The following is a 144,179-nucleotide window of genomic DNA, read 5'->3' as shown; positions in this document are numbered from 1 at the left end:
TCATGCATGCTCCAATATGGATGAGCATAAAAGGCATTGTGTGACGTGAAAAAAGTCAGACAGAAAAGGCCACATATTCTATGATTTCATTTATATGAGATATTCAGGATAGGCAAGTTGGTAGAGACAGAAAGCAGATTACTGGTTGTCAAGGGCTGGGGGAGGAGGGGAATAAGGAGTGACTACTAATGTGCACAAGGCTTATTTTGGGCAATAAAACTATTCTAGAATCAGATAGTGGTAGTGGTTGCACAACTTTGTAAATCTGCTGAAAAACCACCAACTTATATGCTTTAAAAAGGTGAATTTATGACATGTGAATTATATCTCAAAAAACAAAAGGTGAATTAAAGACATTCTCAGTTCTAGAAAAATGAAGAAAATTCATTGCCAGCAGACCTACTCTAAGAGAATTGCTGAAGTTCATCAGATATAAAAAACAAATGTTACCAGAAAGAAACTTCAAAGAGCATAAATTAAGGAAGAGCAAAAGAAATTAAAAGTATCTGAAGAAATAGAGTAGAGTAGTCTCCTTTGAGGTCCCTAAAACATGTTTTGTGGCTGAAAATAAAACTTACAATATTTGATAATGGAGTTTTCAAAGTATGTAGATGTAATGTGTGAGAAACATAAGAAAATTACAATGTAAGGGGGAGGAAGGGACCTATATGGTGGGAAGATTTATACATTCCACAGGAAGTGATAAAATACTGATTCTACGTAGACTGTGAAAAATTAAACATGTATATTGTAATCCCTAGAGCTACCACGTTAAAAAAAAATGCAATGAGATCTAGTCAAAAGCGTAACAGGTAAAATAAAATAAAAATTGTTTAATAACCCAAAAGAAGGCAGAAAAGGGAAAACACAGGGATGATAAATAGAGGGAACGAAGAATAAAATGATAGACCTCAATTCAAACATCAATTGTTACATTAAAGGTAAATGACCTAAAGACAGTCTCTTCAGCAAGTGGCATTGGGAAAACTGGACAGCTGCATATAAATCAATGAAGTTAGAACCCTCCCTCACACCATACACAAAAATAAACTCAAAACAGCTTAAAGATTTAAGAAAGACAAGACACTATAAGCCTCTTAGAAGAAAATACAGGCAAAACATTATCTGACATAAATCAGCAATGTCCTCCTAGGGCAGTCTACCCAGGCAATAGAAATAAAAGCAAAAATAAACAAATGGGACCTAACTAAACTTATCAGTTTTTGGATGGCAAAGGAAACCATAAGCAAAACAAAACGACAACCTATGGAATGCAAGAAAATATTTGCAAAAAATGAGACTGACAAGGGCTTAATTTCAAGAATATATAAACAGCTCATACAACTTTATAATAATAATAATAAAAACCCAGTCCAAAAATGGGCAGAACACTTAAACAAGAAATTCTCCAATGAAGACATACAAATGGCCAATAGGCACATGAAAAAATGCTCTATATTGCTAATTATCAGAGAAATGCAAATCAATACTACAATAAGGTATCACTTCACACCAGTTAGAATGGCCATCATTCAGAAAGCCACAAATGATAAATGCTGGAGAGGCTGTGGAGAAAAAGGAACCCTCCTACACTGCTGGTGGGAATGAAGTTTGGTGCAGCCAATATGGAAAACAGTATGGAGATTCCTCAGAAGACTGAAAATAGACTTACCATATGATCTAGAAATCCCCCTGCTGGGCATATATTCAGAGGGAACCTTAATTCAAAAAGATACATGCACCCCAACACTATTTACAATAGCCAAGAAGTAGAAACAACCTAAATGTCCATCAACAGATGACTGGATAAAGAAGCTGTGGTATATTTATACAATAGAATACTACTTAGCCATAAAAAATAATAATATAATGCCATTTGCAGCAACATGAATGGACCTGGAGAATGTCATTCTCAGTGAAGTAAGCCAGAAACAGAAGGAAAAATACCATATCACTCATATGTGGATCTAAATTTAAAATTAAAAAAACCAAACTTATTTGCAAAACAGAAACAGACTCTCAGACATAGAGAACAAACTTTTGGTTACTGGTGGGGAGGGGCTGGGGGGATAAATAGGAAGTTAGAGATTTGCAGATACTAACTGATACATATAGGCTAGATAAACAACAAGTTCATGCTGTATAGCACAGGGAATTATATTCAATATCTTGTAGTAACTATGGTGAAAAAGAATATGAAAACAAATGTATGTATGTTCATATATGACTGAAGTATTGTGCTGTACACCAGAAATTGACACAGCATTGTAAACTGACTATAATAAAAATATATACACACACACACAGACACACAAAAAAGGTAAATGATATAAACACATCAATAAAAGACAGAGACAGTTAGAATGCACTTTTTAAAATAGATAATCCAGTTATATGCTATCTATAAGGATCTTCCTTCAAATGTAATGATATTGGTAAGTTAAAAGTAAAATAGTGGGAAAAGACATACACTTATCAAAAGAAAGCTAGAGTATATTAATTAATATCTTCTTGGTCAATTTACCAAGAAGACATAACAATCCAAATGTGTATGAACCTAACAACAGGGCTGAACTGAAAAAACTTTTTGACTGATTGAACTTCTTCAAAATTAGAAGAAAAAAAAAAAAAGCTTTAACTCTGAAAGGGACACTATTAAGAGAATGGGGGAAAAGGCTACATACTGGGGGAAATATTTGCAAGTTACATATACCCAGGATACCAGGATATAAACCCAGAAAAAATGAAGACATCTCAAAATTCAACAAAATAAGAAAATAACACAATTTAAAAATTGGTGAAAACGTGAACAGACATTACGCCAAAAAGAATTTAGGGAAGGCAGATACACATGTGAGAAGATGTTCAACATCTTTAGCCACTAGGGAAATGCAAGTCAAAACCATGATGAGATACCACTACAAACCTATTACAGTAGTTTAACTACTAAAACAACATAAAAATGACAATACTAAGTGTTGTAAAGATACAGAGCTATCAGTACCTTTAAATATTGCTTGTGAAAATGCAAAATGGTACAGCTACTTTGGAAAATATCTGTCAATTTCTTATAAGGTTAAATATACATTTATTATATGACTCATCAATTGTACTGCTAGGTGTTTAGAAAAATGGAAATTTATGTTCATACAAAAATCTGAGTAAGAATGTTTGTAGAAGCTCTATTCATAATTGTTAACTGGAAACAACCCAAATATTCTTCAATGGATGAATTTTTATATAAATGAGCCAAAGATGACTTCTGTATTGTGTTCCCTAGGTTGTTTATCTCTTTATAGTAGGTTGATACCAATTAGCTCAAAAGCCCACCTGCACCTAACTCAAATTACTCATCCGATTATTTTAAAAATAAACAAGCAAATTCTTAGCCACTTAGAACCTGCTTTACATATCCTGCAAAACTGCACCTAACAGATGTTAACTATTGATCTGACAGTGCCCTTCATAAGGCCTCAAGCTACTACTGCCTTTTGGGGTTCTCTGACCCAGAGACTCCCTGCTGTGCTGTTGAGCAACAACCACTAGACACGTAAGCCCCCTCTCGAGCCCCTTCTGCCCTGGGAGTTCTCATGCCTCCTCCCTTTCTGGATGGTGGCCCCCGCACCATAAGCCTCTGGACAGTCTCACAGCACGAGATTCTTTTAAAGCACCAACCAATAAAGTGTGCTGTGTGTTACTGCCCCTTGTGGTCAGATCTTTCTCCTAGCTCAGCCCTACATACCCAGAACCCTCTACATGAATGGATACGAAAACTGTGGTGCATTCATATAACAGAATACTCCTTAGCAATAAAAGTAACAAATTATTGATGCATGCAACAACTTGAATGCAGAGTGAAAGAAGCCAGTATCAGAAGGTTACATACTATAGATACCATGTACAGGACAGTCTCCAAAAGACAAAACTGTAGTGATGGAGACAGACCAGATGTTGCCAAGGGTTAAGGACAGGGGACAGTGTAACTACAAAGGAACAGCACAAGGAAGGTTTTTGAACTATTTTGAATCCTGACCCTGGTGGTGGTTACACAAATCTGCAGTGGTGTTAACATTCATAGATCTGTACAACAACAACAAAAAGGCTGTCAAATCCAGTGAAGGCAAGGAAATACAATGGAGACAAGACAGTCCCTTCAATAAGTGGTGCTGGGAAACCTGGACAGCTACCTGTAAGAGAACGAAATTAGAACATTCTCTAACACCCTATACAAAAATAAACTCAAAATAGATTAAAGACCTAAACATAAGATCAGAAACCATAAAACTAGAAGAAAACATAGGCAGAACACTCTTTGACACAAATTATAGCAATATTTTTGGGGTCTGTCTCCTAAAGCAAAGGAAATAAAAGCAAAAATAAACAAATGGGACCTAATTAAACTTAAAGGCTTTGCCCAGCAAAGGAAACCATCTACAAAACAAAAAGACAACCTACTGAATGGGAGAAAATATTTGCAATGATATGATCAATAAAGGGTTAATATCCAAAAATAGTATAAACAGCTCATACAACTCAACCTCAAAAAAAAAAAAAAAAAAAAACCTGATTTTAAAATGGGCAGAAGACCTGAATAGACATTTTCCCAAAGACATACAGATGACCAATAGGCATTTGAAGATGCTCAACATTTTTAAGCATCAGAGAAATGCAAATTAAAAACACAATAACATATCACCTCACACCTGTCCAAGTGTCAATCAAGTGAAAAGACTTTTCCTCTGCTCCAGAGAGATGCTATCTCTTTTTTATAAGGCTAATTGCTGTTCAAACATCCTGGCAATGCCTCTATTTGCAAAAATGTGCAAATATGGAAGAGAACAATGGAGAACTGTATGAGAAACAGAAATTCTAAAACATTTTAAACCGAATACAAGTGAAAATCAGGCATATGAAATTTTGTGGCATGCAGCTAAAGCAGTTCTTTGAGGAGAATGTATAGATTTTGATGCTTATATTAGCAAAGAAGATGGACTTTGGAACAGTTGTCTAAGCTTCCACTTTAAAAGGCTAGGAAAAGAAAAGCAAATTAATTCCAAAGGAAGTGGAAATTCTTGTATTTTACATGATGTGAGACACCTGTGATAAGTGAATAAAAGGAGAGAAATAATGACAATAAAGCAAAAATTAATATAATAGAAACACGCAATAAAGAAAATGAAAATAGTCAAAAGTGTAATTTTTTAAAGATTAATGAAATTAATGAACCCCAAGCCAGAAAAAAATTATAGAACAAAATTACCAATATGGTAATTGAAAAAAGAGAGTATTGTTACAGACTCCCCAAATATTAAAAATATATGGTGATGTCACAAGCAACTTTAGGCCAATAAACTTGACAACTTAAATGAAATGGGGAAATTCATTGAAAAACATAACTTTTCAAAATTAAAAAAAAGAAAATCTAAACAACCTTATGTTTATTAAAGTTGAATTTACTGTCAAAAGAAAAAACTCCTATGAGAAGAAAACTGGGACTAAAACACAAATTCCTCAATCTGATTTAAAAAAAAAATGTCTATGAGGGGGGTGGGGTATAGCTCAATGGTAGAGCATGCTTAGTATGCACGAGGTTCTGGGTTCAATCCCCAGTACCTCCACCAACAACCAAAAAAAGTCTATGAAAAACCTACAATGAAGTCTTTCATAACAGTGAAGAATTAAATGCTGTTCCTTTAAGAATAGAAACAAGACAAAGATAGCCATTCTCACAACTCTCACCATCTTATTTAATGTTGTTCTCAGAGTTCTATCCAGTTCAATAAGGCAAAGAAAAGAAATGAAAGGCATGATTGAAAAAGAGTGAGTAAAATTGTCTTTATTCATAAACAGTATGATTATTTCTTTAGGGAAATCTAAGTAATCTACAAAAAATATTTAGCAGGATCACAAGATACAAGGTATCTTTATTATATAAAAATAATTGGTATTTCTATGTGCTGGAAACAAACAACTGAAAAATAAGTTTTTAAAAATCCATTTATAATAATATCAGAAAATGTAAATATATTGGTGTAAATTTGACAAAAGACATGCAAAGGCACTGAAAACTAAGAACATTGAGGAAAGAAGTTAATGAAATTTTAAATAAATGGAGAGATATGAAATAGTCATTAATTAGAAGATTCAATGTTGTTAATATGTCAGTTCTCTATAAATTGATCTACACTGTTGATACAATACTAATCAGAATATCCATAGGAACTTTTATAAAAATTAACAAGTTAATCCTAAAATTTATCTAAAAATACAAAGAATCTAGAATAACCAAAATAATCTTGAATGAGAGGAACAAATTTGAAGGACTCTCACCAATTGCTTTCAAAACTTATCATAAAACACACAGCAAAAAAAGACAATGTGATATTGGCATAAGGATAAACAAATAGATCAATAGGAAAGAACAGAAAATCTGGAAAGAGATCTACTTATATTTGATTTGCTTGGTTTTCAATAAAGTACCAAGGCAATTCAATAGGGAAAGGAAAGTCTTCTATAAATAGTGCTGGAAAACTGGATAAGCATATAGAAAAAGATAAACTTTGATCTCTACCTCAAAACAAATTTTTTTTCCAAAAAGCGTGATATAAACAAGATTTTTATTAGCGAAGTAAAAAAAAAGGAGTGAAAGATAGTACACTCCCAAGAACTGGGGGCAGGCCAGTCCAAGAGAGGAAAAATGGCCTCAAAACAAAAATTTTTATACACAAAAGTTAATTCATGATGTGTCATAGCCTAAGCATAAAAGAAATTGGAAACTTTCTGAGGAAACATACGAAAAACATTTCTGAGGAAACATAGGATAATATCTTCAAGACAAAGATTTATTAGAAAGAACATAAAAAGTATGCACTTTAGGGGGAGGGTCAAGTGGTAGAGAGCATGCTTAGCATGCATGAGGTCCTGGGTTCAATCCCCAGTTTCTCCTCTATTAGTAAATAAATAAACAAGCAAACAAAAAACCCAGTCACTACCCCCCCAGAAAAAACCAAAACTGGTAGAAAGCATATACTTTAATAAAAAATACTGATTTAATTGGACTTCATCTAAATTAAATTCTGTTCTTAAAAAGACACCAGTGCTCGCTTCAGCAGCACATATACTAAAATTGAAACAATACAGAGAAGATCAGCACGGTCCCCATGCAAGGATGACACGCAAATTTGCGAAGTACTCCATATTAAAAAAAAAAAAAAGACATCACTAAGAAAATGGAAAGGCAAGCCATCAACTGAGAGAAAATATTCACAATACATATATGAAAGGATTCGTATCCAGTTTAAAGGACTCCCAATAATCAACAGCAAAAAGAAAAATGATCCAATTTTTAAATGAGCAGAGACTTGAACAGATACTTCACAAAAGAAGATTTGTGAATGGCAAATAGATGCTTGAAAAAGGGCCTAGCATCCTTAATCAACAAGGACATTCAAATCAAAATAATGAGATACCACACACTCCACAACACAGCATGGGAACGACTGAATTAAGTGTTGGCTAGAACGGAGTCACTGAAACTTTTTACATTCCCACATTGCTGATGGGAAATGAAATGAAAAGTTACGTTCATAATAAGACATGTACAAGAGCTTTATTTAAAATAAAAACTGGAAACCCAAATATTCATCTTTAAGAGAATCAATTAATAAACTGTAGGATATTCACACGATGGAATGCTACTTCAGTATTTTACTTTGGTATACTTCAGTAAATTTAAAATCAACTATTGATACACGCGATAATCTGGGTAAGTCTCCAAAATATTATGTTGAGTGAGAGAAGCCAGACACAAGGGAACACATATTATATGATTCCACTATGTGAAAGTCAAAAGCAGACACAAAGAACCTATGGTAACAGAAATCAAGACAATGGTTTCCAGTGAGAGAGCAGATGGATGAAAGGGGACACACGGAACTTTGGGGGATGATGTAAATGTTCCATAGCTGGGTAAGTGTTAGTTCCCTGGCTACACTCATTTGTCAAAACCCATCCAGTTGTATATCAAAGATCTGTCAATTTCATTGTATTAAAAATTCACCTCAATTCTAGAAATAAAATAAACTGAAGAAATGAGAAAAACACATCCCAGTCTTGCAACCTAACCTGCTGATCTTAACTGCTGTCACCTAAGACCCACCATAAGAGATTCGTCTTTCAGTGTCTTTTTTTCCTGGGAAGAAAATGCAAAATCTCTTGAAAGAGATGATGCTTGACACTATTATATAACATTTATTCCTTAGTATGGATTCTGTCTGAGGCCAAGGCTCTCGTTACTGAAAAATCGGCCTCTGCACCGCAAAAAGCAAATTCAAACTCAGAGGCAGAGTTTTGGGAGCAAACAAAAGAGCAATTTTATTGCTTTGTCAGGAAAAGAGTCACTGCAGGCTAATGCCCTAAAGACTGAGCCCATCTTGGGCTTGGGGCTTGGTGATTATACAGGCAAATGCGATGGAGCAGATCAGTGATAATGAACAATAGTCTTTTATCCTGTGTCAGGGGATCTTTTGGTGGCCCATCAAGTAGGTCATTGCTGGTGGCCTTGGTGTTATCTGGTCTGCCTTCAGGATTATTGTTCCATGACCTTCTTTTCGGAAAATAGCTCCTGGGTTTAGGTACAATATATTTAGGGTAGGTGTAAGTCATAGGGTTGGGGTTGCCAAGCACACTGTCATTCAGGCAAATTAAACAATAGCAGTAGCAAGGAGACAAACAGGTTAGTCCATTAGAAGTAACTCAAAGAAAGCAAGTTAATTAATCACAATAAATTCTTAAGTTCACTGTCTGCACAAGCCCTATATTTTCCTCTCTCTCTGCCCCCAGTGAGAAGGGGTGGATTTTAGGTAAGTCAAATCCAAGAAAATTCACTGGGCCATAGTATTAAGAAATGAAGTTTTCCATGTGATGATGGAAAGAGATTGAAGTTCTAAGTCCTTGTTTAATTATCTATTACTGCGTAACAAAGCAGTCCAAAACTTCATGGCTTAAAACAGCTACAATTTATTATTTCTTAGGACTCTGCAATCTAAGGTGAGCTCAGCTGGGTGGTTTTCTGTTCCATGTGGTGCTGAGCTGGAATGTCCAGTGTGAATTCTTCATTCACATGTTCAATGCTTAAACTGGGAGGGCTGGAACTGGAGACTGGCCTGGTGTCTCTTTCCATGTGTCGACTCAGTGTAACTAGTCTGTCTTCCTCCAAGCAGGATAGTCCCAGAGCTTCTTACATGACAGCTAGAGACATCCAAGAGAGACAAAGAAAAGCTATCTGTGCTCTGAAAGTGTAGGCCCAGAACTGACACATAGTCTGCTGGGCAGAGCAAGTCACAAGGCCAGTTCAGATCCCAGGAGGGGGAACAGACTCTACTTGAAGGGAGGAGCACCGTGTTTGTCCAGGGAGGGAGGGAGCTGATGGCCATTGTCCTTGGAGATGACCTGCCCAGCCCTCACTGTAAGGGAGTGGAAAGGGCACTCTCTGGTCCTAGAGGCTGATGCACAGGATGCTGGAGCTGCCTCACCTTGGACGAATTGGGAGGACAGGACCAGATTAAACCTTAGGGAGAAAAGCTCTCTCTGCCTTGCCTGCTTCTCACCTTGCCTTCCTCTGGAAACATAACATCTCTACCTTGAGTAGTTAATGAGCCTGGACCCAGAAAGAGGAGGGAAGACAGACAAAGCCTACACTTGCTAGAAGAAGCTCTCCTGGTAGCCCTGCCTAGGTCACAAGGGGATTGGGGCCACTTTGGGATTGGGGCTGTGAATGAAAAATACTGCAAGCCACATCAGTAAACAAAGAATGCTGTGGCCATCAAGACATCAGCCGCTACTGCCACCCGCAACAGTGAGTGGGGTACTCAGGACGCAGGCAAGCAGGCAGCCTGGCCTCTGCAGCCACCCCAGCAGTGCTACCTGAGGGTTGTGAAAGAACCGGAGACTGGCCCCAGATAGCTAAGGTGCGTGTCAAAGGAATGATTTCCATGAGCCCAGACCTTTGCACGTTCCCATACTTAGAAAGGCGCTAAATTCCTTAACTCAAGATACGTGGTTTTCTTTAACAGTCAACTTGTTGATGTAACAGTAAACTTATGACGACTTCCTGGTCTTTGTTGTAAGAACTCCTACATATCCTGGCTCCTTCCTTACCTCTTCCGAGCAGTCCTTCAGAGCAATCTGAGAGGTTGTCATCCCAGGCTCAAAGGGTTCACGTCCTCAGAAATGTCTGCTGAATAAAACATAACTGTCAACTTTTAGGTTGTGCATTTTATTTCAGTCAACAGGGCAAAAACCCCACCTACAGAGCTCACATTTGGCATGTCCTCTGAGCTCTCAGGGAGCCAGGGAGCAGGGTCTGTGACAGGAGTCTGGTGTTTAGAGAAACTAAGTCTCAGCCAAGTGCTACTGCGACCTCCTCATGGCTGCACTTTCATGAATGGCTGTTTCTGTTGATTAACCTCTGTTCTGGAGGTGGGTGGGTGGGATGCCAGAGCACAGCAACGCTAGGTGGAGGACAGCCATGGGGAGCACTCCTCCTTCTGACGCAGAGTGGATGCTGAGCAACAGACCACCTCAAACACTGTGTTCGGGGCAGTTTCCCTAGCTGCTGCCTCTAGTGAGCCGGGGATGCTGCTAAACATCCACAGTGCACAAGACAGCCCCACGGCAGGGAAGCATCTGGTCCTAAGAGCCAGCAGAGATGAGGATGAGAAGCCCTGCCCTGCATGACCTTTACCTTCCCCTTTTGCCCTGACATGGCTGTGAGGGGCAGCCTTAAAAAAGGGCGAAAGGGCTCCAAATTAAATGTACATTTGTGCATTTACTCAAATGAGCAAAAAGGCTCATCTAACAGCTTGGTTACTGCTTCATCTCCAGAGATGGTCTCTTCCATCTCCATTTTACCATCCCTTCCATCTGGAAACTTTGTCTCTGCTATGTTCTGACAAGCAGCAAACGATTACAACAGCATTTAATCTTTGTTCACCTCCATCTCCCCTGCCCACCTCGCACCGTCTCCCTCCCCTGTTAAAAGATCTGGTTCTCTGTGAAAACCACAAGCGAGGCCAGGGTTGCATGAGTGAGTGATTTTCACCTCTCTAAGCAAGTTATGCTGTTTGACTTTTAACAGGAGCCTTATCGACTGGTAAGGCCACACTGTCCTTCCAGCCCCATTTTGAGCTGCAAGGATCTTTGGCAGGTGATTTCCTCTTTCTTTTCTTGTTCTGCTGTTAGCACAGTATAATGATCATAGCATTTCCATCCTTTCAGGCCTCTTATGGGGGATGACACCCGTGAAAGGGACTTGAGCTTCTGCCGATGACGTCTTTGTCATTTTGTTGAGCCCCACGACAGCAGCCGCCCTGCTGCTCATTAACACACTGCTGGTAATGAGGTTTTGCTGACACTTCTGGGGAGCTTGATTTGTCAGAGGGCAGCAAACCGTGGCCTGGAGGTTGTGAGCCGAGCCCTGGGCCTTTCCCTGATGTGACAATACTGGCATTTTCACGGCTGAGGGGATATATTGCTCTCTCTCCAAGCCTGCACTGAATTCTCATCACTCGTCTGCCTTATTCCAAATCATGCCCAGCACTGGTTAAATCAAGTAGGCAACATTCATTTTTCAGGATACGATAGAGATACTAATAAGATCAAGTGTATCTAAACTAGTAAGGTAGTAAAATGACCAAGATATATGGAATGCCACAAAAGATTGCATCACAACCTGCATAAGTGAGCTTGCTTACAAACATTCCCTAGCATTAATATTGAGGTTGGCACACAGAACATCCGGAGGAATATAGTAAAGCTTCTTGATAGTGATTATCCTAGGACCAGAAAGGAGGTGGGGGAAGTCATAGGGAAGTGAAGTGTTCCTTTCTATGGCTTATAACAAGCTTGTCTGTTGTGGACGTTTGTCCAGCATCCATCCACCTTCTGCTAAGCGCTTCCAGCTCTCTCCCCTCCCCTTCTCTCTCCCCCGCTGCTGCCATCCTCCCCACCTTCCTTCTGTCCTCTCATTTGAAAGTGCCAAAAACCCTTCTAATACTTTCCTTAGTTTCACACACAAATGGTATTATACACTCATCTGAAAAGTTGTTGCTTTGCTGTACACCAGAAATTGACACAATATTGTAAACTGACTATACTTCAATAAAATATATATATATATATAAGAAAAAATCCAATGCAAATATGGTATAATATAAAAAAATTTTAAAGCTTTAAAAAAATAAAAATCGTTGCTATGTAACATAACAACAAAAATACAAATAATGAATATTTGGGGAAGCAAAAACAAGGTGAAAACAATAGAATAGCTCAGCTGGAAGAGACCTTGCTTCTAGCACAAGCCCCTGATGTGGAAGATACCACAGGCTTCACTGAAACATCTTCCTTTGTGTGGTTCTGGAGGCACAGAGCAAAGCGGCAAATCAGCAACTATCCATCAGTCTAACACAGGAGGGCTCAGCCTACCTAGAAGAGTCCCTTAGGAAGCTGGCTTTTACTCTACTCTAGAGAGCTCTGGCCTGGGCTCCAGCCTGTGCCCCACAGGTTTCAGCCACAAGACCTTGCACAATCCTTAGACCACATCTGCATAGTAAATGCGAGGTGACTACCCACACCATTCTGACTGCTGCTGCCAAAGGCAGGACCCAGAAAAACCACATCCTATCTTCTCCCATTCCCAGTGCTTCACTGTGAACTGCAAAACTGCATCTTTCCCAGGAGAGTACAGGCATTGGTCATCCAGGAAAAGAAAAGAGGAAACTATTGGTTTTTCCAGAAATTGTCTGTTCCCCTGCAGTCAGTAAGCATTTTCTGTTCCAGCAGCACTTGCACCAGCAGCCACAGCCTCCTCTCCACCATGCATCCTTCTCTCAGTTTCCAGGGCGCCCCAGACTCTCCCTTCTGCCTGTCTGTTGCTCTCTCCCAGCCTTCTCCTTGGCTCCTCCCCTCCCCAGCCCACCCCTAAACCTCGATGTGGTCAGAGACTTGTCAAGTCCTCCTCTCTAACTGCACACACCCTCCTCCAGTGGCTTCCAAGTCATGTCCTCCCAAGACTGCTCTTCTGTACTTGACTTACTGTATCCAATAAGTGGTGTCCCTAAGCAGCTTGGTGTGGTGGGAGGAGCCCCAGGCTGGGAGCCAGAAGACCTAGAAGAGAGCCCAGTTCCCCTGATATCTGGCTGTGTGATGCTGGGAAAGGCTCACTCCCCTCTCTGAGTATCCAAGTTATTATCTGTAAAATCACACTACTTCACAGGACTGTGTGAGGACTACTGTATCAATGTATGGGTGGATTGTTTGTAAATCAAAAAGGCTGGGACCTGTGAGGGCTGATTTTGCCTGGTACCCAATGAGGGGGGTCAGTGGCCCTTTGATGAGAGAGGTCAGTCAGGAACCTCTCCTGGGCAGTGGGCAGTCTGTGAACCAAATGTTAAAAGTGACAGTCACCACTGATGGGCTATCCATCCCCCTCCTCCAAATGACTCCAAAAACATTTCTAAATAAATGACTTGGGGAGAGAAAATATTTATGCAAAGAAAGTATCTTTAAAGCCCTTTCAATCCTCCAAAAATATTTCTGGTGAAAAAAATTCCTTCTGGGAGCATTTCAGGTGAGTTGGAACTTGATTTAGAATGTCTTTACAGGTACTTCAGAGAACCCTGTGAGCTGGAGAATGGTGATGTGAAAAAGAATCTTACAGAAACCCCCATGATATAAAATGGATAAGCATGGGAATTAAAGGGATGCCAGTTCCCAGGTCCCCTCCTGCCAATTTCCTTTCAGTCCTGGGGATTTCTAGGGAATTCTCTGTTTAGGTAAACACAGTTTACAAACCATTGCTGTAGCCCACTTTCTCCTTTGATGGATAAGGAAATCGAGACAAGAGAAAAAAAGAGTGTCTAGAACAAAATCACACAGTGGGCTCATGATAGAGCAATCTGCATCCTGGAGCTGATGAGCCACACAGTCCTCCTGCCTGTGGGTGACGATAGGACCTCTAGCACCTCTAGCTGCCTGTTGACTTCTGTCTGGCAGGAGAGATGCCCATCTGTGACCCCAAAAATTGTTCAGCCCTCATGTGACAGTATTTGTCTCAATGGCCTAGAACACTCAGGAGGCCCCTGATATGGCAGGTAGAACCCAAGTTCTTTGGTCACAAGCAACAGAAAGAGACCCTAGAGATTTGCATGAAGGATATGGGCTAGTTCAAAACACAAGAACCCCCAAGAACCCAAAGGGACCACTGCCTTGTCAGGGTGCCAGGGCTGTAATGAATGACCTCCAATTGCTTCTTCTCTCCTTCAGTCATTCCTCTCAAATCCAAAGTTCTCAGGTTATGAGTTCATCACTACATGGCCAGAAAACCCCGACTGACAGTCAATCAAAGAGGAAACCAGACGCTGGTAACAAAAGCCAGGGGAGCTGAAGCCAGACGGCCAAACAATCTAGAAACAAGACCACAGGTGTCTTCTTCCTGTTCCTGTTCCTGTTCCTGTCCCTCACAGCAGCTTGTGTGCAGTAGGAGCACACATCTGATAAGCTGAAACCTGGGTCTAGGGGTAAGTGGCTTGCCTGATGACAGGCAGGGCTGACATAATAGCCCGGGTCTAAGGACCCCTGTGCAGGTGATGCTGCATCACTTAGATGGCACTGCAGAGGGGCTTTGTCAGTCAAGTCTGTGCTGGCACCAGCCGCCTAAGCTCCCTGAGCCTGCCCTGCCTCCCGCTCCTCTCCAGAGCTAGCCCTGCAGCATCTTGCTGTTCCCTGTGGCTAAGACCCCTCAATAATTCCTCCATTAACAACAGCGAGTTGTGATTAGCAGTTCAAGGCACTGAACACTTCCACGAGTCCACTCTGGGACCAGTCACTCTATCCTCATGGCAAGAACATGGTGGGACACTAGGACTGCAGCCACACTCAGGCTCCCAAGGAAGCAGGAGAAGTGGGTCTTCAAAGATGCACCCCTGCAGTCTTAGACTGAGTGTGGGAGCTTGCTAGGGCAGAAAGGGAAGAGAAACCTTATGAGCAGAGGAAAGAGCTTGTGAAAGTCCGGGAGATGTTAAGGGGGATGGCGTGCTTAGGGCAGGCTCTCTGGGTGGCTGGACCTCAGCATGGCTGTGTCCATGGTGAGAACGAGGGTGGAGAGATGGCAGTGGGTTTGGCCATGAAGGACTTGAAGGGCATACTAAGGACCTCAGTGGCATCTCATTGTTTATTCGCATTTACAGGGCTTTAGGCAGGAGGGTGACATGATTGGATTTGATGTGATAAAGATTATTCCTGGTGTGAGGTGTGCAGGGGAGACACTGAGCTTATAGTCCAGACTGCCTCAGCTCTACCTGGTGCTGCTGGAATAACCCATCAATAAGACCCACACATTTCATTTCTTGTATTGATGAAGCACTTTGTAGTTTTCAAACACATCACGTTCATTACGGAATTTGAGGTGAGTGGGGAGGATATTGCCACCTGCAGTTTATACTTCCTGTCGCTATGTGTATCGTGAATATATGACTCCACTTTGAGGCCGCCTAATGGTGTCCTTTGATAAACAGAGTTCTTATTTTTAATATGGGCCAATGTATCAAATTTGTCTTTGTGGTTAAAATTGTTTGCACCCCGTTTAAATGTTTTTGCTCACTCCAGGGTCATAAAGAGGTGACTTTCTTTTTGTGAGTAGGAAGTCCAGGAAAGGCCTTCTGAGTGTCCTGTGAGCTGAGCCCTCAGGATGCTGAAAGGTGGGCCAGGCATCCAGGCACCCACCACAGGCAATGCTGACCTTCTGTTTGCCCTGACTTCTCCTCCAGTTGGATCCCTGTCTTTGGAACTGCAGATCCCTCTGTCCCTCAGGTTAGACTGGAGTGGAGCGGGCAGAGAGCCAAGGACAGCAGTGCTGCAGCCACTGCATCTGCCCCCTGCATCAACAGATCATGCATCTGGCAGGGAACAACAACAACATCAAATGCAGGTGACAAGTTGCCTTAAGTTTGTCAGAGGCAAAGGCAGTGAGGTCACGCTTTCAGAACAACTTTTGGCCTCCTGGGCCATTTGGAAGCAAGGGCATACCTTTGAAGCACTGGAGACAAAGGACAGCCCTCCCACCCCACCCCCACCCAATTTCCTAGTGAGTTTGATTTAAGAGGCTTTTGTGTGAAGTGGAAATCAATAAAAACAGAAGTGGCAGCGTCTCCTTAGCAGAGAGGCTGAGTGCCTTTCATCCAGAACCCCACTTCTGGGGTGTTTGGCTCTAGGCCCTCACTTAGGAGAGAGGGCCATGTTGTCAAAGCTGCACTTTTAATTTTTCAACATTAGACTCATCTGGGTTTATTCGTCAGGAGTGGACAAGCGAGCAAGTGTGAAGTGATGTGCTGTGTCCAGGAGCAACAAGTGTCCTCAGGACCGCTCACTGATGTCTTAGGGTTGGTTCTAAGTCAATGGGCTCAAGACTCGTCACACTCTGGTCACTGTCCACCTTGGCTGACAGGACCTGGTGGGTACTGGGTGGCTCTAGGGCCAAGACTGGCAGTGTTGCTTTCTTGCATTCCGGCTCCATCGCTCACATACTCTGGGACCTCGGGCAAGTGACTACATTCTGTGCCTCAGTTTCGTCATCTGTCAAAATGACGACAGGAAACTGGTGTACTGAATGGATCAATGAGTTAACATAGATGAAACATCTGGAAAGGCATTGGCAAGGGGTCAGCAAATGTTATTCAGTTAGTCTTTGGTTTGTATTGTTTCTTTTCTGAGGGGGGAGTAATTAGGTTTCTTGGAAAGAGCAGTCCCCTTCCCCGCAGGGCTGCCAAACTGGGAGGGTGTGAGCCAAGTGCTGAAAGCAGCCGTCCTTGATGGCACATGGGGAAGCCAGTCTATATGCATGAAGTCAGCACCGGGAAAGCAGAGGCAAGGGTCAAATAGGGAGGCAGAAAAAGCCAGAAGACCCAGGAAAAGCACTTGGCTCCAGCCCATGTGAGGTCCCCCAGTTCTGCGAGGTAATCTCTCTCTTATGCTTAAACTAGTTCAAATTGGGGTTCTAGACAGCTAACTAGGGGGTCTGCCCTAGTCCCTTCCGCTGGGAGAAACCTTATTTCATTAGACTTAAATATATGAATCACTTTCTCTTCCTTACCCCCACCTCTGTCCAGGGTCCAGGGCTGCCCTTAAGACAGTGGGTCGCAATCCTTAAAATTAAAATCACCTTCTAAAAAGGCCTGCTAGGCACCCCGGAGCTTCTCCCTGGAGCCCCTGCTGACGATGTGGAGGCTTCCAGGGCTTCTGCAAAGTGCAGGCAGAAACAAAGCTGGAAGATTTGTTGGTGGTGACAACGTCATTGACAGTGGGTAAGCGAGGGGGCTGAGGGCCTATGGGACCCGCCAGCTTGAGAGCCAGATCCCGCAAGCCAGGCAGGATGGATCAACACCAGCCGGGGACTGGCCGCTACCAGGTGCTTCACAACGAAGAGCATAACTCAGAATCATCTGCTCTAGAGCAGCCATCAGCTTCAAGCCCAGCAGCACGGACTGTGCAGGATGCTCCTTCAGCATTAGAGCTTGACACTGACTCTGCTCCTCCACTTTGGAGCAGTATCCCTTGTGCGGTCCACAGACATCAGATCCCTGCTCCAAGGCCCCGCAGGTCCCTGGCTGCTGCCCTTTGAAGGGAACGAAGAACATTCCTTTTCTGATACAGACCTGCCTTAGCTGAGATAATGATCATCTAGATAATGCCCGGAAGCCTGACCACCAGGATCCGTCACAGCTCCTACCAAAAATCACAGCCCCTTACCAAAACCCCTAGCCCTCCCCTTTCAAGACCACCTCCTTTTCCTGTCCCCTCAGCATCAGCCAGAGACCTGTGCACGAGCTGATGACGCACCCTGAGAATCGCTGTGAGCCCGATGTCCTGTAGACAAGAGGAGTTAAAAGTTACCCTCCCTAAATAACAATCTCAGCAACCAATCCCCAGAGCTCACACAGGCACCTCCTGTCTGTGTGGCCTGCTGTGTCTATGGCATCCTACCTAATAAACTCTTTTTCTAAATTCAACCTTTATCTTTGGTAAATTCTTTTGCCGCCTTTGCAGCAGCCCGCTGAATCCCACAGCATGACTGTGGAAGTAGCTTGAACGGCAGATACAGAAGTTTACAGTGAGTTTTCTCCCGTACCACCTTCTTCCAGTGTCGCTACCTCCCTACCTACGTATGATGAAGCCGGGAAGGCCAGCTTCCCAGCTGCAGCCGCAGAAACACCTCAAAGAATCCAGAGCAAGAGTGTTCACCAAAAATGACTTCAGACCAGCTTGGAGTAGTTATGCCTTTGCATTTGAGTGCCAACATTAAAAACATGGGTATTATATCATCTTTTAAACTTAAAAATCATGCAATACAGCTATGTAGAACACATACAATTGAATGCTTGTTTCTTATGAGACACTAACTACTAAAAGATGCATCTAAAACTATTCAGGGTCACTTTTGCATTTCTGAAAAAAATAAAATTTATTATGATTTATTAAAAAAATTTTTAAAGACCTGCTAAGAAATACCAATGCCCACGACCCACCCCAGACCAATTACGTCAGAATCACTGTGGGTAGGACCCAGACACTGGTATTTTTTTAAGTCCCCCAGGAGACTTTACTGGGCAGCCAGAGTTGAGAGCTGCCCAGCCTGGGAGCAGACACTAGACAGAAGGTCGGCCTTATCCCCTTGGTCTTGGTGATGGATAAAAAGAATGTGAAGTCACCACAAATAGTAAAAGAAAGAAGACCGGCGGGGGAATATCATGTGTGAATGGACTTCTTAGAATAACCACAGCAGACAGGCTTGCGTAACACAGCAAGGCAATGCAACCAAATCCTGGCTTTGGCAGCAGACCCACAAAGGTCCAAGTTCTGCCATTTTCTAGAGAAGTGACCTTGAGCAAGTCACTTCTGATCTCTTTGTTTCCCCATCTATCATTTGTGGGTAACAAAGCCAACCTCTCATCGACCAGCATCAGACCAAAGCCATTCCTGTGGTTTGGTGCTGGCGAGAGGAGTCCGAATTCTAATGGGGCAAACTGATGAACCCACCATTTCAAACATGATAATGGCTTTTCCCATTTCTCACATCAGTGGTAATGACTCTAAAATGGCCATGATTTCCTTCATCTCCTCCATTACGGGCTGTCTCCAGGCGTCAGAAAAGCCCTGCCTCCCATCTGCTGTCAGCTCGTCCATCCTCCTGTCTTTTCTGAGGCTCTGAAGACTGCTCAGCACAGCCCCACCCCCGGCCAGAGACAGGCTCGTTGTCTGTCGCAGCACCCTTTGCACTTCAGAGATTCATTTACAGGCACTACTGGGAGGTTTCCCTTTAAACACCCACGCAACTCTCTGCTGCTTTCATAAGCTAAGCAATCACCACAATTTCAGCTTTATGCCACTTCTTGCTAAGAGCTTCCTTGAAAGTAAATGAAAGGAGACAGCTTCAGAGTTAGCTGAATACAGTTTGTGCTAAAGGAGATTATATAAACTGATGCTTAGTTCTGGATGTCTGGGGGAGAGATCTGTTTTGGTAGTTATGAGAGAAAAGAGAGAGAGATACTCAAGGATTTTGAACTTGAGAACAAAGTAGAGATAAATGAGCAACTTTGCTTTAGACAGATCCAAAGCCGACGCACTCAACACACATATATACACACACACGCACACACACACCAAATTACACTTAAGATCATAGCTGGAGATTCTTAAACAAAACAAGCCAGCCTAAAACAAGTTTTTCCTAAAGTGCCCTAGTTGTATCTACCCACTTCAAGACTTCAATAACTTAACAAAACACAAACTGGTATCCATGCTCAGATAAAAGTCCAATGTGCTCCTGGTCACCACTTTCCTGGACGGCTCCCTCCATGTGGTAACTGGCACCCAAGCTCCTTCTATCTTGTGGTTCCTCCCTGCTCTGCCCCTTCCAACCTAGTCCATGAGCTCAACAGAAGCAGAGAGACAGAAAGTGTGGAGGATGCAGGGTCTGAAAAGGCCCACAATCCACTGATCCCACATACCTGCAGAAGGCCAGGCAATGAGACTGTGCACCTGGGGGCATCTGGATTACCAGCAATATTTCCCTTTTTACTTTATATCTGACTTTCATTATCAGTTTCACAAACTTGTTGCACATCTGCCCTGGGCCAGGCGTATTTGGCCAGGGTATCAGGAGAAGGGTTTAAGCACGTGTGAAGGAGAAGCAGCATAATGGTTAGGGGTCTGGGCTCTGGAGTTAGAATCCATAAGTTCAAATTCTGCTCCATCCCGTCGTACCTGAGTAGCACCTTGGGTGATCAGTTTAAGCTCTGTGTGCCTCCTTTTTCTCATGTGTTAAATGGGGGTGATAGTACTCAAATCATAGACTGTGGTAAGACTCAAAAAAGACAGCATACTCCGCTTCACACTCCCCCCTCCTCCTCTTCCTCTTCTGGGGCTAACAGATCCCCACAGGTTATGAAGGTCTTTGCATGTTTATTTCATTTTTAAGGTGGAGGAAGGGAAGCTTCCTCCAAGATCCCTGTCTAGAGGAAGCCAGGCCAGGTCATCCAGAGGCCAGTATGCCAAGGCCACAATCAGGGGCCTGTGTGGACCCCAGATCCAAAGAGTTACCTGAGACCAAATCCCAAATTCACAGGCATAGGGACGCATCAGGGACACATTGGAAGTCCTGTCACTATGATCTCAAAAGCCAGGCCCTGCCCTCTTCCTCGGCTCCCCTGGGTGCCAGCCGAGCTGCCCTGCTCCTGCCTTTTTTACAGTTTCTCTCCCCAAGCCAGGAGCAAGCGCCTGAGGGTGTTCAGACACACCCTAGGCTAGTTCTGCCCAGATGGCACAGCCACAGGACAGACTTTCTCCTCAAGGAAGGACTGAGACAGCCTGGAAAGGAGGTCTTGTGCCACTTCTCTGTCTATCCCTTAATTGAAAAGTCCCTTAGGGCCCAACTCCAGCCACATTCTGATCCTTCAACTCAACCAAGCACGGCACTTAGTGCCAGGGACACAGGACACAGAAAGGAAGGAGGCAGGCCAGTCCCCGCCCTCATGGAACTCACAGTCTAACAATTACTTTCTATTCCCTTTAATCCTCTATCATCAAATTTCCCTCAAACATCCAATCACAGGATGATAAGCTATAAGGTCTTAAGTGGAAATTTATTCCTAACAGAGCGTGGAAATTCTAATCTTATCATCCAGTCAGGCAGGAGCACGGAGGCTGCCAAGAGACAAAGAGAAGGCTTGTGAAAGGTAAGTTAAGGAGAGGACTTTACATTTTTCTGATTGTCTAAGGGAAGAGGGGCAGGGGGTGGGGGGGCAGGTACCAGGACCCTTTTACATACAAATGAGAGAAAATCTAATCCAAGATGGAAGTTACCACTTTGTATAGCTGAGGAATAAGCCTCATAGAGTCCTGGCTATGTTTCAGGGCATGTGCTAGCTCTCATTCTCTCTGTCTGTCTGTCTCTCCCCCACGTCTACTTTCCTCCATGATCGCTTTGCTTTCAAGCTGATTCTCCTTGGTGGCAGCAGCAACTTCAAAGCATCCAACATTTGCTATTTAAGGACAATACTTTTGGTGGTTTCTTTTTTTCAGTTTTTAAAAAAAGATGTAAGATCAAAATAGGCCATTGTCACATCACATTTCAGGATTGAAAAACAAACATTTTCACTTTTTTGGAAAAAGTTTCCTTTTTTTTTAATCAATTCCCTTATCTTGAAAGGACTTGTACATTTTAAAAATGTCTGGTCCCCTAAAGCATGATATTTATTTAGTCAGGATGCCAATATCACCACCTTGCTGTAGCAGCTATAAGAGGCAACGTAATAGCACTAGGAAAAACAGCAAATTTTATTGACAAAACCATTAGTCATTGAAGAAAAGGGAGAAAGGATATCTTTCCCAGAATTCCAGGCAAAAGCCTCCCAGCATCTCACAGTTGTGACTGAGCCATGAGCCCATTCCTGAACCAATCGCAGCAGCCAGGGGTACGGGGTGTGATGATTGGCTCAGGTCTACATCCCCATCACCAGCTTCCTGGAACTTGAGGTCACATATTCCAAATGTGAGGAAAGACTGGTCCCCCAAGGACCCCTGGAGGTGTGTGAGCAGAGTCCACATGTCAGATGTGCAGTGTTCACACAAGGGGCACGATCTGGACCATTCAGATCTGTCATCCTCTGTATTCAGGGAAACTCTAAAAGCCTTGGCATGCATCCAAAACTTTCCAGGGATTGTTGTAAGGAATCAATTACACTTGCAGAGCACAAATTCCCAAAAAGGGGTACACGGGAGGTTGGCGGCATCTCTTCCTATTCATTTCCAGAGCCAGAACCTCATTTCATCTTCCGTCAGAAGAGAAGGGTATCAGGCCACCATCTCCCCTCCCACCGCCTTCTCTGTTTATCAGACACATAATAGAGCCATCACTAAAAAGTCCACAAAATCCAGTAACATCCAAGAAAATAATAACTAGATACCTAAGCACTGGACTGAGTCTAAATGAGTTATGTGGGTCTCATTCGCATCTCACAAAATGAAGTTGACTGTCGCAAAGAGAAGAAACAGTCTGAGGCGTTTTTGTTCTTCTAACAACAGCCAGACATGGTGAGCAAGTAATGAAATAATTCAATTCAAATTGCACCTGCTCTCAGAATTCCCTCTCCTCCTGTGCAAAACAGATTACACTGACTTGGTTTTTTCTAAATCCATGCATTGGCTGAAACGACATTATGAAATAATTATCAATGCTGGTGATCACTGGGAGCCTGACTTCCAGGCTTGGTGGATTGGGAAATTTCCTTCTAACATGAGAGACAGCTCCTTGCAAGGACCCCAAACTCATTGCAAGGAACCAAGTCAGTTGGTAAGAAAGCAGGGAAAGGGTAGGTCTCCATAACTTCCTTTTCACTGAGGGAAGATTCTGGGGAAAGCTGGTAAAACAGATTAGCTCCAACCAAAAGACCCCCAACTGCCAAACCTTAGTATGCAAGTTTCTTTGAAACTTAGAACAAGCAATCTCTCTCAACAATCCTTTAAGTTACAGCTCTGCAAAGCCCTTCAGCAATATATAAAGTGATTTCTCAATTTGTTTTGAAAACAGTCAGGTCCAGGCAAGATAAAGCAGAATGTTTTCACTCCAGACTCAATGCTGTATGGTAACCTCCACACAAATGCCAGATCAAGTCTAAAATGAATGGTTCCTTGACCTATTTCTTTTTATCACTATTTAAATGAGTATTTGACAGCACCCTGCTGGGTGAGGAAAGATACACATAATAGGTACTTGGCTTCCCCTTGTAGATACACGTTAGCCACATAGGTGCTCAACCACTTTGCTGGAAGTACCAACTGGACAACCTCTTTTGAGGGCTAGTTGGCAAGTATTAAAAATTTTTAATATGTTTACTCCTTGACCTGGTACTTACATTTCAAAAAAAACTATACCCCAAGTATTCTTGTACATATTTACCCAAAAAAAGTATGTACAAGGACATTTATTGTAGCATCAGCATCTACTGTATCAAAAGACTGTAAGCATCCTCAATACCCATTATTAGGGGAAATGTTAAATAAATCATGGTGCATCCATTCTTAGACTGTCACTCTCTCTGCTTATATTATCCATCTGCTCTTCCATGTTGTCTGCTTTTCCAAGTAAAGCCTTCAGTATATTAATCATAGATGTTGTTTTGTTTTTCATTCTTGGTCTGATAATTCTAACATTCCTTCCATATCCAATTCTGGTTCTAATGCTTGTTTAGTCTCAACAAACTGTGTTTTCTGCCTTTGTAATTTTTTGTTGAAAGGTAGACACAATGCACTGGGGAAAATGAACTGTGGCAAAAGGCCTCTAATAATGCTATGGCAGGGGGTGGGGAGGAGGGTAGGGAAACATTCTACAGTCCTATGATTAGGTCCCCATCTTTTGGTGACCCTGTGCCCCTGCACTGTGAGCTTCACCACTGTTTCTCAGTGTTTTCTGCCCCCTTACATGGGACAGGATGGTTTAAGGGAGTAGAGTTGGGTATCTCCCTTTCCCCAGGTAGATTAGACTATGATAAAATGGATTCTCCTGAGGGCAAGCCTTATGAAGAAGAAAAGAATCCTACGGTATGTTGTTTTTTTTTTTAACATTTTTTGTTGATTTATAATCATTTTACAATGTTGTGTCAAATTCCAGTGTTCAGCACAATTTTTCAGTCATTCATGGACATATACGCACTCATCGTCACATTTTTTCTCTCTGAGTTATCATAACATTTTGTGTATATTTCCCTGTGCTATACAGTGTAATCTTGTTTATCTATTCTACAATTTTGAAATCCCAGTCTATCTCTTTGCGGTATGTTTTTTAATGGTTCTTTTTACCCTCTTCCTGCCAAAAGCATGGGGGGATTTTTCTCTGATATTCATTCTGAGGATCTGGTCAAACTCCCTAAATGTTATAGTCACAAAAATGTTGGGTCCCCACATGACTGAGCCCCTAGTCTCCAGCAGTCCATCAAGTTACAGTTTAGGATTTCCTATCCTGGCCCTGTTTCCCATGGAGGATTCTGTCACAGGTTTCTGTCACAGGTTTCTGTTCCACTAGTTGTGATTCTCTGTATCTGCTTGTCCATCTCTCCAGTTTGGGGGCAGCAGTTTGCACTGTGACCTCAATTCTCTGATCAATGTAAAAAAGAGTTGTTGATTTTTCAGTTTTTGAGCTTTTATCTTGTTGTAAAACTCCTACGGGCCAGCCTGGAAACCAGAAGTGTGAAAAGCATCATTCTGAACTTACATATTTTACCCATTTCTCTTGTACCCAGTGGGATTCTTTTTTTCTTTTCAACAAATTCAAAGACCACCTAAAGATTCCAAGCTGACTTAGTTGAATTTGCCTCACCTACTTCTTATTTCCCCATTTCCCCTTCTTGGTTCCTTGAGTATAATCTATTTAATTTTGGCTCTGAAGACCAACTTTAGAATTGTAGACTTGATTCAGATACTGCGCAAACAGGTTTCACCAAGGAGTTAGAAGTTTAGCTAGCAGCCATTGAAATTCAATATATCTTACCTTTCTTAATTCCCATAAAACACTTTAATGTTCCATCGATTGCCAACTCAACTGTTTTAACTGGTACCTAGGTCCTACTTGGCAGGTAGCAAGTGTTGCAAGATATTATGCCATTAATTGCATGATAACATTATGTCCATGATGGTAATATAAATGAGGTAGTAAAAAGCAGTTGTGAATGATTAAATGTCAAGGACTAAGAAAATACATGGAAGTGATACTGAAGCATGGTGTAACTTTGAAAAGACACTCTTCCATTTTGGAGATAGATAGGCAGTGTACTTAATAAGCACCTGTATTCTTGTTAAGTTCCACTGCTGGAACTGAACCTATTTTTTCATAAATGTTCCTCTTACTTTCCTACAAAAATGTCCTTGTATGAGACTTTTCTTTTTGGGAACCATGAAGTAGGGAGAATCAGACTTGGATCCAAATAAACACAATACAGAGAAAATTATAAGATTCACAAGCAACAGTCAGATAAAGAGACAGGCTGTGAACTATATATAATAGTCAAGACATGGAAGCAATTTAAATGTCCATCAAGAGATGACTGGATTAAAAAACTGTGAGGTATATATATATATATATACGTATATATATATATATGTATATTAATCAGCCATTAAAAATGAATAAAATAATGCCATTTGCAGCAACATGGGTGAACCTGGAGATTGTCATTCTAAGTGAAGTAAGCCAGAAAGAGAAAGAAAAATGCCATATGATATCACTCATATGAAGAGAAAGAAAGAAAGACAGAAAGAAAGACAGAAAGAGAGAAAGAAAGAGAGAAAGAAAGAGAGAAAGAAAGAGAGAAAGAGAGAAAGAAAGAAAGAAAGAAAAAGAAAGAAAGAAAGGAAGAAAGAGAAAAAGAAAGACACCAAGGAACTCATCTACAAAAGAGACAGACTCGCAAACATAGTAAACAATCTTATGGTTACTGGAGAAAGGGAGTGGGAAGGGATAAATTTGGGAGTTTGAGATTTGCAAATGTTAACCACTATATATAAAAATAGGTTTTAAAAAATAGGTTTCTTCTGTATACCACAGGGAACTATATTCAATATCTTCTAATAACCTTTAATGAAAAAGAATATGAAAATGAAATGTCTATGCATGACTGAGACATGATGCTGTACACCAGAAATTGAGGCACTGTAACTGACTATACTTCAATTTAAGAAAAAAAAAAAAGAAAGAGAGAGAGAGAGACAGGCTGTTAGAATTTAGGGAGCAATGTAGTCACTTCCAAACGGAAGGGCAGAATTCGTGAAGAAGGTGGTGTTGAGGGAAAAGATTTTGAGGTTGGGTGGGAAGGGAGGTGCAAGCACTCACGGAATGGAGTACAGGTGAGGAGGGGGTGTCAAAAAAGGCAGTGAGGTGGGGAAACACAGGGCCTGTGCCAGAACCAGCTGTAGGCTCAGGCAGGGTCCAGCTCACTTAGCCCCGTCCCACAAAATAGAATGGTTTACTTGCTCTGCATGGCTAGCACAGATTCTCCTGTTATTCAGAGATATCAGCTGGAAGGAATGTCATTAGGAGACAGAAAGGCACAGGGTAACTTTAATCTCTCTGAAGAGCTGCCCTTCCCTCCCTGGAGCCAACAACTCATTTGTAGTCCTCATCTGCTCAGAACTGACTACAAGTGCTGGCTGTTTGGTAAAGGCCTGTCATGCATACCCTCCCAGCACTGGCCAGCTTCCATTTGTTTGTGAAGACTGAACTAACCCCTGTTGACCTCTTCTCCCATTTCACTGGGACATTTTCTTCAGTCTCTGCCATGCAAACCACTGCTTTCAGAGCCTGAGACAGGGCTGCCTCTTGAGATGAACAAAAGTAGGGGGTTCTCTCTAAACCACCACATTGTGATCACCTTCAGAAATTGTTAGAGAGAAGGTGTGAGGGCTTCACTGATGGCTCCACACTCCTGTAGTAGCTGGAGCATCAGCACTGATACTGACATGGATACTGGACATGGTGTTAGCTCTTTATCAAATGAGACTCTTACCAAATTGATTGACTGGACCCACGCCAAGGTCCTAGCCAAGGCTGAGACCCCCTGTCTCAGCCAGAGAGGTTCTTTTTCCAATCAGATTTGCACAGCCAGTAAGGAAACAAATGCTGAGACTGAACAGCGCAAGCTTTATTCAATGACCAAAGAATGGAGAAGTGGGAAACTAGCTTGCCAATCAGTTTCACAACCCAATTCAGGCAGAGACACCAACTTACAGGAAAGTTGAGGTAAAAGGGAGAGAACTGGAAAGAGTGGGAGGAATATTCACAAGTTATCTGAGGCAAGGGTGTGGTTTGTATGTGGAACCTGATGCGACTCTCCTTTTCCATCTTTGTATGGGCTTTTCTGCTTGTTGTCATGGCAATTGTCAACTGTCATGGAGCTGGTGGGTGTGTCATTTAACATGCTAATGTATTACAATATAGTGTATCATGAGGTTCAAGGTCTACTGGAAGTCAAATCCTCCACCATCTTGGGTCTACTTGGTTCTAACCAGTTCTTATTTTTTTCTCTTTGCAGCTTCCTCCCAAAACCTAGATGAGAGTAATGGTTTCTATTTGAGGGAGGGGCAGGGGTATAATCCTGGGGCAACAGTCTTAGTAACAAAACTAGACAGAGACTTCCCTGACCTTTGACCTTACATCTCTCCCACTTCCTGCAGCCCACTCTCCTCTTTCCTGTCACCTGAGCTATGCCTCCCTCTGTAGTGTCACTCACTTTATTTCTATCGATAGCCCAAAAAAGCAACACACTTGCAAATAAAGAACAGACCTAAAGGAACTAAGATTAAGTCCCTGCTCTGTCTCTTGCTATGTGACCTTGGGTGGAGCAACCAACTTTCCTGAGCCTCCATTTGTTCATCTGTAAAATGCAGAGACTATGAAGTTATTTCCTCAAAATCACCTCACAACAGGGTTTCTCAATCATGACACTATTGATATTCGGGGCCAGGTAATTTTTCGCTACGGGGGTCTGTCCTGTGTGCTGGTTGCTTAGCAGCATTGTTGGTTCCTACCCTCTGGATGCCAGTAGCAACCCACCACCAATTTGTAACAACCCAAAATGCCTCCAGGCACTGCCAAGTACCCCCCAGAGACAAATCACCCCTAAATGAGAACCACCATCTTAGAAACACCTTGTGTGTTGGATGGGCTAGAGGGGGAAATAATGTTTAGGTTTGGTAGAACAGACATTTGGGGATCAGAGAGGAATGATCTGGGAGTGGTGACTTCCTGCTCCAAAGGGCCAAGCAGAGGGTTCCTTTCTAATAAAAGCAGACCCAGGAAAAAGGATGCTGTGGGAGATAACAAGTGTTTTGAATCCAGACAAGATTTTCCTTAGCAGATAAGACAAAGGTTAGCTTATTTCTGGAATATCTAAAGGAAGACCTTCACTCTCATGACTACCTTCCTTCTTCCAAAGACTGTAGTCAAATCTCACAAAAGGAAGACATTCCTATTAACCAGACTTCAGCCCTGCTTCTTGCAAAATAACTGTAACACAAAACAGAAAAAGAAGATCTTGCCTCAAAATGATCTCCCCATTATGTATAAACTACTGAGGAATCAGTGTTTCTATGTGATACCATGTTATTGTGTTGAAGTATAACTTTTAAAAAGATAAAATCTTGACTCATGCAAATGTAAAATAAGCCACGTGTCAAAGATTTTGTTCAACTCAGTAATCAAGAGAATACCAGTAAGATCTTAAAACTATATCAAATGAGAATTTGAGGACAGTATATTTTAGGCAACTTAAAAAAACAGCACTAGGATATCAAGAGTTTTGCACCCAATTACAGTGTGCGGGGCTTTTTCCCCACATCCAAGCAATCCTCAAACACCAGTTGGATGTCTTAAAATTCAACTCAATTCTGACACCACCTACCTGGAGTATAGTGTGAGTCCATAGGTTAAGGGCTTGTTAGGGCTCAAGGCAGACCGCCCCAAAATATGCCAAAATAGCACGTTGATTAGCTTAAATTAAAGTTACATAAGATACAGCCAGTACAAGAAGGACACTCTGACCTTCCTCTGTCCTCCTGAAAGCGGGAAATAAATCTCCTATGTGAAAGGTGCCCTCCTGTACCAGGAGGTAGAGTAAAATGCTTGTCACCAGAGAGAGAATTCAGGGCTGAGAAGGCTGTGTAAACAAAGCTTGTTATTTTTTTACTAATTTATCACCCCTAGCCCAGTCTTCTTTGTCTTGGTTTGTTCTTCATAAATTTATTGTTTCTTTGTTTAAAAAATATAAAAACTACCTGCTTTGGTCATTTCTTTAGGTCCCATGTCTTTGAGATCTCCATGCATACAAAATTCTATTTGATTTTTCTCCTGTTAATAGGTCTTGTGCCAATTTAATCAGACCAGCCAGAAGGGTAAGGGGACATTTCCCCTCTCTGACAGGCTCAATCCCACAATACCCCCCCCACCCCCACCCCCACACTTCAGCCAATTACAAGTCCAGGTTCAGACAAGACCTGTTCTTCCAACTGACTGGCTATAGATTAGAGGTTCCAATGACCCCCTCCCTGGGTTTAATGAATTTGCTAGAATGGCTCACCGAACTCAGAGAAACATTTTACTTACTACATCACTGGTTTATTATAAAAGGATACAACTCAGGAATAGCCAGATGGAAGAGATGCTTAGAGCAAGATATAGGGAGCTTTCACGCACTCACTGAGTGCACGCCACTCTTCCTAAATCTGCATGTGGTCACCAACCCAGAAGCTCTCAGAACCCCATCCTTTTAGGTTTTTATGGAGGCTTCATCACAGAATCACACTTGATTAAATCATTAGCCATTAGTGATTGAGCTCAACCTCCAGCCCCTCTCCCTTCACTGAAAGTTGGTGGGGGGGTGGTTGGAGAGGACTTAAAGTTCCAACTCTCTAATCACATGATTGGCTGTACTGGGAACCAGCCCCCATCCTTAGGTGCTTTCCTTGTCACTCTACTAACATAACAAAGACATCTTTATGGGTCTGATCACTTAGGAAATTCCAAGGTTTGAGGAGCTCTGTTCTGGAAAAGGTCACTATAACCAAATATACATTTATTATGAGTCACAGCATCACAGATATGATTGGAGGTTAGAAACAAAACTAGTTACTGCCCTCAGGGCCCAAAACCATAACCTTTAAAATTATCCTTTCCACCAGTTAGGAATTATTTGCATGTCAGCCAAACCAAAATCTGTTAAATTCACCTCTGCCCTCTCAGAATTACAAAATAGCCCCTTCAGTAGAAAGTCAATCAAAGGTGCCAGCCCAGCACTGCACTGAGAGATCACTTAGTGACTTCTTTGAAATTTTTTCTTATTTTGAGCTCATTTTTCTAAGAGCTGAATGAATGAATGCTGCCCTCCTAGCCTGCAGCAATCAACTAACTCTGCTCCTTGCCAGCTACAAACTGGCACTTGCCATCTACCTTTACAAGGATTAAATCATGAGCCACTGCAGCCACTGACCTTCAATGCCAGAAAAGCGTTCAGGGTGGAGATCAGAAATGAGGCGCTCTGTGCTCTGGGAAAACTGGCTGAACAGGCCTTCAGATAGTTAGATATTTTCAGGAGAAGATTTTACAAGCCCAAATTCTTGCATCTCCTCATTTCTAGAAAAGCACTAACATCATTAACAGTGACCAGCAGCAGCCTCTGCCTAAGTGTGTGCTTGGCTGCACGTATCCGCTTCCCTAAAATCATGTATAGTACTGACCGTCCCCCCTGCCTCTTCGGAGCAGCTCCTCAGGGCTATCTGAGATGCTGTCTCCAGGGCTTTTGTCCTCATTTTGCCCTAAATAAAACTTAACTCACAACTCTCACATGGTGCTTTTTTTTTTTTTCAGTTCAGTCAACATCCTGCCTTCAAGGATAAAAGTCTAGGAGGACAGCAGACACACCAAAGTTAATCACAATCATCTTACAGGAGAAATAAATGTAAACTATCCCATCTGGAATTTACACACATTGCTGTTGGGAGCCTACACTGACACAACTCTTTTAGAGAACAAGGTGTAATACTGAATGATGGGCAGGGCCCAGATCCTCATCTTACAGTGTGGAGTCAGACACAAGTCTGTCAGAATTGATGCATCAAGAAATGAAGTTTTTTGTGGTAGCTCAAAGTGAAAAAGAACGTGAAAATGAATATATGTATATTCATGTATGACTGAAAAATTGTGCTCTACACCAGACGTTGACACAACATTGTAAACTGACTATAACTCAATAAAATTTTTTAAAAAAGAAAAAGAAGTGAAAAGTTTTAATTAAGTAAAGGTAATGAACTATAAGAACTGAACATGATAATGTAAATATCAAACATTTAAAGCAAGAGAAAAGTAGTTAAAATAAATAAAATAAAATAAAATAAAAGTAGTTTTTTTTTCACATTGGGGTATCAATAGATGTCTAAAATGAAACCATGATCATGAAATCGAGTATGTTATCTTATATTTTGGAGGTAACCAACAGTAATCAAAATAACAATGGCTAAATGAGGCTGTTTCCAGGGTCCCCTTTGGGAAGAGGGGAAGGCGCCCTGGGACACCATGATGGTAGGCCACATCGGAAGCAGGCTCACAGCTGACTGCAGGAGTGCAGGGAGCCGGGAAGGCTCCAGGGAGCAGGCTGCATTTGAGATAAGGCTCAGTGACCAAGGCGAGATTGCTAGTTTGCAACTGGACACTTGGGGAAAAGCATTCAAGGCAGAAGGAACAGCATGACAGCAGCTCAGAAGTAAGAAAGAGCAGGGTGCATTTATTGCAGCAGGATGTTCCAGGCTGGGAGACAAGGCCAGGCAGCCCTTGTGAGCTGCACAACGATGTTTAAATTTAACCTGTAGACGCTGGAGACATAATACAAAGGCAGTTTTGAATGGACATGAAGTCAAAAAATGAACTACCAGATGCCAAGTGTCATGGAGGAGACAGCATAAATATCTCAAGTATTTACTTCTATTTTTCAGGATTTACCATGCCCTATGCTAGATGGGGACCAAAAGCTGAATAAAATACAGTCCTTGCTTTTCAGAGACTCAGATTCTAGTTAAAAAAATAATAATTTTTAGTGATAGATTTAATAGCAGCTCTGGACAATGATATAAAACCTCCATGGGGCAGCTCACAATGAAGAGCAGAGACAGGTGGCAGGTGCCTAAGCCATTGGACCGGAGACTCAGGGTAGGAGAGACACAGGGCACCTGGATGCAGGGAGGGCTTCCTGGAAGCAGGAAGCACAGGGTCTCCCAGGCAAAAGCCATGGCAGGAGTGAGGCACAGGTACACAAGACAAGAATTCTACCCTCCCTCCCCATTTCTCCTTCATGCCTTTCAGATGTGGCTTTTATAAGCAGGCACGATGGGGCCACGTGCTGAGATTTAAACAATGCTTCTTCCTCCCCAGCCCCCAACTTCCTTGAATGTTCTCTCTGAATCATTTCTGCCCAAAGGGCAGTACCAAGAGTCAGTTCCTAGTTTCTGAGCTTCCAGGATACCTTATGTGTCTCTATGACAGAGGGAAAATCTTTGAGAGAAAGGGTTTCTTGAGACCCAAGAAGTAAGGTATCAGAATAACAATGGATTTGGAAGAATCATTGCCCTGCCAAAATCTTTTCCTTCCTGAGATCAAAACTCTGGGTGAAAAGGGGCAAACAGAGATCTCAGAGAAGTTTAGGAGACCTGAAAACATAACAGCATAACTTCTGGGGGAACAGGTGCCAGTAGGGGAAAGCAGGGTCCCCACCCTAGAGGCTTTTCTGTGAAGTTGGCTGGGTGGGCCAGAGGATGTCTAGGCAAGTATACCTTAAGGCCCCCCAGCTGAAGCCTGCTCCCCGCAACAGGCCCCAGGTGGAACACAGTAGGGTGGCAGGTCAGGCGACCTAGAGAGAGGATACAGAAGTGGTGGACCCAACAAACTGAGGCCACCACAGGAGATGCTGCCCAAGAGTACCAGAAGCCCCAGCCACACCTCAGAGGTGCAAAGTGCCACCCGGTCCCCCTGCACCTCACCTCCCAGGCCACCCCCAATCTGTACCAAGGTGATTCCCTCAGGAGAGGCATAGAATTCCAAAAGGAAGAGAGTTTAAACTTCAAGATTCCCTGAGTTTACCCTGAATGGGTACAATTAAATTTTAAGTGGAAACATGAGGATGGAAAACTAATTTTAATAACAGAGAAAAAAAATTTAACTTTTTTTTACACATCCAACTTCTAAGCCCATAAAGTCCTCACCTGTTAGACAGGAAGGCCTTTTAAATTGTGCCTTCACAACTCAGCCTTGAGCCCAGGGGCAGCAATCAGCTATTGGGATCTCCCGGGTGCTTTTAAAAAGATAGACCAGTGCCAGGGCCCACTCCAGACCAATTAAGTCAGAATGTCTGGGAACGTGGCTCAGGGAATCTGTACTTTTTTAAAAAGCCCCCAAGTTGATTGTAATGCACAACTAAAATTGAGACCCAATCTCCCACCCCAAGTCCAAAACCAGTACTCAGTGAAGTTCATAAACCAAGAAGGCCACTCTGGAAGCCAATGGCCTGGTGCCCACCATTTGCAGAATTTATGGCTCCATCCTCAAGGAATCTTTGGGGCACAGAATGGCTCTGGAGTTGCTGCTTTTCCACTTTTATTTCCTTCATTTCTCAGCTCCCTTCCCAGGTGTGCTGGTAATTACAGCAGAGCCCTCCCGGCTGGCATCTTCCTCCACACCGATGTCTCTCTTGTGGAACCTTTCAAATTCATGTACCTTCCGGACCCCCGAATTTATTGTCTATTGATTGCATGGGATTCATTACTTTCTATTGACTGTTCGTACGGCTGGTATTACATAGAAATGCTAATTCCTCAGTAATTTATACCATATGCCGATCAGCCAAGGCAAGAAAAAGCTCTTTTTCCTCCCTTTTATAGATTTTGTTCATTTCCTTTTGGGGAACATCATGATCCACATGAAATCCTGAAAATGAATGTGTCAAATTATTTTGATTTGCAGCCAGGCTGACAGCGCGGCCTTGGCTCCTTTCAGATGGTAACTGTAGAGAGGAAACAAGGCCTTTGGGAGCTGAGCCAAGCCATGGGGGTACTGCCACAAAGGGCAGGGTGTCAGGCAGGTTTATACAGCCCTACACAGCTCCTCAAGGTCTGGCCTGGTCTCCTGCTGATACCCGGGCCCTCTGGGCAGCCTTGCCTTCCAGCCCCACTAGCCCAGTTTTCTCTCTGCCAGAAATTAAAAGGCAGGTGAATCCAGAGAAGGGTCTTCTGCCCTAAAAAAAAAACTCCCTGCTTGTGCCCTCCTGCCTGGAATTCCATTCCACCGACTATAAGACTCAAGAATACCTTTCTTTTTAAATACGGAATTGTAGTTCAGATCACAGGATCTAAAAATAGTCTAAAAATCAGCCAGCCTGGGTTCAAATCCCAGCTCCTATGTGAGTTGGGACAAGTGACTTGCTCTTTCTGTTTCAGTGCCCTCAACTACAAATCAGGGATAATATACAAACAGAAAATGTCCTGCTTAGCACAGCTTGTTAAGGAGAGAGCCAGCCTGAACTCCATTCCTTAGCTTCAGCTGTGGAAGAATGAAGGAGTTCAGACGCACCACCCCAATCTATGCCACGTTGGTATATTGATTATTTTGAAATAAAGGCACTTGAGAAGCAGCAAACACAGGGAGAGGTTTCTGTGAACTCCCCTTGTCTGCCAAAGACACACCCTCTAAAAGGAATTCAGTTGTCTTCAATCTCCTTTCTCCGAATTTCATCAACCAGGGACGCTGACTCATCACAGCAGGGAGACTGGAAGTCACACTACACCCAGGCAGACTTGGTTACAGACCATTATATCTCCCGTCCATTCTTCTAAGGGTCCATTTATCTTTCTTAAAAATCATTTCCTCTCCCCTAAGTCACCTTTTTTTTTATTTCCCTCCTCTTCCCCTGTTAAGATAGTATATAAGCTCACTGATTTTTTAGGTACTTCCTTTTTTTCTCCTGATGCTTGGGGCACATAAGACTAATAATTAATTTTCTCCTGTTAATTCACTTATTGTCTATTTCATAGACCCAGTTATCAAACCTAAGAAGGTAGAAGGGAAGTCTTTGTTCCTCTACAAGGACCATGAATTTTGAGGGTCCAGTGGTGCCAGACCCCATACTGGGCCTACTTGAAGTTTCTTTCTTACACAATAAATATAGGGTTTTTAAAAATCTATTTTTATATGTAGTGGATAACATTTATAAATCTCAAACTCCCAAATTTATCCCTTCCCACCCTGTTTCCCAGGTAACCATAAGATTGTTTACTAAGTCTGCAAGTCTGTTCCTGTTTTGTATATGAGTTCATAGTGTGCTTTTTTTTTTTTTAGATTCCACATATGCATGGTATCATATGGTATTTTTCATTTCTTTCTGGCTTGCTTCACTGAGAATCATGATCTCTAGGTCCACCATGATGTTGAAGTGGCATTATTTTATTCTTTTTTATGGCTGAGTAGTATTCCACTGTATAAATACACCACAACTTCTTTTTTTTAACATCTATTGATTTATAATCATTTTACAATGTTGTGTCAAATTCCAGTGTAAAGCACAACTTTTCAGTTATACATGAACATCTATATATTCATTGTCACATTTTTTTCTCTGTGAGCTATCATAAGATCTTGTGTATATTTCCCTGTGCTATACAGTATAATCTTGTTTATCTATTCTAAAATTTTGAAATCCCATCTATCCCTTCCCACCCTCCCACCCTCCGCCCCCTTGGCAACCACAAGTTTGTATTCTATGTCTATGAGTCTATTTCTGTTTTGTATTTATGCTTTTTTTTTTTTTTAAGATTCCACATATGAGCGATCTCATATGGTATTTTTCTTTCTCTTTCTGGCTTACTTCACTTAGAATGACATTCTCCAGGAGCATCCATGTTGCTGCAAATGGCATTATGTTGTCAGTTTTTATGGCTGAGTAGTATTCCATTGTATAAATATACCACTTCTTTATCCAGTCATCTGTTGATGGACATTTAGGCTGTTTCCATGTCTTGGCTATTGTAAATAGTGCTGCTATGAACATTGGGGTGCAGGTGCCTTTTCAAATTAGAGTTCCCTCTGGAGATATTCCCAGAAGTGGGATTTCTGGATCATATGATAGGTCTATTTTTAGTTTTTTGAGGAATCTCCATACTGTTTTCTATAATGGCTACACCAAACTACATTCCTACCAACAGTGTACGAGGGTTCCCTTTTCTCCAAACCCTCTCCAGTGTTTATCATTTGTGGAGTTTTGAATGATGGCCATTCTGACTGGTGTGAGGTGATAACTCACTGTAGTTTTGATTTGCATTTCTCTGATAACTAGCAATATTGAACGTTTTTTCATGTGCCTGTTGGCCATTTGTATGTCTTTTAGAGAATTTCTTGTTTGGGTCTTCTGCCCATTTATGAATTGGGTTGTTTGTTTTTTTCTTATTAAGTTGTATGAGCTGTTTATATATTCTGGAAATTAATCTGTTGTCAGTCACATCATTTGCAAATATTTTCTCCCATCCCATAGGTTGTCTTTTAGTATTGCTTATGGTTTTCTATGCTGTGCAAAAGCTTATGAGTTTAATTAGATCCCATTTGTTTATTTTCACTCTTATATGTATTGCCTGTGTAGACTGCCCTAGGAGAACTGCTAAGATTTATGTCAGAGAATGTTTTTCCTATATTTTCTTCTAGGAGATTTATCATGTCTTGTATTATATTTAAGTCTTTAAGCCATTTTGAGTTTATTTTTGTGTATGAAGTGAGGGAGTGTTCTAACTTTATTGATTTACATGCTGTTATCCAGTTTTCCCAACACCACCAACAGTTTTCTCCATTGTATATTCTTGCCTCTTTTGTCAAATATTAATTGACCACAGGTCTATGGATTTATTTCTGGGCTCTCTGTTCTGTTCCATTGATCCATATGTCTGTTTTTATGACAATGCCGTGCTGTTTAGATTACTGTAGCCCTGTAGTATTGTAAGTCTGGGAGCGTTATTCCTCCAGCTTCATTCTTTTTCTTCAACGTTGCTTTGGCAATTCTGGATCTTTTGTGATTCCATATAAATTTTAGGATTGCTCATTCTAGTTCTGTAAAAAATGTGCTAGGTAATTTGAGAGGGATCACATTAAATCTGTAGATTGCCTTGAGGAGTATGGACATTTTAATGATATTGATTCTTCCAATCTAAGAGCATGGGATATCTTTCCATTTTTTAAAGTCTTCTTTAATTTCCTTAATCAATGTTTTATAGTTTTCCATGTAGAAGTCTTTCACCTCTTTGGTCTGACTTATTCTTATGTATTTTATGTTTTGTATGCAATTTTAAAAGGGATTGTTTCTTTACTTTCTTTTTTTTCCTGCAAATTCATTGTTCATGTAAAGAAATGCAAGTGATTGTTTTGTATGTTAATTTTGTATCCTGCTACCTTGCTAAATTCTTTTGTCAGCTCTAGCAGTTTTTTGTGGAGCTTTTAGGGTTTTCTACATATATAGTATCATGTCATTTGCATATAATGACAATTTTAACCTCGTCTCTTCCAATTTGCATCCCTTTTATTTCTTTTTCTTCTTTTTCTTGCCTGATTGCTGTGGCTTGGACTTCCAAGACTATGTTGAATAGAAGTGGTGAGAGTGGGCATCCTTGTCTTGTTCCAGATTTTAGTGGGAAGGCTTTCAGTTTTTCACAATTGAGTGCTATGCTGGCCACAGGTTTGTCATAAATAGCTTTTATTATGTTGAGATATGTTTCCTTTATAACCACTTTGGTAAAACTTTTTATCATAAATGGGTATTGAATTTTATCAAATGCTTTTTCTGCATCTATTGAGATGATCATGTGGTTTTTGTCCATTCTTTTATGGATGTGGTATATCACATTGATTGATTTGTTGTTGAGCTATCCTTGTGCCCCTGGGATGAATCCAACTTGATCATGGTGTATGATCTTTTTTATGTGCTGCTGGATTCTGTTTGCTAATATTTTGTTGAGGATTTTTGCATCTATGTTCATCAGTGATATTGGCCTATAATTTTCTTTTTTGGTAGTGTCTTTGCCAGGTTTTGGTATCAGGGTGATGGTGGCTTCATAGAATGAGTTTGGGAGTACTCTTTCTTTTCAATCTTTTGGAAGAGTTTGATGAGGATCAGTATGAGTTCTTCTTTGTATGTTTGGTAGAATTCCCCAGCGAAGCCATCCAGTCCTGGACTTTTGCTTGTAGGGAGGTTTTTTATTTCATTTCTAGTGATTGGTCTGTTCAAGTGGTCTGTTTCTTCTTGATTCAGTCTTAGTGGACTGTATGTTTCCAGAAAAGTGTCCGTTTTTTCTAGATTGCCCAATTTGTTTCCATATTGTTGTTCATAATATTATCTTATTTTTTTGTATTTCTGTGGTATTGGTTGTAATTTCTCCATTTTCCTTTCTTACTTTGCTTTTGTGTGTATGCGTATGTGTTCTCTCTCTTTTCTTCTTGTGAGCCTGGCCAGAGGTTTGTCAATTTTTTTCCCCTTTCAAAAAATCAGCTCTTGGTTTTATTGATATTTTTCTATTAATTTTTTAATCTCTATTTCATTTATTTCCTCCCTGATCTTTATTATTTCCTTCCTTCTGCAGACTTTTGGTTTTGTTTGCTCTTCTTTTTCTAATTATTTTAGGTGATAAGTTAGGTTGTTTATTTGAGTTTGTTCTTTTTTGAGGAAGTCCTGTATTGCTATGAACTTCCCTCTTAGGACTGCTTTTGCTGTATCCCATAGATTTTGTGTGGTTGTATTTTCATTGTCATTTGTCTCAAAGTATTTTTTTAATTTCTTCTTTGACTTCATCATTGACCCATTGGTTTTTCAGTAGCATGATGTTTAATCTCCATGCTGTCATTTTTTTTTTCTCATTTGTTTTTCTGTGGTTGATTTCTAATTTCATGGCATTGTGGTCAGAAAAGATGCTTGAAATAATTTCTGTCCTCTTAAATATGTTGAGGCTTCTTTTGTGCCCAAATACATGATCTGTCCTAGAGAATGGTTCATGCACACTTGAAAAAAATGTATATTCTATTTTGGGGGGATGTAATGTACTAAAAATATCAACCAAGTCCAACTGTTCTATTGTGTCATTTATATCTCTGTTGCCTTATTGATTTTCTGTGTGGAAGATCTGTTCAGTGATGTTAATGGGGTGTTAAAGTCTCCTACAATGATTGTGTTCCCATCAATTTCTCCCCTTTATATCTGTTAGTATTTGCTTTATGTACTTAGATGCTCCTATATTGGGTTCATATATGTTAACAGGTATAACATCCTCATCTCATATTGCTCCTTTGATCATTATATATTGTCCTTCTTTATCTTTCTTTATGGCCTTTGTTTTAAAGTTTATTTTGTCTGAAATCAGTATTGCTACTCCTGCTTTCTTGTCATTTCCATTTGCATGAAATATTTTCTTCCATCCTCTCACTTTCAATCTATGTGTCCTTCACTCCAAAGTGGGTATCTTGTATGCAGCATATTGTAGGTTCTTGGTTTATTATCCAGTCTGCCACTCTATGTCTTTTGATTGGAGAATTTAGTCCATTGACATTTACAGTAATTATTGATAGATATGTGTTTATTACCATTTTGAACTTAGTTTTCCTTTTGATTTGGCATTTCTTCTTTGTTCCTTTCTTTTTCTTTTTTGTGGTTTAATAATTTTCTTTTGTATTAGCTTGGTTTTTTTTGGGGGGTTTTGTGACTCTATTGTATGCTTTTGACTTGTGATTACCCTGTTTTTCAAGTATATTAACCCATTACTATATCTGTTTGCTTTAAACTGATAGTCGTATAAGCTCAAACATATACTAAAAAGAATGAAAAAAAAAGAAAAAGAAATCTGTATTTTCTTGCTCCCTTCTCCCACCATTAATGATTTTGGTGTCCTCTTTTACATCTTCATGTTTATTCTTTTGCAACTCATTGTAGTTACTGAATTTCCAATTATTGTTTTCTCATTTCTATACCATCCTGTTTCTTTTCTGTTTAGAGTATACCTTTCAATATTCCTTTTAGCATAGGTTTAGTATTGCTGAATTCTTTTAGTTTTTGCTTATCTGTGAAGTTCTTTGTCTCTCTTTCTGCCCTAAAAGCCTTGCTGGATAAAGTATCCTAGGTTGCAGCTTTTTCTTGTTCAGGACTTTGAATATATCTTGCCACTCCCTCTGGCCAGCAATGTTTCTGTAGAGACATCATCTGAAAGCCTTATGAGGGTTCCCTTGTAACTAACTCTTTGTTTTTCTCTTGCTGCCTTTAGAATCATGTCTTTATCTTTAACCTTGGCCATCTTGATTATAATATGTCTTGGTGTAGGTCTATTTGGGTTCTTCTTGTTGGGGACCCTCTGTGCTTCCTGTACTTGGATATCTGTTTCCTTCTTTAGGTGTGGAAAGTTTTCAGTCATGATTTCTTCAAATACCTTTTCAATCCCCTTTGCTCCTTCTTCTTCTGGGACCCCTGTTATATGTAGGTTGGCATGCTTTGTACTATCCCATAGGTCTATCATATTGCTTTCATTGGTTTTTACTTGCTTTTCTGTCTGCCGTTCTTATTGGTTGACTTCTGTTATCCTGTCTTCTAAGTCACTTTTTCATTCCTCTACAATGTCTAGTCTGCTTTTGACTGCCTTTAGCTCAGCTCTTATCTCTGCCATTGAGTTTTCTGTTTTTAATTGGCTCTTCTTTATAGTTTCAATTTCCTTTTTAAAATATTCTCTGTCTCTATTCATAGTCTCTTTGCATTCCTTCAGTGCTTTGATCCCTCCCTTTTTGAAGTCATGGTCTAGTAGACTACCATGGTCTATTTCACTGGTCATTCTTTCAGGGGATTTCTCTTGTTCTTTTAATTGGGAGTAGTTCCTCTGCATCTTCATTTTAGTTATATCTCTCTGGCACTGTGGATTATGGAGTATCAGTTATCTACTGTGGTTTTGAAGGGTTTTTTTTTTTAAGAGGATGTGGAAATAAAACTAAAAAAAAATGATTTAAAAAAATTTAAAAGAGTGTTCCTGTGTAGACTGGGCACCCCTAATAATTTTGTCACAGGTCTGTTCTTAGTATGGATGGTTGACATGTCTTTCTTCCATGTGTGTTGGCTGTTATCCCTTTGACTGGGACTGTGGTAGGTGTTATGGTGACCAGAGCCTGCTTTGTTTGTTCAGTGGGGCCTCCTTTTTGTTCTGTGGTTGTCACAGCCCTGACAAGGCCTGGTTCTGTTCCCTTTTTGTTTGAATGGAGGCTTCCAGATGTCAAAAGCTGCATTCACTATTGCCACCTCCAAGGCCATATTTTGGTTAGAACCTTTTGTGGCATTGCCTGAATAAATTGTGTTAAATGTATTCTTTGCTCAATGGCTGGTGGACACCAGGGCAGCCAGCTGTGCCAAGACAGCTGCTTAAATTAGAATGGTCTTAAATCAGCCCCAGATGCCTGCAGGTTTACAGCTCTACAGTCCTCCAACCATACCTCCCCTTCCTCCTCCACTAGCCTGATCTTTATCCTGCTTTTAAAACCAGCTCAGTGGAGTGGGGACTGTTTGGAATTCAGAGCCCAGGGACAGCATTGGGGGTGGGTGGTGTGTGTGCATGTGTGGTCACCACATGTCCAAAATGAGTGAGGCCCCAGCCTGGGAAGGTGACAGGAAAATTAGTGAAAAGGTCCATTCTCACCAAGTGGACCCACAATGTGTCAGAGCAGCACAGACCTCAGCTTTCCAATTTCTTCTCACCTCAGGGCCCTGAGTTCAAACACAAGCTTAAGAAGAACACAAATACATTAATTTGATGGAATGAAAAATAGTTGTGTTTGTTTTCAGGAAAAGCTACCAGCCAGCTTCTCAGGCTAGGATGAAAAACTGTCTTTCTGTTTCTGAGAAGAGTCCCTTGAGTGTCCCTTCTGCATTCAAGGGGAGGTGAGGCCCCTGAGGGGAGGGGTGACAGGACATTCGGTGGCACATCACCTCCAGGGAAAGGGGCCTGGGGAGGGGGAAGGCAAATCTGCAAAAGAGTCAAGGAGAGGAAAATCAGGAAGACTCGTCCTCCATTCAGAGCTCTGACAGGCTGAGGACACCTAGGGGTTTAAGATGGTCCTAACTGAAACTGTGAGTAAGAAAAGGCCCTCAGGGCCCCAGAAAGAAGCATCCCACAAGGTCAACTGAGTCCAGATTGGAGACAAGGCTGGGGCTCAGGGAAGAGTGGAGAGTGAGGATCAGTTCTGGGACGATGGGTCATCAGCTGGGAGGAGGACCAGTGACCCCTGCCTGCCCAGCCCTCAGAGTCCTGAGCCCTGGGCTCCCCACTGCATTAGACAGGTAACAAATCATAAGAGGGGGTGAAAGGGCTGTACCCATTCCTCTGGCTGGTGGTGTGTTGATTAAACAGGTGAGGGGAGGGGGCACTCCAGAAATAGCAGACTTGCCCAGGTTAGACTTAACGGTGGACTCCCTGGGTTTAAAGCTGTCAGCGGTTGCTCATGGGTGCTGTTTGATCCCTGGAAAATACAGATACTTTGTAGGAAAAGTGTCAGTCTCTCTGCTCCCTCACTCCAGCTTCCTGGGATCAAATCCAGAGAAACCAACCATACCCAAGTCCTTGCCTCAGCTCTGCCCTCAGGGAAACCACGAACACACCCATAATCAAGGGAATCACACTCGAAGACAGAATCTTTTCCATTTTTTCCTGCTGTGATGTCCCTGAGGAAGCAGTTGCATTTTCAGTCTAATCCCTGGATTGTCAGCTGTTGACAAGACCGCCCATTATTTCAGCCTGAGAGAGGTGGCAGGTTCTCTGTGGAGTGCTAACTGGTCAGCCCATTCTTTTTTGTATTTTGTATCAGCTGTTGCTTGGAAAATACTACATAACCAATCACCTCAAAAGTCAGTTGCTTAAACCAACAGTCTTTTGTTACTATAGTTGGGGCTGCCAGTCTGTGCTCAGGCTGAACAGCTGGCCATCTTCTGAATCCATTGATCTTACCCTGATTTCAGAGCAACTTTCCCATTAACTAGTTAATTCATTCAACAAGCATTTATCATGTTCCAGGCCCTGTGGCAGGTGATGGGGAGTGTCGTCAGGTACAGTTGCACAATTTGCACACTGTACAAGGACACCATATCTAAGGGGACACTGGTCACATCATAAATAGCACAGAATAGTATATTTATTATGATTGTTTTCTAGAAGATGGTAACAGTGTGCCTTGTCCTAACAAAATCAATGTGCTAAAACAATTTTCCAGTAGGTAGATCAAGCACCATGAGAAAGGTTCCACTTTGCACCATGTGGGCTCCTGGCAGCCCTAGGCTTGGGAGAGTACAGTGAAGAGCTAAAGGTATCATCCCTGCTCTCGTGGAACTTACAGACAGCCAGAAAGGTTGGTGCTGAACAAATTAAAAACTATGATTTTTTTTGAGGGGGTGTTTATTTGTAAAGACCTGATGGAAAAGAATATATTAGCAGTCCTTGTTCAGAAAAGCTTTCCCTGAAGTCCCTCCCTGGAAAGGAAAATGAGAAGGAAACACCCAGGCAAAAAGTTGGGGAGGGAACAGCAAGGGTGCAGGCAGGAGGGACCTCAGCAAGTCTAAGGAGGTTTGGAAGCAGCCAAGACGGTGGTGAGTGTGAAGGGGTATGACGAGAAGGGGGAGGAGAGGCAGACAGGAGCAGATCGTCAAGGGCTGGGGACCAAGGTAACTGAATTGGGTCTGATTCTAAGGGCCTGGAAAGCTGAAGGAGGGTGACAAGCAGGCCCATGGCACTGGTATCAGTGCACACTGATTTTAACCAGCTTGACTTGCTAGCTTGCAGAACTAGAGGAGGCTGGAGAAGGCAAAATAATGAATAGGAGGAAGGCACCCTGCCTTCCCTTGGGTGAGATAAGGCCCTGCCTCCGAGGTCCATGCCTTCCACCAGCTCTGCAGACAGAGCGAGCAGCACTGGACAAAGTGGCAGGGGTCACAGACAGGAAGTCTGATGGAAGATTGGAAGGAAGGCTTGGGTGGTTTTGGCTAAAGGCCAACATGGATGGGAGAAGAGACAGAGAAAGCTAACGAGGTGGTTGGAGACCTCGTCAACTGCAATTCCAGCTATCCAGAGCACCCCCAAAGGCTGCAGAGACATTGACTCATGACCAGAAACTCAATGAAAGCCACCCCAGGACAGAGCTCACACCCTCAGTATAGATCAACTTCCAGTTCTGGATTTTGGGGGCCTTGAGAACCGCTGAGCTGAGTGGTAGAAAACTTAAGATGCACTGCACACCCACAGAACACAGCAGCAGAGCAACACCCACCCAGCCTTGCTGAGTCATTACAGCCAATTCCGCTGCACGTCTCACCCCTTCCAAGTCAGAACCAATGGGAGAACTGAGGCTTGGGAGGTTGGATAGCTCCCTGGGATGTGCACCTCTTAGGCTCAGTAGAGCAAGTGAACACTTAGATAAGCACTGAATTGCCTCCTGACTCCCTCAAGTTCAGGCACCTTCCTACCTCAGGCTCCCATCTCGTACTCTTTCTGTTCTAGCCTAACTCCTTCTTACTGTCCCCTGTGATGGCTTTTTCATCTCATCGCATGCATGTAAAAATAGCCTCCCCCTCTTCTCATACAATTTGTCCCCCTCTCTTCAATTCAAAGGCCTCCACAAAGAAATCTTTCCTGATCATATAGGCTTGAGCTGTCAGTTTAACCCCACATATGATTCTGTGTACATGTGTATTCATCTGAAGTGACATGCCCCCTTTTCATGAGATGAAACTCAGAAAAGTCATAGAAATGCAAAACAAGTAAGGATCCACAGGAAACACCCATGAAATTGGAAAATGCAATATTCGTTTAGATAGAATGCTCCTAAGACATTAGGATCGTGGGTCTGCTATCCACTCTCCCACCATACAGATGTTAGAGACATCAATCCCAACAAAATAAATGTAGAGCACTATCATTGCAGCCGTTCATTCAGAGCATAGAATTTTCTTAAGACTTTGAGACCAAATAGCAGCTGACAAAATCAGTAGCTAATGTTGACCATTGTAGAGAACAGCAGTGTCAGACAAAGCAACCGTGATGTTAATAAAAACATATTCCTTATGAATATTCAAGGCCTTCTTTTAAGAATTGTGCACATGGCACCCGATTGAATAAAAAGGCAATCAGCATTTGCAACATACAAATATAGCAGATGATATTGACATTGAGGCCATGTGGCAGGAAAACAGCATGGCAAAAGGCTTCCTGGAAAGACAAGGAGGCTCAAAAAAGCACCTGGATTTGGGAATTGGTTGCGTTCTTGTCGGTGAGATTTCCCAGCTGAACAAGAGTGAAGACTCTGAAACTAGACTGCCTGGGTTTGAAGCCACAGACGAGCTGTGTGACCTTCACAAATCACTCAACGTCTCTGTGCCTCAGTCTTCTCACCTCTGAAAATGGGAATACTCATGCCTGCCTCAGGGTCTTTGTGAGGATCAAATAAGGTTATATACAAACTGCTTAAACAGTAATGGAACATAGGAAGCATTCGGTACATGCTTCATGTGCATTGTTTCATTTCATTCTTACAACAAGCCTATGAGGTTGATATTATTATTAGTCTCTCAGTTTCCTCATCTTCAGAATCGGAATAAGAAGAAATTTACAAGTAGTAGAGCTGGGATTTGAACCTGGGTCACATCATACCTGTCTCTGGAGCCAGCGGTTGCTGGGCCTTACAAAACTGATAGATTTTTGTCTTGCTCTTCTAAAGCCAACCCTTCCCCATCCTGTGTGTATGTGTGTGTGTGTGTACTATTCACTTCACTTCCTTCAACAAATGTTTACTTGAACACCTACTATTTGCCAGCACTGTTTCTAGGGGCTTGGGTTATACCAGTGAACAAAATAAACAAAGAATCCTGCCCTCATGGCATTTACACAATTGCAGGGGAGATAACAATACATATAATAAATTTGTAAGTTTATGTAATTAGTAAAGTAACAATAGAATGAATAAGTAAATTAGATGATAAGTGTAGGGTCGGGAAATTGGCAAAGATAAGTGTAGGGTCGGGACCTTAGCAAGCTGCCACCTCTCAAGATCAAAACAACCCCCGCAGTGTGTGCCAACACTGAACAGTTGTTTTAATGTGTCCATAACAAGGTGGGGAATGTCCACCTAACCAGCTGAGGACAGTGACAGCAGATGGTGTGTGGAGGAGGCAGCTTGGTGGTGTGGCAGGAGCCAGGAGGCCTGAGTTTGGGTCTTGCCTCTGCCAAAAACCTCCTTTCCATTCCCTTCCTGCATTTCTGAAGTCGTTGTCATTCTGACACTCCATGCAGCAGTCGTCGGGGCAGTACATTTTACTGTCCCACAGTAATAATGGTTTCTAGCTAAGTGGTGTCTGCGGGCTGATGTCGCGTTGCATGCTGTACAGTGCAGCGCACTGCTCTCACCATAGACCCTAACTCAGTGTAGAAGAAGCCATCCCAGTGTCTTATCTGAACCTGACACCAAGAAGCAAGCCTATTTTCAGAACTTTACATTCAGGGCCTTATTATTCAAACTGAACGGGGTAAACCCTGCAGGGTGAAGAGCCATCTCCCTGCCCCCTTGGAGCTATCTGGCCTCACAAGGGGGCACGGCCACACTGCAGCAGCGGGACTTTGCTGGGTTCCCTCAGCGCAGGGTGCAGGGGAACTACCCCCCAGTACTACACACACAAACCCCCACAGGCTCTACTGGGTGGGAGTTTAAGGATTTTTCAAGGCCAGTTTTACCACCAGGCATCATGCCACTGGTTTGCATTTCACACTGGGTCCGGGTATGCAAACACCCTCGTGTGCCCCCAGGGCCTGGCCCACTGGTGGAGCTGGAAGGCTCAGCTCTGACGCCTCCACTTACTAGACAGGCCATGTGGTGCACGCGAGGACACCACTCCCCACGCTGCGCCCTCACACGCACACAGGCACACGTGTGGCACGTGCATCTGGCACATACCTTCCTTGGAGGAGTCGGTTCTCAGCAAATCCCTACTACCTCCCATCATCAGTGAACTCGAGTCCTCACAACTAAGAGTTAAGAAATCCCAGCATGATGTGGAAGTGGTGGGAGTGGGAGAGGGAATGTGTGGGAATTGAGTATTATAGTGGCATGTAATTTAGAATGATCTTATGATTCATTAAGCCTTCAAAACTTAAAGAAATGTTTATTTTAAACTCCATCTAAAAATTAAGCAGTTAACACGCCCATCAGCCACTCTGCTCTGTAGGAAGGATGGCAGGATGGCACAGCTAATCAGCACACTCAGCTCTCACCTCTGGGGTGAATTAAATCTGTCTTCAGTCATAACAAACCCAAGCGTAATGGCTTCCATCTAGTCGTTGCAGAGAAGGACTTCTGAGGCTGGCACGGAGCCCTCAGAGGGCCTGGATCTGGAAGGGAGGGCCACTGTCAGGGCTGGTAAGGGCGCTGAGCGGGCTCACTGCCCCGTCACCCTCCAAGTGGTCTCCATTCTGTTAAACTAGAGCCTCTCCGGACACCGGGCACTCCGGGAGCTTCCTCAATTTTCCTATCTCGCTGTCTCCTAGCCTGGTAGCCCACGGGTGATGCAGGTGGTGCCAGGAAGCTATCTTGGTCCCCCTGAGGGGAAGGAGTCACTGGGCGATGCAGACCCTCTCCCTGGGGAGGGCGGGGAGAGCACAGTGTGAATAAGCCTCGCTGTTTCATCGCTGCCGTCACCGAAACAACCGCCAAGTGCTACTCTAGAAGGAGGCAGTATCCTGGCCTCATAGGATGAAAGAAAGATTTTCCCCTTAACCTGCATCAGTCTTTCATGTCGGGAAAGCCTGGACTCATCCGGGCAACGTCCTGTCCTGTGTATGGAGGGCACGGAACCAGCTCTGATGCTTTGAGTGCTGGAAGGGACAGTGGTCCCGGGGCTGGATCCTAGGACCACAGGGTGAGCAGAGGACAAGGGTCTGAGCTTTTGACAACCTCTGGGGCAGAGGAGGCCACACAGCAAGACAAAAGCTTCAGGAGTCTGACTCTGACCTGCGCAGTCCCGCGCTCCCAGCCTTCTGCCCACTGCCACCTCCCACCTCCCTCCCCAGCTTCTGCTTCCTCACCTGCAGCTCCCTCCATAGCCTCCTGACCATTGCCCTGGACGAAGTCTCTCTCCATACCCCAGAATGTTCTTCCTAAAAAGGCTTTTCCACTTAGCCCTGCCTGAGTAGAAACTGAATGGTTCTCACTGCCGCTCAGAATAACTCCACTCCCTTGGGTTCCCACTCCTCTCACCCTCCTCTAGGCAGCCAGCCCCATCACCTTGCCAGAGCTCCTACCTAAAACACCCCGGCCTCTTCCCCTCCAGCAGCTCCAGGCCCACCTCCTCCATGAAGCCTTCCCGACCTACACCATCTCCCCTCCTTGGAATTCACAGCAACAGTCATCCACCCACTGCCCTTGCTCCTGCCTCCAGCATGTTCTGTTACCATGTTCTTTCATCTCTAAAATTCAGTTCTTTTTTGTTTTAATTTCTCTGAAATGGGGATGTGGCTTCACCACCACCTCAGGCCAGGCAGAGTTGTGGCACAGTTGTGGCTGCCTGTGTATAGACATCAAAACTTGCAGAAAGGGTGTCCCAGCTTGAAAGAAAATCTCAGACATGCTGCATCCCTGGGGCTCTTCCCAGCGTCTAGGACGAGAATGTGCAGAAAAAGCATAGACATCAAAGTCTCCATCGAAACGTAACTCAAAAATTTCAGATGTGCAGAATTTTGAGAAATATTTTAACCAACTTATTTTGCTCATATATTCCTATTTATTGTGTGTGAAAATAATCCAGGATGAAAACTATCTATGTGTAAATAAGTCTCTTTTCAATAATGTAAGAACTCTTCCCAGTGTGTGCACAAGAAAAATTCCAAGTGATGACAAAACATGTGTCACAGGTTAAATGTCTAATTTCTTACACAAAATAACAGTGTGTCTGTCCTGCAATCTCTGGAGCAGTCTGAGGAAAGCTTTAGGTTCCAGCACTCCTAAGCTGCTCGAAGGGCAAGCAGACAGGCCACCAGGGGAGGAGAGTTTTTCTTCTTCCCATCCCCCACTGTTTCTAGAGACAAAGAAAGCTCTTGAAATAGTTCCTTGAATAAAGCAATGTCATTTAATTCCTCTGCCCTGGGGAAAGGCAGAAAGAGCGTTTGGAAGTGACACCTTTGCCAGTATTGTTCCCTGGGCCTTCCTCCAAGGATGTGCTGAGACCATCTCAGAGAATAAAAATGTAGAAAACACGTCTGACCTCTCTGCCGCGGAGAGACCACTGGTGGAGGAGGACCCGTCTGCCTTTTCCCTCTGCCGACAGGTGCAGGGTTCTAACAGCCCATTGCTGGGGACGAGCTGGACTCGGGCTGCCGCAGAGCTCTGTGCCACAGAAGTGTTCAGATGTGTCTCTGGTAATTAGTGTCACGGGCAGGCAGGGATGTGAGGGCCTCTGAGGAGGGGCCCTCCCCTCTCTGGCACATATCACACTTTTCTGCCATGTAGAGGGGCAGCTGGACTCCAGCCACAGCGCAGTGAGCCCAGCGGTCAGGCCTGGGAAACACCCCAGCCAATTAGAATCGGGGCTTTTCCAGCTGGAGGGTGACACCAGTTCTGCACCCTGACCTCAGACAAGTGAGGTTCAGGAGGAGACTTGCCTAAGGTCCTGCCAGGGCAGGGCCAAGATTAGTACTCAAAATGGCCTCCCTGATGCTAAGGCAGCTTACATACAGAGCTCACTGGGTCTGACTGATTTGTTTTCTTGGAGTTCTTTCTAACCGACTAACCCGTTACACTCCTTGCTACTCCTATTGTTGAACCTGCTTGAATGATTATGTGCTCAGCAACCCCAACCCTATGATTTACGCCCTACCCTAAAAAGCTTGTAACAGGACCGCCAGAATTTCCCGTGACACAAAATAAACTTTCGTAAAAAATTCCATTGTTTGTTAGCACTGATAACTCTCCAGTTTGCCTATATAATCACCAAGCCTCAACCCCAAGATGGAGTCACAGTTTCCAAGGCATTAATCTGCTCTGACTGCCTTTTGCCGGGTGAAGCAATAAAGCAGCTCTCTTTGCTCCCAAACTCTGCCTCTGAGTTTGAATTCACTTTTTGGGATGCAGAGGCCAATTTTTCGGCAACAAGTCTCTCCTGCCCTTTAAATGATGCCGCCCAGCCCTCCAACCTATAGTGTCAGAAAAGCCCCGTGGGCAAGGGGACCCAGAGGTGACAGCATTCTGGAGCTGGAGCCCCAAGTTCGTGGGAGACCACAGCTGCCCCACAGAGAACTGCACTACACACCAAGGAACACAGTTAATTCCGACACCAGATAGACAGAAACCAGTGTCGTGAGGGAGGTACAAAGGGGACAAAACACCCACTTTCAGTCGGGATGGTCAGGGAAGGCTTCGAGGAGGAATTTCATCATGTGGAGGACAGGACGAGGAGAGAGGGTCTTCCCCGTGGGGCACTCAGCACAGCCATAGCCCCCAGTAGACTTGTTCCCAGAGGTTCCCGCCAGCCCTGCGCCATCTGGGGGATGTCCACAGGGGCACCAAGTCTTTGGGGAGAGAGCAGGATGGGTGACCAAATGAAGACCACGCTGCTAGAACACATCCCGTGACACTCATCAGCCTTCCAGGAACTTCTCCCTCGTGTCTCTCAGCAAAAATGTCAAGCTTTGCCCTCAGAGCTTATCAGGGACATGGGACCACTTCCGATAATGAAAACTGAACAGAGACAAAATGTAGTGGTAATGTGTTTATTTTAATTTATTTTATTTTATTTGTTTTAATTTATCTTAACTTCTTATATGAAGTGTTTTCAGTGAGGATAATGAACCCCCGTGCACCCATGACTTGGGTTCAACATTTTGCCAACCTTCTTTTACCCAGTCTTCCCACTGCACCTCCTGGAGGTATATTTAAAATACTTTACAGCCAACACAGAGATTTTTTTTTTAAGACCAAGCAAGGTAATAAGGCTGGTGCTCATGAGCTAGTGACGAAATTTGTTAAAAAGGGTATTAAGTCATGGTGTGCCAGAGCCAGTGCAGCCTGAGGACAGGGCGTGAGTTCTACTTGCCGGATAAACATCTCTCCTTCCCCACACACCTTGTGTGTGTAGCCTCCGCTAGAGGGATGTTCACAGTCTGCATGGGAAGCGCAGCAGGGATCTGGCCCCCCTGGGGCTCAGGATGGGCAGACCCAGGGCAGCCCCCACCCCCCACCTCCCCTGGCCTAGGAAAGGGCAGCAGGGCCCCCAGATGCAGCCAGGACCACACGGAGCAGGAAGCACAGGGATGTGCCTGCTGGCCGAGGCAGCAGCAGGGGCTGGAGAAGCAGCAGGGTTTGTCACGCACTGAGACGCCTCCTGGTCCAGCCACAAAAGCCTCTCCCCTGTGCCCTGCCCTCCCCGGCCTGCACCACCTCCCTTAGCAGCTACAGCTTGGTTGTGAGAGTGAGAACATCAGTGGAGCCCTTTCCGCCCGAGGCCTGCCGACGCCACTGTGGCAACAAAAGGAAGGACTGTGACAACCTCATTCGATTTCTCTTCCTTCTGTCTGGAAGGGAGATTTTTTTTTCTAGTCGTGTTTATTACCACCTTAGTGAAATAGTGTCTTTCATTCACCTTAAGAACTGAAACGCTCCTACATATGGGTATTTTCCATGTTCTCTGTCTTCCCAGAAGCAATTAGAGGTTTAAGCTAAGGTAGTTAATTTCCTTATTACTTCCTCTCTGACACTCTGAGTGGAATCACACAAACCCAGCATTGTCTCATCATACAAACCCAGCATTTGAAAGGGTGTCAGAGGCTACTGAAACTAGCATGTCAGGAAATGCAAGTGAAAAATCCAACCTGTCCTCAGAGACGAGGCCTCAGAGAAGAGGTGAGGCCGGCTCTGGGGTCTGTTTCTGAGGGGTTGTTGCCAACTTGCCCTTCCTGCAAGCAGCCACCGCCAAAGCAAACCAGCTCCCAAAACATGAGGGTTAGCTGCTCTGAGGACCCCCGAGCCAGAGAGAGCAACGGCCACAGGCCTCTTCCAGTGGACAGTCCACCTTCATATGTCCTTCTCTGGCCCACTGCCCTTGGGGTAAAAACTACCCGGGTATCCTGGCCCTACCTGGGACCAGCCTGACGTTTGGCCTCATTTCACATCACTCGTTGCCTTGTGCCCTAAGTCCAACCACACTGGGCCCATTTCTTTCAAACAAGCCAAGCCCTTTTCCGGTAGAGTGGAGCCAAGCTTTTCAACACACTGTCCCCACCCTTTGGCTGATTGGTTCTTAATCTTTTAGGTTTTGGCTTAATGTCACCCTATGATACTATGATTTATGATTTATAATAAGAAATTGGCCTTTGGTCTTTGTCCCTGTGATAAGAGCCACAAAGCTGTCTTTTGTTATGTTACTGAGGTGACTTTTGGAAAGCACTTAAGGGTGGGGCTGGCTGCCCCATGAGATTAGGTGGTTAGAACCTTCAGTCCCCACCTGCCAACCTGCGAGGAGAGGAGGAAGATTGGAGGTCAAATCATTGCCAATGAATGGCCAATGATTTCATCATCCATGCCTATGTGATGAAGCCTCCATAAAAACACAAAAGGATGGGTTCAGAGAGCTCCTGAGTTGGTGAACACATGGAGGTTTGGGAAGAGGCACACTCAGAGAGCATGGAAGCTCCGTGTCCTGTCCCCACCCCTTGCTCTATGCACCTCTTCCATCTGACTGTATATCCTTTTATAATAAACTGGTAATCTAGGCAATAAAATGCCTCTCTGAGTTCTATGAGCTGCTCTAGCAAATTAATCAAATCCAAAGAGGGGTCGTGGGAACCTCTGATCTATAGCCAGTCAGTCAGAAGCACAGGTGACAACCTGGACTTGTGTTTGGTGTCTGAAGGGGAAGGGTGGCAGTCTTGTGGGACGGAGTCCCTAACCTGTGGGATCTGCCACTGTCCTCAGGTAGGTAGTGTTAGAACTGAGCTGAGTTGTAGGACTCCCAGCAGGTGTCAGAGAATTGCTCAGATGTGCCCCCCGCCCCTGGGTCCAGAACCTATAGCCCCTGAAGCAGGCTACCTGCCACATGTCCTGCATCACCTCCCTATTCTGTGATTCCACACCCCTCCCCATGTTTTCTTCATGGCAGCCGCCCCCATCTCTGTTTTACCTGTCTGTTCACACGTGCTGTGTCTTCCCGGCTAGAAACAGAAGCTCTGTGAGAGACAGTCTCACTTAAGGTTTGAGCACCAGCACCTGGCCTGGTGCCAGTCAGCCAACAGAAGGCACTTAGTGAAAGTGTGTCCCCTGACTGAATGGACAGGACAAACAGGCAGCTCCGTTTTCCAGCTGCTCTGGCCGGCACTCTCCAGTTACCCCTGGTTTTGTGTTTGTTCAATACAATAGTCTCGTTAGTTGTATCAGCAACCCCTCTGCCTCTAGCTTTGAAAGTCCTGCGGCATGATCACATGCGTACCCTCCGGAGCTGCCAGCCCGGGCCAGGCCCCTTGGTCTCTCATCCACGCTGTTTCAACAGCACCTGACTGGTCTCCATGCAGCAATAGCAGGGCAGCTCCTGGCACACAGAGGAGCACTTCCTGCTCTCAACCACAGGCTTCTCTTCACTCTTACAAGGAAATCCAGACTCCTTAAGGAGACCCAGAGGCCCTGCACTGGCCCCCAGCTCTTCAGTATGCAGCCCGCACTGTTCCCTCTGCCCAGCACAGTTTTTCCAAGATAGCCACACACCTCACTCCCTTCCTTCCGGTGTCTGCTCAGATGCCAGCCTATCTATCCATCAGGCCTTCCCTGGCTGCCTTATGTAAAAATCAACCTCCCAACAACCCATCCCCAGGCGACTCTGTCTGCCTCGCCTTTCACTGTCTGACCTAGTCTACATTTACCTGTTTACCTGTAGCCCTTCCCCTAACAGAATGTGTGCTCGGTGACAGCAGCCTGTCCTGGTCACTGGGGTCTGCTCAGTGCCTAGACCGGGCACTCAATAAACATGTGTTGATGACAAAGCCTATTTGCTTTGCACACCATGATCAATGATTACGGCCTTCACAAGGTGGCCAGTCAACGCCGTCACAGCCCACCTCCAGCCTGTCTCCAGGGAGACACCCACCCAGAGTTACACTACGCTCTCCAGTTCCACCGCAGTTCTGTCCCCACCTGTCCTCATGAGGGTCACTGGGAGGGAAGACCTCTGTGGTATTCTTCCTGGAGTCTGATCTAGCTTTCCAATACCTCCCCCTACAGTTTATAACACTGTCATTGATTCTGGACGTGCTCAGTTACTCCAGGTTTCCCAGCACTCACCATAATTTATGCCCAGCACTGTGCCTTGAAGATCCCAAAGCTCTCCAATTTTACACACCAGGTAGGAAAGATGGAGTTATTGGAGGCACTGCCAAAAACCGGCCATAAGCTGCCATCAGTGAGGAAATGCAAGGCGAGTAGAGCAAGGGTTTCCAAACTGCACTCTGCTTCATGACAAAGCATTCCATAGTCATGTTGCCAAGAAACTGGCTTGAACGAACCCAAGTTGGGCTCTATCCCTTGCAGTTAAGAATCCCAGCTTATCCCAGTGGGCTGCTCCACGGCATCTTCTCCAGGCAGGGACCTGGGGGCTATTATGGGCAGGTGCCCACAGATACTAATCCAGGGCTCAAGAGCTTTGCAGGGAATGGAGACCCCAGGAAGGTCCCTGAAGTATCTGCAGTCGATATACAGCAGCTCAAGAGAAAGCAATGCTGGTTTCCTCACTTCCACCACTCAACCCTAAGACTCACACCTGACCACAGTCTCCGTAAATGACTTCTCATGTCCTCCGGGGCCGCACGTGAGGCCTCAGCCTCTCTCCAATCTCATCCCTTTCCCATCCTCCCACTTTAGGACTCTCCGGCCACACTGTCCTTTCTTCCCCTTGACCAGTCAAGCCTTTTCTCTCCTGGAGACCTTTGCAGTTCTCTTCCCTCCTTCTGCAATGTTTCCCCGAGATTTTTGCTTGGCTGGCACCTTCAGGTTATTCAGTGTTGAGCAACAATATTCCTTCCTCAGAAAGTTCTTCCCTGACTATTCCATCTAAAATGGGACTCTCACTGCCGTCTCTTCACGGTTGATCACATCACCCTATTTTAATTCTCACTTTACTTGCTAATGCGAAATTATCTTGCTTGTATATTTGTTTATATTATCAGACTCTCTCTAACAGAGTTTATGCTGCAGAAGAGAAAGGACTTGTCTATTATTTACTATTATTTCCCTAGCATCAAGGAAGCACATTGTAGTTGCTAAATATTTATTGGATAGATGGATGAATGGACAAATGGGTAGAAGGATGGAAGGAAGAAAGGAAAGAAAAGAAAAAAAAAGAAATGTGTTAGGCAGCAAAACCCAACTATAATAGTTAAAAGATATTAGGTTTTTTTTTAATAATAAGAAATCTAAAGACAAGTGGTTGCTAGCACTAGGGCTAGTGTTTAATGGTGATACCAGAGACTCCAGCTCCTTTCCACTTCCTCATCTTTAGCATGGTGGCTCACTCCTATGTCTATCTTGCCTTATGGTCACAGGATGGCTGCAGTAGCTCAAACACCACATTCACATCAAGGCAGGAAGGGAGAGAAGGGATAATGCCAACCTTATTATCCTATTCCTTTCAGGAAAGCTAAAGCTTTCTGTGAAACCTCCTACCAACCACCCCCACTATTTTCAATTATATCTCATTAGGTAGGACCAGATCACATGACCTAGCTGCTAGGTAGTGTAGGGAAGTGACTATATATTACTTCAGTCTTTATAGCAGATAACCAGGTGAGACAAGATGGGAACAGGTGTTCTATTGAACAAAATTCTAGTTTGATCATTGAGCATATCTCCAGTAACTGTAACAACCAAAGGAGGGAGGACAGGATGCATCTAGGAGACCAAGAGGTGTTAACAGGGCCACCAGAGAGAAAAGTTCCCTTCACCTGTTCCAGCCAAATCAACTACTCCTAACAAAATGAGAGTTTGCTTAATAACAATAACTTGGGAAAACACACCCCAGGAATACTGAAAGCATGCCATTCTTCTTTTAATTTGTGGGCTTCACAAATGAATTAAATGAGATGGAATAAGAATGGTGTGAAAATATGGCACCTTTTTAAAGAAAGGTAAAATAACTCACTACCTTTAGTGATGAAGTTGCTATAAGCTGTTAAATTATTTTCAGACTCGGTAAAAGAAACAAGCCTGGGAGATTTGTCTGGGGTGTTAACATGTATTGCTTACCCCGAGGTGACATGCTAATAGCAGGGGGAAACACCAGCAGCCTCCTAGTCCTCGCTCGCATTTCGCCACATGCTGCTCTAAACACATAAATCCCTGATTTGCCAGCAGTAATGAGGCCCAGAGAGCAGGCACCTGCTGGGGTCCTTAAACTCTTCCTGAGAAAAATGTACATAATTAAGGAATTGTGAGCACTCACCTCTGATTTATTATTAAAACAGCCACACCTTGGGCCGCATCTGCATGCTCACTCATTGGAGTTAAAGTGATTAAATACCAGTTTTGCAGGGAGTTCCCCAACATGCTCTCCCCAGCTTTCCACATTCATCCCACCTGTTTTCAGAAAAAGAAAGGAGGACACGGAGCAGCTCACCAGGGCAGACGGAGAATGGATGCCATGAAGCTGGGAGCCCTTCCAGCCTTCTGCTGCCCCGCCTTCTATGAGGAATGTAGAGCTCACGGTTAACAGTTCAGCCTTGTGTTTTGCCAGACCTGGATTCAACTGCCACCTCTGCTATCTGATAGCTGTGTGCTCGTCTACTCTCTGAGCCTCGGTTTCCTCACCTATGAAATGGGGTGGATAACGGCTCCTGCCTCATAGGGTTTCAATGGGGATTAGCTATAACCCTGGGCGCAGTTTCTAGCACACAGTAATTGCTCACAGTCACAGGATGGCTGCCACAACTCAAACACCACATTCACATTCGTGGCAGAATGGGTGGGAAGGGGTGATGCCAGCTTCGTCTGTTCTATTGAAACCTCCCCTCCAGTAGCAACAGAAACTGTGATTGGTTTTTCCATACTCCCTGACACTTAGGCAGTTTCTCCTGCACAGTTTCTCCTGTACCCCTCGTTTTGAGGATTCTGCTCCTCAACCTAACCCCTTTTGCGGGAAACCTTTCCTACGCAGTGCAGCAGAGTACCACAGCAACTTCAACCGGAGCCAAGTGAGAGCCTTTTCAAATTACCAGCTCTGTGGACACAGAGCAGCGAGAGACGGTGAACAGCACATGATCCCCACATGGGCCTCTTCCATACATTTTTTAAAGGAAACAAGCTGATATGATGCCCATTAGGCTTGAAAAATCACTAAAGGAGCAGTGTGAAAGCAGGTGCGTGAGTCACATGGAGAAAGTCATCAAGGAGGCCTCTCTCCATCAAGAAAGGAGGAGGCCCCGTTTCTCCCCTGGGGTGGCAGCTGGTCTGCTGCTCTGCATGTGCGGCTGGTGCTTGGGGGCTGGAGAGACTGGCAAAGCATCAGGAAGTCTCTAGACCAGAGCACAGCTTCTGACGGGAACAGCTCCCAGGATACACATCCAGGTAAGGATTCCTGGTCAATGACTTCTTGGTCACCTACTGGGGGCTCAGGGTTGGGGAGGGACAAAGGAGCAGTCTGAGGCCGACCCAGAAGACTGGCGCACTCTGAGTAGCCAGAAGGTGAGCACTCCCAAGGCTGGCGGGACCCAGGGCGGTCCTCTGAGGGCTGGGGGAGCGAAGGAGGGCTGCTGGGGAACGGCGGGCCTTGGAGGGACAGCAAGATTCCAAAAGGCAGAGGGGAGGGCTCATCACACCGTGTTTCAATCTAAGACAACAGTCATTTTTGGATGAGCTTTCTGAACTCGTTCAAATGGACACTGGCTGCACAACTGTAAGGCTCACCCTAATCTCAGACGTGCCCATGGATTTTTCTTTTTATTTTCTAAGGTATTATTCAACTTTTACACATGGACACAATAAAGATAAGAACTTACATTTCCCAAATAATGCCACTAAAATCATGTACTTTAGACAGTTCTATCCTGCTTGCAATAAACACCTCGAGCTTTAGGGAGTTGGGAGAGACTGGTAGGAAGGTATCCCCACTCCCATGCCTCAGGGGCCCTAAGGATGGATGGGGTTTGTAAACCAATACTCAGAAGTAAAGAGGAAAGAGCAAGTCCTTTCCCAGAGAAGGAAATAAGACCCCATAGATGGAAACGCAGGAGGAATTCACAAGAGTCCTAGAGAAAATGCAGGGAAGCAGCAATCCATATCCATTAAGAGGCCGATCGGCGGTGTCAGACAGTGGACCCCACCGGTGCAGCTGTGTCACCGTACAGCCTCTTTCCCGCTTCTCCTGCAGGCTCAGAGATCCTCCCCGAAGACTGTTCCTCAGTTAGTGTGATTATAGACAGAAACTCTTTTAATATTCACATGATACTTGATACGCTTTATTTCACCAGATTTTCATAACTGCCCCACAAGGAAACAGAACATGGAACATTAGGCCCGTCTTTAAGCTGAGGAAACTCAGGCTTAGAGAAATTCACTTAAAGGGGTTACCTGAGGTCACAGCCAGGGAAAGCACCAGACTCCCCTGGCATTCTTATCTCCCAGCCACCTAGCTGCCTCCCCTGCGGAGACCTCATTCCATTACTCCAACTTTAGTCGTAATGAGTGTAACACCCTGAATTCAAGTATCAAACTGATAAAATAACCCTTTTATGTAGTGTTTTCCCATTACACAGTGATATGATCTTGCCTTTTTATATTCCATTTTCCCCCAAAGCTGTGTCATGAAATAAGAATATGTCCTGGCTTATCCCATAAAGTGTTTAACCTTTTTTAATGTTTTATTGATTCTCGAAGCTTTGGTTACACCAGAAGATCCTGATTGCTACATTAACAACCTCATTGATATTCTTTTAACAGCCCCTCTACAAGGGGAGATGCAGTGTGGGAAGGATGGGGCCCTCCAACGATCTGTTAATCAATGAGCTAATCTTGTGTCCACCTGACGCACATTGCAGGAAGACAAATAAAAAGAAAAAAGGGTGACATGCAGGTCCCACTGGGTGTGGTGACATCCAAGTCCAGACAGCTGGGCTGCAGAGTGTGGGGCAAGGAGATAGTCAGTGGAAGAAAGAAAATTCTTCCTCCAGGCTGCTGCCTCAACCCCTTAAGCCAGTGTGATCCCTGTCCAGCCGGATTGGAGTCTCAAGGGCAGCCGTGCCCCACCGGGCAGCTTCAAGTGGAACTGAGACACAAGGACCAATTCTTGCATGAAGCAGGCCAGCCTTCCTGATCTGGCCTCTGCTCCATACTCCAGCCTTGTCTTTCACTACTTGCTCGTCTTGGAAATCGGTGCTGTAGCCTGGCCCAACTACCAAGACTAGGGTAAGGCAAGTGAGGTACTCGCCTCTGGGGAGACATTGAAAGGGGCAGCAAAAAGCTCAGTAAACAAGACAAGCACCACTTCAATGCAATATTTTTTAATTAATGCAAAGAAATCTATGATGAATGAAATATTGAAAGTTTAAATAAAGACAGGATCCACTCTGCACTGGCAGGACCCCATCTTACTCACTTCCCCCTAATCCCAGAGATGCCTTCCTCTTCTTTCCAGACACATTGTGCTCCTTCTGACTTCCTGGCCTTTGGCTGCACTACCTTCTCTACCTAGAGGACTCTCCCTGTAAACCATCCTTCAGGCAACGGCTTTGGTGTCACCTTTTCCAGGCAAGTCTTCTGTGATGTTCGCCATGACAGCACCACCCAGGCACATGCACAAGCCTGAGACTGGCTCCAGGAATATCTCCCGTGGCGTTTAGCACTCTCTGCCTTAATTGCCTGGCTATCCCCTGACCAGCTCATAAGCTCCATGAAGGTGGAGGCTGGCTCACCACCACCACAGCCCTCCTGGCTGGTGGCTGCGGTTGGGACTGTGGCTGGGGTGGCCACTCCCATTCGAGCCACCTGGTGAGCCACGCACCAGGTCATGCTGAGTCCACGTGAAGAGATGTGCTGGGAAGTCCTGCTGAGGTGGAAATTCCCTCAGGCTGCTGACTCCCTTGCCTGAAACCCGATCTGCAGATGTCATGAGGTAGAAGCCAGCAATCTGAAACACTGAAGGAGAAATTGTGAGAAACACCTAGGAAAAGTGAAAGGAATTTGGGTCCCAATTTGAGAGAAAACAGCAGCCTGAAGGGCTGGGAATTGTTTTTAGGGGACAGTTTGAGGAAAGCTCTGTTTCCTCCCCAGCAGCTCCCTGGTCAGTCAATGCCTGTCCCTTTCATCTTTTTGTCCTGCAGTAGTAGTGACATCACTGGAGCCTGGCTGGGTGGCTGGAGAGAAAACCAGATGCAGGGAGACCAGCAGGCCTGTGCATCCCCCACTTCCCCAGCCCCACCTCCTCCCCCTCCTCAGGTTTAGGGGAGTACGACCAAGGAAGAAGGTTCCAGGAACAGAGCAGGGCTCAGAAAAAAAGTACTGAGACTTTTATCTGGGGGTAGGGTGAGGGGGGTGGGGGTGTCAGAGAGAGAATGGTGCTGTTACACCAGAATCTCTTCCCCACAGGACTGCCCCTTCCCCCATAAACCCCCTTGTCCTGGTCCCTTCCTTCCTTCACTGCACCCTTTCCTAAACTTACCAGAAGGGACATGAGCTGGGGCTTGGGCTTTAGCCCAGTGTATCCTCCGTGGTAGACATTTAGTGGCCAAAGTACCTGATCACCCCCAGGGAAGATGAGCTCTCAGTGGAAAAGGGATGAGACAATTGAGAAGGTGCCACTCATAAAAGAAGAACCTCACACCCAGCAAACTATACAGAATGAGACTTTATAACAAGCATAAGAAATAAACTCAATAATATGTAGGAGGGAATTGACTAGGCAATTACAAAATCTAATTAGAAATACTGAGAATGAAAATCACAACAATGGAAACAAGAACTAGAGGACAGATGTCTCAACAGTGACACTCAAATGCAATTCCAGTGTTTTCATGCATCCCCAGTGGTGAAGGACAACATTTTGAACTCGGACCCGATGGTGACGAGACAGGAAGGGGGCAGGACACAGCCATTAAAGGAATGACACAGCAATCAGCACCAAGTCAATGGAAAAGTCAACTCCCAGCAGACCCTGAGGCCCAAAGATGGCAGGAGATTCAACCTCCAGTGGACCTTGAGCTCCAATATACACACTGTAATATACTAGCCTGGTGAATGGCACTCCCACAGGTGCCATGACTGTTCCAAAGCTAACCATGAAAGGTCAAAGAGAGGGTGGTGGCCCAATTCCTGAGAATCCCCACCCTTTCCCCAAAGCAGTTGGAATAATCCTCTCACTTGTTAGCGTATAAAAACTAGCAGTAACCTCGTGGTGGTCGCTCTCTCTCTTGCCTTCTGAGACAGCCCACACTCTGTCTACGGCATGTACATCTCTCTTAATAAATATTGGGATTTCAAAATGTAGAATAGATAAACAAGATTATACTGTATAGCACAGGGAAATATATACAAGATCTTGTGGTAGCTCACAGAGAAAAAAATGTGACAATGAATATATGTATGTTCACGTGTAACTGAAAAATTGTGCTCTTCACTGGAATTTGACATAACGTTGCAAAATGATTACAGCTCAATAAAAAAATGTTTTAAAAAAATCTACTTTTACTCAACTGTGGCTTGCTCTTGAATTCTTTCCTGTGCAAAGCCAAGAACCCTTTCTTGGCGAGGCGTATCCCAGGGACTCGCCTGGGACCTGGAACACGGCCATCCTCTTGCACCCCATTTTTCTGTACCAGTGGGAAGTTCCAACTTGCAGGGAAATTCCAGGGAGGCTGCAGGTGGGGCAGGGGGAGCAGCCCTGTTAATTGTCCCTTCTGCCTCAGGCTCCAGTGCAACAGCACAGTGCTGTTAACGATCCTGGCTTTACGGAAATGTTTCATATTTTGTTCATCATGGATTTTTTTCTATTAATTTTGATGTTTCTAACATCACATTAAAATATGATTTGTCTTTGTCGAGTTTCTGGACACCTCTAAATTTTGCTTCAGGCAGATGCCTCACTCATGTCACCTCACCCTGCTTCCAGCCCTGCTGCCTCAAAGCTCCAGGCCTCCAGGGATGAGGGTATTTGCAAAACTGACTCAGCTCATCCATGCCTCCAGCCCAGAGACCATCCAGGGTACTGGTGCTTCTCTGTGTGCGAAATTCAAAAAACAAGGCCACCACCCACATGGCAGCCCATCCCCAGCCTGCCAGCAGAACACCAGAATGTGGGCTTACAAACTAACCACTGTGAAGATTGAAATTCAGCTTGAAAACTTTGTGGTTGTAGATGGCTCCTGCTGCAAGAAGGGAATATGACAGATAGCATAAGATATTACAGTAATTTTACTGACAAGGCACTAAGCGTATCACCAAAGAAGTTCAAAATCAATTCATCTGCTTCCCAGCAGAAGCGAGTCTAACAGGCAGTGAAGCATAATCTTGATAATGCAGTTGTTCCAAAAGAAGAAGGAATTAACCAGGCTACACTAAATGTGTCAGTATGACATTCTTTTTCGTTCTTGTTACCCAGATAAGAACTTAAAATCCCATTTGTATGGAAATAAACTAAGCTTCGCAGTTATCTTCCTGTTCTGGGCGTTACCTCAGGAGGTCTGCTGCAAACTCCTCTCCAGCTAAATGGGATCTTAGACTCAGGCCCTGCAGAGTTTCAGAGTTTGTTGTTAAAGAATAAAATACACTCCTATTCCAACCACCACGACTGGGGCTCCTTTAGGGCTGCATCCCTCAAGGTTCTTTGATGGCAAAGAAACCTGACCCCGAACAACCCAATATCCTTCCAATAATTTCTTTTGCTATTTAAATGAAAAGAAGAATCAACTGAGCAGGAGAACCAGGCTGAATTAGAGTAGAAGCACAGGGTATGTTGGGTGGACAGAGGAGGGCTGGTGTAGGTGGCAGGCAAGAGCTCATTCATTCTAAAACAGGCCCCAAACTGATGTTTTGCATTCTAGCATTATTTCCCTCAAGATTCAAAATCCCAAGAAGATAGATCCAGTGGCCCATGTCTGAGTCGTGTATGAGCCCACACTAGGTTGACAATCCCAAGATTGGCCTCAGTGAGTGAGGAAAGGCTCCCTCCAGAGATATGAAGGTGCTGTGACCAAAAGAAGGGGCAGCGGGTTCTAGATGAGCAATCAGAGGAGCCAAGATTTCTCAGAAATCAAGGCCACACTTTTAAGCATGTTGAAGTTCCAACGTTTTCCCTGGCATATTCCAACAACACCTGAAAGGTTTGAGAAATGCACTTCACAGAGTGCCTGATACATAACAAATCATTATCATTGCCTTTGTCGTCATGATTGTCATCAACTAGTGTTTATTGTGTGGAGTATCTGGCCAAGCCTTCATAAAAGTGGGATGTCTAATGTGGAACTGAGACAGCAAGGAAAAGGGCAGGGCACAGCCGTTCAAGAAATAACACAGCAATCAACAGCAAGGTGGTGGAAAATTCAACTCCCAACAGGTCTTGAGGCCCAAAATGGTGGGAGATTTGATTTCCAGGAGACATTGAGCTTCATTTTACACTCATTGTAAGATATTTGCATGGTAAATGGCACATGCACAGGCACCATGACAATTCCGACCCTGACCATAAAAGGTCAAAAAGTGGGTGGGAGCCCAATTCCTGGGAATCTCAGCCCTTCCCCCAAAGTAGTTGGAATAATCCTCCCACTTGTTAGCATATGAAGCTACTGAGCCCATAAAAACTAACAACCCTGACTCCTCACGGCCTTTCTCTCTCTTTCTGAAACAGCCTGCACTCTATGCAGTATGCATCTCTCTGAATAAATCTACCTTTACTTAACTATGACTCACTTTTGAATTCTTTCCTCCTTGAAGCCAAGGATACACATTTGGCGGGGCACATCCCAGGGACTCAACCGAGACCTAGGACATGGCCATCTTCTCACCCCACATTCCTCTTCCTGTATCAGAATAGGCAGGGCATCTTGAAACGGCTTGGTATTTTCTCAGCAGAAGAAATAAAGAGGTGTTTTTATTAGCACCTGCTTCTGAAGAGCCCTGGCCTCCTGCTGCAGCCCAGATTGCCATTGTCCAGGCCACGCAAGGGCCCATGTATCCTTTGCAGAGTGGGCACAGTGCCAGAGCCCACAATACTGTTTGGGGCACACACAAGTGGTTTTAAAATCAGAAGAAAAAAATAAACTTCTAAGTTTAAGAAAATGTATATTATGTGTTCTTTATACCAATGTACTTGTTCAGTAAAACCATGAAAGTCTAGTGGAGCCCTGAGTCACTTCCCCACCAAGGAAATTTGTATGCTCTGTGGAGGAAAGCAAGGGCGACTTTCTTTCCATTCCTGACCAAGGATCCTCCTCCATCCCCCACTAGACCTTGCTAACTCATTCCTCATACTTCAACCAGGATGGGGGCTGAAAATGTTCACAAGTCCCACATTCTTTACCCAATAAACATTCACTAAGGACTTCAAGCATGCCAGACACTCTGCAAACTGCTTGGGACACAGCAATGGCAAGACAGATGCTCATGGGGATTAAGGTCTAATTGGAGAAATGTGTAACCAATGTGCTTCTCTTATGGGGCTGGTTAATACGGGAATATGTATCAATATCTAAGATTTTTCTATGATGCTGGTCATACCACACACATAAACCACCTCTTGAACTTCCCATGCATATACATGTACACACACAGAGTTCAACGAAATATGTTGTTCTCTTTCTATATCCTTTTCTTATCTCTGAAATATCAAGAAGGGGAGTTCTATGGGTGCCTAAAGAAGATTCCCCTAAACCCCCATCCAGGCCTGGCAGTCAACATCCTGGAAGCCGAGTGGGAGAAGAAAGATGGTACAGAAACAGTCAAAACAACCCGTTTTCAGTGCAGCACCCCTGCTACCTGTCATGCCTGTTATCCCCCAGGTCAGAGATCTTGTTGTATCTTCTCTGAGAAGAAACCTTCTCCCTCCTGCCTTGTGTGGAAAGGCCAATGACCACCAGCATGGAGTGGAAGAGAACTGGGGGTTATAATTGCTTCTTAAATAGATTTGCTGCTTTTTCAAGCCTTGCCTTTACCTCCACCTCCAGGGGTACCTGCAAGTGACAATTCCTGAGCCTTTCATTGGCTCTTCAGCCTAAATCAGTCTGCTTCTCAGCAGAGTGGAGAAGAAGACTCCTAAGCCAGCAGTGGGAAAACCAAATCAGTGTGCTTTTCAATTTCCCAAATTTGTGTGTTTTTGTTTTATTTCCCTTTTTCTTTGTTTTTCTGAATTTATGTCTTTTTAAAATCTTGTTACTTCTTTTTCACTCTCAAAAATTCACTAACATGGCAGTTAATGTGTATGTTCAACCATCCATTTCTACCAAGGACCTCAGTAGACTTTCAACCAACTAAGAAATCTCAGCTCTAAGTTAAGAAGAAGCATAGAATATCCTACTCCCCTTTTAGTGTCCTGAGACAGACCAAATATCCTCCCTGTGGAACTATGAAAGAGAGGAAAGGTCGGTCCCAGCCTCCCAGCCCTTGCTGTGGTGGGTCATGTTAGCTATTGTTTGGGGCTGCACAGCCCCCTCCCATTTTTGGGGTTGTGATACAAGCCGAGTCTAACCAGTCACAGTGTCTCACTACCCAGAGCAGCGATTGGCCCAGGAGTGGACATGTGATTCAACCAGGACCAGAGTCCTTCCCTGGGGTAAACATACAGTGTTGGCAGAACAACTGCATGAGAAAGAGAACTTCTTTATTTTTTTAGTTAAGAAGTTGAATGTTTTATTATTAAACTGTTTCTTATTTTCCTGCAAGGCTGCTGCTTCAATGTATAAAAATAGCACTGGCAAACAGAGTACATTGCAAAGTTAAGATAGTATTGTTCTTCAGCTGACACTATACAACTAACAAAAACTTTCCTCTACTGCCAGTTGTTATTTCCAATGGGAAGATCTTTAGGTATTTTGACCCAAAACCAGGGATGGATGTAAGCAAGTTATAATATTACATAAAGGGCTGAGCCAAGATGGCAAAGTAGAGAGACACATAGCTCACCCTCTCCCACAAATACCCCAAGAATTACATCTACGAACCCACTGAATCTCACAGAACACCTACTGAACTCTGGTAGAGTGTCTCTAGCTTCAAAATACAGGCAGATTCTCACAAAATCTGGTAAGAAATCAAAAATCGGTGCAGGACTGGTCCTGCAGGGAAGTATCAGCATAGGAAGAAAGGCACCTTCATGCTGGGATGCCTGCTCTCCAGCTGGGAGCTCAGCGGGGACAGAAGTGGAGCTTTTGAGGCTTGGAACAGAAAGTGGCAATTGCTTGGCTGACGCGGAGGGTCCCTGTGATCCCTGGCCTTAGACACGAGCAGCCAGGGACAAGCCGGGACTGGCTGACAAAGATCAGTGAGGAACCTAGGAAGAGGCAGTCTCAGGGACTGGACAGTGGTGTGAGCTCTGGCTGGGGGTGTGTGTGGAACAGAACAGTCTGGGACCCCCAATAAAAAGCACCACTGTTGGTGAGGGGTGGGGTGCAATGCAGCCACACCATAGCCATTTTCTTCACTTGGCTCCATTGTTGGTGTGTTCACACAGTAAGAGAGATGGGGCTTGGTCATAGCCATCACTGCTACATAGAGGTGGGGCTGAAAGCTGAATCCATACCCAGAAGCTCTACAACTTCACAGGCAGGACTGAGATTTGTTTACAGCCCCAGGCAGAGAAGGTGGATATGCTCTCTCCGGACACTTTGTGGACCCATGCCTCTGGGTCAAACAGGCAGTGAGCAGAGTTCTGACTCATGGTGGGGGCAAGTACAGGTACTTACAACAGGTTAACATACTGGACCATGTAAAGGTGGGACTGGGTTCTGCACTGACCCTGTGGTGCACCACAGATTCAGGTGTATGACTGCACACTTGCTACGGCAGATCCTAGCACCTGACATTGGTGGATCTGTACTAGGGGTTCCTGGGGATCAGAACCTGAAGAACACCAGAGCAGGTGGCTGACATTCCCACAGCTAAAGTGAGGACAAAGGCAGCATCAACAAAGAGTACTTTGTATGCCCACATAACAAGTGACAGACAACACCACAGAGGGCACTACCCGGTGGACATCTCCTACCTACTCTTCTTCCCTGTTGAAGAGCTCCAACCCTGCCTAGTACACACCACAGCTCAGAAACCCAGGTCTAGAAGCCTCCATTCCAGAAACAGGGGAGCAGACCAGGCCCCTGTCAAAGCTGCAACAAGCATAGAACAAAAAAGGAGACCTGGCTCAACAATAACAATCAGGGCAGGCTGATTGCACACCACAACACCAACCACACCCCAATTAAAGGGATAACAGCCAACACTCATGGAAGAAAGATGTGACAATCATCCATACTAAGAACAACCATCATAACAAAACTAGTAGATGCACACAGTCTACACACATACTCTCCCACTTTAAATTAAAATGAACAAAAAAATAAAACAGCCCTTCAAAACCACATTAGATAACTGATACTTCTCCAGAGAGCCAGAGAAATATAAGTAAAATAAAGAAGCAGAGGAACTACTCCCAATTAAAAGAACAAGAGAAATCCACTGAAAGAATGATCAATTAAACAGATGTCTATAATCTATTAGATCATGACTTCAATAAGGGAGTGATTGAAGCACTGAAGGAACTAAAAGAGACTGAATAGAGACAGAGAATAATTTAAAGATGGATATTGAAACTATAAAGAATAATCAATTAAAAACAAAAAACTCAATGACAGAGTTAAGAGCTGAGATAAAGGCAGTCAAAAGCAGACTAGACAATGCAGAGAAATGAATAAGTGACTTGGAAGACAGGATAACAGAAGTCACCCAATAAGAACAGCAGACAGAAAAGCAAGTAAAAACCAATGGAAGCAATATAAGGGATCTATGAGATAATATAAAGCATGCTAACCTATGCATAACAGGGGTCCCAGAAGAAGAAGAAAGAGCAAAGGAGACTGAAAATGTACTTGAAGAAATCAGGACTGAAAACTTTCCACACCTAAAGAAGGAAGAAGATATCCAAGTACAGAAAGCACATAGGATCCCCAACAAGAAGAACCCAAACAGACCCACACCAAGACATATAATCAAGATGGCCAAAGTTAAAGATAAATAAATGATTCTAAAGGCAGCAAGAGAAAAACAAAGAGTTAGTTATAAAGGAACCCCCATAAGGCTTTTAGCTGATATTGCTACACAAACACTGCTGGCCAGACGGGAGTGGCAAGATATATTCAAAGTTCTGAATGAGAAAAAGCTGCAGCCTAGGATACTCTATCCAGCAAGATTATCCCTTAGAGTAGAAGGAGAGATAAAGAATTTCACAGACAAGCAAAAACTAAAAGAATTCAGCAACAATAAACCTACACTAAAAGAAATATTGAAAGGTCTACTCTAAATAGAAAAGAAACAGGATGCTATAGAAATGAGAAAACCATAACTGGAAATGCAATAACTACAATGAGTTGCAAGAGAATAAACATGAAGATGTAAAAAAATACATAAATAAAAATAAAGAATATCAAAATCATAAAAGGTGAAAGAGAGGAGCAAGAAAATACAGATTTTTTTCCTCTCCTTTTTTCTTTTAGTTCTTTTTAGGATGTGTTTGATCCTACATGACTATCAGTCTAAAGCAAACAGATATAGTAAGGGGTTAACATACTTGAAATACAGGGTAAATCACAAGTCAAAAGCATACAATACAATCACAAAAAAACAAAAAGAATCCAAGCTAGTACAAAAGAAAACTATCAAACCACAAAAAGAAAAACAAAAAGGAAAACAAAAGAACAAAGAAGAAATACCAAATCAACTGGAAAACAAAGTTCAAAATGGCAACAAACACACATTTGTCAATAATTACTATAAATGTCAATGGACTAAATGCTCCAATCAAAACACATAGACTGGCAGATTGGATAATAAAACAAAAGCCTACAATATGCTGCCTACAAGAGATCCACTTTAGAGTGAAGGACACACATAGATCGAAAGTAAGATAATGGAAAAAGATATTTCATGCAAATAGAAATGACAAGAAAGCAGGAGTAGCAATACTCATATCACACAAAATAGACTTTAAAACAAAGGCCATAAAGAGAGATAAAGAAGGACACTGTATAATGATCAAAGGAGCAATACAAGATGAAGATATTACACTCATTAACATACATGCACCCAATATAGGAGCACCTAAATATATAAAGCAAATGCTAACAGACATAACGGGAGAAATTGATGGGAAAACAATAATAGTAGGAGGCTTTAATGCCCCACTAACATCACTGGACGGATCTTCCAGACAGAAAATCAATAAGCGAACAGAGATACTAAATGACACAATAGAATAGTTGGACTTGGTTGATATTTTTAGGATACTACATCCCAAAAAAACAGAACATACATTCTTTTCAAGTGCTCATGGAACATTGTCTAGGATAGACAACACACCTGGGCACAAAAGAAGCCTCAACAAATTTAAGAGGATAGAAATTATTTCAAGCATCTTTTTTGACTACAATGCCATGAAACTAGAAATCAACCACAGAAAAAGAAAGGAGAAAAAAATGACAGCACGGAGATTAAACAGCATGCTACTAAAAAACCAACGGGTCAATGATGAAATCAAAGAAGAAGTTTAAAAATACTTTGGGACAAACAACAATGAAAACACAACCACACAAAATCTATGGGATGCAGCAAAAGCAGTTCTAAGAGGAAAATTCATAGTGATACAGGCCTGCCTCAAAAGAGAAGAACAATTTCAAATAAAAAACCTAACCTACCACCTAAAAGAATCAAAAAAAGTAGAGCAAACAAAACAAAAAGTTAGCAGAAGGAAAGAAATAATAAAGATCAGGGAGTAAATAAATAAAACAGAGATTAAAAAAGAATAGAAAAAAATCAATCAAACCAAGAGCAGATTTTTTGAAGAGTAAAAAAATTGACAAACCTCTGGCCAGGCTCATTAAAAATAAAAGAGAGAGAACACAAATAAAAACAAAAAAGAAATGAAAATGGAGAGATTACAACCAACACCACAGAAATACAAAAAATCATAAAAGAATATTATGAACAACAATATGGCAGTAATTTGGACAACTTAGAAGAACTGGACAAGTTTCCAGGAACATACAGTCCACCAAAACTGAATCAAGAAGAAATAGATCATTTGAACAGACCAATCACTAGAAGTGAAATAGAATCAGCAATGAAAAAAATCTTCCTGCAAACGAAAGTCCAGGACCAGATGGCTTCACTGGGAATTCTATCAAACATACAAAGAAGAGCCTATACCAATCCTCCTCAAATTCTTCCAAAAGATTAAAGAGGTTGGAATACTTCCAAATTTATTCTGTGAAGCTACCTTCACCCTAATACCAAAACCACACATAAACACTAACAACAACAACAAAAAAGCTATAGGTCAAAATCATCGATAAATATAGGTGCAAAAATCATCAACAAAATATTAGCAAACATAATCCAATAACACATAAAAAAGATCACACACCATGATCAAGTTAGGTTTATTCCAGGGGCACAAGGAAGGTTCAACATACACAAATCAATCAATGTGATACATCACATCAACAAGAGAAAAGAAAAAATCAAATGATCATCTCAATAGATGCAGAAAAAACATTTGATAAAATTGATAAAATGCAACACCCATGTATGATAAAAACTCTTACCAAAATGTATAGCGAGAACGTATCTCAACATAATAAAAGCTATTTATGACAAACCTACAGCCAGCATAATACTCAATGGTGAAAAGCTGAAAGTCTTTCCACTAAAATCTGGAACATAAGGATGCCCACTCTCACCACTTCAATTCAATATAGTATTGGAAGTCCTAGCCATAGCAATTAGACAAGAAAAAGAAATAAAAGGGATCCAAATTGGAAAAGAAGAGGTAAAACTGTCATTATATGTGGATGACATGATACTATATATAGAAAATCCTAAAGGCTCTACCCAAAAACTATTAGAGCTAATAAAAGAATTCAGCAAGGTAGTGGGATACAAGATTCACATACAGAAATCAGAAGCATGTCTTTACACTAACAATGAAATATCAGAAAAGGAAAGAAACAATCTCTTTTAAAATTGCATCCAAAAAAATTAAATACTTAGGAATAAATCTGACCAAAGAAGTGAAAGACATATGCAGAGAACTACAAAACATTTACTAAGGAAATTAAAGATGTCTTAGAGAAATGAAAAGATAGCCCATGTTCTTGGACTGGAAAAATTAATATTGTTAAAATGGCCATACCACTTAAAGCAATCTGTAAATTTAATGGGATCCCCATCAAATTACCCAGCACAGTTTTCACAGAACTAGAACAAAAGATCCTAAAATTTATATGAAATCACAAAAGACCCAGAATTGCCAAAGCATTACTGAAAAAAAAAAAATCAAAGCTGGAGGAATAACCCTCCCAGACTTCAGACAATACTACAGAGCTATAGTAATCAAAACAGCATGATATTGGTATAAAAACAGACATGTGGATCAATGGAACAGAATAGAAAACCCAGAAATAAACCCACAAATTTTTGGTCAATTAATCTTTGACGAAGGAGGCAAGAACATAAAATGGATAAAGACAGTCTCTTCAGCAAATGGTGTTTGGAACATTGGACAGCAGCATGTAAATCAATGAAATTAGAATACTCTCTCACATCACACACAAAAATAAACTTAAAATGGATTAAAGACTTAAACATAAGACAAAACACAATAAACCTCTTAGAAGAAAACATAGGCAAAACATTATCTGACATAAATCTCAGCAATGTTCTCCTAGGGCAGTCTACCCAAGAAACAGAAATGAAATTAAAAATAAACAAAAGGGACCTAATTAAATTTATAAGCTTTTGCACAGCAAAGGAAACCATAAGCAAAACAAAATGACAACCTACGGGATAAGAGAAAATATTGGCAAAAGATGAGACTGACAAGGGCTTAATCTCCAGAATACATAAACAGCTCATACAGCTTAATAAGAAAAAAACAAAAAATCCAATCCAAAAATGGACAGAAGACCTAAATAAGCAATTCTCCAATGAAGACAGACAAATGGCCAGTAGGCACATGAAAAAATGCTCAGTATCACTAATTATCAGAGAAATGCAAATCAAAACTTCAATGAGGTATCACCTCACACCAGTCAGAATGGCCATCATTCAAAAGTCCACAAACAATAAATGCTGGAGAGGGTGTGGAGAAAAGGGAACCCTCCTACACTGCTGGTGACAATGTATTTTGGTGCAGCCATTATGGAAAACAATACGAGGATTCCTTAAAAGACTAAAAATAGACTTACCATATGATCCAGCAATCCCACTCCTGGGCATATATCCAGAGGGAACCTTAATTCAAAAAGATACGTGCATCCCAATGTTCATAGCAGCACTATTTACAATAACCAAGACAGGGAAACAATCTAAATGTCTATTGACAGATGACTGGATAAAGAAGTTGTATATTTATACAATGGAATACTATTCAGCCATAAAAAATAATAAAATAATGCCATTAGCAGCAACATGGATGTCCCTGGAGAATGCCATTCTAAGTGAAGTAAGCCAGAAAGAGAAAGAAAAATACCATATGATATCATTTATACGTGGAATCTTAGAAAAATGAACTTATTTACAAAGCAGAAACAGACTCACAGACATAGAAAACAAGCTTATGGTTACCAAGGGGAAGGGGGTGGGTAGGTCTAAATTGGGAGCTGGAGATTTATAGATACTAACTACTATATACAAAACAAATAAATAACAAGTTTATACTGTATAGCACAGGGAACTATATTCAATATCTTGTAGTAACTTATGGTGAATAAGAATGTGAAAATGAATATATGTATGATCCTATATGACTGAAGCATTGTGCTGGTCACCAGAAACTGACTATACTATAAAAATATATTTTTAAATTATTTTATTACATAAAGCTTAAGATAACAATGTTACCTTTGAATTACATTCTTTTTGTAACTAGTTTTACCATAGATAATTTCAGGAATTCTGGATATTATAACTGGAGCCTAGCCTAGAAAAATCATAGGGCGCTGTGAAAAAGATGCTTAGTATTTATCCGAAGTCATTAGGAAGTTAAGGGGTTTTTTTCCTGTTAACATTGTTGGAAGTTTTGTTTGTTTGTTTGTTTGTTTGTTTGTTTTGCTAAAAGCTGCTTTTTAAAAATCTATCCACCATTAATTTAAGACAACTATGTTAAATTGAGTTGTTTCAAACTAATTTATTTAGGGGTTCCATTTTCACCCTTCGATAGATTTTATGTATTTCTCATCTGCTTCTTCACTCATTAGTTCATCTATATCTGAAAGGTTACTGAGCGTCATCTTGATCAGCCCATCTTCATAACAAGATTTGTTGACAAGTCCTGGGTTTTCTGCTAGAGCTTCATTAATTTCAGAAGCTTCTCTTCCTGATAGAGAATAGAGTTCACTAGCAGCTTTCACCCTTTTCCAAAGCACCAAACTCTTGTTTGCTCAATTTTGTCCCACCTTCAGGCAAACTGCAGTAAACAACATCTCCCAAAGCTCCCTGTGCAAAACTGCTAATTCCCACTGTTCCAACACTGTTGTCTGTGGTTATACATTCACGTTGGTCTGTGAATTTACCCACAGAGAGTGGAGCGGGCGGTGAACAGCATCAGTACGGCGCGCGTCCGCAGCCCTCACTCGCAGAGCCCTGTTCACACAAAAGAGAACGTCTAAGATGGAAGGATGTTGACTCGCAGCTGCCAGGGTCTATATTTTCCACCACATAGAAAACACCTCTCTGTAATAAAAAAATAAGTAAGCCAAGCAGAGATGTGTGGGAGAGAAAAGGAATAAACACAAGAAAGGGGCGCTGAAAATACCAATAGTTCATGCAAAGAGAGCAGAAAGAGAAAGAGAAGGGTATTTCTGGAAGATGGGAGGAATTTTGTAACATGCACATAGTAACCAACGTTCATAGGTGGGAAGCAGAGAAGTGCCAAATAAGGTGAAGACGGTAGAGCCCCAGAGCCCCCAGAATTGGCTCCCAGGGGTATCAGCAGCCACGAGGGGAGGAGAGGTGGGAGGCCCAAGAAAGGGCGGAGTTTTCAGAGCAGCCACAGAACCAAAAAAGAAAAGGAAACATCTCAGGCTCACATTAAGTGTGTTTTATTCCTGGATCTTGTCTCCATTACAAAAACAACAACAAACAACAACAGCAACAAAAACCATCATGTGTCCATTTTGAGCCTAGTTCAAATTTTCTCCGGAAAGGTTATGACCAAGGAATGACAGATACCTGTGCTTGGCTCAACCTTTCCCATACGTTCACCTGAATAATAGTGACAGCCTCACCTCCTAACTTTTCTGACATTGTGTGATCTATAAACAAGCCCCTCAGTGCAGTACCACCCTTCACACACACACGCGCACACAACACACACATACATGTGCGTGCACACACATACACAGAAATGAAGTTTCCCACCGGGGAATAATACACTAATATTCAAAATCGCCAACTTTGCCTGTTGCCATGGCAACCAGCAGCATTAAGTCCTGCTGCTAAAATTTCAAGAGCAGATGACATGAAGTATTTATGTGTAATTGCATGCTTTTCTTTCATGTAAAATATGAATGTGTCTCAGATGAGATGGGTGTTTATATCAGGTGAGGGTAGCAAATCTCTCTGTCCCCTTCACTCTCCAGTCCAGTGCATGTTACTTCCAGAAGCAAGTGGAAAGCAAGGTGGCACATAGGGGCTGGGGTCATTCCAAAGGCCTTCTGAGGCTCAAGTCTCTTCACTTCCCAAAGTGAGTGGAGGGATTACTTTTTATTTCTACTCTTTCAAGCTCATGCACATTAGTCATCATAGCATGTCAGTATGCAGGGGACCAAAGGCAGGGACAGAAATTTTCATTTTGTAGATGGAGAGTGAGAAGGGCCATAATTAGATGTTCGGGGAGGAAGAGGGTGTGGTTAGTGGAGGCAATACCCTCCTCTCCCCACAAAGGGCCCGAGCTAGGTCAGGACTGGGCCACAGATTTTACCCTCACCCAGGGGCTTTCTGCAGATATTCTTGTCATTTTCACAGACCATCATCCTTCCAGAGACAAGGCTGTGCAGCTCCATATCTGACAGTGACCCCAATTGCTTCTGCAATTTCTTTTTTTTCTTTTTTTTCACTTTTTTTTTTTAATGGAAATACTGGGGATTGCACCCAGGACCTCATGCATGCTTGGCATGCACTCTACCACTGAGCTATTTCTTCCTCCTCCCCCATTGCTTCTGACCACTGTAGCACAGGACACCAAGAGACTTCAAGGGGCTTAGTGGACTCTAAAAAAGTTACCTTCGTCATTTGGCATTCAAATCTCACATTCAGGCCCAGGAGAAAGAACCTTATTCCACAAGTAAGTTTCGTGATTATTTCTTTAATCACATTTTTAATAAGCTTTCTGGAAACGGTAGAGGTTTTAAATGAGAATGGACTCATGCAAATAGTTCTGAGCTCCTCGAGGGAAGAAATGAATTCAGAGTGTGGGGTAATGTTTTATTTAAGGGGTGGTCCCCATGCTGAGCACACAGCCTCCACAGAAGCAGCCCTCCTCGAATGCTTATGGGATGTGGGCAAAGACAGTGGATGGATGAAATCTTCCACCGGTAAAATACACGGTGCATGAATGGATGAATTAATAAACAAACAAACGAAGGAAATCATGGTTTTAGAAAGAAAAGTAGGACTGAGGGATAATCAGAGCTGGGAAGATCCTGAAGGAAATGGGCAGGCTCTAGTGGAGAGGCTTCTTGGTCCAGGGAAAGACCCTGAGGGAGCTGGCCTGCCATCCGCCCCTGCCCCGCCTCCGCATGCCCTGCGGGAAAGCCCTTCTGGGCCAGTCGCACTTGTCTCTTCCTCCCTTGGCTGCGGAACCTTGATTCTGCGGTGTCCCCTGTTACAGGAACAGAAGGGAAAAGAAGACAAATGGGAAGTTAACATCCCGTTACTTTCCTCTGCCTTAACCAAACACTGCTGTCCCGATCTGTGAGCCTGAGCAGGAAAGTTACGGTGGCAGCTTTACTTTACAAAGCCGTTTACTGTGCACCTGCAGGGCCCACTTGAGGGGCCACGCCCACTGTGGGCGTGGCCTCCACCTCCGCTGCCCGCTCTGCCCCTCCCAGCACAGACCCCACCCCTGTGGTCCTTGCTATCACCATGTCCTGAGGTTTGCGGTTTGCGTGGCATCGAATCCTCAAATGCTACCAGGCCGTCTCCCTTCTCAGGTGCACCTGTGTCTTCAAGCTCGGCTGGGTTTCTTTAAAGCTGCTCTCCATCCTGGTGACCAAATCATTTCTTGCTTCCGCTGATGAGCAAGGCAGCAGGGCTTGATTTAAAAGTTACCCTTTGGCCAGCTGTTTCCCATTCTGATCTCAAGATGACTGAATCTTTAGGAAAGTCAGACACTTGAGTCCCTGGGTAATTATTTCTCCCTATTAAAAGTCTTTTCCCCCTGTGATCAGTATGCAATTCTCCAGGGTGGTGTCGAGCCATTCCCGCCTCTTTCATCCATCTCTACTTTCATTTGGTTTTGGGATCTGATCCCACCAGCTGAGATGGAGCAACTAGTCCTTAGCCTTTGGAACTTGAGCCTGCCAGGCTTGCCCTGCAGGTTTCCTCTGAGGGTCCTCTGGTGAAGGGAGCCTGGCCTTCTTCAGGGCTCTCCCTCACCCGCTGTGAAGGTCCCTGCCCATAACAACACAAAACACTCGGTCAGCGACACTTGAAGGACATCCTGGCAGTTAACAGTCAGCACTTGGAGTGACTCCTCCCTAGATACGAAGATTTTGTTATGACAACAGCCCTTCCCTTGGCTGCTGTGTCCTCAGGTGTCCTCCGGGCGCTCCTGCCCAGAGGGCCATCAAAGCCCTGCCTGCAGCCTCCCTGGCCTGCACAGGTTTTCTGAGATGCTGGGCTTGAGGGAAGACAGAGCCAGAAGGCCTCAGAAAGTTGCACCCAGAGGGCGGAGCCCAGACATAAAATGTTTAGAAGGAAGGGGAAACCCACGATCTTGGAAATTTCTATGTCTGATTCTTCCCTATTTTGGAAAAGGACAAGTTCGTTTTCCCCAACACACTCTGCCTTGCTTCAGCCTAGGACATAGAAAGAAAGTCAACAAAAGCCAAAGATACCTTTGAAGGAATGGAGTTTTATTCACTCTTCTAACAATTTATTGGTTCATTACTCTGTATCAGGCAAGGTTCTAGACGCTGGGCCTGGAACCTCTCTCTAATCTGAATTCATCTTTTCAATGGATGAGAGCAGAACTTCTGCTTACTAGGAAGCCTGAGAAGACAAGTCGGGAAAAGTGTGGCCAAGGTGACTGGGCAGATGGGGCCATGGAGGCTTGTTCAGTCTGGGTACAGACAAGGCTCCCCAGGAGGCTCTTCTCGCATGCCAGGTCTAGCAGCCCACACCCCATTCTCTATTCCAAGATCAGAAAATCTAGTTGTGAACCTTGACACCATTGCCAAAATCTGAGTAAAACCTCTAGTAAAGATTTTAACATCTGATAAAGCAGACCTTCAGCAAGCAAAAGGAAAACTTGTTTGTGTTACATATACAACTTCAGGTTGTTTTTATTGCTGTGGTTGTGTTTTGTTGGTTTCTGCTGCGCCAGATAAAGGAGAAGCTGGCAGCAATCTGTTGAAGGACATTTGAGCAAGAGTTTCCTGGAAGAAAAGCTTCCGGCATCTTCCTCTGAGATCGTCAGCCACACTGACTCATGGACATCCGCTGGGGGTGGGTGGTGGGGGTGTTGTCAAAAAGTTGTCCAGGTATTGGAATATGCATCCAAAATCTTCAAAACAAACCTTTCCTTTGCCTGTGTCCTTAATTCCTTAAAATAAATCCCTAGATATGGAATTTAGCTGTAGTGAGGCACCATTTGTAAAAGTGAGAGTCTGGCAACAACCCAAGAGCCAAGAGACTGGGAGCGAGGACACACCCATTCCAGGGGCCCTGCTCACTGTCCCTCAAGGGGAGCATGACTTACAAGAACTCCAAGCAGAACAGCATGGACCAGTCTGCACCACTGCTACGGATTTCTGTTTCTGCAAGCACAGAGAAGTCCAGACAGACTCCAAAATGTTCACAGTTGGGGGAGGGTGTAGCTCAGTGGTAGAGCACATGCTTAGCATGCACGAGGCCCTGGGTTCAATCCCCAGTACCTCTGTTAAAATAAAACAAATAAATAAATAAAATAAACCTACTTATCCCCCCCAAAACAAACAAAAAGAAAACAGTTTAATCTTTTTTTAAAAATGTTCTCAGTGATTATCTCTGGAGGAGTGAGAATGTGGGTAATTTTTATTTTCTCAGGGGTATTTTCTTATTTTCTAAATGATACATATTATTTGAGGGATATTTTTAAAGAGAATTTTGGAAAGAAAATAAAATAGTTGCCCAGAATAACCCTCTCTTCTGAGTATACCTCCCACTCCAAAGTGGGCAGTGATCGGCTCACCTGGCACCCAGTATGTTGTCCATGCTGTGTCTTGTCCTGCTTGCTGCCCTTTATTCAAGAGTTAGAGATCACTGAGGGGGTTAACTTGAGTCTTCAGACTGCAGCAAAGTCCTTGGAAGGAACAGGAGTCCTCTTGGGGAGCAGGCACACATGACCATGTGGTGCCATCAGACTCATGGGGGAACCAGCCATTCCATTCTGTTCCTCCTTTAGTTAGGGCCAATCCCCACCCAAAGTGTCCAAGGCTACACCCTCCATCCATTCGTCAGCAGCACCCTGACCCATCAGACAGTGGACTGCCTACAGGCCACGAGTCGGGGACAGACACTCTGGAGGTCTGCTGGGCCTGCTCCCATCCACACCCCTGTCCCTGGTGTCAGAGCACCCTTGTCCCCCCATCCCATTCCCCCTTCTGCTCCCCAGAGGAAGGTATTTTGGTCCCTCCTCCCTTCCTCTGTCTGTGTGAATCACCCCTCCACCTCTTCCCAAGACTTGGCCTAGGGAAGGAGAATGAAAATTGTTTTTGTTCAAAACTAGCCTTTCCCACTTCTGCCACTGATGTACTTCTGGACAGAAAAACAAGCTTTACAAAATTCAGTATTTACCTGCATATTTCCTGTGCACTTCCTTCTGCCCCTGCCTCATATCTCTGGTCCCTTCAGTCAACCACATTCATGCCATACCTTTCATGAGAGTCTCTATTTCTGCATCAAATATGCACGTTTGGGGAGGGAGGGAGAGGGCTATAGCTCAGAGGCAGAGCACATGCTTAGCATTCAAGAGATCCTGGGTTCAACCCCCAGTACCTCCATTAAAAAATTAATTTAAAATAAAAATTAAAAACAAACAAAAAAGACTTGCTAAAAATGCACATATGTACACAATACTATGGGTCAGGTAATATCTTAAAGGGATTCATAACACATAAAGGTTTAGGATCACTATCTTAGGGCAGGCTTATAAGGATGGACAAAAGAATCTGAACTCTTCAAGCTTTAAAAAAGAAGAAAGGAAGAAAGAAAGAAAAGAAAGAAAGGAAGAAAGAAAGAAAAGAAAGAAAGAAAGAAAGAAAGAAAGAAAGAAAGAAAGAAAGAAAGAAAGAAAGAAAGAAAGAAAGGAAGAAAGGAAGGAAGGAAGGAAGGAAGGAAGGAAGGAAGGAAGGAAGGAAGGAAGGAAGGAAGGAAGAAAGAAAGAAAGAAAGAAAGAAAGAAAGAAAGAAAGAAAGAAAGAAAGAAAGAAAGAAAGAAAGAAAGAAAGAAAGAAAGAAAGAAAGAGAAAGAAACAAAGAAACAAAGAAAGAGACTGAAAGAAATGAAACTTTCAGTAAGTTAAACTTCTGCCCCCTATTTTGGAATCAAGTGCCACCATGATTCAGTTCTGAATGATGAGGTCAACCAAATGGATGTGTTGTGGGATTCAGGAAGGGTGCCCCTGAGTTTTGTGAGCTTGGCATCAGGGCAGACACCCTACACAGACAGGGGCTGGGCTCTGCCCCAGCAGGTTAAATCTCTGTGAAGCCTTTTATGGTAGGCAAATGATCTGGATTTAAGCTCTGATCTTATATTGTGTGTGTCCCTTCCCCTGGCTCTGGGCTCCTTGAGAGCAAGGCCTATGGTTTGTTTCATCTCTATCCCCAGGGCCTGGTTCTAAAAGGTGGACCCTCACCGTCTAATATTGGGTGTCCTGGCCCCCAGCAGCCCTGGCATGCCACCTTGCACCAGCATCAGCAGCCCAGCTGTATCTGCCTTGGCATGCTGTGGCCCTAGGGCCTGTGCCCAGTAAGTCAGCTTGTGTGGCCTCATCCCCAACCTACCTCTCACCGTGTAGATGGCTCTGAAACCACCACTACCATCTTTCCAGTGCAGACCTGGGGAAACCAGGTTGCCAAATCTTTACTAGTATCCAGATGCCCTCAATCCTTCCTTGTAGCTGTCTGCTCATTTTTCCTGCTGCCTCTGCACCTCCCAGGCCAACCCTGTGAGTCAGCGTGCTCCTCTCACTCTGCCGGTGTAAGCACCAGAACCACAGAGCTCCTTGGCCTTCCACATTCCGTCCACAAATGGCACCACTGCACGCAGCTGCACCTGTGTAAAACAAGAGCCCCTGCCCCAAGTAGGTGGGGGGGCCCCTTTCTGTAACTCTCTTTCATCTCCAATTCTTTCAGAAGTTTCATTCTTGCCCATGAGGACTTTCCTCTCATCTGTGGACATCAAAAGCTGGTTAGAAAGTTCCAGTCAGTGCTGCCTGCATGTTAATGTTTCTAAACAGTCTCATTCTCATTCCCCTTGTTGTGAGGCAAATGTCCAGTGTCCCCTCCCCACACTGACAGTTGCAGTCTGCCTGGCTGTACCTCAACCTCCCCAGACACCAAGCACCTGTCCTACGCCATAATTCAAATGTACTGCATTCTCAGCTTTGTCTTCTGGACGAGTCAATGTGATAAGGAACACACAACTCAGAACTGTTTTCCTTCTAAATTGCTGTAAAATTGTGAGTTAGGGCAATTACAGTCCAGCTCCAATTATTCAGATGTACTAGGGGAACACAACAGTTTTGACTGAGGGAAGAGACTTTACAAAAAGTCAGGCTATGCAATAATGAAAGTGGCTAAATTTCAGAGCATCCCATTTCTGTCACAGGGCAAGCAAACTTGCACTGCAACAGAGAACAAGCAGCCCGCCTGGTAGAAAATCAGAAAGCACCCAGGACACCAGCACCTTCGCAGAGCAAGATGAGAACACTCTGCAGGGCGGTGGGCTGTCTCTGTCTTCCATAGTTTGCCCACGTGATCTACTGAGTGGAAATCCCAGCACTCAGAGCAGAGTAGGCACATTTAAATTCATGCTAATCATCTCTCATGTGAGATAACCAAACTAAAAGTTAACTTTCATTTGCCAAAACTTGCCATCTCTCTATCAGAGCATCCACTCTCATTCTTGCCCGTATCTCACCTTCATCCTGGTCATGGGGGGGCTTTTAAAAGCTTCTCCGTTAGAGACAGGAAGTGCCAGCATGCACCATGAGCCAACACAAGCCCAAGAAATTCTATTCTTTCAAATGTCTGTTTTCAGAATGTTTACACTGAGGGACATGTTAAGCCAAGCAGGTCCTCTAATTAGAAGAGTCTATGCGATGCAAGAAAGATGGATTGTGGCTACCAAGAGCCACAGAGCAGAGAGGAAACCAAAGGCCAGGTGGCGTGAGACGGGCTACAGGTGAGCAAAGGCCAAGCCAACCCCCATCTCTTTTAATTCTTTAGGTGTTTAATCAAATGTAAAAGCTGCTGCCGCTGCCTCTGCTCCCAGTAGTCTCTCTGTTATCACTAAAATAATAATGACAAATTGGGAAAAGCACAGAGGACAGGCAAATGTGAAGCCAAGTGCTGAAGACAGAAACAGGGGGTGACAGCCAGCAGCCTTCAGGAACCAGGAGGAGCAGGGTGACCCGGGGGGCCTCCTCCCCAGGGAAGTGAGGTCAACTGCCTGCATTCATCCCTTCCAGGAAGGGGGATGAGCCAAGGAGGGCACGGGAGAGTGACAAGGAGTTCAACCCCAGCTGAATCAGCCCAGCCTCACTTCTGCTTGAGGAAGAACTAGGGTGGGCGGGCCAGCTCACTGGTGGGGCCATCGTTCAGATGAGCACCCACACCCCCACCTCCAGAAGCTGGCCACCAGTTCCTGATGTTTGGGCCACAGATCCTTTCTGGCACCCAAATTCCAGAATCTTCTTTCGTCTCATGAGTGCATAGGTTAAGGCAGAGCCTGGTTTATTATCTTGCACAAAATAATCCCCAAAAGTAAAACAGACAGGCCCACCAAGCACCTGGAACTCCCTGGAGCTCCAGCTTCTTGGGTCCTGAATAGTTCATGTGTGCTTTTATGATGTCATTCATTAATCTCTGAGTTTCCAGTGTTCCTAGTATCCTCTGCCCCGCAGCTCTTCACCCACCCATTTTTTTTATAACTCCTGCTCAACCTTCATGTCTTCAGAGCCCACCCATTCACCACCCTCCTCCCCCAGTACATCCAATGCCCCATCATGTGCCTTACTTTACCTTCATGGCATTTGTTCTTCCTGTCAACACTTGTTAAGTGTCTACTAAGAACAGGCATGAGGGCCTCAGTCATAATCAAGAAAGGAACAGTCCATGCCTTCTTGGACTCTGTCATCTAGAGGGGGAGATAGCATTGCTTTTACATAACAAATATTTTCTTGCAGTATTTGATATTTAAATGCTATGAAGGAAAAGTACATTGAACTATGAGGAAACAATATGCAAAGAGCCTGAACTGAGGCAGCTGGATTAAAGCACTACAAAAAAATGACACAGGTGGGTTTTCTCCCCAGCCCCGCCTCCTCCTGACAATAAACATGCTTAGGGGTCAGGGACCCTGCACGCACCCCGCAGTGCAGGGCACAGGGCCTTGGTGGTGGGCCAGCAAGGGGAGGGGGCCCTGCAGCCACCAGCCATCCTTAACTGTGAAGGGGGCTCTGAATCCTGGCTTTCTCTTCCCTTCCCCCTACCTGGTCCCGCAATTCATTTCTCATAATTAATCCATCTGACAAGTGAGAAAACTATTTTCAAAGTAAACAGAATAAATCAAAATGGTCCTAAGTTCTCTCACTAATGTCCTCCATCAATCACGGATGACTAGAGCTTTTTAAACAAAAAGTTTCGGGAGCAGAGAGAGGGAAGTTTTAAATGCAACTGCTCTCCCAATTCTGTAACATTAAGGTATTGGAATTGATTTGTCATTAAAAAGGGAGCTACAAGTACTTTATATGCTTAGAAGGAGGGGGAAAAAATCAATGTTAAACTACGTAATTGGGAGAGGGGTAAGACAGTAGAAGGGGGTAAATTCCTTATTGATTCGGGGGAAAAAGCAATAAAGAGTCAGATACCTTCATTTAACGCCTCACTTAATGCTGTACAGGGCAGAGTGACAACAGGGCAAAGGTGTGCATGTGGGAAGTACTCATTCATCAGACCCTGGACGAGTGTGGGTGGACAGAGGCCCGCAAGTGACTTCTCACCAGCCTCTAGGCAGGAGCTGAACTGTTTGCTGTAAACCTCAAACTCACAAAGGGAAAGTGGGAAATAGAGGATATAGACAATAGCGAGTGAAGGCTCTCCGGGAAACAAATAAGACAAAGCAGCCAGAACTTTCCAAATCGGGTGTCAAAGTGCTTGCCTCCACATTATTTATGAGTAAAGTTTTACTAGCAAGAGCAAATTAAGTAAATTAAAAGTAAAAGTAGGCTTACTAGATTGACTACAATAATAAAGACAAACAGTAACAGGTGACGGCAAAGATGTGGAGAACTTGGAACCCCCTTACATTCCCAGTGGGAATGTAAAATGGTGCAACTGCTCTGAAAAGCAGTTTGACATTTCCTCAAAAAAACTAAACAAAGGTCATAACCCACTATCTCTGCTCCTAGGTATATATACCCAGGGGAACTAAAAATAAATGTTTATATAAAAACGTGTATGTGAATGTTCATAGGCGCATTATTCCAAAAAGCCTTAAAATGGAAAACAATTTAAATATCCATCAACTGATGAATAGATAAGTAAAATGTAATATATCCATATAATGGAATATTATTTAGCCACAAAAAATCACTTAAGTACTTGGCTCGGCCACTCGCAGCACGCGCGGCCGGCAGAGCCAGGGGCTGTGACGCAAGCGTGACGCAGAAGCGACGTGAGCGCAGCCGCTCCCGCCGCGCTCGCGCTGCCCCCGCCGCGTTCCGAGGCAGCCATAGCTCGGCTTGTGTCGCCAGGCCCGGGCCACCCGCTGGGCCTCGGTTGCCCGCTGCCCGCTGCCCGCCATGGACGACTACGCGGGCCTGTCGGACGCCGAGCTGGCCGCTGTGCTGCGCCAGTACAACATCCCGCACGGGCCCGTCGTGGGCTCCACGCGCAAGCTCTACGAGAAGAAAATCTTCCTGTATGACACCCAGAGGCGGAGGCTCTCGCCCCCGAACTCGCCCGCATCCTCTTTCAGCTATCGGCCCTCGGACTTAGATGCGGCGTCCGTGGACTCGGATATGTACGATCTGCCCCAGAGGGAGGACGCCTTACTTTACCAGAGCAAGGGCTACAACGGCGACTACTACGAGGAGAGTCACTTGAGCACCAGGACTTACGGGCAGCCTGAGTCTGTGGGCACACCCAAGGGCTTCCGCCAGCCCGCCGCTTCACTCTCAGATGCTGACACCTTCCACCACCAGGTTCGCGGTGATGATCTTTTCTCTTCCGAAGAGGAGGGCAAGGATAGGGAGCGCCCCGTGTATGGCCGGGACAGTGCCGGCCAGAGCATCGCACACTACCGCCCCGTTTCCAACGTCTCCAGAAGCTCCCTGGGCCAGTCCTACTACCCCACCTCCTCCTCTACCTCTCCAGAGTCCTCATCTTCATCTCCCTCACCTTCGTGGCCCACCCTCCGTGCCATCTGGCTGGAAAAGCAGGCTCCTGGGCCTGGAGTGGGTCAGGAGCGCCAGGTCCTGCTCTGGGGTCAGGTGCTCCTGTTACTGGTCTTCGCCGCCTTCTTGCTCTTTGTTTACTACTCTATGCAGGCTGAGGATGGCAACCCCTTCTGGGCGGACCCCTGAGGGTCTGGCTTCGTGGCTTTGGGGCCAGCTGCTCTGGGAAGTCCTGGGTGACTGCCTTAGCAGTGTTTGCTCCGGGAGGGGGATTGGGGCTTTTCTGTGTTCTAGCTTGGGGGTCCAGGGACAGGGGCAATGTTTGCTTCCCCTGCCTTGTCCTGCCAGGGAGGCAGCAGGCCCAGGCCCTCTGCAGCATGGTGGGCCTGGGCAGGCCTTCCTCTGGAGCCTCCTGGCCCTGCTTGCCTCTGACCCTTAGGGCCTAGGTGGGCAAGACCCTTTTCCTGGAGAGAACATGGTTGTTGTCATTACATGCCTTCTGTTCGTTATCACTTCATTGAGGGGGATTAACCAAAGGCCTCCCTGACTTTGTTTTCATGAATGCACAATAAAAAGACCATTTATTTAAAAAAAAAATCACTGAAGTACTGAAACATGTTACAACATGGAGGACCCTTGAAAACTTTATGCTAAGTGAAAGAAAGCAAAAGACCACATATTGTATGATTCCATTTATATGCAAAGGCCAGAACTGGCAAACCCATTGACACACAAAGTAGATGAGTCATTGCCGGGCTGGGGGAGGGGGTAGAGAGTGACTGCTAAGGGGTACAGGTTTCTTTTGGAAATGATGAACATGTTCTGGAATTAAATGGTGCTGATGGTTGCACAACTTTGAGAATATACTAAAAACCACTGAACCGTATACTTTAGAAGAGTGAATTTTATACTATGTGGATTGTATTTCAATTTAAAAATATATATATATGATAGCTAGCAGTTATTAACCTACTCAAGGGATTTATTTTCTCATATCTTAAACATAATGCAGCAACCACAAGTTATATATTTAATAAAGCAAGCCCAATTTAGCAACTTTGAAGTATACAGGTTAAAGTTAACAAAATGGACTTGAAAGTGGTAAAGATGTATTACTTTTGGAACATTTTGTAGTACCAACATTTTATAAATTCTACCTGGCTTTCAGTAAATGTCCGTATTAAGAAGGTTGTGGGATGAATTGTATCCCCTCCCAAATTGTTATGTTGAGGTCCTAGGGGGAGGGTATAACTCAGTGGTAGAGTGCCTGCTTAGCATGCCCAAGGTCCTGGGTTCAATCCCTGGTACCTCCACTAAGAAATACGTAAATGAAATAAATAAACCTAATTACCCCTACACACACAAAAAATTTTTTTAATTAAAGATTTATGTTGAAGTCCTAACCCCCAGTGACTCAAAATGTGATTGCATTTGGAGATAGGGTCTTGAGGTAAGTAAGGTAAAATGAGGTCATATGGGTGGGCCCTAATTCAATATGACTGGTGTTCTTACAAGCAGAGGAGATGAGGACACAGATGGGCACAATGGAAAGACCATATGAAAACACAGAGAGAAGACAGCCATCTGCAAGCCAAGGAGAAAGACCTCGGAAGAAATCAAGCCTGCCAACACTTTGATCTTGGACTTCTAGCCTCTGGAAATGTGAGAAAATAAATATCTGTTGTCTAAGCCACCCATTCTATAGCAGCCACAGCAAACCAATACAGAAAGTGTTAATGTATTAACCTCAGTATCTGACTCTTTAAATTATAATTATCTGATTAAAAAGGGAGCAGAAACCCTGAATAGACATTTTTCCAAATAAGACATACAGATGGCCAACAGGCACATGAAAAGATGCTCAACATCACTAGTCATCAGGGAAAGTGCAAATCAAAACCACAATGAGAAACCACCTCACACCTGTCAGAATGGCTATCATCAAAAAGACAACAAATAACAAGTGTTGGAGAGGGTGTAGAGAAAAGGCAACCCTTGTACACTGTTGGTGGGAATGTAAATTGGTGCAGCCACTGTGGAAAACAGTATGGAGATTCCTCAAAAAATTAAAAATAGAACTACCATATGATCTATCAATTTCACTTCTGGGTATTTTTCCAAAGAAAACAAAAACACTAATTTGAAAAGATATATGTGCCCTTATGTTCTTTGCAGCATTGTTGACAATAGTCAAGATATGGAATCATCCTAAGTGTCCATCAAAAGATGAACAGATAGAGAAGATGTGATACACACACACACACACACACACACACACACACACACACACACACACACACACACACACACACACACACTGGAATGTTACTCAGCCATAAAAAATAAAATCTTGCCATTTGTGATACCATGGATGGATCCAGAATATCTATGTAAGTGAAATAAGTCAGACAGAAAGACAAATAATGTATGATCTCACTTATATGTGGAATCTAAAAAACAAAACTAACAAAACAAAAACAGACTCGTAGATACAGAGAACAAACTGATGGTTTCCAGAAGGGAGGGGTGGTAGGGGATTGGGCAAAATAAAGGGAGTTAAGAGGAACAAACTTACAGTTACAAAATAAATAATCCATAGGGATGTAATATACAGCACATGGTCAATAATATCACAATGACTTTGGATGGGGACACATGGCTCCTAGACTCATCATGGTAATCATTTCATAATGTGTGTAAATGTCAAATCACTATATAGTACATTGAAGCTAACATAATATTGGACATCAACTACATTTGAATAAAAATTATAATTATCATATGCTGAAGCATATGACAGTGAACTAGCAAAGAGTGAACTCACCACTACAAGGTTTTCATCCTATTTCCCTAGTCCTTAATACAGCATTTAACTCTAATGGGGTTTTTTTCCCCACAAAGGTAAAACTGAAATTCTTTTTTAAAAAGTAAAATATATTTTTAAAGCAGCTTACAAAGTCCACTGATGCATAAAAGGTAAACATTAGAAAGACGGTTGCCCAGAATTATGCAAATGTGATGGCCACAGGCTATTCTGTGTGACAACTTTCAGGAAATAAACTTTGTGTTAATTCTAGGGAGGAACATGTGCCTCATGAGAGATATTTTAGAGCCAAGAGGCACATAATCAATAGTCTAATGACAAATCAAACTCAGAATTCTTGTCCCCCATGCAATACTAGAGAATAAACTCCTTAGGGGCAGGGGCCATGGGTGGGTAAATTAGTAAACAACTCTATTTGAAGATCCCATTAAACACAGCACATAACATGGGACCAGACAAAAAGTACCCAGCACGTATTTCCAGATTCACTGATTAATGACAATCATCAAAATGGCTGCTACTGTCCACATCAAGGAATCTGATGATCCTTGAACATATTTATTGGCTACTGTACAAATAATCTTATAACATCAAAGAAATTTTAAATGTCTCAATGTTGTTTTTAATCTTTGTCAATCTGATAGGTGAACATTTAAAAAACATATACTCCTTATAGGAACATGATTCATAATAGCCAAAAAAATGGAAACAAAGCAAATGTTTATCAACAGATGAACGGACACACAAATTGTGATATATAAATATGATGTAATACTATTCAGCCATAAAAAGAAAAAAATTGTACTGAAACACGCTACAACTCTGAATAACCTCAAAAACATTATGCTAACAGAAAAAATGTGGACACAGAAGGTCACATATTAACATGATTCCATTGATATGCTATATTCAGAACAGGTAACAGAGATGGAAAGCAGACGGGAGAGGGAGGAAATAGGGAGTGATTACTCAATGGGAACAGAATGTTTTTCTGGGGCTAATGAAAGAGTTTGAAACTAGAGAAAACAGGTGTTTTCATAGTGTTGTAAATACCCTAAATGTCACTGAATTGTATACTTTAAAATGCTAATTGTACGTTACATGATTTTCACCTCAAGTTAAAAAAATTACACTCCCACCAGTGTAGGAGGATACCTACACACAAGGTATTATGTCCCATAGCCTTTCACTTGGGACATGTCAGCAGGACCTTACAGCTGTGCATCCCCTTGATCTAGAATTTCTAGTTACTGGAATTTATTCTAAGGCAGTGGTTGGTTCTCCACCAAAGACAGTTTTCCCCCAGGGAATATTTGGCAACGTCTGGAGATATTTTTGGTTGTCACACTGGGAAGATGCTACCAGCATCTCGTGGGAGGAGGCCAGGGATACTGCCAAACATCCAATCGTGCACAGGACAGCCTCCACAAGGAGGATTATCCAGGCCAAAGTGTCGGTAGTACCAAGGTAGAGAAATCCTGTCTTAAGGAAATAATCAGGTAAGTACACAGTGATGCGTGGGCACAGATGTCACTTTAGCATGTCATTGTTATATTTTTATATTATATTTTATATAATAGTGAAAAGTTGTAAACAGCCCTCATGTCCATCAAAGAATAGCTAAATAAACTAGGATTCACTCATCAACTGGAATACGAAGCAACCAACAAAACGATGATGTAGATCCACGCAGAAAGTCTGTTAATTTACAGACACATTAGGCTCCTTGTTAACCAGTCAAGATGACACTACTGTCCTGTCAACAGTGGGCACCGTTGACCTGCTTTCTGTCCCAGCTTTGTTCACACATGTGCAGTTTCCAGAGTAGTGCCTGGCACATAGTAGGTGCTCATTAAGTCTTGGATGGATGAATATCCATGAATATTTATTAATTTTCAAATTTTTAAGAGAAAGTCCTGTACAACGAAACTACTAACATTTTGAAAGCTTTTTCACTATGTTCCTTATAATCCAATTCTGAAGACAGCTAATTGGACATGTTAGGTGCTTTCATTGAACCACTTTAGTTGTTCTAAAGGTCTAAATCCTCTTAGCTCTTTGACATAAAAGACTTACCTAAAGATACCAAACCAACTTAGGAAATTCAAATATTAGTAACGTTGGACCTCAACCACAGTGTTGGTGAGCCACCGCTGACCCATTTGTCGAGGATCTGTCTGTGTTTGAGTACAATAAACAAGGCTTTCCAATATCTACCCAGTAACTCCTGCTTTTGACATTAACTGGCTAAAGCCTCTGAGTGTGTGTCATTAGGGGAAGAAACTACCTAGTCTGTCAATGATGACAAGTTAATGGAAGAAAAATCCACCAGCTTGCTATTCCCAAACTACTGGAAAGCTGTGATTCTCTTAAGGGCTCTTAAAAACAATAACAACAAAAATCATTTTCTTTGAGTCTTCCCTGGGGAACAAAAGAGTAAACCCAAGAGCTGTTGTTCATTTGACATGACTGAGCATCTTGTATGTTGCTTTAATTTGTGACACTTCTGTTCACCATGCCTCCTACTTTGGTAATAATTAAACAAGGAATTTCTACCAGAGTTTAGTCCTGATGGGCCACACGTAAAGTCTGCCTGGCAGGACTCAGGTCAGCGGGGAGGCTGTGAAATGCAGATCCTCAGCTCCAGTTCCTACAGGTGCATGTCTCACACCGACTACCTCCCTCATCCCAGAGACGGTGGGGTGTGTGGGAGCCCATGCCAGACAGAGGGACCCATGCCTCTCACCTTCCAGTGTGCAAGACTTGAGGCCCAGATGCCTTGCCTTCCAGGTTTTTAGATGGAAATGGAAATTCTGATTTTTATGTAAATTCCTATGATATTTTTTCTTTTGGTCCGTAGTTAGATTTTTTTAAAACACTAAGCAGGCCAAACCAAGCACATCTGTGGGCCACCAGCTTGCAGTCTCTGAGCACCTTACCTTGAGTTTGATGCTGACCTCAATTCTTTCTGCTCCTGGAAAGTCACCTGAACAGAGGGACAAATCGTTATGCAAGGACCCTTTGGGCTTGAATTTGCTTTTCATCTTTATCTCATGAGTTTCCTAATACAATTCTGGGGCAGAGGCCTCTCTTGAGACTAAGCAGTTGTCTTCCCTCCAGATCACTTCTGTCTTTGGAAGGCACATTAATTACACCCTTGAAATCAATTTTCCCCTCTAGTCAACTGGATAATAGGATTACAGGCCCTCTTCCTAGAAAGGGCGCTTAGAAAAACATTAGTAGATTATCACAATCTGGATTCCCTTGGCCCACATCATCCTAGATTCCAGCCAAGGCAGGGCAGCCAGTGCAGATTTGAACTCAGGCTGGCTGGGGCAGGAAATGAATGGCTTCCTCTCAGCGGCCCAAGAGCTTGGCAGAGAGGAATGATGTGCTGGCCTCACAGCCACTTCAGATACTGGCTGTCACCCCACAGAACCTGGAGCATCCCTCCCCTAAACATTCACCCTTCAGCCTGCGGCCCCTCCCTTCCCCTGCATTCTTCTCCACCCCCAAGCTTCCCATGTCAAACACACAGAGAGCATCTCCAGACTCCTTCTCCATCCAGGAGGGGCTTCCCGGGCACTAAGGAGCAAACACAAACCTCCCTATAAGCTGAAGGAATCCGATATGATGGTTACACACAGCGCATAGAAAAGACAGTGGAGCAAGGGGAAATAGACCCCCAACATCTGTCACAGAGAGGCCATTTCTACTTTGTAACTTGAGGTATCCAACAATGAAGTAAATGCATTGCCCAGATGGTGAGCTCCACACCATGAGAGGTATTCAGGCATCAACTGTCAGTGCAGAAGTCTCTTTGCATGCCTGGGTGGGAGATTGGACCTCACAGCCACCTAACCATTACTTTCAATAACAAAGCCTTACACTCGTACAGGTTTGATGGGAAGAAAGTCCTTGTGCTCATGCCATCTTCCTTTTAATGCTCACGAAAACTCTTAAGAGAGAAGCTTTACGCCTTTTTTACAGAGAAGAAAATGGAGGCTCAGAGAGGTTAATTTAACAGGACAGAGAGATGCCTTCTTAGAGAAGGTCCATTTCCAGCTGGGTCCAGAAGTCCAGCATCAGGGCAGGAGCGTGGGGGGCACATTCACATTCGGAGATCGGTAAACTGACCCAAACTGACATTTTCCAAAGCACTCCCATTACTAGATGCCACCAAGTCCCCAGCACGCCAACTGCACAGGTCTACCACAGGAGGCGCTGGGACGCTTCATCCCAGAGAACACGCTCCTTATATGGTACCTAAAGACTAGAGCAGGATGCGAGGCGTGATGAGAGAACCTGGACATCCCTGTAGCAGAGGATTGGAGATGGCAGTTTGAAAACAGGAAACAGCCCACAAAACCCTGCCTGAGTCAGCCAGTCAGCCCCGTTCCCACCAAGCCCTATTTCTGGACACACATGCATAACTTGCCCAGCTCCTGAAGGCTTTAGAATTTGTATGAATTAGCCTAGCAATGTGGGGACCAGTTAAGGGAGGACGCATCAGGCAAGAGATAAGGGAGGGGACCTGACCCAAGGCAACAGCAGTGGGCTTGGATCGGAGGCCTGCTTGAGACAGGTCAGGACAGAGTGGGTGGGATTAGGACAGAGGGAACCAGGAGGTGGAAGGCTAGGATAGCAGGGTAGGCTCTCAGGACAGGGGGAATTTGGTTTTCTTGCTAATAACATCACATCCCTGCAGAGTTCTTTTTTCTGTTTGCTAGGAGAAAAGTCAGAGCTGGAGGCACAGCTCAGAGTTTTCTGTGTAAAGGTTATATCTGAAAGTTCGCATAGATGTAAGCAGCAAGAAAGAGGATATAGAGAGGACGGGAGCCCGGGACTGACTGCATGCGGCAGAAATAGATTCTGAGTCTTTGAACCTCCTACCACAGCTCCGTCCAGGAGACTGCTGTTTGTGGACTAAGGCGGAGCAGCCCTGGGGATCCAGGAGCAGGAACCTGGGTTAAGCACCACCCTTGGAATGAGCAAATTCTTGCCATTTTCATTCTTCTGTCTGTCTTTTCAGGAATCAAGTTCTTAGGAGTTTGGCTAGGTATCTGTAGCAATCCACAGATACATTTCCAGGAAGAGCTTCCCTAGATCCTGGGAAAGGGGTTGACGATATTCCCATTTTACAGAAGAAAGTTAAGGCGTTGAGCCTAGACAGTTTGCCAGGACTAGAAATAACTCAAGCTCCCCTACCTCAGAAGCAAGTCGAGAAGCAATGGCGCCCTCCTGGTCTGACTCTGGGGACATTTTCACAGGCCTACGATGGGCTGTATTTCACAGGGCTGAGCCCTCCACAGTGGAAGTGCTGGGACTTTTTTCTGCCCATGTGCCTTTTTACATTCATTACTTTGCATCTTCATTTCTTTTGTTGCAATTAAATTTTTTGTTTCTGATGTCCTTGTCACTCTCAGACCACAATTGGTCCTAAAAGTCCAGACACTTTGAATTATGGCCACCACCCACAATTTAATCCAAATTAACATCCTTGACATAACTTGGAATGTATCTATAGCTTTTCTTTAACGTGATTAATAACAATGTTTGAAAGACTGCAAAAAAAAAAAAAAAAAAAAACCATCCAGGTTACGTTTGATAGCCTAAGCTTGTATCACCAGTCCACCTCTTGGCCAGAAGAGAACAGGAAACCAACAATTAACATAACTCCCCCAAGACAGCATCCAGTTAGAGAGGGAGGGATAGTTCCCCTGAACACAATCAGGGTGCTTTACAGGTGATCCTAACCACTCATCTGGAGACAAGCATGCTGATTCTGGGGGAAGGTACCTCATGGGAGCTCATGCGTGACCACTCATTCAAGAAAGCATTCTCAGCAGATGATGAGACAGAGTCCAGACTGTCTTCTCCTTCCCATCTTCTCAAATCCATGCAGAGACAACGGGGAGAGCAAATGTAGAGCAAACAGTTAGGGGCTGGGTTTGGAGCATGTTCAGAAGTTCAGCGCAGTGTTTAAGCAACTCATTAATGATTGCCAAGTGAGCAAGCAAATAGCCAACCTTGAACTCAGAAACATTCTTGGAGAATTTTTTTTTAAATATCCCTTGGTGGGGGGATGTATAGTTCAAGTGGTAGAGCACATGCTTAGCATGCATGAGGCCCTGAATTCAATCCCCAGTATCTAAAACACATAAACAAAATTACCTCCCCCCTCCAAAAATGAAACAATAAATAAATAAATAAATAAATAAATAAATAAATAAATAAATAAATAAATAAATAAATAAATAAATAAATAAATATTATTTTTTTAAAAAATCCCTTGGGAAAGAGGGATTTCAAAAAATCTTTGGAGCCAGAACCCTGCCGACACCCCCCTGCACCACAGCCATGGCCCACAGTGATAGACTGATCACCATCTCATATCCAGGCTGCCTAATGGGGGCTGGGAGAGTGGCTTCCCAGTCAAGGAGACCAGGACTGAGTGGCTTTAAAGAGTTAATGTTTTCAAAAGCTTTCTGAGTGCTTTGATGGGAGCAGGTGCAGCACTACAAAGCAGCCTTTCATCGTTGCAAACAGTCTCTCTCTTCCCACCAGCTCCACCCGGCTAGTCCTAACAAACCCCACCAAGACCGCCGCCTCCAAGAGGTGAGGATGGCAGGCAGCTAGCTCACAGTACGTGCCTGTGAGCCTCCCTAGGTCTCTGGTCTTTTTCCCTTTGCCTAACGCACCTTGGCTAATTTCGCCCGGGCAATGTCATCAGTGGCACAGGTGGCCCTGCTTCGATGCTCTGTGCCATCTGAGGAAGCAGAGAAACACTTCTGCAGGGAAATGAATGCAAAGAGAGTCTAATCAACAGGAAGGGTGCAATTAGAGCCAAGTTCAGCACTCTTCAAAGGTGTGGCTATTTTCCTCCCAGCTTTCCCTCTTAAGGGGTCTCTGACCTTGGGAGGGGCTTGGCAACAACTCTCACAGGGAACTCCCTAGCTAAACCAGCAAACTTCCCACCTATGTTGGATGTCTTCTGCAAGCCAGAAAAGGGCTCCTTATTACTAAAGGTGGTTGAGTTTGGAGCCACGTTTCCCCTCTTGCATACCCTCAGCAACGCCATCAGGGCTGGAGGAGAGGGGGGCTCAGTGTAGACCTGTGTGCAGCTAGTGGTCTGAGGTGCCCTGGGCCATAGCATCCCGTGGGTCATCATGACCACATGCAGAAAGTCAGCTGCTCTGCCAGGCTGCAGGGAACAGACTTCTGCCCATGCGACCTCAGGGAATGAGGGGTTAGAGTCTGATGGCTGGGGAAGTGAGGCAGGACAGGAAGTAGGCCAAATGCCAGGCACTATTTTCTGGGTTTGAATCTTGGCACCCACTCCTCATCAGCTGTACAGTCTCGGGGAAATTTCTTAATACTGCAGGTAAGTACTATTGTTATCTCTGGTTTGTAAAGGAAACGATCCTCATGTTATCTCAGAGCCTTGACAAGCTGAGAGGGAAATGCTTAGCACAGTACCAGGTCCACAGTGAATGCTCAGTAAATGCTGGCCAGTGATATCATGCTTTCTGCTGCTGTGAGTGACACTGATGTGCTAGTACGTGTTGGCAGGAATTCTGAAAAAGAATCAGTAGCCAGGCATTTTAGGAAAAGCCACAGACATCCTCCCCTGTGAGTTTGACAAGGCAGTTTTCAGTGGGACCTCTCAGAGTCATGAACATGTTAAAGGCATGTTTAAGTTTCCTTACCTATTTTTGGCTACAAAGGATACCTGTAAACATCAAAATACAGGAATGCTATGAAGATCAAACTGAGAAATGCTGAATTAGCACATTCTCAGTTCATTTTCTCTCCCCAAATAAAATACTAGCATACACACTCCCCTAGGGACATGAGACCTCACACAGCAGGTGAACTGGGAACTGGGAACTGGGCAGCCAGTGGCAGGAAGGGTCTGGCCAGCCCACAACTCGGATATCGGCTTCCTCCACGACTCACATCTCCCTCCCGCCAGGTGGGATCATTCCAGTCTGGAGGCTACTGTTCATTTATCTTCTATTTTGCTTCTGGACTTACTAAATTTGGAGGTTTAGTTTTGTTTTTGTGTTTAATATCTAACTATATCTCTCCTCTCTTTTTTTAATAAAAAACAAAAACTTGGAAATTGGAATGAGACAACTGGGTTGTTTATTACATCAATTTCATCCTTTCCAACCTTTGTAAAAAAATAACTTTGGGTCAGTTCGGTTCACTTTCCTAATGTCTGCAGCCCCAACTGAGAGCTTTCCTTGTTATTACAAAATCTAAATTAGGAAAATGCTTCTTCCCCCTAGGAAAGATTTCTTCTTTTTAATTATATAGGAGCAGGGCAATGCAAGGCCACCCCAAAGCAAGGCCCTAACTGGCGGAGGTGAGCTCCAGGCCCCTCTGGAATATCTCTTGCACTGTTTCTTGAGCAAAAAGAGACCTTAGAGCTTGCCAGCTGAACTCGGCAACTTCCAATTCATCGTTCCATTCCTGTCCTTCGAAACCTCCATGCCGGGTCAGAGGCCTGCTCCACCTCACCAGGGATTGCAGGGTTTTCCAATGGTTAAAAAAAAAAAAGACCCTGAGAAACCTGAGTTCATAACCTAAAGGTAAAAATTAGCAAATCAGAATTTTCCAGCCCTTATGTCTTGGTCTTTTGAGTTTTCACCCTTAGCAGAAAACTCAGACTTGTGCCCACATGTGACTTTTCTAAGGATAAGCTGGTGAGGGCCTTGGAACAGAGAGTGATGTGGTAAATGGGAGTCCCAATTGCATAAACTGTAGCAATATTTTTTTGTAACTGTCTCCTAAGGCAAAGGAAACAATAGCAAAAATAAACAAATGAGACCTAATTAAACTTAAAAGATTTTACACAGGAAAGGAAGGGCAGAGGGGCAATATAGAGGAAGGGGAATTAAGAGGTACAGACTACTATATACAAAATAAGCTACAAGAATATATTGTACAACACGGAATATAGCCAATATTTTATAATAACTATAAATGGAGCATAACTTTTAAAATTGTGAATCACTATGTTGTATGCCTGAAACTTATATAATATTATAAAAACAACTATACCACATTAAAAAAAAAAATAAACAAGGAAAAGGAAAAAAAAAAAAGGGCGTCCCAATTGGCTTGTCCACTTGGCCCTTAGGTGGGGTATAAGGTCATTGCTTTGGTTCCTTCCTATACTCCAGATTGCCTTCATACAGTCAGATCTGGCCCCAACAGGCCAATAAAGGGTTTAAAAGTTCAGTCTCTGAGGTCAGCCTGCTCTGGGCTTGACTTTCAGTTGTGCGACCCAAGGCAGGCAGCCTAACATCCTCAAGGTTCACTGGCCCAGACTCGTGGACAGGAAACTAACAACTGTCCCACAGATCAACATGGTGGTTCTTCCCTCAGCTCCTGGACAATAATTAATGCCAGCCAACATTCACTGAGGACTGAATACCATCATTAGTAACTAACTAGCGGGCACTTAGCTCCCCAAAAGAGATGGAGAAAGAAAAGGTTCACTCAGTCAAGAGGTTAACCACAGCATAAAAAAGGAGAGAGCCCTGGCATAGATGCTGCCCCACCTTATTCTGGTGAATGTGTGAAAGAGGCGGGACAGGAATCATTACCTCCTTTCCACCTACAGGTGTGAGAAACTGGGAAATGCGACGGGATTTGCCCACATGTCCGGGCAGCAGAAAACCCAGGTCTGGGGTCCAGATCTTCTGTCCCCAAATCCTCCATTTCTCCCACTAGGCTTATGCTGTTTCCCACTACAAAACACGAGTTCTGTCCTTCATAATCTTCCCAGAGAGCCAACTCCGTAACCCAGCAGTTCAGGAAGGCAAGTTCACTCATTAGAGTCACCTTGGGAAAAGCCAAGGGAACCCTGCACAGGTGCCTCTCATCCTGGTCCCCAAACTCCACTGCTCTTCAGTGTGGATAACCAGACAAGATTTGACCCAAGTCTTCCTGACATTTCTTCTATCCGCCCTACTACATTTAAAACCACCAGCCCTGCCCAGGGAATGGGAGCGCTGGAGCAAGTTCATGGGCCCATGTCATAAGAAAACTGGTGACTTTGAGAATAGGTTAAATGGTAATGAAAAAAATCAAGCCTCAAAAAAAAAATCACAAAAATAGTAACTTAAGACATTACAAGACCTGCATGGCCTTTGAGATTAAAAATGAAACATTTCTTAGAAAGTGATTATTGACTTGATATCTTAAGACTCTCCACCACAACTGCTATAGATTATGCCCTCATTACCACTACGTTCTCCAGCTTGGGGCCTTTTTGATTCACCCCAAGACCACATTGAAGCTTCCTAATTAAAGCCCTACCTCTCGCCTCCAGGTCATTGTGTCTACAATAAGTCTCTTAAAGTACTTTCAACGTTGTGTCCTATGTTCAACATCTTTTGCCTGGTAGTCAAAGCTCTCAATAGCCTGATCTCAAATTAACTGCTGGCTTTCCCTCTTTGCTTCCTGCACAGCCCAGCACTGCAGCCAGAAAGCTCTCCTGGGGAGGGCTCTTGCCTAAATGGCAGAGGGAAGGGTTTCCCAAACTCCTCTAACTCCTCCTCCTCCTCTGCTCCCACCACCACGCCCACCGCCCAAATACCTGTGATCAGGTAAGTCTGGGAAATGTTGTTTACTCTATCCCCCTCCCTTATTTCCACCTTTTGGGAATTCACAGTGCACACTGACATATTAATCCTGCAGTAAAAGTGTACACAGAACCCATTTCAACACAGGGCCCTCCATACTTATTTCCCCACCAGCCCTTTTTGCAGATAACACCTGCAGAACTGCTATTCCTTGAAATGCTCTTTGAGAAACATTTTCTTAGTGGTCAAGAGAAATTCTTTTAACTTTTCTGGGCCTAATAATTAAAGTGGCCAATGCTCACACCTGGCAGGAGTCTTCTGAGGATTAAAACACTGAACACAGTACAGGGCACATAGGCAGTGCCCAATAAATGGCAGCATTAAAATTTCTTTGAGAAATAATACATTCAATATGGGCACAAATCTTAAGTGAACAGTTCAATGAATTTATATATATATACATACACACACACACCCCCATGTAAACACTACACAGATCAAGAAAAAAATCTCTCCAGCACACCAGAGTTCTCCCTCAAGCTCCCTTCGAAATAGCTTCCGACCAGAGGTAACCAATTACTCTTTCTTCTATTATATAGATTAGGTTTTCCCTTTTCTAAAACTTCCTATAAATAGAATCATATAGACTCTGCTATTTCATGTCTGGCTTCTTTCACCCAACATTATATCTGAGAAATTCATTCATATTCTATGTAACAGTCTAGTCTATGAAAATACCATGATTACATATCCATTCTCCTGTTGGTAGACATTCGGTTTGTCTGCAGTTTGGGGCTAGTGTGAACCATGCTGCTAGGAACCCATTTTTTGAGGGTCTAATATGCTGGGAGTAAAACTGCTGGGTCATAGCAGAAGTGTATGTTGAGAATTAATAGAGGAAGTTATTATTTTTACCACCACTAAAATGCCCTGCCAAGACACATTCCCATCCCTGCCACGACTTAAACACTATGTAGGATGAAGGAGGTGCTTCCTAGGACATGGAACTTCCAGTGCTAAAGTCAGGAAAGTCCCTGGTTAATTGGATGAGTTGGCCAATCTACCACCCAGTCTACAGCACTCTCACCCCAATGTTCACAGCAGCACTATGTACAATAGCCAAGACCTGGAAGCCACCTAAATGTCCATCCACAGATGACTGGATAAATAACATGTGATATATATACAATAGAATACTACTCAGCCATAAAAAAGAATGAAATAATGCCATTTACAGCAACATGGATGGACCTAGAAATCATTATACTAAGTGAAGTAAGTCAGACAGAGGAAGGCAAGTATCATATGGTATCACTTACATGTGGAATCTAAAAAAAAAAAGATAAAAATGAACTTATTTATAAAATAGAGACTCACAGAAATAAAAAAAACAAACTTATGGTTACCAAAGGGGAAAGAGGGGAATAAATTAGGAGTTTGGGATTAGCAGATAAAAATTACTACATATAAAATAGATAAACAATGAGGTCCTAATGTATAGCACAGGGAAATACATTCAATATCTTGTAATAATCTATAATGAAAAAGAATATGAAACATATATATGTATAACTGAATCACTAAGCCATACACCAGAAACTAATACAACATTGTAAATGAACTATACTTCAACTAAAAAAAAAAAAGAAAGAATGTAGGGCACAACTCATATCCTTATTCCTCTAATTGTGTTAAGGTACTACCCCTACTGCATAACCTTCCCTTATACCAGTGGTTAATCCTAACAACACATCAGAATCTCCTGGGGTGTCTTTCAGATTATCTATGCCTGAACTGATTCAACCAGTTAATTCAGAATCTTGAGAGCAGTGGAGGGTTGGTGGGGGAGCTATGTTTAAGGGTTTTTTTTAAAGTGCACCAAGTGACTCTAATATGCAGCTAAGTGCTGAGAAACATTGTCCAATACTCTAGTCTTGTCATTTTATAGAACTGGCATGGAAGAACATAAAGGGGCTGAAATAATGCCCCTGAATGCTTGGTCTCTAGAAATGACTAGAGTAATTCTGGGCGACTCAGACTCACATGCATTCACAACCAGTGATGAAACTGAAATAATAATTCTACCTTTATGTTCTATGGAAATTATCCTTAGAGTCTCTAGAAGCAAAAGTGCTGGATAAACATGAGACATTCATACATTTCTATGACCTGTAAAATAGTATCTTCTGAGAGCCTCTCATACTTCTGCCATTTTCCACATCCTTAACATCTTCAAAAATTGGATGCAGAAAGAGACCCAATCTCTTTCCTCAAGCACCTAGATGCTTTAACACATACTACAGAAAAACCCCTGCAGACCCACATTTCTGTTGTGGGGAAAATGATTTAGCTTTACTATTGTCAACTTTCGCTTTAATATTCTTAGATCTTTCCATATGACATTACACAGTTAATTTCATACTGTATGCACTTATCTAACATTACCAGTGCATATCAGCCTCCCCCAGAAAAGCTTTTAGGTGGCAGTGTTCTTCAGAGCTGATTTCCTCCCTCCCGTCATCACAGTATAATGCCATCAGCAAATTAGTCATTACATTCCACAGAACCCTCCCTTGTCAGTTGCTGAATAGTCAATTAAAGTATGGACAAACGCATTTCACACTCATTAAAAAAAGAATTACAGCCGTTGCTTCTGCTTTTCAAATTAAGGGATAACATCTATGTAATATGGAGTTACAGAGACTTGGCTTAACAAAATGGTTATTTAAAAGAACAGAAAATTGGATTTAGAGGAAAACTCTGTGATCAAGACAATGTGACTTTCCAGAAACAAGGAATATAAAATCTGTTAGCCTTTCTAAACGCACAAAATTGAAAGACCCCAGGGAACCATAAACTCTAACCTAATATCAATAGTATGTTGAAAAGCCAGAATGTTAATTTCCTCCAGCACTGGAGAGGATTTGTCTCACTAGCAAATTTTAGATGGAAACACCACGTCAAAAATAATTCTCCAATGACTCTGAGCATTTTACCAATGACAACAGATTTGAAATGCATTTTAGAAGCAATGAAAGGGAATTAAATAGATTTCTAGTGCTATAAAGCTTAATATTACTTTAGAAAGTGTTAAACTGCTCATCTTCCTTGCAGCTCATTTGGTACCTTGTAAGCACTGAAGAAAAACTAAGTGCAGGAGCACTTTATTAATGTACCAGAAGCCTTGGCATGCCTAACAACTTCAGAAAGTTTTTGAGAGATCTAAAATAAAATAGTATGTGAATTCCTAAAAGCCTTGATGGAAAATATCACCAGCTATCACCTAAGAGAGCTGCCTCTAGCTCAAGGACCAACTGTAAATTAGGGATATTTTATTCTGCAAGAACATTCAGAAGTAACTGCGATGTATTATGCTTCCCATGAAAATAATACAAAGATTCTAGTGAGTTTTTAATTGTTTGCTAAATTGGTCCAATTTTATTCAAAATGGCCTTTAAAGACCTACACACCAAGATTATTTCAGTAAGAAAGTTGTCAGCCCACCTGGCCTGAAAGTAATAAAAGCTGAACCCCAGAAGCATGCCAGAACTCCAGGAGTGAGCTCACATGTGCTTCTTAATAAGACAGGATTTGATTTACCAGCCAGCCTTGACCTCACCACACAAATAGGTCTGAATGCAGAAAACTCCTAATTTGGGGTATAAGCAAGCCAAATTGGGGTTGGCTAAGATTTTAGAATGTGAGTTAATGCCCTGTGACATCACCCTGCCCACACTCCCCCTTACTTACATGCTCCAAGAATGTTTTCATGGTCAAATGCCAACCATTCTAGTAAAGATTTCAACAGAAATAAGCTAGAGAAACTCAGAAATTTGACCTGGTTACCAATTGGCTACTAGTATAGAGTCCCTCATTTCCTTTAGAAATGGTTCTAACCTGGAGGATTCAAGACTTCCCACTTTTAAGTAAAGATTGAGTAACAAATATCAGATTTACCCACCTGCCTTAAATAACTGGAAAATTGGACAAAATATATGAGACAATGGTTTTCCAGACATCAGACAATAGGCAACACAGGACTCTGATACCTGAGAAGGAAAACCAAACTATACCAGCTTACTGCCTGGAAGCAGTTTCCAGGCCTCAATGCAGGGATGGGGAACAGAGCACAGCTGATTCTCTAGGGTAAGGAAACAGAAATCAGATTTTAGTGGCCAAGGCACCCAGAATTTGCAAGACAGTGTACTGGAGAAGGGAGGTGCACAGAAAGAGAGCTCCAGAAACCTGTCGTGGGCCCCCTTAAGTAGTGGTTGAGTACCAACCTGAATATGTGTCAGAAGACACTACCCAAGGCTGGGGAAAGGGCCACCAGAAAAGAATGACATTAGAAACTTCACTCCTATCAGCTAGAGTGAAAAGACATCATAAATACATGGGGCACCAGATAGATTTCTAAAAGAGGGAGGGAGGTTGTAAATTAGCCCTAGATACTGCTTTGGATTTGCCCAAACAGAGCCTAAAAGCAAACATTGAAAGGATTCAACTGATTCTAAAGAACTACATTCTTGGTGGGGGGAGGGGGAAGCCAACACTTTAAAGGAATAAAACAATACAACATAGCAATAACATAAAATTCATAAGGACAAGTATCCAATCAGAAATAAGTAGACAGCAAAGATACAGGAAATTATGACCCATTTCCTAGAGAAAAATTAATCAACAGAAACAGGCCCAGAAGCAACAGAGACGATAAAGCTATCAAATAAGGATACTAGAATAACTATTATAAATATGCTCTACATGACCAAGAAAGTTGAAGAAACCATGATCATGTTGAAGAGAGAAATAAAAGATATTAAAGAGTTCCCCCAACCCCAAAACCATCTTGGGATGAAGAAAATATAATATCTGAAATGAATGATTCATTGGATGTGATTAATAGCAGTTTAAACCATGTGGAAAGAAATTTTAGTAAACTTAAAGACAGAGCAATAGAAACTATCCAAAGAGAAACAGAAAGAAGAAAGACTGAAAAATAAATAATGCATCAGTGACCTGAGGGACAAAATAAAACCAAGTACCTTGTATGTAATTATAGTCAAGGAAAAGAGATGACAGGGTAAGACAGAAAAAATATCTGAAAAAATTAATGGTTAGTGAGTTCTCATAATTCTCTCTATTGAATAGTTCATTTTTCCCCTACTTAATTGGAATCATAATAAATTCCCATGTTTGCTTACAGCTGACCCTTAAAAACTCTTGTCTAAAGCTGATAAATGCTAATTAAAAAAAAAAAGCAACTCAATAGCCAAAGTTTTGAAAAATAAGAATGGAGTTGGAAGTGAGGCTGCATCTTCCTCAAGTCATCACTACGTTAAACTCGCAACATGTAGGTGGCTGAAAAACAGTTCTTCTAGTCAAATTTGATTGAGTGCTAGTGCTCTGGATCTTATAAGGATTCTGTTACAAGCAGAATATACATTTAGCAGATTATCAGCCAAGAGTTCATTAACTATATTTTCATTTATCTATTTTTCTGAAAATTGCCTGTTTATATCCTTTTCTTATGGCTCTATTGAGTAGTTTGGCTTTGTTATTGATTTATAGCTTTATACAGTGTGGTTTTTAATTATTTAATATTACAGACATATATATATTATATATAAGTATACTTATATTTTTATATGCTATAAATACTAGATAATACACATAATTACATATACAATATTCTCTTGAGCTGTCTGAACTTTATGTTACATTCGGCCATTGGTATCATGGGGGATTGGTTCCAGGACTCCCCCAGATACCAAAATCTGGGAATGTTCAAGTCCCTTCTATAAAAGTGGTGTAGGGAATGGCAGGACACGAGCTCACCTCTCCTTGTGACTACAACAAAACCACAACTGACTGCTCAACAACCAATGAAAAAAAGATTGGAACCTAGCAAAAAAGATCTTCTTCAATTGGAAACATAAAGAGGGAACCACAGTAGAAAGGGGAACCCTCCTACACTGCTGGTGGGAATGCAGTTTGGTGCAGCCACTGTGGAAAACAGTACAGAGATTCCTCAAAACACTAGGAATAGACTTACCATATGACCCAGGAATCCCCCTCCTGGGCATATATCCAGAAGGAACCTTACTTCAGGATGACACCTGCACCCCAATGTTCATAGCAGCGCTATTTACAATAGCCAAGACATGGAAACAGCCTAAATGTCCATCAATGGATGACAGGATAAAGATGTGGTATATTTATTCAATGGAATACTTACTCAGCCATAAAAACCGACAACATAACGCCATTTGCAGTAACATGGATGTCCCTGGAGAATGTCATTCTAAGTGAAGAAAGCCAGAAAGAGAAAGAAAAATACCATATGAGATCGCTCATATGTGGAATCTAAAAAAAAAAACAAAGAACAAAAACAACAAAAACAAAGCATAAATACAAAACAGAAATAGACTCATAGACATAGAATACAAACTTGTGATTGCCAAGCAGGCAGAGGGTAGGAAGGGATAGACAGGATTCCAAAATTGTAGAATTGATAAACAAGATTATACTGTATAGCACAGGGAAATATACACAAGATCTTATGGTAGCTCACGGAGAAAAAAATGTCTCAATGAATATATACATGTTCATGTATGACTGAAAAATTGTGCTCTACACTGGAACTTGACACAACATTGTAAAATGATTATAAATCAATAAAAAATTTAAAAAAAAAAAAAAGAGGGAACCACAGTGGGATGGTAGGAGGATCACGCTCACGATATAATTGGGTCCCACACCCCACAGTGGGCGACCCACAAGCTTAAGAATAATTAAGTCACAGAGGCCCTCCCATAAGAGTACGAGTTCTAAGCCCCACACCAGGCTCCCCAGCCAGGGTTTCTGGCATTGGGAGGAGGAGGAGACCCCAGGACATCTGGTTTTGAAGGCCAGAGTGGTTTAGCTCCAGGAGCCCCACAGGACTGAGGGAAACAGACTTCATTCTCTTAGGAAACATACACAGAATCTCGAGTGCACCAAGTCCAAGGGCAGAGGCAGTGATTTCATAGAACCTGGGCCAGGCCTGCTGCTGGCTTTGGAAGGTCTCCTGGGGACATAGGGGACAGCAGCAGCTCACCTAGGGGACATAAATGCTGGTGGTGCACATTCCAGGAATATTTATCTACATGAGCTTCCCTGGAGGCTGACATCTTGATTGGATCTTTAGCACCAAGACCTAGCCCTTCCCAACTGCCTGTAGGGAAGTCTCAGGCCAAACATACAGGGTGAGAACACAGCCACACCCATCAGCAGACTTCGTAAGTCACAAAGGCACTTCCTAAGTCACTAAGACACAGCCCTACCCACCAGAGCTCCAGGACCAATCTTCACCCAGCAGTGGGCAGACACCAGCTCCTCCTGCCAGAAACCTGCATAAGCCTCTAGTTTAGCCTCATCCACCAGAGACAGATACCAGAAATAAGAAAACAAAATCCCAAAGCCTGTGGAAGGAATCCACAAACAAAGGCCAGACTCTACACTGGGACGGGCTGGACCCTGGACCTTGGATGACAAGAGAGGTGTACTGCTGGGACACATAGGACGTCTCTCACAGAGGGCCACCTCTCCAAGGTTGAGAAATGTAACTAACCTACCTAAAAATATAAATAGAAAGACAGACAATATGAGGTAGCTGAGGAGTATCTTCCAGGCCAAAGCACAAGATTAAATCCCAGAAGACGTAAGTGATGAGGTGATAGGCAATTTATCTGAGAAAGAGTTTAAAGTAATGATGGCCAAGATGTTCAGAGAACTCAAGAGGAGTATAGATGCACAGAGTGAAGTTTTCAGCAATGAGTTGGAAAAGATAAAGAATACCCAAACAGAGTTGAAGAATAAAATCACTGAAATGATCAACACACTAGAAAGAACCAAGAATAGACTAAATGAGGCAGAAGAACAGATCAGTGAGCTAGAAGACAGATTAGTGGAAATCACTAGTGCAGAACAAAGAAAAAGGAATGAAAAGAAATGAGGATAGTTTAAGAGAGCTCTGGGACAACAGGAAGCATAGTAATATTCACATTATAGGGGTCCCAGAAAGAGAAGAAAGGACCTGAGAAAATTTTGGGAGAGATAATAACCAAAAACTTCCCCAACTTGGGAAAGGAAACAGTTTCCCAAGTCCAGGAAAGCACAGAATGTACCACACAGGATCAACCCAAAGAGGAAAATACTGAGGCACATAGTCATCAAATTGACAACCATTAAGGATAAGGAGAAAATATTAAAATTAGTGAGAGAAAAGCAACAAGTAACATAAGGGAATTCCTATAAGGTTATCAGCTGATTTTTCAACAGAAATTCTCAAGGCCAGAAGGGAGAAGATAGATATATTTAAAGTGATGAAAGGGAAAAAACCTATAAACAAGAATACTCTCTCCAGCAAGGCTCTCACTCAGATTTGATGGAGAAATCAAAAGCTTCACAGATAAACAAAATTGAAAAGAATTCAGCACCACCAAACCAGCTTTACAACAAATGTTAAAGGATCTTCTCTAGTCATCAAAACATAAGGAAAGAGAACAAGAGAAAAAAAAAGAAAAAAAAGAAAAAGATTGCTTTGGTAGTTCTTTTATGGTTTGTATAAATTTTAGAGTTGTTTGTTTTAGTTCTGTGAAAAATGTTGTGAGTACTTTGACAAGGGTTGCATTGGATCTGTGGATTGCTTTGGGTAGTACAGCCATTTTGATAATGTTGATTCTTCCAATCTAAGAGCACAAGATATCTTTCCATTTCTTTGTATCTTCAATTTCCTTCATCAATGTTTTACAGTTTTCAGAATACAGGTAACCTCCTTGGTTAAGTTTATTTCTAGGTATTTTGTTGTTTTTGTGCAATGAAAATGCTTAATGCCAGTTATAAAATTCTGGTTTTTGAAGTGGAAAAAAAAGGGAATAAAGTGCTACAAATGGCAAAATATCCTCCTTTCTTATGGGTGAGTTGTATTTCATTATTTATATATGCTGCATCTTCTTTATCCACTCATTAATATGCGCTTACAATGCTCCCATATCTTGGCAATTGTAAATAATGTTGCTGTTGATAGTGTGGTATATGTAGCTTTTCAAATTAATTCTTTTTTGTGGTTTGCTTTTATTCCTTTGATAACTATGTAAATTTAAAAAGCTAAAGCTCTAAATGTTCTTAAAAACAATGAACAGTACCTATACGTAAATTTTTTAAAAATATGTGCAGTATATTGTGTATATGTATTTACATGCAACATACTGTATATGTGCAGTCAAATTGTAACAATTCTACCTAATAAAATTGAAAGAAGAAAAAAAAAGTGGTGTAGTATTAACACATAATGTACACACATCCTCCCATACACTTGAAATCATCTCTAGATTGGTTATAATACCTAATACAATGTAATGCTATGTAATGCTATGTAAATAGTTGTAAACACAATGTAAATGCTGTGTAAGTAGCTGCTTGCTGGCATGCAGCAATTTCAAGTTTTGCTTTTTGGAACTCTGTGGAAATTTTTTTTCCTGAATATTTTTGGTCCGTAATCTGATCAGTTGAATCCATGGATGTGGAACCCGCAGATATGGAGGGCCAACTGTATTTGGTTTCACTTAAGTTTTAAGTATTAAAGTATAGTCAAATCTACTTTCCTGGGTCTTGTGACTTATCTACATAGGGCTTGTCTATTAGAAGATTATGAAAATATTTTATATTATCTTCTAGTACTTTTATAGGCTTGCTTAAATTTACATTTCTAATCCATCTGTAATTTGGTTTTTTGTATGATAAATGAAATCTGAAAAACTATCATGCTATAATAAGGAACAAAGAAGGTATTAACTTTACTTACCTCGCTACTTGTCATTCTCCTGACGTTCTAGCAAGTTATAAGAGAAATACAGAGTCTAAACTCCAAGATAAAATGGAAATTCAATTGGAAAACCAATTTAATTTTTTAAAGTTGAATAAATGGTTTTTAAATAAGTATTTCGGTCAAGTTGATGCAGAATTAATTAGCATTACTTTTGCAACAGGATTTAAAGAGTAAAAAGCACCTTTCAACGGTCAAACAAAAAAATCAAACACAGATCCTTCTACAATTGATAGCATCTGAAATATAAAAATTATAATTTATTCAAATTTAAGAAACAACTGCACTGAGAAAAATGTTAATACTCTTTCTGAAACACTAAAAAGATATCAAAATACTGTATGTCCTTCAAAGGGTCACACATGCCACACAGGCACTCCGGCCCATAACGCGTTTGGAAAGATATAACAAGATTTGATTTATCATTTCATCATTATAATTTTACTCAGTGGAATATTAATGTCACATATATTTTTAAAATATAAATATTTTTTAAAGTTGTGCTTTACAATATGATATCAAGAACACAGAGCTGATGTAGGTTATATAGGTAATCATTTTGACTGTGTAAGAAATTTGATCAGAATACTGTTCTGGTAAAAGAAAAGCACCTTTTTCATCACTTATATTCAGCAATAGTGAAAATGCTCTATGTACACACTGGCTCTGAATAACTGATTTCATTTCTGATTCAAACCTGTTATGCTATCTATTACTGTTTTGATGATTACATAGTTCAACATAAAAAAGCATCCCACTCAGATTCTCAATAGTCTGATTAGGCAGATAACCTCCCAATCATAAAAGCTTTTAAGACAAGTATTAGGCAGATAAAGCATGGATATCAGACTCACTATAATTGGGATAAAAAGACAATTGTAAGAATACTGCACATTTGACACCTACTGCGTTTTTGTGCACTCAGCTTGCATTCTCTGCCTTTCTTCCTCCTCTCTGAAGTGCTAGATTAAAGTGTATTTATACTAGAAAGTTGTTAATAGAGTTAACATGAAAGACTATGTTTTCAGTCAAGACTTTCTAGATAAAATAGAAAATACTTGGAGATTTCTTATGTTTTTATGACCTTGCTTATAAAGAATGTTTTATGTGCCACACCTGCAGACTAAAATAAATCTGCATTTCACTCAAACCCAGTTGAATATCAGCTACAAAATATAGACACGAAGCAAAGTATGATAGCAGCAGTGATTCTTGGGGCAGCACATGCAAAAGTCAGTATTTTGCTATCTCTTTACATCAGAAAAGAAATGTGCCGAAGCTCCCTTTCCCATTCCACTTGAACTGGTTCCCCAGAATTGAAACAAACATCTCCTGTGACATTAAGTTGTCATCAGCTTGCGTGATCCCCAGTTCACTCAACCTTTTCTTCTTCATCTGGCCTTTCTGTGTGGAGGCAGCAACTAGTTCATTTACAATTTCACAATTGCCTTCGACTTGCTCAGAGAGGTCAGCTCTCTCACAAAGCTCCATTTTACCAGTTGCACATTGAATCAGCTCTTCTAGATCCACTCTTTCAGCTACATCTGCATCTCCACCTGTCTGAATTTTAAGTGCTTTATTTTCTGAAGAAACAAATGACAACAAAAAAGTTAAATATACAAACCCAACTGAAACATATGTTATCTATATAAAACATAACGTATTTCAAGTTTTTTTTCTGTCAAGGATTCCTGCACTCATCTGACTGGACTTTCTCAAGTCTTAAGTATCTCAATGAGCCATTGTCTTATTTTTCATACCGAGGTTTCCTGACCTTCATACAGGATTACCAATTTTGAATTTTCTCTTTTTATCCTAAATCTCACTCATTCAACAGACATCTCTTGGATATCTAATATACACTGAGCACTATGTTAGGAGTCAGATGCAAAGATAAGTAAAACAGTGCTATTCTCCCTAAAGGAACTCCTAATTTAGCAGCTAATTATAACATTATAAGTGACTGCCTGTGATGGCCGGAACTCTAGACGACCTCCATGATACCTACCCCTTAGTGTTACTTTCATGACTATTAAGTGACAAAAGGATTTTGCAGATGTAACTAAGGTTACTAATCAGTTTACCTTAAGAATAAAAATTCAGGTGAACCTAATCTAATCCTATGAACCCTGTAATAGGGTTTTCTTTGGCTGAATGAAGAAGAACGCATGAGGAGATTCAAAGCACGAGAAAGATTCAAAGCATGAGAGATTTGCTTACGGAGGTTCTCTGTTGGTAAAATGGACAGGGTCACAGGGCAAGGACCTGAGAGTGGCCCTGAAGAGCTAAGAGCAATCCCCAGTCAACAGCCAGCGAAAAAATTTTTAAATTGGAGACCTCTATCCTACAAGCTCAAGGAAATTGATTCTGCCAACAACATAAATGAGCTTGCAAGCAGATTCTCCCCCAAGAACTTTCAGATAAGAGCCCCGCCCAGCTGATCCCTCAATTTCGTCCTTGTGAGACCCTAAGCAGATAACCTGGCCAAACCTACCTAAACTTCTGAGCTATAGAACTGTGAGGAGAAAAAGAACACACAGATAACTGGAGTGGATCCTGAAGGATGACAAGGACTACTCATTACCCTTTAAACTTTCCTCACCAATGCCAATGCATAATTCTTCTCCATGACTGAGATTTCAGAGTGATCTGAGTCATGGCTTGAAATTCATGAATTTCCCACTGAGTTAGCTCAGCTTTGCTGCCAAGAAAGACAGTTGACAGGGAGGCATTTACTTCTACAAATAAAAAATAGAGGCAAACTCCACAATCCCCTCCAGTGAATGCAGGCTACCTCTTGGCACATTGATTTCTCTGCCTCCACCCTTAACAAATGCCAGCAGGAGCCATCATTGCTATCATATGTCCATCCTTATTCTATAAATTTAGAGAGCCAAGCATGATAAGAAGGGAACTGCAGGACCTCAGAAACTACTTATCAAGGTTCTAATGAGTAGCTGAACTAGATGATCTTGAAAGTTTCTTTCACTCGGATATTCTATGTTATAGCTTTACCAAGCTTCTCCATCTCCACATCCAAGCATATGCCAGTTTTTTTTGTTGTTTTTTTTTTTGGTGGGGGTGTGGAAAAGACAATTCAGATCCTTAATCAGAGTTTAATGCTGAAATAAAACAAGTTAGGTCTGGTTTTTATTTTGAAAAGTACTAAATATAGCATACCTTCACTTCCATCTTGGGCATTTTCTTGCAGGTCAGAGAAAATTGTAGGTTTCACCAAGACAACACCATAACCTTCATTATTATGTATGACATTATTCACCATGGATATTTTTGGAATGTCATAATGTTCATCTAAGAAGTCCTATGACATTGAAAACAAAAGTTTTAAGAAGCTATCACATTCAACACTGCCTGCTTTAAAAAATCTCACTTTTTTCAGGCTATTCTAAAAATGGAATAGAAAGCTATGCTTATTAATATGTGGTAGCACAATCTGAGCTCTGAGTGACAGAGCATTCCTCGTCATTTCTACAGATCTACAGACAGCAAAGTGTTCTCACAAGAGACTTTCAACCACTAACTATTGATGCTATTAAAATTTACATACTGTTTATGCTTTTCAAAGCCAGAAAACAACAAAACCCAACATGGGAATTTAATAAAACAATTATTTCTTAGGTGAAATCACTCCAGCCTTTGGAAAGAGGGTGTCTCAGCAGGTGCTCACCTTAATGAGGATCCCTTCCTTGCAGTGATGGATCCCGTTGTCACTCAGGGTGCACTTACTCCCAGGATATATTTCAATACCAGCACCCTATAAGTTATATTTTAAGATAATGACAATCAGTTTTAAATAAGAAAGACTGTAAGAGAAGGTTTACTATATCACTTCTTAGACATTAACACAGTACAAATATACAAAGTGTTTGACAGAAAGGTTTATGGGTATCTTAATGAACATTTCCATTTGCTCCACTTCCAGCAAGTTGTCTATCACTTACCTTTTCAAATACACACACACACACACACACACACAACAATGGCTAAGAGTATCAACACTTGTTATCTGTTTAACTCTCTATTATCTGGACAAATCAGTTTTCTGACTCTGCCCGAAAAAGTCATCTAACAATTTTGCTGAAAGATACACTTATTCAAAATGACCATCCTCTCAGAGATAATTAGAAAACAGTATTCAAATCTTATAAAATATTGTTAAGTTGTGGATAGAAATATGACCCTGTATTTTTAAAAGCACACCAGTTTAAAAATATCCCAACCTAACTTGAAAATCACTTCTATGAGTTAAAGCAATTAATGGTCTCCACTACTACACACATGTTAAATTAGCAGCCAATTCACATGTCTTGTTTATACGTATATAGTAACCAGAAAGACCCATGCATGGCCACTTTTCCCCTCTTGGACTGACCTGCTTCCAATTCTTGGGAGTGTACTCCCTTTCACTATTTTTTTTTACTTCACTAATAAAAATCTTGTTTATATCAAAAAAAAAAAAAAAAAGAAAGAAAGAAAGACCTATGCATGGCCCAAGTCTCTCACACTGCCCTTTGGCACCACATGGTACCAAAAGAAAAAGTAACAGTAACAGGAATAATTTATTTCCTGATGCTATGCTAGGCACTTTGGTAAGAAAAAATGATTCACTCAAATCTCTGTGATTATTTAAAAAATCATTTTTGGAATAATTTTATACACAATATGCTAGATGAAGAAGAGTCACTATTAACCATTTATGACACATCTATCACATGTATGTTGAGTCGTTTTTCTAGGAATAGTAGTGTACCATGAGAAAAATTTATTACGACTTCCTCCTTTAGGGATTACTAAAACATATGTAGTGGGATCTTTTTACCTAACTCTCTGTAGAGAGGTAAAAAGATCTGAGAAATGGGCCTTCAGCTAAGAGATTTTCTGCTAGAAGCTATGTACAAAAAAAGATTTAGGGGCAATAACATTAAAAATACATATACAACAAGACAGTTAAAGTTAAATATGAAATTATCAGGATCATGTAAAACTTAAAGAAAAGAGTAATTTAAGCCAGCAGCCACCTAGTAAATGGGACAATCATGTTCAAAATATGCTATGAAACTTAACAGATATTTGGTTAACTAAAAAGAAATCAAAGAAGGTGGCACTTCTAAGATGATGGTACAAGTAAAAACCATGGACATTACATATAAAACAAATATGAGAAGAAAAGTGGAGTAAAGAAGGCAGATCAGCTACACACTTCAACACCTAAGAATGACACCAACACAGTGGTGCATTCCCTGGGTTTTCTTTTTGCCTCATATTCCCAGGCAAGAAGCTAAAGAAGCTGGAAATCCATAAACATCAGACACAGACCAGAAAAGCCTCCCCAAAAGCCTGCTCTCTCTAGCCAAAGGACCAGGTAGCCTAGGAGGACAGAAACTTTGAAACAATAGCTTTATTCCAGCTAAATACCATAGGAAAATAACTGGCCCACCCCAACCCATGCTGGCAAGTGCCAAAGAGGAGCTTAGACTTCCACACTCTTGAGGCTGTGACCAGGCACCCCAACACCCACAATGAGATGGTATCAGTTAAGGCCAAGGATTTTCATCCCCACCAGATGGTAACAAGGCCCTCCCCCTTATGGAGACTACATGAGGAGCCTGGACTTGTACCCCTACCCAGCAGTAACAAAGTGCTGCACTCCCTCCCCACTGCAGTGATGTGAGAGCAGGCCTAGTGGAGGGTTGGGACTTTCATCATTGCCAGTGGTAACAAGACCACTGCCATGCACCAGAGCATCAGTGGAGACATGTGGGAAGCTGAAATTCTCACCCCCACCCAGCAGTTAACAAGGAGCTTCCCCACTCAACTAAAATGTCGACAGAGGCCAAATGGGGAACCTGGACTTCTACCCCCACCTGGTAGTAACAAGGAAGTATCCTCCACCTTATCCACTCCTGTAATGGTGTAAGAAAAGCCTAGCTAAAACAGGAGATCTAGATTCTCACAACATAATATAAAATATCCAGTTTCAGTTGAAAAGCACTTGTCGTATCAAGCACCAAGAAGACGTCAAAGTGAATAAGGTAATCAGTAGAAGACAAAACCAAGATGTCAGAGATGTTGGAATTAGCTGACAATGGTTTTAAATCAGCCATAATAAATATGCTTTAATGAGCAATTATGAATATATTTTAAACAAATGAAAAACAAAAGGCTGAACAAAGAAACAAGATATAAAGAACCAAATGAAAATTTCAAAACTGAAAAATACTATAACTGAAATAAAAAGCTCAGAGGATGGGTATAGCAGCCGAAAGGAAAAAACAGTAAAGAATCAGTGAAATGGAAGACAGAACAATAGAAATTATCCAGTCTGAACAGCGGAAAAAAATGTACTGAAAAAGAAAAGTGAACAGAGCCTCAGGGATCTGTGGAACAAAAACAAAAGATCTAAAATTTGTGTCATCAGAGCTCTAGAAAGAAAGAAGTGTGAAAGAAACAACAACAGCAAACAAACAAAAAATAGTTTAAAACTCCCAAATTTGGCAAGATATTAAATCTACACATTCAAGAAGCTGAGAAAACCCCAAATAGGATAAACTCAAGTAAATTTATTCCAAGATAATAATAATTAAACTTCTGAAAACTTAAGACCAAAAAGGGAGGGTAAGTGGGGAGGAAAGGGGGAAAAAAAGAAGAAAAAAAAAATCATGAAAGTAGTCCAAGAAATACAATGTCTTACCTATTAGGGAAAAATTCAAATGAGGAAGATTTCTCATCAGAAACCATGGAGGCCAGAAGAAAGCAGTACAGTATTGTTCAAAAGGGCTAAAAGAAAAAAACTGTCAACTTAGAATCCTATACCCAGTGAAAATATCCTTCAGGAATAAGAAGAATCAAGACAGTCTAAGATGAAGGATAATGAAGAGAATTTGTCACCAGCAGACCAACCCTAATAGAATAGCTACCAGAAGTTCTCTAATCAAAAAAGAAACAATAAAAGGGGACATCTTAGAACATCAGAAAGGGAGAAAGTGCTGAGTAAACAAAAATATGAGTAAATACAATAGGTTTCCTTCTCTTTGAGTTTCTAAATTACTTTTGAAACTAAAAACAACATTGTCTAATGTGGTTCTAGAAGCATGTAGACAAAACATTTAAGACAATTATAAACAGGGGATGGTAAAGAGATGCTAAGGGAAGAAAGTTTCTATACTTCACTTAAGCTGGTGAAATGACAACATCAGTAAACTGTAGTAAACTGTGATATGTTATGAATATATAATGCAATGTCTAAAGCAACCACTTAAAAAGACATATAAAGAGATACACTCAAAAAAAATAGAATTCTGAAAAATGTTCAGGTAACCCACAGCAGCGAAAAAAGAGAAAAATGAAAACCAGAGAACAGAAAACAAAAAATAAAATGATAGAATAAAGACTTAACATCAATAATTACATCAAGTGTAATGGTCTAAATATACCAATTAAATGACAGAGACGGGCAAAGTGGATTAAAAAAATACTAAAAAATAATATGCTATCTACAGTTTGCTTCAAATAGAATAAAGGCGGGATGAAAATAAAAGGATAGAAAAATATATATGATGCAAACTTTAATCAAAGGAAGGCAAATGTGACTTTATTAATATCAAATAAAGTAGAATTCAAAGCAAAGAAAATTACCAGAGACAGACAGTTAACATTACATAATGATAAACAGGTTGATTCACCAAAAAGACAGCAATCCTAAATGGGTATGCACCAAATAACAGAATTACAAAATATGTGTAGCAAAAACTAAGGACTGAAAGGAGAAACAGACAAATCCACAATTATAGTTGGAGATTTTAACATCCACCTCTCAACAACTGACACAAGAACTAGACAGAAAATCAGAAAGAATATAGAAGAATTGAAAAACATTATCAACCAACATGATCTAGTTGACATTTATAGAATATTCCATTCAATAACAGCAGAATACACATTACTTTTCAAAGGCCTATGGAACCAAGACAGATCATATTCTGGACCATAAAAACAAACCTCAACAAAACTGAAAGAATAAATTATACACTGCATTTTCTGACCACAATGGAATCAAACCAGAAATCAACAAAAGATAACAGTAAAATTCCAAATATCTGGAAACTAAAAAACACACTTCTAAATACTACATGGATCAAAAATGAAAATGCAACATATCAAAATTCGCTATATCAGTGCCAAGAGGGAAATTTACAGCATTAAAAGCATACATCAGAAAAGAGGAAAAGTCTTAAAAACAAAAACAAAAACAAACAAAGCATAAATACAGAACAGAAATAGACTCATACACATAGAATACAGACTTGTGGTTGCCAAGGGGGTGGGGGGTGGGAAGAGACAGACTGGGATTTCAAAATTGTAGAATAGGTAAACAAGATTATACTGTATAGCACAGGGAAATATATACAAGATCTATGGTAGCTCACAGAGAAAGGAACGTGACAATGAACATATATATGTTCATGTATAATTGAAAAATTGTGCCCTACACTGGAATTTGACACAGCATTGTATGATTATAAATCAATAAAAAATGTTAAAAAAAAAAAAAAAGAGGAAAAGTCTTAAATCAGTAATCTAGGCTCTCACCTGAAGAACCCAGAAAAAGAGCAAAATAAAACCACAGCAAACAGAAGGAAAGAAACAATAAAGACAAGAGCAAAAATAAATAAAACTGAAAACAAAATAATGAAACAGAATTGATAATAATAATGAATAATAATAATGAAACAGAATAATAATAATGAAAGAGTTGGCACTCTGAAAAAAATCAATATAATTGACAATTCTAGCAAGAATGACAAAGCAAAAAAAATAGAGAGAGAGAGACTATACAAACTACAAATATCTAGAATAAAATGTAGGATATCATCACAGGCTCTGCAAACATCAAAAGAATAAGGGTTTACCATAAACAACTCTACGAGTTTGATAATTTAGAAGAAATGGTCCACCTGCCTCTCCAGGCTGGTGTGAGGCCCAGCAGGCTGTGTTGAGGGTGGTGCATGTAACACCTGGTGCACTAGAGAGCCTGCCGCCACCACTGTCAAACAGAAAAGCCTTTCACCAAAAACCGTGCCTGGCCATGGGGGCTCTGTACCCTGAGTGACTCACTCAATATGAGTAAGTCACTGAATAGCCATATAGCTATTAAGGAAACTCAATTCATAATTTTAAAACTCCCAAAAAAGAAATCTCCAGGCCCAGCTGATTTCACCAGAGAAATCTTAAAAAAAAAAAAACCAATTCTATACAATCTCTTCCAGAAAACAGGAAAGAAGGGAATATCTCCAAATTCATTTCATGAAACTAGTGTTACTCTGATAACAAAACCAGACAAAGACAATAGAAATAAAGAAAACTTCAAACCAATATCCCTCATGAATATAGACATACAAATAAATTCTTAGTAAAATATTAGCAATATAATTCAGCAACATGTAAAAAAATTACACACTATGACTAAGTGAAGCTTATTTCAGGGATACAAGGTTGGTTCAAAATTTGAAAATCAATCATTTGTAATCCATAAAAACTTGATGCAGAAAAAAAACATTTAATAAGAGTCAACATATATTCCTTATAAAAGTTCTCAAAAAGCAAAAAGAAAGAAAACTTTCTCAGTTTGATTAAGAATATCAACAACAACAAAATAATCTACAGTTAACCTTATACTGGTGGCCAAGATGGCAAAGTAGGAAGACCCATGAGCACCTACCCTGACAAGCACACCAAAATTAAAATTATTTACAGAGCAACTATCAATGAGAGCAGCCTGACGACTAGCAGAAAATATTTCCAATATAAACAAGGAACCACAATGAGACAGGTAGGAGACGCAGAGATCTACTAGAGTCAAGACCTACACCCCCAGGATAGGCAACCCATAAATGGGAACTAGGCAAAATGACAGAGGAACAGGTTCCATTGGAAGGAACAAGATAAAATCACACAAGAAGAACTAAGTGTAGTGGAGATAAGCAATCTACCTGATAAAGAGTTCAAGGTAATGATCAAAAGATGATCAAAGAACATGGGAGAAAACTGGATGAACACAGTAAGGTTAACAAAGAGAAAATATAAAGAAGAACCAAACGGAGATGAAGATACAACAACTGAAATGAAAAATAAATAAGAAACCAATAGCAGATTAAATGATTCAGAGGAAAAGACCAGCTAGCTGGAAGACAGAATAGTAGAAATCACTGAAGCTGAACAGAAAAAGGAATAAAAAGAAATGAGGACAGTTCAAGTGACCTCTGGAACAACATTCACATTATCAGGATCCCAGAAGGAGAACAGAGATAGAAAGGGGCAGAGAATATATTTGTAGACATAAAGGTGAAAACTTCCCTAGCCAGAGAAACAGACATGCAGGTCCAGGAAGCAGAGAAAGTCTCAAACAGTATTAAATCAAAGAGGACTACACCAAGACACACTGTAATTAAAATGGCAAAAATTAAACATAAAGAGAAAATATTAAAAGCAGCAATGGAAAAGCATCAAGTTACATATAATGGAATGCCCACAACTGATTTTTCAGCAGAAACTCTGCAGGTCAAAGAGAGTGTCATGATATATTCAACGTGATGAAATGGAAAAACCTAAAATCAAGAAAACTCTATCATTGGAAAGTAACCTGAAAAAAATACATGTATATATAACTGAATCACTTTGCTGTACACTTGAAACTAACAGTATTGTAAATCAGCTAGACTTCAATTAAAAAAAGAAAGAATCCTGATATCAGACACTAGGAGATGAAAGGCCAGCATACTCCATGGTCCACCCAAAGAACAGGAGGGCAACAGGGACAGGCAGGGACAAATCATGACCCTCCTGGCTTGAAATGTGGTAAGGGAGGAGGACACCCTGCAGGGACAGTGAGGATGAGAAGGGATCTAGGCTGGAGCTCAAAGGATGCTTCCCACCTTCCTGACTGTATCGTTCCCTTATCGTATGTATAATAGCTGTATTGAGATACAATTCACATACTATGCAACTCACCCACTTAAAGTTTTTGACCATTCAGTGGTTTTCAATATTTTCACATAGTTGTGCGACCATCACCACAGTCAATGTTAGAACATTTTCATCACCTTAGAAAGAGACCCTGTACCCTTCAGCAATTACCCCAATTCCCTCTTCCCTACCCTACCCACCAGTCCTAGGCAATCACTACTCTACTTTCTATCTATACAGATGTGCCTGTTCTGGATATTTCACATAAGATGAATTATAAATATGTTGCAATAAAAAGAATACTCTATTCGACAAGGCTTCCATTCAGATTTGATGGAGAGATCAAAAGTCTTATAGACAAGCAAAAGCTAAAAGTGTTCATTCAGCACCACCAAACCAACTTTGCAAGAAATGTCAAAGGGAATTCTCTAAGTGAAAAAGAAAAGACCACAACTAGAAACATGAAAATTACGAAAGGAAAAAACTCATTGATAAAGGCAATTATTCAGTAAAGACAGTAAATCAATCATGTAAAAAGCTAGTAGGAAGGTTACAAGACAAAAACAGTAAAATCATCTGTATCTGCAATAAGTAGTTAAAGGACACACAAAATAAAAAAAATTTTAAATACGATATCAAAAACAGTAACCATAGAGGGAGGAGAGTAAACTGCAGGATTGTTAAAATGTGTTTGAAATTTAGAGATCAGAAAATTAATATAAACCTCATGATAACCACAGTCCAAAAATCTGAAATAGATACACATCTACAAAAAAAAAGGAATCCAAATATAACACTAAAAATAGTCTTCAAATCACAAGGTAAGAGAACAAAAGAAAATAAAGGAACAATAAAGAACTACAAAAACAATCCAAAAACAACCAAAACAAAATAACAGTAAGTATAAACCTATCAATAATTACTTTAAATGTAAATGGACTAACTGCTCCAATCAAAAGACAGAGTGGCTGAATGGATACAAAAACGAGATGATATATAAGCTGACTACAAGAAACTCACTTCAGATCTGAAGACACACAGACTGAAAGCGAAGGGATGAAAAAAGGTACTCCACGCAAATGCAAATAAACAGAAAGCTGGGACAGCAATACTTATATCAGACAAAACAGACTTTAAAACAAAGACTGTAACAAGAGATAACAAAGGATACTACATAATGATAAAGAGATAGATCCAACAAGAAGATATATCAGTTGTAAATATGTATGCACTGATACAGGAGAATATAAAGTAAGAAACTGACAGTAACACAATAATAGTAGGGAACTTAACACCCCATCAGTGGACAGATCATCCAGACAGATAATCAGCAGGAAAATACTGGCCTTAACTGACCTATTAGACAAGATGGATTTAATAAATATATGAAGAACATTCCATTAAAACACAGCAGAATACACATTCTTTTCAAGGTCACATGGAACATTCTTCAGGTCACAAAACAAATCTCAAAAATTTAGAAGACTGAAATGATAACAAGCATCTTTTCTGATCACAATGGTATGAGACTACAAATCAACTACAAGAAAAAAAAACGAAAAATAACACAAACATGTGGGGGCTGAACAATATACTAGTAAATAAACAATGGGTCACTAAAGAAATCAAAGGAATCAAAAAATACCTGAAAACAGATGAAACAGAAATACAGTGATCCAATATCTATGGGATGCAGCAAATGCAGTTCTAAGAGAGAAGTTTATAGTGATATAAGCCTACCTCAGGAAACAAAAATCTCAAATAAACAACCTAAACTAACACCTAAAGGAACTAGAAAAAGAACAAACAAAACCCAAAATTAGGACAAGGAAAGAAATAATAAAAGTCAAAGCACAAATAAATGAACTAGAGACTGAGAAACAATAGAAAAGATTAATGAAATGAAGAGCTAGTTCTTTGTAAAGATAAACAAAATTGATGAACCTTTGGCCAGACTCATCAAGAAAAAAGAGGGTCCAAATAAAATCAGAAATGAAAGAGGACAAGTTACAACTGACTGCAGAAATACAAAAGATCATATGAAATTACATATAAAAATTATATGCCAATAAAATGGACAACCTAGAAGAAATGGATAAATTCCTACCCCCCAAGACTAAATATGGAATAAATAGAAAATATGAACAGATCAACTACCAGTAATGAAACTGAACCAGTAATTAGAAAGCTCCCATCAAACAAAAGTCCAGGACCAGACAGCTTCACAGGTGACTCCTACCAAATGTTTAAAGTGTTAACACCTATCCTTCCCAAACTATCCCCCAAAATTGAAGAACTCATTCTATGAAATCAGCATTACCCTGATACCAAAACCAGAAAAAGACACTACACAAAAAAGATTACAGGCCAATATTCCTGACAGTTATAGATGCAAAAATCCTCAAGAAAATATTAGCAAATCAAATACAACAATACATTAAAAGGATTGCACACCATGATCAACTTGGGTTAATCTCAAGGATGCAAGGATGGTACAATATTTGAAAATCAATCAACATGATACACCACATTAACAAATGAAAGTATAAAAATCATATGATCACCTCAGTAGATGCAGAGAAAGCTTAGGACAAAATTCAATATCCACTATATGCATATTCAATGGTGAAAAGCTAAAAACATTTCCTCTAAGATCAAGAGCACGATGAGGATGCCTGCCTCTTGCCACTTTTATTCAACACAGTATTGGAAGTCATAGCCACAGCAATCAGACAAGAAATAAAAAGAACCCAAATTGGTAAGGAAGAAGTAAAACTGTCAGTTTTTAGATGGCATGATACTATCCATAGAAAAGCCTAAAGATACCACCAAAAAATTATTAGAACTCATTAATGAATTTGGTAAAGTGGCAGGACACAAAATTAACACACAGAAATCTATTTCATTTCTATACACTAACAACTATCAAAAAGACAAATTAAGAAAACTATCCCATTTACAATCACATTAAAAAGAATAAAATATCAAGGAATAAATCTAACTAAGGAGGTGAAAGACACGTACTTGGAAAACTTAAGAAACTAATGAAAAAAACTGAGAACGACACAAACAGGTGGAAAGATATACCATGATCATGGATTGAAAGAATATTATTAAAATGACCATACCATCCAATGCAATCTACAGATTCAAAGCAATTCCTATCAAAATACCAATGGCATTTTTCACAGAACTAGAAAATTATAAAATTTGTATGGAAACACAAAAAGACCCCAAATAGCCAAAACAATCTTGAGAAAGAACAACAAAGCTGGAGGGGTCATGCTCCCTAACTTCAGACCACACTACTAAGCTACAGAAATCAAAATAATATGGTACTAGCACAAAAATAGAGACATAGATCAATGAGACAAACAGAGAGCCCAGAAATTAGCCCACACTATATGGATAATTAATCTACAACAAAAGAGGCAAGAATACACAACAGAGGAAAGGCCGCCTCTTTAACAGAGATCGTTGGGAAAACTAGACGTCTGCAGGCAAATGAATCAAACTGGACTACTTTCTCACACCACTTACACAGATAAACTCAAAATGGCTTAAAGACTTAAATATAAAACTGAAACCATAAAACTTCTCGAAGAAAACATAGCCAGTGCTTTCTTTTACAATGGTCTAAGCGTTGTTTTTTGGGGCTATGTCTCAGGCAAGGGAAACAAAAGCAAAAATAAAGAAATGGGATACATCAAACTAAAAAACTTCTGCATAACAAAGGAAACTATTAAGAAAATGAAAAGGCTATATACTGAATGGGAGAAGATATTTGCTAATGATATATCCAATAAGGGGTTAATATCCAAAATATATAAAGAACCTACACAACTCAACAACAACAAAAACCCACAATCTGATTAAAATATGGATCCAGAGACATTTTTCCAAAGAAGACATACAGATGGCCAACAGGCACATGAAAAGATACTCAGCATCACTTAATCATTAGGGAGAAGCAAATCAAAACCACAATGAGACATCACCTCACATCTGTCAGAAGAGCTACAATCAAAAAGGCAAGAAACACTAAGTGTTAGCAAGGATGTGGAGAAAAGGGAACCCTCATGCACTGCTGCTGGGAATGTAAATTAGTGCAGCCACTGTAGAAAACAGTATGGACATGCCTCTAAAAGTTAAAAATAAAACTACCATACAATTTATGAAGAATACAAAAACAATTCCAAAAGATATATGCACCTTTGTATTCAATACAGCATTATTTACAATAGCCAAGAGATCAAGCAACCTAAGTGCCCATCAACAGATGAATGGATAAAGATGTAGTGGGGTATGCTTACATTACTCAACCACAAAAAAGAATGAAATCTTGCCATTTTCAACAACTGGGATGGACCTAGACAGTATCATGCTAAGTGAAATAAGACAGAGAAAGACAAATAGTGTATAATTTCCCTTATATGTAGAATCTAAAAAACATAACAAAACAGAAACAGAGTCACAGATATAGAGAACAAACAGGTGGTTGCCAGAAGGGAGGGAGGTGGAGTGGAAAAACAAACAAAAAAAAAGGTAACTCTGGGAGGTAATGAATGCTAAGTAGCTCAGTTGTGGCGATCATTTCACAATGAGTATTTATAGGAAACCAGAACATTTGTACACCTTAAATATATAACTATTTTCAATTATTCCTCAATAACAATGAAAATGGATTTTTCACATTCTTTTAAAAAAAAAAAAAACCTCATACTTATGGTACAATACTGAATACAGTCCCCCTAATATCAAGACTAAGGTAAGGATGTCCACCCTCACCCCTCTTATCCAACTTAGTGCTGGAAGTTCTAGTCAGTACCCTAAGGCAAGAAAAGGAAACAAAAGGCATACAGATTGGAAAGGAAGAAATAGACTGTCTCTATTTACAGATAACATGACTGACTTCTTTGAAGAAGGAGAACAGGAGTATGTGTTTACATCTTGTCCCACATCTTATTTACTTATTTAAACTTAACTTAAACTAGTTCCCACAAAGGATAGGAGATTATCATACCTTGGCACCATATAAATCTGAGTTCCTCATTAAAAATTCTGCTGATGTTCGAACCGTGACTCCTGTTGTTTCACACTGCAGTACACAGTTTTCCAATGTAGTCTTGCCACGGTGAATGACTATGATAAAAACACGCAATCAAATGCTTTCAGAAGTAATGTGTCATTTACAACATTAGAAATGGCCCAGAGTTGATATTAGATATAGTCCAAATATTTCTCATTTAAACTTTGTTACTGGAATTATGAATTCATAATTTATAAAATAATGACTATTTTGAATGATTTTCTAAAAATTTAAAAGCAGCATTCTTAAAAAAGAATGACTTGATCTCAGAAATGCAAACTCAAGTTATAAAGTACTTCTCATTCCAAAAAAAAAAAGGTTATCAGAGGGTGATTTTCAAGAGCATCTTAGAAGGGAGAAGAAAAGGAGGCCCAATGCAAGCTAGAAGATATTGATCCTAGGAAACAAATACTATCACCTAGGGCTAAATGAAATGCAAAGAACACTGGCCACAATGTTGGAATGTTTTAAAAGAAAAAAATGATCACACAGAAACCAATATTAAACTAACAAATTTTCAAGAATAGGCTGAATTATTTTTCACTTTAAAGTAAGCTTCTTAAGTTGTCAAGCTATGTACATAAATAATCAGCTTTCCATAGTACTCAAGAGTGGTATTTTATTAAATTCTACCTTCCAAGGAAAGTAAAGTTTTCCTTCAAAGCCTGGAACAAATAATAAATGAAATATTGAGATATTTACTTAAGATTCCTTCTACAGCATCATGTTGAACAAATTTTATGCTTGAGATTTTAATATCCACACCCGTACAATCCACAAATGTGTCTCCTTTGCCTCTCTTTTCTATCACAATATCATCTGGCAGACCATACCCTAAGGAAGAGAGCAAGAACATTTAAGATGGGTGAGGGGAAATGTCTAAACCCAAAATTACTATGACAGATTTCTCTATTCCAAATGATTCCAAATGACACCAATCAACCCAGTTGCATTTAAACAAAATTTAGACCAAGGTATACAATTTTTAATAATAACTCCTCAATTTGTCCCCATATTAGGAAGACTACCTCCTATCAATTATCTCATTATCGGTTAAGCACTAAATTCACTTATAAAACTACTACCAAAAAATAATAATCTTAAGTACTCACAGCTGAGCCAAAGGACTTTAAAGCATTTAGCCCTTATAAGTTTTTTTTTCCCTAACTCTAAGATTATATTATTCTAATGTAATTAGGTTTGAAAAAGCTTAAGCATTTCTCAAGATTTTCTAATTTTTTATATTCTCTCAAACAGATTGAATTAAAATATTGACAAACTTGACTAAAACAGTTTTAGCTACTGGAAAAATAAATCTACCTTGTTAACCAATAAAAAGCATTGTTCTCTACAAACCTTAAACTAATAATGCAGGCCAGACCTCTGAATGAGCTTACAAAAAACTGGAGTATCAGAAAACTAGAGAACTTTGCCCAACTTTCATCATAAAACAGAACCACATAGACAAAAGCTGTAAGAAATTGTCTAAAGTTAAGTCTTTGCTTGAGTAAATGAAAGTAGTTAACTAACTACATTAAACAGACAAAGCCACTGAAGTTTTCTACACTTGAAGAGTACAGGTAAGCCTTTGGGGGCACTAGAGAATGCAAGAGGACTCCACACACAGAAATACCACCAGTGGTGGGCCCTGGATGACTGGATTGAGTACTTCCCTCCCTGGTTCCTTTTATGCATCTATCTGTACTCTGCACATTTTTATAACAATTATGTTTAGTATCAGAAAAATAAAAAATACAAAAAGAATGGCCATAATGAGGACCAAGACTATATAGACAAGTTTAAAACATAAAGCCATCACCTAAGTGAATGAATTTCTAGACAAGAAAAATCCTATTATAAGTTCTGTTAATACCCGGCACATAGTAGGTATTCAATATATATCTCTTGTTATAAGTGTTAGCTACAGATCGGAAAAGCTGTTAGATAAGCTTTAATCTTACTCATGAACAAGTACTCCATATATTCACACTAGAGATACCATCTGATTCTCCAAATTCTCAGAAATGCCCTCTGCTCATAAGTTTACAGTCATTTTTATACCTAACTATCAGAATAACCTATATGGTTATTTATGACACTTTGGCAATTACATCATAATTTCCTCACCAATGTAGGAAGAACACTTATCCACCATTGAATCTACAATATCAATGCTGTTTGCACTATGCCAAAAAAATAAAGTGTTTTTATTGCAGTGATTTATCCTGCAGATGTGTTATTTATACACAAACATCTATTATATATCAAATATTGGAGAGGAAAAAAACCAAAAACTACACACATAAAACAAAAAGGGGATGAGGTGATACACTAGTGAACAGCAGGAAATTAAACTTCCAGCCTTCCTTCCATTAAGAAGTTTTGACAAGATAAAGATAAAAAACATAGCTTAAGCAGTTTGTGAACAGCTGCACAAATCCCAAAATGATATACGATTTTTTGCATTACAAGCTTTATTGCTAACTTGAAGCTCTTCTGGTAAATAGTTGAACAGATGCGTCTAAATTTGACCTGCTTTGGAAATACACAGGACCAAGGTGAACTACTGTAAAGTAACTTAAATTTATGAATCAGTCTAAATGTACAATAAGATTATAAATGCTAAAAAGTTACTTTCAATAGAATCTTTCAAAATTAATGTTCTCCAAAGTACACTTTAGGATTTGTGACATTCATGAAGATTTAAAGAATTAAGATAAAAATTTTGGTCTAACTTCAGGTTGGACCTATACCTCTCACAAAACTAAGCTAAATTTAAAACAAAAACCATGCACCAATATATCCACAACATATATGAAATAAGAGTAAGCAACAAATTTAAGGACACTAAACTTTAAATGTTGCTGGGAATGTTTTTTATTCTAGAAATGAAATTTCCTTTTCATCAACCACCTATAATCTGGAATTATGCTTCTTCCTAATGATCTTTTTTTTCCCTCTGTCTTCCCAATACTTATAATGCTCAAAGAACCGTATCTCAAGTTGCTCAAACACTGTAAGTGAATCCCCTTTGTGTTTCAAAAACCCTTAATGTTTCAAGGAAACTCATTTGAAATCAAATGGGTTGAAATCAAATTCCTGGAGTTTCAACAAGATCAACAATTTACTGTTTTCTTTAGTGTATCAAGCACAGGAGTTTGGTTGTGTGATCTTCCACACTCACCTTCCAACTCAATGGAGTCAGCGATGGAGAATGTGCCATGTACCATGTAATGGCCAGGACAAACAATAACAGTGTCACCCTCATAGCAGGCATTTATAGCAGACAACGGATCACTGTGGAACTAGAAAACGACAACATATTGCAAAGATATACTCCTCAAAGCAACCTATTACCCCAGGTTTCATGTTTCACTTGAAAAGGGAGCCACACCTGCATATCTCCCTTTGCTACCATGAGCCCAGTGCATGCTTGATAATCACTAGTGCTGATGAAGCAGTGCCCTCACCACTTCCCATTTCACAGAGAACAAGCTCTGGGAAACTGCTGTAAACACTTTGTGGAACTCAGGGAAGCCTGGGGGAGAATCAGAAGGGAAAAAAAGCCCACCTGGAGCAAGAAACTCTCCCTTTACCTGAATTTCCATTTCTTCCTTACAAGGCTCTGGACAAAGCCTGTCCCTGAGCAGGGCCTGCAGCAGCCCAGTCGTCATGGTGGAGGAGACCACATGGGTGACCTTCTGACCATTTGTACGGACGCCCTTTGCTTGGATATTAGAATTCTTCTGATAACCAAAAACATATCTTAAAGAAACCAAACACACCCATCAGTTCTCAGTAAGAGAGCTGGTTAGAAAAGATGCTGACTAGTTAAGAATAACAAAGATACACATACCTCAACAAAGGATTCTCAATGAGTTTTAGCTTTTGTTTCAACTGTTCGATCTCTGAATACAGTTTTAACCCTTCCACCATGGAGATGTTTTCCTGCTCAGAATCAGAGTTACAATTTGACAAACTGCTTCTCAGATTTAAAAATTTCCTGTAACTCTCCTCACACTGAGTCAACAGATTCTGGTAGTCAACAATAAGTCCTGAAGGAACTCGGTCTTCAAGAATATCATAATGCCTGAAAATTTAAAAACAAATTGAAATCCACTCCCTTTCAGATACATTTTCCCATCACTAAGACAGCCCATTTAGTTCTTAAAGATCCAGTAAGAAAAGTGTTTTATAGTGTATAACTCAGGAACATGTTAAGTTTTTCTGAATACCACTTTACTATAAGTGGAAGCTATTAAAATTTTAAGGACCACTTCATTAAGGTCACTAATTTTTCTCTTTTGAGGTGTCTGGGTTTTTTTTCCATAGATCCAAGCACTTGTGCCTTTGAAACACTGAAAGTTTATGTTGCACAATTTGTAATCATTACTTGATAAGCAATTATTTTGTCGTATATTAGATTCAAAATCTTAGTAAGTAGGTGACAGAGGACAATCTGGAGGTAGAAGTGGAGAGCAAAGTATCACACATAATTTCATAAAAATGTTTAAGATTACCACACTTACAGGATCAAAAATTTAACATGATTCAGGGGGAGGATATAGCTCAGTAGTAGAGTGTGTGCTTAGCATGCACCGAGGTCCTTAGTTTCAATCCCCAGTGCCTCCATTAAAAAATTTTTTTTCTTTAAATAATTCAAATCATCTAATACTTCCCTGCATTTAAAGCACTATGGTGCAAAATTATGCTGAATATTCCCTCAGGAAGATTATTAGAACATTTCAAAAACATAAATCTTTGAGATTCTGAGAACAAAAATAAAGCTGTTACTAGAAAGTGATTAAAACAAAATAAACTTGTATTGGACAACCTCATTGGCATTTAAAGTTTACTATTAATTTATATACCTTCTCAAATATACAGACAGAACAAAAAGTATTTATAGATACAATAATTTATAAATGTACAACTAAGTTAATGGATATGAAATTAATAAGTTTGAAGATAAACTGCACTATTATTGTCATTACTTATACTTTTAAAGTAATTGCTTTATTTCTCAGTTAAAAGTATATAGACTTAGGCCAGAGCTTCTTAACCTTGGCTGCATATTAGAATCAACTGGGGAGATTTCAAAAATACAGATGCTCAGGTCCCCATCCAGACCAATTAAATTGGTCTCTAGAAGTAGAAGGATATTTTTTAAAGTTCCTTAGGGATTCTAATGCACAGCCAAGGTTGGGAACTATTGCCTTAGATAACGTCTTCTTAACTTAGCCATGCTCTAAATATAAATAAGATAGGAAAAAAACCAGAACTACAAGCTAAACAAATTTACATCAAATTACAGGGAACATTTAAATAGTAGTTTAAATGAATGAAAAAATTTTTTCCCACTTTTCAAGTAAATGAATTAGGTGAAGCTTGAAAAGCAAGGATTTTGTCTGCTTTGGTTAATCCATACTCATTTAAAGATATTCCAGAAATCCACTTTGCAAACATGAAATTGGGACCAACCAATGACTGCTTGGTCAGGTCTATTAAGTTATGAAGGTTAAGACTCAAATTTTAAAATAAGTTTCTTAGCATTTCTAATATCCTTGCCAATCAGTTTATTTCTCCTCATTACACTGATGCTTCATAGTCTGGAAACAATGAACCAACATCTGTGTTTCAGACCCATAACCTTTGAAGCAGAGAGCTTTAAATTAACAAGAAATAATATTTATTTCACAGTGCAAAAATCAAGACAATATGGTTTGAGTCTCTTTAAATCTTGACTGTGGATAGCTGTACTCCTGTCTTAGCCCAGAGACCTTTTCAAAGGGTCTGCCTACATTTGATAACCGTCCAGTTTCCCCATCAAGTACCATAGTTTCTTCTCCTCAACTGATAACATTCCTCCCTTATGTTTCCCACCTGCCAGTGATGTACAAGATATGATGTAAATCATTTCTCATTATTCGAACATGTAAGGCTGTCAAATCAGAATACAACTTTTTCCCAAGTAAAAATCAGATTTGCCAGATACACTATATTCACCCACCATTACATTCACTTTAATCAAAACCATTCATTGCTCTTTAAGAGCAAGTGTATCAAAACTAGAAAATATGCAAACTCACTGAAATTCTGGCATTTTACTGAATATACTATGGGAAAACAGGAAATGCACAATGGAAAAACTGGAAAGGCTAAATAGAAATCACAGCCAATTTATGAAAAGCTGAAATCATACATAATTCTAAACCAAGTAAAATCATTAACCAGACTTCTCACTTTTTTTTTTTATTTATTTGCTATTTAAACCAAGAGAAACTTACTAAATCAAACTGGGTTCCAGAGAAATGTAAAGAGTTACTGCTTTATCTTACGTAACCAAATCTTTCACATTGGGGGAAAAAATTACCTTCTACAATTTTTTTTTGGCATGCAAGGTCTAATTTCATTCTTACAAATGCTGCATTGCCTATTAAGTTACCACTCACCAATACCAAAAAATTACCTGGTCTTACAGCACCATCTAGTGGAAGACTAAAAACCACAATTAACAAAGTGTAGGACAACTATTCAGGCTACATGGTTAATCTGGGGTATTTTTATAGTGGAAGGGTTTGTCCCTACCAAAATATGAAAAATCAAAAGAAAGTAGATAGGTATTTTGTTTGCTTAGGTATGTGTTAGGTATTAGGTTTGTTTAGGTATTTGGGAAGTTTTTATTCACCATCAATATTAACTATTTAGTATTTTCATCTACTTATCAAATAAGATTTAAGTACAAGAACTTGACAAAACATCGTGAGGTAAGTCTGTTTGGCCTAGTATATTTTACTGCAGGAACTTAGAGTAAAGCCATATGTCTTTAAAAGTACTCTTTAAAAGAAATTCTTCTATAAATCAATTAATTTCACTGTTTTTCAAAAACTGTCTTTGAATTTAAGAAAGAGGTTTTTTTAATGTATTAGCCCAATTGAGTTTTATTCGATTTACAGAAGAGTGAGCTGTTAATTCACATGTCCTTGAATTCTCTGCTTTTAGACTCAATTTATAAAAATACTAAAGGTAGGTATCTCTGCACTTGTACGAGTTTTATTTAATAACTTATCAGTGGGTTATACTGATATATTTGTATATCAGTCTGTTTCTTCTGTAGGCTCCTGGAGTATATATATATACATATATATATACATACATATATATACACACACACACACAAAACACAAGTGAAACCACGAATAGCTATTTTTTCCAACATGCAAGGCCACTAATAAATACTTACAATCTCAATCGAGGTTCAACACATCTGACAAAATAATCATACTCATCCTCTTCTTCTTCATCCCAGCTTCTCCAAATATTTTGATAGAAAAACCTGAAAAGGAAATTAGCATCAAATCCAATCACCGGCGCAAAATGCTAAGGTTTTGGAGGGGTAAGGGCTAAAGAGTAAATCAGAACAATTCTATCAACTATGGTAGAGAGTATCACATATTAGCTAGACCTGACAGTCATTGAGTCACACAAGAACTTCTTCAGATTGATTACAGAAATGTTTCTACAACATTGGTTCCATTAGGACTTCTTTTTATCAGAACTATTTACTGACCATCTGTATCTGGGTGGAAGGTAGTGCCATTTGTTCAGGGACAGAAACAAGTTTAGGGTTGAAAATAAAGAGTTCTGTTTTCACCATGTTCAGGATGAGATGCCTATTTGAACTCCAAGTGGATGATGTCAGGAGCACAGATGAACATACAAGACCTGAGCTCAAGGAAAAGGTCGGGGCTGGGGACATAAATCTGGAAGTTGTCAGCATATTGATGGCATTAAAGCAACAGATGAGCTCATCCAGGGACATAATATAAAGCAGTAGTTCTCAACCCTGGCTGCACATTAGAGTCCTCTGGGAAGCTTTTAAAAATTGATCTGCAACCCTAGCTCAGAACAATAAATCAGAATCTCTTGGGTGGGGGCTGGGAGAGGAGCTAGGCAGGACACATACTTTTTTAAAGCTCCCCAAGTGATTTAACAAAATTTTTATTAAGAGAAATTTCAAACATACAAAAGCAAATAGTATGATGATTACCACGTATCCATCACCCAGCTTTAACAATTATTACCTCATAGGCAATCTTATTTCATCTCTACCTTACCCACTTACTTCTTTCTCTGTTCTGCTACCCCCACCAAGCTCACAGTGGATTATTGTAAAGGAAATTTCAGACAATATCATATCATTCATAAATTTTTAATAAATCTAAAATGAATCTTTATACAAAAAAAGTTTAATTCCTTAATGTCCAAATATCCAGTGTTCAGTGTTCTCTCTTTTGTGTTGTTACCGTTAGCTTGTTCAAATCAGGATCCAAACAAGGGTCAGCCATCAAATTTAATTAAATCATTTTTACTCTATAGATGACCCCTCCTTCTTTTCCACCTTGCAATTTATGTAATAGTTTCCGACACTCTGTGAGTTTTACTGATTGCATCCCCATGGGGTCATTTAACATGTTCTTTTGTTTCCTTTATTTCTAGTAAATTGACAGTAAAAACTACAGACTTCATCATCTTTAGGAAAGACTTATTGGCAAGAATACTTCAAGGGAAGTATAGTGTACTTCCATTAGGAAGCACATGATACCCGGTCATCTCTCCTGCTGAGGTTAAGAATGATCAATGGATACAAACATTGTCAGACTGATCCATCAACTACAAAGTTCCTCGTCAGTTTTTCACCAATGGTTGTGGCAGCCATTGATGATCATTGCCTGAAACTTCTATTTTATTATGAGTTGGAAAATACTAATAGTCTCATCTTATCATTCTTTCTGCATAGTTGGAATACTCCTACTAAGAAAATTGCCAGTAGATTCTAATATGCTTCCAAAGCTGATTAGAGAGAGAAAAGAATAGATAGCCTAAGTCTGACCCATGGGTAACTCCAACATTCTCAAGTTTGAGCATGCGGAGAAGAGCTAGCCAAGTTCACTAAGAAAGCAAGCCATGACACCCTATCATACTGGTGGTGTCCCAGAAGCTGGGAGGAGTGTGTGTTAAGACGATGGGAAAGATCAAATAACTAAAACGTAACCAAGAGGTCAGGGCAAGATGAGATTAGAGGAGTGATGACTGGATATGAGAATATGGTTAACCAAAGCACAATTTCAGTGATGCTGTGCAGAGATAGAAGCTTTATTGGGATGCCAGGAAGTACAGACTGTGACTATATATAACTCTGTCAAAAAGCTGAAAAGGAGCAGTGAAAATGAAGCCATCTCCTCATTTTTGTAGATTAGACTGCCACACTGTCTAGAGTCCATCTCTTAAGAAACAAAAACAGAAAACAAAAAAACCTGAGCATGCCTCTACTCAATAAAACAATGCTGCTGGCTCCTTTCTGTCCTCAGAATAAAACCCAAATTCCTGAGCCTGGTGATATTACATGGACTCACAATCTGGCTCTAGAGCACCTCTCTTGCCTCAGAGCCCTGCATGCAAACTCCCAATTTCACAAGCTCTTTCAAACCTGCTGTGACTTGCTGGTCAGGCTGCCAGAAGTACCTTCCACCTTCTTTCCATTTCACAACCCAGCTCAAATATCCTCACCAGTACAATACTGGGCAATCACATATCATTCACATCTCCACTTCCTCCAGTGTTTATTCTTTCAAGGCAGAAACTTGGGAGTCAGCCTTGACTTCTCCCATATCCACTCCACCCCCAAGTCTTATCCGTCCTGCTTTCTCAATAAGCCTAATCTGTATTCCCCATGTCTCTACTCTAGTTCACTCTCTTGTTTCCTAACTGGTCTCCCTATCACATCTCCCTCCACTTCTTTTCTGCACAGCAGCCAAAATGAACCTTCAAAATGCAAAGCTGGTCATATTCACCCTTGATTGGAAACCCTTCAATGGTTTCCCACTGCTCGTAAAGACAAAAATGATTCGTTGGCTGGCAAAAAGCCCTGCATCTTCTGACCCCTGACAACCTCTAAGCTGGTTTCCTAAGTCTCTTGCATCACTGTGTTAGAGCCACACTGGCCTTTCGGCTCCTGAAACTCACTGAGCTGCGGAACCTGCTCCCTCCCCAGCCCTGCCACAACCACTTTCCCCTAGCCAAGCCTTCACACCCAAGTTCAAGTGCCATTTCCTCAGGAAATGACCACATTACAACAGCATGACCTTGTCTTAGAACACTCTGTGGTCCCTCACAGCGCCCACTGCAGTTTCCAATCACACGCACATCTTTATGTGATTATTGCACCAAGGTTCGTTTCCCACTTTTGGACTGGCAGCTCCCTGGTGATGGTGATTGTGTCTGTTTTCTGCACCAGTCAAACCTCAACCTCAACTCAGGGCCCGGCACTCGAACATTCACTAAATAAAACAAACAAATGAAAACCCTCATCATTTCAACTTTTCTGGGCACTGACCAGAATCTGAGCCCTTAAAATGAAGGCTAATTTAGCCAGGCTCTCCTTCAAATGATACTATTTCTAATTTCAGATACTTGTCTTTCTACCTACTTCTATACCCATGAGAGATTAGCAACCTGATTTTTCATTTCCTAAACTCATCAATTATCCCTTTACGGTCAAATGCTTCAATTTACAGGTTTTTTAAGTGAAAGAAACAAAGGGAAGTGATTTTGGTTCTGGGCACAAGCCAGTGCTTCAGATTTATACTGTTTGGCCTAATATTGAATACACACGGTCAGAAATTTTCCATGGGATGTCGGAAGCAGGACCCAAGCAAGACACCCTGCTTCTTTGTAGAGTATCTAAATTAACCTTGCAAAACCAGGTTAACTAATTAATGGTATACAAACTGGAAAGAACTTTTTGAACTACAAAACACTAAGAAACATTATTAACATGACCATTACATTATCCAGTCTTCCAGTTCACGGAGGAATATGTCTGTTTTTAAATAGCCAAAAATAAGCCTTCTTCAGTGAATATATTTTTAAAAAGAAGATTCAAAAGAACTGTCTTTTTCAGGAAGCCATCTGACAAAAAATTTAACTGAAAAAACTATAAAAAGCATAGCTATTAATCCAGGTAGGGACTCTCATCACGTAAGGGAATAGGCAGGCACTGTGCCAACTATGCAAAAAAGGTTGAAGGGCATGAACTGGAAGTGGCCTGAGAAAACACCTTCTTTGGCCAGACACACCCGTGAAATCACTGTATGTCAGTCTCATCAGTGCATAGGTGATGGTATACCACTTTCTTTCTTTTCCTCTTATATTCAAGTACCTCAACCACAGGCATGCATCTTTTAACATTTGGGGACACCGAGAGAAAGCTATACAGAAATCCCTTGTACTATTTTTCTCAACTTTTCTGTAAGTCTGAAATGACCTTAAAATGAAAAACTTAAACATTAAATCCTTTTTTTTTTAATTTAAAAAAGATTCTCCTGTCTTTAAATATTGCAGTAACCAGGCTTACAGTTTGAGTTTTAAATCTAGGTATAATACAGACCAGAATTACTGCATTCCATCCAGTTTCTGGCCACAAGGTTATTTTAATCAACCTCCTTCCTACCTGACGTGCTCCACTGCAAGTGCTGTCTGGTCAAATACTCCAGAATCATCAAACACTACCCACAGCTCCTGCAGAGGCAGCCGGTGTTCCTTCAGATCAAGGAGCTCTTTCATACACTCCAAAGTAAAAGTGCTCACTTGAGATTCACAGAGGTATGGGTCGGCAAGACTCACCACCGCCTTCAGGGCTGTAAAGTCCACATCTATGACCTGAAATTTAAAATAACGTGACTTATAGAAATCAAAATTAAGATACACATCTAAAACTTTACTAATAACCTGATTTTTTTAAAGCATGAAATGGGAATGGGGAGCCTTCTTCCACAATATAAAGGATAAACAATCCAGGACTGGCTTGTACCCACATGGAGATGACACTGTAATGGAGGCAACAAATAAACAAACAAGATGGCTACAAGTATGTGACAGAGAGTAACTAGCAGGGGCGGTGGTCTGGTTTAACTGGGCGGGTCAGGGGAAGTTATTTCTAAGCTTCAAGAAAACAGGAAGCAGCAATCTAAAGGGCAGGAAAGATGCAAAAGGCCCTGAGGCAGAGAAAGCCTGGCAGCTGGAGGAGCAGAGGCAGTGTTTCTTGGTGGAACTAAAGAAATAAGGTGGGGGCAGCAGGAGGTGAGGTGACAGAGGGGCAAGGAGACCACGGCAGGAGGGGCTTCGGAAGGACAATGAGAAGCCAGAAAGCTAATACCAAGCCTTTGGTAAATGCAATGCATTAGAGTTTTAAGTAGAGAAAAGGCTCATTTCTCTTTTAAAACGATGATTTTCACTGCTTTTAGAGAATGGAGGTTGGCGGAAGGGGGCGGGGGAGGCAGGTACTATCATAACCAAATTGATAGGCCTGAACTGCAACCAAAGATATTCACGTAATCCAAAGTTTAAAAATTCCCAAGGAACAGCTACTCGCAGACCGTTGCCTCATACATAATCACTGCAGTCTGTGATGTCATTTTCTAAAGGAGCTGCAGCCACAACTTATATTCACACTCCCCAGTTTAACATTTTAGTTTAACTGGGGTTTTCGTGGTCCAGTTAACAAACGCTGGGAAAAATTCACAGCTGTAGTTAGAGTGCAAATTTAATGTAAAAGACCCAGGCAGTTGAAAAATAAGATTGTTTTTACTTTCTGCAATGGGGACACAGTATCAAGAGATTAACCACATATCTACAAATTTGTTAAGCAAAAAATAGGCTAGTTTTAAAATGTTTGTTTGGTTTGAGCTACTTTAATGGGCTACACCTAAGAAGGTAAAAAATTAAATCAAACTCCATTGACTTTATAATTAGACCTGATTGTTTTTAAAGTGGTCTCAAGTACCTCCCCCACATCATAGGCTTATAATCCGCTTCCCCTTGTCAGAGGACACTGACAAGCCACCAGCTCCTCCTCAGTTGCCTTTAAAATTCTCAGAACACTTCATACACCACGGCAATTAGATGTGAAAAACATGCTATTTTCAATCAGCTCATAAACTTTAATTAAAAATAAGCATTTTGGTCATAACAGTCTGAGGGAAAGTGTTTTTAGCTAGAAATAAATGTCTTAACAACAGAATTAAATTTACCTCAACCAGCACCTCGAAGACATTAGTGTGCCAGACTGCCCGCCATCCAGATGGTTCGAGGACCTTCTCTAAGAACTCAGCTGTGAATTCTCTTACCTCAGAGGCCTTGCAGTCGGCTACAAACAAATTGAACACAATAAGAACTGGGACTGCATGAAGCAGAGAGAAGTTAATAAATCCTCTTAAATCTAGTTTCTCAGAACCAACAAACGGCAGGCTGAGGAACTGAGACAATCTACTTGTAAATTAAAAGATAAAAGAAACCAAAAGAGAGAACCTACTCACCTAAAATGTAATCTTGATATGCTCTGAATCGCTCATAGAACAAAAGTTGACTTGTCTGGAACATTTCTGGAAAGTGAGTTTTTCCTTCAGGCACAAAACTCTGTAAACTACTACCTGGCTTATCATGACTGCTACAATCACTGCATGAATCTTCATCTTGGAACAAACCTAAGAGAGCGACAAAAATAGGCAGGCTCAACTATCCCAGACCCTTCTGGTGCTTAGAGACTGCTTCTATTTTCACATCCTTACTTAGAAATCCCAAACAAAATATAAACGAGGATTCGGGTATGATCCTTTACTTACCTCTATCATTGTCAGAAGAAACCAGTTTTCTAAATTTAAAAATATCTCAAAATTCAAATTCTACTTCAAAACAATAAGAACTTAAATTCCTTCACAAGTTAGGTTTCTTGTGAGGTTTCTCAGAAAGGCAGAGGAACAGGATTGTTTTTCAATTCAGTGGAAATTGCCCTAAGTTCTCTTTCAAAGGATACAGCTATCTGTGATTCTTACTAGAGCTAGCAACATAATGGTCAAACACCTTGGTCATTTGTTCCCCGAAACAATTCCATAAAACTGCATTTAAAAACAGCTGATTTCCTATGCTCTCCCTCAGACAAACTGAAGACTTCCTTTACCTTCTACAGTATCAGCTGGCCAGTGCCCCTCAATAAACAAGGATGAGAGATTCTTAATAACACATAAGGTTTACTTCACCAAAGCGACTAGGTTCCTCCTCACTAATTTCAATGCCTGTGTCTAAGGAAAGGATTAGAAAATGCTAATCGCATTAGGTTTAGGGTGTTTGTAATTATGTTTTACAAGATGCAATTCAGTCAGTGGCAAATCTAATTCTGGGTAATACGATCTTTTTTAATAGACAAAACAACTACTAAATAAACAATGTTGAGGGTAGGTAGCATTTAGACTGGCAAAGTCGCTTCCAGTGGTTTCAGGGAGGGTATCTGAGACTGTTATTTGCAGCAGTCTTTCTCTTCCCTCACCTCTCATAATTTCTCCTTCCTTTCCTCCCTCCTTCCATTTCTTTGCCCCTGTTCAGGCCACCAGAATTATGTGACCCCCATGGATGTGTACTCAAGGGTCTCCCACTCACAGACACCAGTGCACCTGAGCCTCAGAGCACATCATGACCTTACTTGCTGTTTGACAATCTCACTGTGCCTCAGTTTCCTCACCTACAAAGGAAAGATGAAAATCATATGCCTACTTCCATTAAATTAAGAGAAGTAAACTATTTTTAATCACTTACAACAGTACCCATCACATAATATATAGATATGAACATTTGTTAAAGAAATAATACCTTCACCTCACACCCATTAGGTGGCTATTATCCAAAAAACAACAAGAAAAACTATCAAGAAAATAAGTGTTGGCGAGGATGTGAAGAACTAGGAACCCTTGTGCACTGTCGGAAGGCATGTAAAATGGTATAGCCACTGTGGAAAATGGTGTGGTGGTTCTTCAAACATTCTAAAAATTGAACTACCATATGACCCAGCAATCCCACTTCTGGATATATACCCCAAAGAACTGAAAGCAGGGTCTCCAAGAGATACATGTACACCCACATTCACAGCCAACATTATTCATGATAGCCAAAGCATGGAACGAATCCAAGTGTCCAACGATGGCTGAATGAATAAGCAAAGTGTGATACATAAATATATATATATATATATATATATATATATATATATATATATATATATATATATAAACGGAAAGAAATAAAAATATATATGTATATGTATCAAGCAAACTGTAACATATACGTATCATGGAAAATTATTTAACCTTAAAAAGGAAGGAAATTACAACAAGTTCTACAACACGATGAACATTATGCTGAGTCAAATAAGCCAGTCACAGAAAGACAAATACTGTGCAATTCCACTGATAGGAGGTACCTAGACTAGTCAAAGTCACAAAGACAGAAAGTATAATGGTGGTTGGCAGGGGCTGCGGGGAGGGGAGACTGGGGAGTTATTGTTCAATAGGTATAGTTTCAGTTCACAAGGTGTAAGGAGTTATGGCAATGGATGGTGGTGACAGCTGCACAACAATGTGAATGTATTTAATACCACTGAACTGTACACTTAAAAATGATTAAGATGGTAAATTTTATGTTACGTGTATGTTAATGCAATAAAAAGAAAGGAGAATACCTTACTTGAGCACAATTCTTTAGGGCCAATTTGAAAGTATTACTTTACACACATTATTTCACTTCATCTTCACCACTCTGTAGCACCATTATCTATTTCCCAAATGGGAAAACTGAAGCCAAGTGACTTTTGCCAGTTCACAAGAGGGGTTATGATTACTAGTGCAATTAAGTCACATCTATGTTTTCTCACTTCGCCAGGACCCTTTCCACTACACAATACAACTAAAAATGTTAAAGCAGAACCTGAACCAGCTTAAAATATCAGAGGGAGAAAAATGGAATCTCCATGCAGAGGTGGAAAGGACTGAGAATTAGACCTGAGTTCTATTTTTACACTCTGTCCCAAATTGGCTCCCCTCCCTTTGGGCATGTCACCTGACCTCAATGTTCAGTGCAGCTGTCTAGGCCAAGCGTTCCTGAAAGAGGAGAAACCAATCAAATTCCTGAATCCACCCTTTAACGGCTTTGCCAGACCATGACTAGTCGGAGCAGGGATGGCCGGTGACAGCAGAAGTTACCCGAACACCAGGTGGGATGAGCCCCACAGAAGGCCAAGAGCCTGGCTGGTGATGACAGTGTTATCCCAGGGAAGGCATTTCCACTTACTGTCTGGAAGGAAACCCTTGGGCTAAAATCTCAGATACCTCATAGCTGCAATGAAATGGAGCCAGGAAGGGTGACTGTGGAAACCTGCACTTAATTCAGCTAGATTTTCCAGACAACAGATTTCAGGGAGAGGGGGGTGTGGTTCAGGATCCCCTTTGGGATGCAAATTTAAAAGATGCGCCAGACAAACGCACGCAAAGCCCCCGGAAGCCCACCCAGACAGCCGGAGTGGGAATTCCCGGCCCCGCCCAACTCCCTCCAGGCTCGCGGAAGCTGAGGCCAGACTGGGAGGGGAGGCGGGGAACCCAAGGAGCCTCCCGACTTCAACGTCCTGAGTGGGTCAGGGGCTCGCCCGGCCACCACCGCCACCCACACCAGCCAGGTCCGGAAGGCCTGCGCTCCGGGCGCCCTGGCAGGGGTCCCGACGCCCCCACCGCCGCGGACACGGTCTGCCGCAGGCGGCAGCTCCTCCAGCCCGGCGTGGCGGGTGCTCACCTTTCTCGAGGGCCGCCTGCTCCTCCTCTGCCGCCCAGCCGGTGCGCTCGGGCTCGGGCGACATCAGCTCCAACCCCAGACCGCCGCCCGCCAGCAACCCGTCAGCCATTTCAAATTTCCGCGGGCGGCCGCCCAGCCCAGTAATGTGATGATGCAGGCGCTTCTGATTGGATAGTGGGCCGAGGCTCTTGGACCAATTAAAGGAAGGTTTGCTCGGTCCCCGTTTCCGCACGAGCACCGCCCCCTTCAGCCACCACCCACCACCGGTGACAGTACCTCGGCGCCATCTACTGGCCTGGCGGACTGCTGTTCTTGGCCAAGCTCTTGACCTTTTGTTTACTGGACGAACTGGGACAAAGTTGAATTGGGACATAATCTGGGATGATTTCTGAAAAACTAAAAATCCACACCTGGAAATGGAGTAGAGCGGGAAAGGCACTAGCTTGACAGTCAAAAAACATAGTATTTAGACGTATTTCTGCCAGTAGTACTGGTATCACCATGTGCACGTCACTTCACCTCTCTGAAGATCATCTTCAGTTCTAATAATATACTGGCCTAGACGGCTCCAGACCTTTCACCAACAAAACTCAGTCTCTCTCTCAATCTCTCTCTCTCTCTCTCTCTCTCTCTCCCTCTCTCTCTCTCTCTCTCTCTCCCCTCCTCTCTTTCATTCAGTACCTACACATAGAGGGTATTTTCAAAGAATGTCAAATTGTATTTAGTATGTAAAAGTATGTTTTACCCACGTTTATTAATCTCCAATAATAACAGCTAACATTTATTGAGTACTGTGTGCAAGCATTTTATCTGCAGTATCTTACTCAGTCTTGCAAAAACCATCCTATAAGATAGGAGATATTATTATTCCCATTTTATAGATGAGGAAATGGAGTCCCCAAGAAATTAAGCAATGCCCAGTTTAACCCAGTAAGGCTGTATTAGAAACCAACCAAATTCCTGAATCCACCCTTTAATGCCTCTGCCAGGCCATGATTAGTCAGAGCAGAGATGGCCAGTGACAGCAAAGGTAGCCAGAACACCAGGTGGGATGAGTCCCACAGAAGGCCAAGAGCCTGGTTGGTGATGACAGTGTTATCCTAGGGAAGACATTTCCACTTACTGCCTGAAAGGAAACCCTTGGGCTAAATTCTCTCAGATCCCTCACAGTTGCAATGAAATGGAGCCAGGAGAAACCTGCTCGATTTTCCAGAATACAAGATTTCTTTGACTCTTATGTACAGAGTCTGACATAACATTTATTTGTTCATTGAACAAATGTTTATTGAGTACCACGAGGTGAAAACACACAAAACAATAAAATCAAGACTAGCATTGGGCCTTGAAAGCATTGGGCTTTCTCATAATTCTCCTTTTCACCCTCCTGCCCACAAATTCCACAAGTGGCAGGATCTCTACTCACCCATCTCCCTCAACACTGGAGATAACATAACTCTCTTCTTGTTCAATTACAAGAACAGTTCATCAACCGTCAAGATATTACCCAAACCAATGCTTCTGGAAAAGTCTTGGAAATGAACAGGCAGCCACAGGGTCAGAGACAAAGCATCTATGCTGCTGCAAACACCAGTAAGGACAAATCATCTATTAAACTGGATACATTTCCTAACCTACTCTTGCATAGATTATTTTGAAAGGTTTTAGAGATTCCCCCTAAGTGGAAACCTTTGCGGAGCACACATTCCTCCTGGAGTTTGCTTTGCCTGCCCACTCCCCGCCCCGCCCCCGTATCCTAAAGGAAGGTTTTTTTTTAAATTCTTCCTTTCCAATCCCTCTACCCACAACCCATCACAGCCTTCCACCTGCCCTAAGGTGTGGTGACAGCCATTATTCCCAGCCTTTTTTATATCTTAACTCTCTTTCTCACCACTAGGTCTCTATCCTCTGTCTACACACAGGATCAAAATTAATTGCCCTCCCCTAAAAACTTCTCAAGGCCCAGTTGTAATCTTGAGATGCTGCCTCCAAACTTTCTTTCTCGATAGCACCAAACTGCTCCAGTTAGTGCCTTTGCACTCCTACTTTCTTAACAGCCAGTAGCTCTCTCCAGAGGCCTGCCACCCCTCCTTCTCTCCCTCCCTCCCATGAAAAGCCACCACTGCAGCACTGAAGGCCTAGCACTCACCCTCTGTAGTCTTTCCTCCCTTGGCCTCTGGGTCCTCACTCTCCAGGTCCTCCTTCCTGCCCTCATTCCTCTTCCTCCCCCTCAGAGTCCCTAAACCTAGGGGGCCCCCAAGGGCTTCATCCTGAGTCCACCTTCCTCAGGAGGTAACATAAGTGAGTGAAGAAGATCAAGTGTGGGCTGTGGCTCTCACTGTGAGCAACACAGGAAAGCAGACTTGCTAATTCACTTGATAAATAAGACTTGACTGTAGAGAGTAGAGACTGCATGTCAGACACTGTTCTAGGCTCAATGGAAACAGGGACAAACAAGACAGCAAGGTCCTTGCCTGCATGGAGTTTCACAGCCTAGGGAAGGTGTACAATGAACAAGTGAAAAATCAATTAACAAGCAAGATTCAATTATGAAAAATAAAATAAAATTTATTTGAGACAGGAAGGGAGGGGTCAAGGCACAGCCATTCAAGGAATAACACAGTAATTAACACCAAGGTGGTGGAAAATTCAACCCCCAACAGGTCTTGAGGCCAGATGGAAGAGATTTAATTTCCAATAGACCTTGAACTTCATTATACACTCATGGTAATATATTATTAGCATGGTGAATGTTAGTGGCGCCATTGACAGATCCGAAGCTGACCATAAAATGTCAAAAAGTGGGCGGTTGCCCAATTCCTGGGAATCCCAGCCCCTTCCCCAAAAGTTGGAATAATCCTCCCACTTGTTAGCTTATGAAGCTACCAAGCCCATA

General features: G+C 41.6%; 1 protein-coding gene, 1 non-coding gene and 1 pseudogene across 2 annotated transcripts; 2 read left to right on the top strand and 1 right to left on the bottom strand.

Moving 5' to 3' along the window:
• Positions 1-7,096: 7,096 nt before the first annotated feature.
• LOC123615403 (U6 spliceosomal RNA) lies at positions 7,097-7,203 on the top strand. Its single transcript, XR_006722969.1, has one exon. It is a non-coding gene; the product is annotated as a U6 spliceosomal RNA (small nuclear RNA).
• A 73,232-nt stretch (positions 7,204-80,435) lies between these two features.
• LOC105065127 (emerin pseudogene) lies at positions 80,436-87,525 on the top strand (annotated as a pseudogene).
• A 21,258-nt stretch (positions 87,526-108,783) lies between these two features.
• SHCBP1 (SHC binding and spindle associated 1) lies at positions 108,784-141,443 on the bottom strand. Its single transcript, XM_074370817.1, has 13 exons — positions 141,287-141,443; positions 137,992-138,159; positions 137,707-137,822; positions 136,128-136,336; positions 131,859-131,951; positions 128,472-128,705; positions 128,212-128,380; positions 127,800-127,920; positions 125,318-125,449; positions 124,550-124,668; positions 112,232-112,318; positions 111,724-111,865; positions 108,784-110,126 (listed from the first exon to the last, which is right to left on the bottom strand). The coding sequence occupies exons 1-13, from the start codon at positions 141,393-141,395 to the stop codon at positions 109,801-109,803; spliced, it is 2,025 nt and encodes a 674-aa protein (XP_074226918.1). The 5' UTR covers positions 141,396-141,443; the 3' UTR covers positions 108,784-109,800.
• Positions 141,444-144,179: the final 2,736 nt, after the last annotated feature.

This window comes from Camelus bactrianus, chromosome 9 (genome assembly GCF_048773025.1).
Source record: "Camelus bactrianus isolate YW-2024 breed Bactrian camel chromosome 9, ASM4877302v1, whole genome shotgun sequence".
In the NCBI taxonomy this organism is placed as follows: Eukaryota; Metazoa; Chordata; class Mammalia; order Artiodactyla; family Camelidae; genus Camelus; species Camelus bactrianus.
Note: the sequence above shows the minus strand (reverse complement) of the source record. Positions and strands in the feature narration are given on the sequence as shown.

Bases quoted from the DNA above. Each gene is read 5' to 3' on its own strand.
- SHCBP1 (XM_074370817.1), bottom strand. From the start codon at position 141,395: ATGGCTGACGGGTTGCTGGCGGGCGGCGGTCTGGGGTTGGAGCTGATG. The intron at 137,823-137,991 runs GTGAGTAGGTTC...ATTTGTTTGTAG, and splicing joins ATATCAAGATTACATTTTAG to CCGACTGCAAGGCCTCTGAG. The intron at 131,952-136,127 runs GTAGGAAGGAGG...TTTCCTTTTCAG, and splicing joins CTTGCAGTGGAGCACGTCAG to GTTTTTCTATCAAAATATTT.